Consider the following 140,614-nt stretch of genomic DNA (forward strand, 5'->3'; position numbering starts at 1 on the left):
GGTATATAGGAGATGTCTACATTACTGATTAGTCCTTTTTTTATAATGTCCAATGTCTTACTAAGAACTTACTCAACAATTGAGGATATTGCTTTCCTTTATGTCTTAAAATTATTTTGTTATATTAAATCTTAAATAGCTTTAAGTTTTATGTTAGGAGGATTTAGTTATTGTGACATTGTTGCTGCTGGATTGATGAAAGAACACATTTTGGTTTTATTCAAGACAACCAGATGTTCTAGTATTTTATTACAGTTGTGACAAGAAAGCTCCACAAATACAAAATTTTAACATATACCCATCAATTTTCTGTGATAGAAGATTATGTTGAATTCAGTGAGTATGATGCATTTTAATAGAAATGCATAAATTCTTGGACTCATAACTTTCCATGGTTAAACCAGGATGATCTAGCATATCTAAATAAACTCATCACTACTAAGGAAATTAAAATGGTAATCAAAAGTCTTCCCCAAAACAAAAGCCCCAGACCCAAATAGATTACTATAGGTGATATCCATCCCCTACTGGAAATTTGTGGAAAGTTTTGAAGTACATGAGCACTTTATTGGAATTCAGTAAAATTTTACTGATATCAATATATTAGATGCCAGTATGTTCTAGAGTCAGTAAATTTTAAAGTATTTTTTAGTTCTGTCAAAAAGGATAAAATGTATGAGTCCAGATAGATATCACAATGAGAAGGGCACTTGGCTTGCATGAAGCTATCATGCTTAGATCCCTAGCATCCCATGTGGTGTCCTGACCTTGCCAGGACTAATTCCTAATCCTATAGTCAAAAGTAAGCCCTGAAAATATCCCAGTATGGTCTAACAGCAATTTTCTAAGTATCTTAATTTTTGTAATGTTTTCTTTCACGTTTGATACACAGTTCTTATCTATGAATGGATCGCTAATTTCTGTAGTGGTTTTTTCCTGTGTTATTTTTTTCTTTTCTTTACTTTTTCTTTTTTTTTTTTTTTTTTTTTTTTTTTGGTTTTTGGGCCAAACCTGGTGGTGCTGGTGCTCAGGGGTTACTTCTGGCTATCTGCTCAGGAATAGCTCCTGTCAGGCACGGGGGACCAAATGGGGTGCTGAGATTCGAACCAACCACCTTAGGGTTGATTGGCTGCTTGCAAGGCAAACACCGCTGTGCTCTCTCTCCATCCCCAGCCTGTGTTATTTATTAATTCTCACACCTGCCCTTAGCCATGCACAGTTATGTGGATTCTGGTGGATTTGTATCTGGGTATGTCTAATTGAGAATAAATTCTTTGAATTCAGAGCAGAATAATTCATGAATAAAAGACTCAATAGTAAGGATCAGATGACAAGAATTAGACAGTTTCTCACATATTTTATTACTATTCTTTAGATTAGTGAAGATCCAGAAGAATCTCGAGTCAAAATTCCATTGCTTTTGAAAAACTTGCTTTCTTCCATAACGAGTTTTTTAACTGTTATAACATTGTCCACTGTGAATGTAGATTATTCCTTCCTCTTTAGAAATTACTAAAGTTTAAGGGTTGAGCCTCATGTGGTTATGACATGTAAGTGAGTAAGGGTGAACATATGAGAGCATGAGAATGTAAAAAGTATAAAATACTATGAGTATGATTGTGAGTATATGTGTGTGTGAAATAAAAGTATATTTTTTAATTTGGCTGATTCGTTCATCCATAGCTATCTTATATTCTGTATCTAAGGTTTCTCTCATTTCTTTTATTAATTCTTGCATTTCCTTCCTCATTGCTGCTTTTAGTTCGCCTTCCCACAGATCTGTGCATTTTGGTGGACTTGGAAACTTGTTAGGGTTTGTCTCCGTATCTTCAGAACTTAGGGTTCTTTTTGATTTACCCATATTTCTTTGTGTTTATTGGTGTGCTTTGGAGTGCTGTTCCTTCCAATTTCAGCCTGTTTTGATCCCCTGTTGTGTGGGAATGGGTCCCCTCCCTGAGGGTGGATCTAGAGGTACTGTTAGGAAAGCTTGCTGAGGTTTGGCTCCTCCTGTGCTCTTTCTGTGGCCTGATTCCTTGCTTTGCCCTATTGTTGTCAGCTAGTGCTAAGAGGCAGCAAAAGCCCAGCTGGGGGCGGGGCGTGGCCGGCGTAGGTGGGCAGGGCTTTCCTAGCCTCTGGAGGCCAGAGAAATGCTGCGGGGGCTGGGCGGGCCGTTAGCGTGGGCTGTGTGGGTGGGCGGAGCCTCCCTAGCCTCTGGAGGCCAGAGAAATGCTGCGGGGGTGTGCGGGCCGTTAGCGCAGGCCGAGTGGGTGGGCGGAGCCTCCCTACCTTTTGGAAGCCAGGGAAACACTGCGGGGGCGGGGCGGGATCGAGTGGGCGCGTGGGTGGGCGGAGCCTCCCTAGCCTCTGGAGGCCAGGGAAACGCTGCGGGGGCGGGGCAGGCCGTTTGCGCTTGGGCCGCGTGGGTGGGCGGATCCTCCCTAGCCTTAAGACCTGTAATATAGCACCTCTTTACCTGCTTTCCCCCAAATGTAAGATAGTCTTTTGCACCACTTTGGTCCTTTAAAAACTTCGCTAACTCATTTTATTTCTTTTCTTTTCTTTTTTTTTCCTTTTTTTTAAATTAATTAAGTTATTTTTTAAATGTGTGTCCTACATATACATTTATGAGCACATACATTTTTATTCCTTTTTTTTCTTTTTATCATTTTTTTGGGCATGTGACCTGTTTCTGTTATTCCCTCTGTCCACCCCCAAATACCCCAACAATATAAGGTAGCACCATTTCTCCCTGCAAAGGCACACTAAATAAAGGGGAAATCTTACATAAAAAAAGAGCTCTTATCTACTAGAGATAAGAACTCATAGTTGTTTACAATACAGGGATATCTCCTACCCTGAACATATGTCATGTGGAATCAACTTAGACCTCAGGTGATTAGATACCATTCATCCAGCCTTGAACCCTGGACCCCAGACATAGAAACAGCACAGTTCTTCACAACAGCTACAAGAAACAAATCCCAGCCGGGACAGCCTTAATACTGTGGGGTCAACAACAAGGACCAGCTCTAACATGATATCCTGACAACGAGGAAAATGTGAACAACTTGACCTTAGAACAGATTAGCCTACCTTACCAGCCAATGACAAGACAAAACCAGAAGACTTGTCACCCTTTGGTAGGTCCAAAAGCCAAGATCGTGATTTATAGATGACTGGCTACTAGAACCATGACCAGACTGTATATATCTTGGGACCAAAAAAAAAAAAAATCCTAGTTTAGTGTTTGAACTATGACCTGCACAATAATTATGATCCCCAGTTCCAAAGGTCTGGCAGAGACAATTGTAACGGAAAGGGGCTTTGGGAAGCACAAAGAAAGATGCTATCCTAGGCGCCATCCCAGGTTCAACACAAAGACCAAGATCTCCAACCACAGAAGATGGATTAAAATGACAATGAGGGAACAGAACCTCTAGAACCACAAAGACTGACTTCATCATAAGTCCCACCTCAGGATCCGTGCAGATACTGAGACCTCTAGACACAGAGGTCTGATTATATCACCCAGGACAGGGCAGAAGTCTTCCACACACCACAAAAGCACCACCGGGAGAATAAATGATCCTGAACAGAGTCTATAGTTGATCCCATGACAATATACTCCAAGCACGGAGAAACCCCATATTTCTTAGGCCAAGTGAATTCCTCTTTGAATGACCCCAATATCTACTCTGCCAGGGCAGGAGGGAAAAAAACAAAAATACAAAAAGCACAAAACCTCGGTTATTTTTTTATATATTATTTTTTTTATCTTCATTTATTATTATTATTATTCATTTTATTTACCTACCTATCTTTGGTAGATTTCTCTGTTTGGGTGTGATTATTGAAATTGTTGTCCCCAGTTATACTTATTTTTTTTCTTTTCTTTTCTTTTCTTTCTTTATGTGCTATGCCATGTTTCTTATTTCAAGACCATGGCGGTTTTTGTTTTGATTTGTTTTTGTTTGTTTCTTTTTGTTTTTGTTTTTGTTTTTGTTTGTCTGTTTTTCTTTGTTTTTTTTTTGCTTGTTTTTTTGTGGTGCTAATCGGTATAGCTGAAATCCTCACTGGATATTTGACACTTCTTTTGGTACTGGGGGAGTGTTTCACCTTCTTTATATCCTTCATCTCTCAAAGCATTGATGAGAGCCCCTAGAAGAATTCCGCCCATTTTCACCATATTTGTCTCTTACCCCAGCTTATTAGTTTTCTCTTTTTCAAAGAAAACCATGCATCTTGAACTAGCTAGTCCTGCCTCCAGTTAGAGGGGGAAATAAGGGAGACATCAAGACCAAACAGGTGCAAGACCACTAAGTAGTAGGTCAGATACAGAGGGGACCACATATTCTAGCCGACCTGAGGGTGAGGGAAGAGGAAATGGGAGGGAGGACAAAAATGGAGGTATAGGGAAGACAATCTGGTGATGGGAATCCCCCTTGATTTTATGTAAATATGTACCTAAAATAATATTGTCAACAATATGTAAGCCATGATGATCAAAATAAAAATTATATTAAAAAAGTATATTGTAGAGGGAACAGGTTTCAGTGGGATTATATATATATGAAATTATAGGTATGTGAGACTACGTGAATATGAGAGACTTTGTGGAGGGCAAATGTTTCACTAAACTTGTGTATATGAATGTTTGAATACAATATCATATGTGGATGGCACATGTTGCACTGATACTGATATCAATGAGATGCCACAATATAATAGTATACAATGTGGAGCATTGGCCAATATGGTGACTGTCTCTCTTCTGGCAGTGGCACCATTTGCACAGTGGCAGCATTTACTCTATCACCCAGCACTCTCATTCCTATAATTGAATTCAAAAATACTTGTGGAAATGTAGAAATACTGTGGAATGTGCTAATCATTATGCTATATTTTGTAATACTGGAAAATATAAATCAAATGGTCCAGATTGGAAGAGAAATGTTATCCTTACATGAAATTATGGCTAGGATGTGTTTAAGACAAGGACTACTTAGACTTTCAACTCTTGGTCCCTGTGTGCTGTTGCAGAGGCCGCTTATCACTCATCATCACGTAGAAAAAAAAATAAGAAATCATTAGCATGAATGTTGGTACCATCCAGAGTAATGTTTCAGAGTAATGTTTCAGAGTTTCTATGTTGTAGCTCATATGTGTAGTTAAATCACTGGTTTTTAATTTCATCATGGAAATTTTGGGAATATTAGCAAACAAATACTACACAAAAATGTCAGAATACAAGCCCATTTTAGGTGAAAGAGGAATTTGTTCTATAGTAGTAAGTTCTTGATCAATAGGAAACTTGTAGATAATGTGACCTTTTGAATCCTTCTGTGTTGATTATTTCCTTGTTACCTCAAAACCTGTAGAAATCAGTGATGTTCTCTAGGGTCCTAGGTGACCTTATCTTGCAGGTGCAGGGCTTGGTGCCACCTGTGACAGTGGCCAGATGGCCTGAGTAGTTTTCTGCCTCTTAGGAGCATGTCATCAACAAGGTGATGAGCAGCCCCGGAGTCTTCGGCATCTCCATGAAGTACTACCTGAGCTCTCTCATGCTCTCCTCTCCGCACCTCTCCTCTCCTTGTCTCTCCTTGCTTCCCCTCCCCTCTTCTCCTCTCCCCTCTCCACTTCCCTCTCCTCTCCCCTCACTTACTCTTCCTTCTCCTTCCAGCCCCGTCCCATCCCCTCCCTTTTCCTCTTTTCTCCTTTCTTTTCTCCTTTCTTTCCTTTTATTTCTTTTTTCTTTTATAGTTTGTTTCTTGATGAAACTTACAGATGCTTTGGGATTAATCCCAACTCTGTACTAGTAGTCACTTCTGATAGGCTCAGTACCATATGAGTTGCTAAGTATTGAACCTGCACTGTCCACCTGAAAGGCAAGGTTCCTACCACTGTTCTATTACTCTGGATCCTGAACTCCACTTTTCATGTAAAAGTTCTTGTCATGGTTTTGTTTTAATTAGTTTAAATCTGTGGTGCCAAAATTTTCTAAAATTATGAGAGGGTGAGTGCAGCTAAATTTTTTCTACCCTCATTAAATATGTGGTTTCTGTACTGTGCTTTTTTTCTTTTTTGGTTTGGTTTGGTTTGTCATACCTGAAGATGCTCATGCTCAGGAGTGCTCCTGGCTCTGCACTCAAAAATCACTTCTGGTGGTGCTCAGGTGGCCATATGGGATGCTAGAGATCGAACCCAGGTTGGCCGCATACAAGGCAAATGCTCTACCCACTGTGCTTTCACTCTAGCTCTGGCTTTTGTACTTTTAAAAGGTATTCTGTTGGTTATGATATTTAAGTCTTACTTCTTTATATAATGGCCAAAACTGTGCTTGGGACTAGGAGCCTACATTACTCCCAGAGGTTCTAAGCCAGAATTGCAGGGCCCATGGTCCAGAGCTCAGTTTGTGGTGGTACCAGGGATTGAATTTGGTGTTATAAAGGCTATGCAAATACTCTACTGCTGCAGGCATTTTGTGTCTCAGCATCTTTTAGTGGGGTCATAATCCTTCACGAAAGAAAAGTGGGTACACAAACAGATGAATATAAAATATGAAATAATGAGACCACACAAAATACATTGTATGGGGACCCTCATCTTCAATAGACACAAGACAACTTTACTTTTCAGGCTGCTGACATTTAAGCACAATTCTGGTATGCAAAGTATTTCTGTGAAAACAAAGGGCAGAGGATCTTTAGAAGGAATAACACAGTGGTACTGGCCCCAAGAATTTACATATCAAAAAACTAGCCCATACAGGTAAAAAGAATTCCCAGCTAAAAGAAAGGAAGTTCTAGTTTAGAAAGGAGGTTCTTATGACAAAGAAAAAGAAACTGGTTTTGCTACAATTTTAAAGCCTGCAGGAATAGTAAAATGCAAGAAAGATAGGAGCTGTATATTTACTACCTAAAAGCTGAAAACAGAAAAACAGGATACAGGTAGCTGGCTGGATTTGTCTTTGAGTTGCAAATATACTTAGCCAGCGGGGAACTTTAGCAGCTTTTGGTACTGAAATTTCTTCTTCTTCTTCTTCTTCTTCTTCTTCTTCTTCTTCTTCTTCTTCTTCTTCTTCTTCTTCTTCTTCTTCTTCTTCTTCTTCTTCTTCTTCTTCTTCTTCTTCTTCTTTCTTCTTCTTCTTCTTCTTCTTGCCACACCCAGTGACGCTCAGGGATTACTTCTGGCTATAAGCTCAGAAGTTGCTCCTGGCTTGGGGGACCATATGGGACGCTGGGGGATGGAACCGCGGTCCACCCAAGGCTAGCGCAGGCAAGGCAGGTACCTTACCTCTAGCACCACGGCCCGACCCTGGTACTGAAATTTCTCTAACTGCACATTGACTGAGGCCAAATTTTAGTCTGTAGATTTGTAAGGGAGACAAAGCCAAATGATGACCAAGAATGTAATGCCAAGCATTTCTTCGGAATTCCTCAACAATCTACGCAGGTGAAAAAGGTGTCAACAGTGGGCCTTTTGAGGAACCCTGAGGGAGTTATTTCAGTTCTCCCCACCAGGAAAATTGTCCAAGTAAACAACACCATTAAAAATACTGGGGTCGCCATCTTAATATCAAATGACACAAACGTTAGACTCAGAAAAGTTTGAAGGGACAAAGATGGACACTTTGTACTAATCAAGGGACATTTGTAACAGGAAAAGATCTCACTACTAAGCATATACACACCCAATGAGAAATCAACAAAATATCTGAAACAATTATGTAGAAATTTGAAAGAGGATACAAATAATAACACAATAATTGTGAGTGACCTCAACACGGTCCTGTCAACACTTGATAGGTCAACCAGACTGAAACTCAATAAAAATATACTAGCCCTGATAAGAGAAATGGATGAAAGAAGCATAGTGTGTGTATATATATATATATATATATATATATATATATATATATATATATATATATATATATATATATGACACTCCATCCCTCCAAAACTGAATACACATTCTTCTCCAATGTATATGGTCATTCACCAGGATAGACCACATGCTGGCATATAAAACATACTTCCATAATATCAAGAGGATAGAAATTTTTCACGCTATCTTTGCTGACCACAAGGCTCTGAAATTTGATGTGAACTACAAAAGGACACAGAAGAAAGACTTTAACAACTAGAAATCAAACAGCCTACAGCTGAACAACCAGTGGGTCTGAGATGAAATCAAAGAGGAAATTACAACTTTTCTGGAAATAAATGAAAATGAAGACATAAACTATCAGAACTTACGGAACACAGCAAAAGCCATACTGAGGAAAATTTATAGCATTGCAAGCACGCATCAGGAAGAAAGAAGGGGCATTCTGAATAGTTTAATGATGCAGCTTATAAAATTAGAAAATGATTAACAAAAAGATCCAAAAATAGGAAGACAGATGGAAATAACAAAACTTAGAGCAGAAATCAATGAAGTGGAAATCCAAAAAAAATATGAAAGATCAATGAAAGCAGAAGTTGGTTTTTTTGTCAAAATAAACAAGATTGATAGACCATTGGCAAAACTCACAAAGAAGAGAGAGAGAAATTTGATAACATGTATTAGAAAGGAAAAGGGGGGAGATAACCACAGGTATTGCAGAGATTCCAAGGGTAGTCATAGACTACTTTGAAAAGTCCTATGCCACTAAATATGACAACCTAGACTCTTATAATCTTTCATGGCAGAATAAGGAAGATGTAGCATATCTAAACATCCCATCACTGTTGAGGATATTAAAACGGTAATTAAATATCTGCCCAAAACAAAAGCCCAGGCCCAGATGGATTCACTAGTGAATTCTTTCAAATTTTTCAAGAGGAACTACTGCCAATCATGGCCAGCCTTTTTCATGAAACTGAAAAAACGTAACACTTCCAAATAGTTTTTATGAAGCCAACCTCACCTTGATAGCAAAACCAAACAGAGCTGCTCCCAAAAAAAAAAGAAAATTACAGACTAATTTCCCTGATAAACACAAATTTAAAGATCCTCAATAAAATTCTGGCAAATAGAATCCAATGCCTCATCAAGAAGGTCATTCACTAAAATCAAGTAGGTTTCATAACAGGAATGCAAGGATTGTTTAACATCCATAAATTTATCAACATAGTACACAACTTCAACAACAAGAAAAATAAAAACTACATGATCATATCAATAGACACAAAGAAAGCATTTGATAAGGTCCAATATACATTTTGATAAAAACTCTCAGCAAGATGGTAATGAAAGGATCCTTTCTCAATATAGTAAGGCCATCTACCACAAATCATTGACAAATTTAACCACAATGGAGAAAAACTAAAAACCTTTCCTCTAAATGCTGGTACAATATAAGGCTGTCCTCTCTCACCATTACATTTCAACATAGCACTGGATGTACTCGCTATAGCGATTAGGCAAGAAAAAGTTATCAAGGGAATCCAAATAGGAAAGAAGTCAAGCTCTCACTGTTTGCAGATGACATGATACTCTACTTAGAAAACCCTAAAGACTACCAAAAAGCTTCTAGAAACAATAGATTACTATAGCAATGTGGCAGATTACAAAATTAACATCCAAAAATCAATGGCATTTTTATACCAATAAATATAAGGAAGAAATGGACATTAAGAAAACAACCCCGGGGCCGGGAAGGTGGCGCTGGAGATAAGGTGTCTGCCTTGTAAGCGCTACCAAGGAACGGACTGCGGTTCGATCCCCCGGCATCCCATATGGTCCCCCCAAGCCAGGGGCGATTTCTGAGCACATAGCCAGGAGTAACCCCTGAGCGTCAAACGGGTGTGGCCCAAAAACCAAAAAAAATTAAAAAAAAATAAAAATAAAAAAAAATAAGAAAACAACCCCATTCACATTAGTGTCATACAAACTCAAATATATTGGAGTCAACTTGATCAAAGATGTGAAGGATCTATACAAAGAATACTATAAAACCCTGCTCCAAGAAATAAAAGAAAACACGCGGAAATGGAAACAAATATTCTGCTCATGGATTGGCAGGATTAGCATCATTAAAGTGGCAATACTCCCCAAAGCATTGTACAGATTTAATATGATTTTTCTATAAAAATCCATGACATTCTTCAAAGAAGTGGATCAAACATTTTTGAAATTCATTGGAACAATAAACACCCTCAAATATCTAAAGCAATCATTGGGAAAAAGAATATAAAAGGCATAACTTTCCCCAACTTTAAACTGTATTACAAATCAATAGTTATTAAAACAGCATGGTATTGGAATAAAGACAGACCCTTAGATCAGTGGAATAGGTTTGAGTACTCAGAGAATGTTCCCCAGACATAAAATCACCTGATTTTTGATAAAGGGGCAAGAAATCCTAAGTAGAGCAAAGAAAGCCTCTTCAAGAAGTGGTATTGGCACAACTGGTTAGATACTTGCAAAAAAGCAAACTCAGAACCCCAGCTAACAACATGTATGAAGGTAAAATCCAAATGGATTAAAAATTTTTTATATCAGTCCTGAAACCAGAAGTATTTAGAACAACAGATAGGTAAAACAGTCCATGACATTGAGACTAACAGCATCTTTAAGGAGGAAACAGAATTCTCCAAACAAATGGAAGCAGAGATAAACAGATGGGAATATATTAATTTGAGAAGCTTCTGCACCTCAAAGGAAAGAATGCCCAGAATACAAGAGCTAACAACTAAGTGGCAGAAACTATTCACCCAATACCCATTAGATAAGGAGCTAATATCCAAAATACAGAAGGCACTGACAGATCTTTACAAGAAAAAAAGCATCTAATCACATCACAAACTGGGGAGAGGAAATGGACAGACACTTTGGCAAAAAAGAAAGACAAATGGCCAAAAGATGCATGAAAAAATGCTCCACATCACTAATCATCAGGGAGATGCAAATCAAAACAATTATGAGGTACTATCTCACGCCACAAAAATTGGTCCACATCATGAATAATGAGAACAATAGCAGGGATCTTAAGAAAAAGGAACTCTCATTCACTGCTGGTGGGAATGCCGTCTAGTCTAACCTTTATGGAAAGCAATATGGAGATTCCTCCAAATATTGGAAACTGAGATTCCATGCAATTCATTTATACCACTCCTAGGGATATGCCCTAGGAACACAAAAATACAATACGAAAATCCCTTCCTCACACCTATATTCATTGTAGTGCTATTTACAATAGCCAGACTCTGTAAACAACCAAGCTGCCTTTCAACAGATAAATGGCTAAAGAAACTTTGGTACATATACACTAGAATATTATGCATCTGTCAGGAGAGATGAAGTCATGAAATTTTCCTATACATGGATGTACATGGAATTTATTATGCTGAGTGATATAAGTCAGAGGGAGAGAGATAGACGCAAAATATCTCACTCATCTATGGGTTTTAAGAAAAAATAAAAGACATTTTTGCAATAATTCTCAGAAACCAATGAGATGAGGACTGGAAGGTACAACTCATGACATGAAGCTCACCACAAAGAGTGGTGAGTGCAGTTAGAGAAAGAACTACACTGAGAACTATCATAACAATGTGAATGAATGAGGGATGTAGAAAGTCTTCTTGAGTACAGGCAGGGGGTTTGGGAGGAGAGAGATTTGAGACATTGGTCATGAAAATGTTGCAAAGGGGAAGGGTTTTTCCTTACATGACTGAAACCCAACTACAATAATATTTGTAATTAAGGTGTTTAAATAAAGATATTATAAAAAAGAATAACAAACAAACAGATATCAATCATCATCGTTGTTCCCAGAAGCAGTACATAGTGTGCGGAATATTTCTTTGCTCCGGGACTGCCTGTGACTGCTTCAGGAGACTGACTTTCTTGAAGTTGTTGCCTCAGGTCCAGGATCATGGCTTTCACTGTCACGTGGACGCCACTGAAGCTGCTGTGGAAGGCATTGAATTGTTTTACTACCCCAAGAGGACTCAGTGACATTCTATAAGTGCCACAGATTGCAATGCCATTCTCCACAGAGAGAGGTCTGTGCATCTTTGTGCCTTAGCTCAACTTCACTGCTGGAATTTTGTGAAGAGGAGTTTTTGTTGTGCTTTTTTTGTTTTGTTTTTTTGTTTTTTGTTTTGTTTTTGGGCCGCACCCGGTGATGCTCAGGGGTTACTCCTGGGTATATGCACTCAGAAATTGCTACTGGTTTTGGGGACCATAAGAGATGCCAGATATCAAACCTAGGCTAGTCCTGGGTCAGCGGCATGCAAGGCAAATGTCCTACTGTTCAGGCCCAAGAAAAGGAGACTTTTGCTTTTTGGCAGAGGGAGGAGTCTAACTCAGGTACAGGCACAACACTGAGATAGGAAAACAATACACATTTGCATTTAAAATTAGCTCCCCACCGAATTTATTGACCTGATTCAGTATATCTTTGGAATAATGTCTTTATTCAGTTTCAGGGACAAACAGACTTTGATTTCTTATTTTCATAATCAGCATAACTAAAAATATATTGGTCCCAACTTCATTGTTTGCTTTGTTTCAGAGCTGTATTTTCTACCTTCACAAAGAGTTCACAGAACATAGAGGTCCCCTCAAGTGCCCTCTGGAGTGCAGATAGATCTCAAGACATTTTGGGAAGGAACTTTTACAAAAGCCTGAAGCCCTCATTTCTGAATAGCAGTAGTGATTGCAGATAAAGCGTGAAGAGAAACTCAATTCCTGTCTAAATTTCTAATATTTGTGTTAAATCATTTTTAGTTGAGAGCCCTAGATGTTAAGTTTGAATATTTTGTTTTAATATCAAACGTTATGCAAATAGGAGAAAGTTGGCTGACAGTTCTATGGTTTCTACCACTTGCTTTGCATTATCCATAAAATACTTTTTGACAAGGCAACACTTTTTTTTTTTTGGGCCACACCTGTTTGACGCTTAGGGGTTACTCCTGGCTATGCACTCAGAAATCGCCCTTGGCTTGGGGGGACCATATGGGACACCAGATGATTGAACCTCGGTCCATCCGCTTGCAAGGCAGACACCTAACCTGTAGCGCCACCTTCCCAGCCCCCAAGGCAACACTTTATAAGAGTTACTTCCTGTGCCTATTCTCTCAGGTCTTAACCCAAGTGGCTGGAATAATTAGTGTTGACAAATACACTGATCACCTAAAAGAAACCATTCATCTTTAGAGAAATATTAAAAACAATTTTCTTTATTTTTGCTTTCTTCTGTGGGGATTGTACTTCAAGCTGAGATGCATCTTCTTGGAATAGCAAAGAATGAAAGGCCAATGACTTCATGAATAAAAAGGAAACCCTTGAGGTTTGCAAGGAATTTTGGGGCACAAGGATTCTCAAGTTACACCAAGTTTAATTTAAAAACTTTTGACTAAAAACAGTATTTACATCTGGTGAGGAGGCAGATTGGAATGTGGAATATGTGGGGTCTGCTCAGTGTGAACCCATTTTGCTATCTCCCTCCTCAGAGCTTCTAGGAGTCAAGACATTCTTTTGTGTGCCTTGAATAGGACCCTCTGCAATAGATCTGCCTGAATTGTGTTGGCTTTTCCTAGAATGCATCTTTCTTAGGAGCTAAATATGAAGAGAGTGAAGAATCAGGTGTGAATGTGTGAACAACTTTGGGCCAGGTGAACAGCCATGGTTTAGTTTGCTGATGGAAAGGTATCAGAATGGCAGATAAAAAGGAGACACTGTCAGAGCCACTTAGATCTTGAATGGACAAGATTCCCTTAAGTAGGCGAGAAGCTCGTAGCTGAAGTTTACAAGAAAGAACCAGGTGTTTATCACTACCTGGGAGTGTGTGGTGAGAAAGTACCAGGTGAGAAGGATGAGGGCCGTGTTGAAGAGGTACTGCATTTTCCGGAGCCTAGGAACAGATATGGCCAGCATAAGGAGGAGTCTTGCCCTTTTAGTGACAAGCAGGCAGTACCTACTTTTTCCCACCTTCTATTACCAGAAAATACCGTCTGAATATTCAGCTTCCTTCCTTCCTTCCTTCCTTCCTTCCTTCCTTCCTTCCTTCCTTCCTTCCTTCCTTCCTTCCTTCCTTCCTTCTCTTTCATGTTGCTCTTCCAACAAGTCCCTTCCTCTTTCTTACCTTTACTAAAATCTTTTTTAACACAGCAGGGTGTTTTATTGTCATCATTGTTACATGGCTCCAACTGGCCCCTGGGGGCCACCTTTACTAAAATTTTAAAAGTGCTAAAGATCTTAGCCTGCTGCTGAGAGTTCCTCTACTATTTATGTTATGCAGATTATCTCCATAATACATGTGATAGGGAACATATCTGGTAGTGCAGACTCTCAGTTCTGGTTCCCAGACTCTCAATTCCAAGATTTTTCTTTTTTTTCTTTTTTTGGTTTTTGGGCCACACCCATTTGACGCTCAGGAGTTACTCCTGGCTATGTGCTCAGAAATCGCCCCTGGCTTGGGGGGACCATATGGGACGCTGGGGGATCGAACTGCAGTCCGTCCTATGCTAGCGCTTGCAAGGCAGACACCTAACCTCTAGCGCCACCTTCCCGGCCCCGACTCTCAATTCCAAAATCCATATGAAGCTTATTGCCCTTCCTCTAAGTATCCAACATTTACCATTGTGCTTCCTCAGGACTAATGATGAGGGAAAGGGCTTTCATACATTTGAAGTATTGGAAGAGTGAATAAATCTGTGCACACATGGTGTCATACAGTTAAAGTCTTTCCTGTTCTTTGCATTTTGCTACCACAGAACTGTGATGATAAGCAACTTTATTCATATCTGAGCCCTGGAGTTGCCTGCTTTGAGCTGCATTAACTCTTTTGATATAAAAAATACCTGCCCCTAAGGATATATCCATGACATCATGACACATGGACAGTGCACACATGTGCCCTTAATGCCACTCCTTACTTCCTGTTGAATATAAAACCAGCCACATGGTAAATCCTCCACAAACACTGTCAATAGTACTCACTTTTTCAATTGTTCTTTGACTTTGGGGATTCTAGACATATCCTCTTTCAATAAGTATTGCTTCACTCCATGAATTTAGTTTTCAGCATATTCCAGCCAGTTCAGCTGGCTCACATCAAAGTTAAATACCTAAGGGCCAAAGAGATGGCATAAAGGTAGGGCATTTGCCTTGCATGCAGAAGGACGGTGGTTCAAATCTCAGCATTCCATATGGTCCCCCAAGCCTGCCAGGAGCAATTTCTGAGCATAGAGCCAGGAGTAACCCCCGAGCGCTGCCGGATGTGGCCCCCAAACCAATAAAAACAAAGTTAAATACCTAAAAGACAAGACTAGGCTGTCCATGTCCAGCAGACACTCTTGGATGGCCAACTCATCCATTTGGGTAGCATCTACCCACATGAGGAACAATCCATGTGCAAGACAGGCTGGTCCCCTGCAAAATATGCTTGAATGGTTATTTCAGTAAGTGCCACTTAAGCTTGTATCAGACAAACACTTCACCTTTAGGAAGTCTTGTGTGAAAATGAAGGGAATCAAGTTTAGGCAAAGGATATTTTTTGTAGGGAACAGGTAACTAAAGTGTTTGCATTGAAGACAACAGAGTTTAATCCCCTGATTGAACATCAAATGGTTCTCAGAGCACTGTTGTGTGTGACACTAACCCTCTCTGACCCCTCCAATAAAAAAAACTTAAATGGGACAATACTTGGAGACCAAATCATATAATATATTGTTTCACCCATGTACAATATTGGTGTGTCCTATTAGTGATAATGTAAACTGGTGCAACCATCATGGAAAAGGGTGCCCAAGGACTGTCTCCTGCAACCCTGATTCAAAAGTAAAAATGGAGTCCAACAATTTTGGGCATTTATTTGAGAGCAGGAAAAACACATTAGGAACCATTAATTGGACCTGTGTTCACTGCAACAGCTGCAACAATAGTGAGAGAACAGACCACCTGTCCCTGATGAAGGACACACTAGCAACTATGAAAGTCTATGGAAGTCTAAAGCCAGCAACTGCATGACACTGGAAGGTGATCAGGTGCCTCTAGGGTACTGTTCTAAGGGAAACTGAGTGACATCAGTACAGGGCTTATATTTAGTGATGTCATGTACCATGCAAACTAAACTCCAGTTCTGAGAGCAAAAAACCAACTGCCAATGAGCTCAGGGATATCACAATACAGATGAAACATGTGCACCTACAATTCTGGGTCTTACCATGGAAATAAGCCAGTGGGAAAATTAAGGTTGATGTACATATTAGCAAAAGTGAAGTGAATAGTATAAACTATCCAGTGAAATCTCTGAGAAGGCAGGGAAAGCCTCGTTAGGGGCTGCATTCATCTTCCTCCCCAACCAAAGAGTGAGGGGCAAGGTGTTATGAGCTGTAAAGACTCTTAGTGATGCCAGATGACAGAGGGGGTGCAATGGCATCCAGTTTGCTGCCTGATATATGCTGTGGGGAAGGACAGGCACAGCCTTTGTATGCAGGTAAGCAGTGGGAGGCATTCCCTCCCCATGACCAGGCCACTTTCTAAATGGTATGTAAAGACTTGGGATCTTCTTGAGTATCCCACCCATGGTTTGCACTTACTTGTTGGTCCTCGGGTCCCAACTCTGCCATGAGCATCTCTGTGTTGTTCATGCTTCACTCCCAGCTGCAGTTCAAAAAGTACTCCTGCAAGTCAAGTGTTCTCAGAAGGCGATTCATGAGCTTCAGGTAACTATGAGGCAGCAATGGGAGCCAACTCCTTACCAGTTTGGGCCTCTGTAGGACCACAGAACAAAAGACAAACTACACAATACAAGGACACTGGGCACTATTCACACCCTAGTGCAACTAATGAAATATCACTAGACTTCCACTTTAAGTCAATCATTGCTGTGAACTCAGCCCCAACATAGCCCTGCTCACAGGTCTCCACTCAGCCCTCAACACTGGTCCCAGCATAGGAATCATCATCTCACTCACAGTCCCTGGTTCTGTGGGAGCTGGTATCAGGTCTTCAAGTATTTGGGACAAGAAGCACTGATGTCCAACTTCTGTCCCCTTAGATGCACACTGGGACAATTATCAGATGTCTAGCACGTACAGTGCCACCCATATGTGACCTTGGGTCATAGGACTTAACATTTTTATATTTTATATAAATATAACCAGTATATTTTATATACTGGTTCCAGGCAGGGGACAAGAAATCATGAGTGTTCCTACAGACCTGGGCAGACAGGGCACAGGTGCTAGTTCAGCAAGCTCAGGCATCCACCCTGTTTCTTAACCTCATTTTATTTTTGTAAACTGGGATTATAGAAATTCTCAGGTACAGCAAGAGCCCATAAAATTCAGACACTGCACATCATTGCTCTGCAGAGATCACAGACCCTGGGTGACATCAAGCACTAGGCAGGCTTGAAGCGGGATCCTGTGAAGCTGCCCTGCTTGGTCCAAGTTATCCCAAATGTCTCTGCCCGTAGACAGTGTGCCCATGCAAGATAGTGGCCACTTACTGGGGCTTCCGGCCTGTGAGCACCAGGAACAGGTCATAAATGGCTGCGGGACCCCTGTGGCTGACAGCATTCCAGTACTCCATGGACAAGGTGCTGCTGGCAAAGTTGGCGTTAGGTATCCTGAAAGCTCGCTCCAGGGGGACTTTCTCTAAGGTAGCCATGACCTGCATACCTGAGGATAGAATAGATAGAATTGTGAAGGGCCACCTGAGTGCAGTCAAGAATGAAGTCTGCAGGCACAACCCTACCTTGGAGCCCGAGTACTGCTTGGTTCCCATGTATGGTCAGGCGTGCCCAAGCATACCTAATATTTCCAGTCCCAATATTTTATCTTGGAGAAAGAGTTGGGTCTCACCCAATGGGGGCAGGGGTCACTTCTGATGGTGCTGAGGGACCATTTTTGGTGCTGGTGATGAAATTGGAGCAGGAGTTGATCCCGTCAAAAAAAATGCTTAAATAGTTGTGTCAAATGAGTGAGCAGACAAAAACCATGAGGTAGACTAAGATCTGGTTTCTTGTGGACAGGTAAACAGAACAAGTAGTACAGCCTGGCCTGTGTAAGGCCATGAATCCAAAACATGCATGCTGCCCAGTACCAATAGACTGAGGTCTTTTTGTAGCTCAGGCTTCTATTAAAAGTAATTCCTAGGGCCTGGAGAGATAGCACAGTGGCGTTTGCCTTGCAAGCAGCCGATCCAGGACCAAAGGTGGTTGGTTCAAATCCTGGTGTCCCATATGGTGCCCTGTGCCTGCCAGGAGCTATTTCTGAGCAGACAGCCAGGAATAACCCCTGAGCAATGCCCAAAAACCAAAAAAAAAAAAAAAAAAAAAAAAGTAATTCCTAAAGGCTGAAAGCTTGCTTCTGAGCAGCAACATAAAGAAATGGCTCAGTCAACACAGGAAGTATCAGAACATGGTTCCCAAGAGAGAGAGCAATGTCTGCTCCAAAAGACAGCACAGTGCTCCTGAGCAGTAGTGCTAGCTCCACTGTAATGCCAAAAAAATTCTTTCTCCTTTGGATGAGAAGCATCTAGCATTGCCAAAGCAAAAGCCAGTGTCTGTCTTTCTGTTTGTTTGTCTCTCTTCTCTCTATCTCTCTTTCTTCTCCTTCCCAGACTTTCTCTTCTTTCCTTTCTTTGTCTGTCTCTCTATTTCCTCTCTCCTCTCTTTCACTGAACTAATTTTATTTTAGGTGCAGTGACTCTTTTCCTGCCCAGCATTCTTTGCTCACGCATTCACAGCATGCCCTGTGTAAGCCTCTCAAAGCACTTCTGACCTGGCTAGGCTATTCCAGAATATTCTAGAAAATCAAGTGCCATGGAGCAGTTTTCATATTTTGGAAGCTAAAATACAGATTTGTGTCTACAATGGCCTCTTTCATGAGTGATATTTTAATTCTGTTACAAACATAAAGGAGGTTATATTTTTTGTTAATTTTTTTCAGTCAGGTGAATAACTGACTCCAATAACTCACTTGATGATCTAAAGAATTTAGATACAGAGAATTTCACCTTCCTTAAACCTCAGGTATACAAGATAAATGCTGTAACCATTTACCATCTCTCCAGTACTATCACTGTACTATCTCTCCAACTTCATAAATTCATGTTTAAGGTTTGTTTTTTTGTTTGTTTTAGGATCATACTCAGCAATGATGAGGGCTTATTTTTGGCTCTATGCTCAGGAGACAAAATTGGCAGTGCTCAGGGAACCATATGTGGTGGTGGGGATTAATCCTGTGTCAATCACATGCAAAGTTAAGTGTATTATCATTCTGGCCTGTAATTTTATTTTTTAATAATAAATATTTTGTTTTGGAGCCAAACCCAGTGATGTTCACGGGTTATTCCTGGCTTTGTACTCAGAATCACTCCTGGCAGGCTCGGGACCTTATGGGATCCTGAGGATAGAACCAGGTCGACCGTGTGTAAGGTAAAAACCCTGCCTGCTGTGTTATTATTTTGGCCCCTGTAGTTTTAAATAACTGCAGTAGAAGAGCGATAGCAGGACTGAAAGGCAGATTCTAGAAAAACAAAACTTTTTTAAATGCATAGTTATCTAAACAAGAGCCCAATGATTTAAATATTTTTAATATTATTAAAATCAGTTTCTAAATGGAAAAGTAGACGGCAAGCTAGTTATTACCTTAAGATATGTTATTTTTGTTCAAATAAAAATAATGGACATTGCAATGTCAGCCAGACACTGGTCACAAGCACCATCATGTATGACACTTGGTCACAGACACTGTCATATATAATATATATATGTATATATATGGGCCATATATAAAGGGAAGCACTGTTTTGTATGACACTTGATCACAGACACTGTTATAGACAGACATGGATCATAGTCACTGTCATGTGTGAGAGTCACAATGTCATATAGAGACATGACTTAGAGGCATTATCTGGTGACATGAGGTCACAGACACTGTTCCTTATAGATAGTGGGTCACACAAACTCAGTCACACTGACTCGAATATTCAACCCCCCCTGGAGCACTGCCATATATACACACTTACTGATTTCACCCAAGTATCAGGGGTTGAGGGCACCTGATGTACAGTGGTAGATTTGTATTGATTTTTGGCTAAAAATTGGGGGAAATTCATGTGAGTAAAGAGAAGACTAGGCAGAATGCAACAAAGAGAGTTCATGGTGCCCAGGAGTGGGGCCTTTTGGCACAGGGGAACAAGGAGACTGGACTGTGTATGTGTGGGTGGGGGCAATTGGCAGTGCTGGGTAGTAAAAATGAGCTTCTAGTACCTCCTCTATGATCCTAGTAGTCCTACTGCCTACACCTGCTGCAGGCGTCTTGTGCCTCAGCATCTCTAGTGGGGACGAATTCCTTCACTAAGGAAAGCAGGTACAAGAACAAACGAATATGAAATAGGAAATAATGAGACCACACAAAATACATTGCATGGAGACCTGCATCTGCAATAGACATGAAATAAATTTACTCTCCAGGCTGGGAGTATATAAAGGGTAAAGGGACAGTCATATTATGAAAGGAATGCTCGCATTTGTTTCTTTCAAAGTACAGGAGCTATCAATGTATATTGTTTGATTTAAAAACAAATACACATGGCTTTAGGTGGTTTGTAATCTTAGAATAGAATAGGTTTCAGTTAGGAGCCAGAGAATAAAAGAAAAGCTAATTTCTTACATATCAAAGTAGGTCCTGGCCCTAGGTGTCATTACTGATGTAAATGAGTAGCAGGAATCCTGGTTTTCTTCCTAATAACAAATATCCTTAACCTTAGGGAATAGTTTTCCAGCTAGGGGATAAGACCCACTTCCTATGGTCTGGTTATGGAAAGAGATAAAACTTATATGAAAGGGGTACAGATTTATACCTAGTAAATAGCCTAATTCTACACTGGCCAAACCTTTTTGTTAGCAGGTATTCAAAGTGACAGGGAAAGTCCCTGAGGCGAAGTCATCCTGCTGTGGTGCTCAAGACAAGGAGAGAAGACTTTGTCTTGAAGATGCTATGTTTTGACTCAGCCTTTAGAAGTAAATAGACTGACAGAAAAAGACCAAGCCTGTCTTATTTAGTGCGGAAATTTCTCTGAGAAAAGGAATTTGATAGAGGCCCTATTTCCAGCCTGTAATTTTTACAAAGGAGAGGTAACCAAATAATGACCGAAAATGTAATGCCAAGCATCTCTTTGGAAATTCCTCAACCATCCACACAGAGGAAAAAGGAGTCCACAGCAGGCCTTTTGAGGAACCCCGTGGGGGTTATTTCAGTTCTCTCCACCAGGAAGATCTGAGGATATATCTGGTGGGTTGAGCTCCCCTAAAAGTGTATGTATGCCGTGGCATACACCTGGCTGGATGCTAATCAATTTGTAATGCTAGAGAACTCACTTTCCACTATTACTGACACTCTGCCTATCTCTGTCCTGGAAACTTCATGCTGAGCAGCTTTATCTGCATTTATCAGGGTCAAGGCATTGGCTGAGGTGACTTGTCAATCACAGACCCTGTCTCCAGATCCACTTGCTTAGAGGTGCCCAGAAATGTGGCCCTGTACTCTCTAAGAATCCGTGTCACACCTATGTACTGCTGTGTAGCAGCCAACAGACAAAATGAGGTTGACCATGATGTCCACTGGAATCACATCTGCCAGAGCTCTCGGAGAAGCCTTTACAGAGTGGATCAGCCCTTTTCCAATCTGTGGAGGTGAGAGAACAGGACTGTGCCTAGGCATCATGAGTTGTGACCCTCTATGTATGGAATAAACATGGCCTGGCTAAGATCTCTGCCCCTCAACACCATAGTGGCATGCCTTGGGCCACACTTCCTGGAAAACAGGTCCTAGATCCATCTGGATATATATTCGGAATATATATATTGGGTATATATATATATTTGGGAAGTCTTGGAAAGCAAGGATGCAGCTTTATAAATCACATAAAAAGATTCTCTCTGAGCAGAGTAGCATAAAACTAAGGCAGACAGAAAGAGTGGCAGTAGGATCCTCTTTGTCATTCAGAAGTGCCATTTCTGTACCCAGGTCAGTACCCAGATAAGAGCACAGCCACTCTGTCTCACTCGCTGGTTGTAAATTTCTTCCAGTCAATAAGTCACACCATAACACACAATAAACACCTATAGACACTAAGATTACAGTAGGAAAGCAAAGCAGAACTCAACCATGCTTAGTGAGCAAGGATGGTAGTTCTAAAGACCCAACCAATATCAGCCAGCTATGTAACCTCTCTCATAGGATTTTTGAGAAAGAAAATGTTGAGGGTTTTCCTTTTTTTTCTTTTTTTCTCTCTCTCTGTTTTGTTTTTGGGTCACACCCAGCAGCACTCAAGGGTTCCTCCTGACTCTGAGCTCAGAAATCACTCCTGGCAGGCACGGGAGACAATATGGAATGCCAGTATTCAAACCACCATCTGTCTTCAATTGGCTGTGTGCAAGACAAACACCTTACCACTGAACTATCTCTCCAGCCCCATTGTTAAGGATTTTCAAGGAACTCAAAGAATCCATAAAATCAAGACCTAAGAGGATACAAAAGTAGAAATAAGAAAGGCTGGAGCAGTGGTGTAAGCATTAGGTAGGACATTTGCCTTGAATGCGCTAACCTAGGAAGGACCATGGTTCGATCCCCAGTCTATCGATTCTGGTTTGGTCCCCCAAGCCAGAAGCAATTTCTGAGCACATAGCCAAAAATATCTGCTGAGTGTCACTGGGTTTGGCAAAAAACAAAGTAGAAAATTAGAAAACTTCAAACAGATGAAATAACTAAAAAACACTTAATGGGAAAAAAAGAAAACCTCACTGAAAGTCCTTTTGAGCAACTACAGGTGAAATAATCAGTGAGCTCAAAGATGAGGTGTATAACATCCATAGACAACAACAGTAGATGAAAAGGAGCTTAAAATAAATTAATGACTGTTAAGAGAATTTGAGGCTGAATTCAAGAGGCAGACATAAGAATAGGAGGCATTCCAGAAGGCCAGGAAGAAAATCCCTATGAAGAAACAGCAGTCAAGACATCATTGTTGAGAAGTTGCACACACACACACACACACACACACACACACACATCCTGGAGGCCATCTAAAAGAGATACAAATAGAAATACTCTAAGATATCCTAATCAGAATTATAAAACCTATATAGAGATAGAAATCTAAAAGGAGCAAAATAAAATAAGGAAATCACATACATAGGAGCACCCTTAAGATTTACAGCAGAGGGGCCAGAGTGGTGATGCAATGGTAGGGACTTTCAACAGATGAATGGCTAAAAACAACTGTGGTACATAAACACAATAGAGTATTATTCAGCCATCAGGAGAGACAAAGTCATGAAACTTTCCTATACATGGTTGCATATGGAAACTATTATGCTGAGTGAAATAAGCCAGAGGGAAAGATATAGATACACAATAGTCTCATTTATCTATGAGTTTTAATAAAAATAAAAGACATAAAGTAATAATGCCCAGAGACAATAGAAATGAGGGCCAAAAGGACCAGCTCAAGATATGAAACTCACCACAAAGTGTAGTGAGTGCAGTTAGAGAAATAACTATACTAACAACTATCATGACAGTGTTAATGAGAGAGAGAGAATGAGAGAGAGAGAGAGAGAAGTAGAATGCCTGTCTCAAATACAAGTAGGGGTCGGGGAGGAGGGAGTTAAGAGTCATTGGTGGTGGAAATATTGCACCGGTGAAGGGAATGTGTTATGCTTATGACTGAAACCCAAATGCAATCATGTTTGTAATTATGGTGCTTAAATAAAGATATTATAAGAAATAATTAATTAAAACCATATTAAAAAAGAATACTTTAATTAGCCAGACTCTCATTCCAATTTGATGTATACATACATAACTTTACAGGTAAACAACAATCCAGGAAATTCATAGACTAAAAACCAAATTAAAAAAAAACTAAATGGGCAACTGTAAGATAAAAAAATCCCACAAATTAGCCAAGCTTCTAAAATAATATGACACAAATTCCATAAAAAGAAGTCACAGTGTTAATTAACTAAATGCATCAATTAACAGACAGAGTGGCATGGAATTTAAAAAATTGAATTTGACACTTTCCTGCCTGCAAGAAATACATTTTCATAGTCAAAACAAACAAAGTTTTGAAGTCAAACCTTGGGAGACAATTCTTCCAGCAAACAGCTCCAAAACTGCTAATATCAGACTAATATCAGACAACATAGACTTCAGGCTCAAAATGTTTTAAGAAACAGAAGGGTCATTTCTTAATATTGATTTCTTTATAATCAATATGTACATAACGAAGAAATCATACTTCTAAAAGTATATGCATCTAATTAGGGCCAACAAATACATAAAATAACTTAACAGCCTTAAAGAAAGGCATCATTAGTAACACTATTATAGTTTGAGTTATGCTCTAGCACATTTGCTCTAGCACATCCTGGTAGATCAACCAGGCTAAAACAACAGGTATATACTTACTGGTTTTGGAAAAAGAAATTGAATAGAGGGGGCTCATAGATATTTATAGGGCTTTCATTCTCCAAAGGACATAGAACATTCTCCAAGATAGACTACATATTGGGACACAAAACTTACTTCAAGAAAATCATGAGCATAGAAATTGTATCAGTTATCTTTTCGGACCATGATTCACTTTAAATCGAAAGGAACTACAAAGAGAAATGGATAGATAACTATAAACCTAGAAATTAAATCATATGTCAAAAAGGAAATTAAAAAAATTAAAAACAAAGAATTAGGACAGAAGTGCTAGAATTTCTGGGACACAACAAAATGATTTTAATAGGAGGAAAATATACAGCTTTACAAGCACTCATCAGGAATGATTAATAAGCCCATATAAATAACCACACTGCACAGCTTAAGAAATTGGAAAGTGGGAGCCAGCTGGTACTGCTGTGCCTCTGTAGCACAGCAGACATCATTGGACATTTCTCTTCTTGCTTTGGCCTAATAACTGATCCTGTGTGGCATTCTTCCCTGACGGCTTCTCTTCCTTGGAAGTGAGTTGACACATCCACAAGGGTGTAGCCAGCTGGTTCAGCTGTGTCTCTGCAGCACAGCAAACATCTTTGAACATTCTCTGCTTGCTTTGAACTAAGACTTGATCATGTGGCATTCTTCCCTGAGGGATTCTTCACTGAGGGCTCTTCTTCCTTGGAGGAGAGTTGCATCACTCACAAAGGGTGAAGCTAGCTGTTTCTGCGGTGCCTCTGCAGTACAGCAGACATCTTTGTACATTACTCTGCTTGCTTCAACCTAACAAATGTGCGGCATTCTTCAATGATGGCTTCTCTTCCTTGGAAGTAAGATGACCCACCTACAAAGGGTGGAGTCAACGGAGTACAGCAGCTCCGCTTTGCTTTGTGGCTGCACACAGCATATAGCCAATGAATACCACCACAACACATAGAAAAACCCACAATAAAAGTGTGACAATGAGGAAAGAATGCAGACAACACCAGGCATAGAGAATGCATATGACAACTCTAATGACCCAAAAAAGGCCAACTGCTTAGTCTCTGAGATATTGGGTTTAGAGAAGAAATATGGAGGATGTTCACAGAACTCAAAGAAAGCATAAATCGTGTTGAACAGAACACTAATAAGAATCAAGAGAATATGGAAATAGAAATAAGAAAACTTCAAATTGAAATAACAGGTCAAAGAACAGGCCTGAATAACTCAGTAGAGGAATTGAAAAACTCAATTGAAAGCCTCTCCAACAGGGTAATATTAGCTGAGGATAGAATTAGTGAGCTGGAAGATATGATGCATAACAACTCCTTACAGCAAAAGAGATTGGGAAAAAGCCTTAAAGCAAATGAACAGACAAAGGGAAAATTACTCAAAGAATATGAACAAATGAAAATAGAAGTCTTCAATAAGCTCAACAGAACAACTTAAGAATCATTGTAGTGCCAGAGACCCAGGAAGAAAATCTCCAAGAAGAATCAACAGTCAAGAACATCATCATGGGGAGACAAAATGAACAGACACTTTGACAAAGAAGAAATACAAATGGCTAAAAGGCACATGAAAAAATGCTCCACATCATTAATCATCAGGGAGATGCAAATCAAAACAACTACGAGGTACCATCTCACACCACAGAGACTGGCACACATCACAAAGAATGGCAATATGCAGAGCTGGTGGGAATGTGGAGAGAAAGGAACTCTTATTCACTGCCAGTGGGAATGCCGTCTGGTCCAACCTTTGTGGAAAGCGATTTGGAGATTTCTCCAAAAGCTGAAAGTTGAGCTCCCATACGATCCAGCTATACCACTCCAAGGGATATATCCTAGGAACACAAAAATACAATACAAAAATCCCTTTCTCACACCTATATTCATTGCAGCATTGTTTACAATAGCCAGACTCTGGAAACAGCCTGGATGCCCCTCAATATATGAATGGCTAAAAAACTATGGTACATATACACAATGGAATATTATGCAGCCATCAGAAGAGATGGAGTCATGAAATTTTCCTATACATAGATGTATATGCAATCTATTATGCTGAGTGAAATAAGTCAGAGGGAGAGAGATAAACACAAAATGGTCTCACACATCTATGAATTTTGAGAAAAATGAAAAACATTTGTGTAATGATTCTCAGAGACAAAATAGAGGAGGACTGGAGGGTCCAGCTTCTGACATGAAGCTCAACACAGGGATCATTTAGTGCAGCCACAGAAATAATTACACTGAGAACTTGTTGGTTACAGTGACTTGACAGTGACCATTTTGCTGTAACCTCTCTGCCATTTTCCAGTTTTGCACCTGCAAACTGGCTACGTGCTGTTTTGCTACAAGGCCCCTGAGCCAGCAGGAAAAAATGCAGCCACAAAAGTAATAAATAACTTTTTAGCCCAGGGGAGAGGAACACAGCCTGGTACCACTCCCAGGAATGAAGCTATACTCCCCTGGCCCACATTCTCAAGTTAACAAGGCATTCATTATTGTTTTTGTGCAACATTGTTTTTGCAAAGTTATTTTCTTGAGAACTAACCCCACCAAAAATCTGTTAAGAGTTTAGGAATGTAGTTAGGCAGCCCCTACCCAGGGTCACAAGATGGTTCCATGGAAACTGCTTATCCAGCATGACTTGCAAAATGTACTGCCCCCTATCCCACTGCCCACTTCCCATATTTGGAAAATGATTTACTTTCTTTGTTTCACTTGGCCTGAGCTGTGTTTTTACCTTATTTGGAATAATGAAGTAGCTTGCACGCCAAAAAGATGAATGACATTGCCTTTTGCCTGCCCCCTTCACCTTCACTATATAAGAAGGTGCAGAACCTTATTAAAGTGCCTTTGAACGAAATATTCTGTCTTGGGTCGTTTTTATTAACCTCTCTCAAATTTTTTCAAGGTGTGGATCATGATCTGAGCCTCGCAAAATTAAGGTGCGGCTGTCCGTGAGCCTCTCGACCACTCTCCGCTGGCCGGGCCCCTCCGGGGGGCTTACAGGACCCCGCATTTTGGCGCCCAAATGTGGGGCATGACCACCACCGCACTCGGATGACCAGGCAGCAAGTCCAGAGCCTTTTTGTAAGTCGCAGAATACCCCATCAGGGTGGTGCAGAATAGATTAGCCTTAACAAATTACGATATATCTGTCTTCCCATTCGCTGCCCCTGATTGGCTTTTGGGGCTTCACCCATCAGATTCGCGACCATGGGTGCCACGTTGAGTACTGAGCTTAAATTCATTCAAGATATCCAGTCTGAATTGAAACGCAGACATATAGAGGTTACCAAAAAAGATATTTGTAATTTCTTGATGTTTGTTCATGATGTTTGCCCTTGGTTCGTTATAACCTGCCCAGAAATTGTTACATCTACTTGGGATAAGGTTGGTAACGATTTAAGTGATCATTTTGCTGCTAATAATGAACCTGACAAAGAAAAGGTGATTTTACAATATTGGAGTCTGCTTAGAGACATTATTGTTGCCAGAGGTAATGAGAAAACTGCCAACAAAATTGTCCATGCTGCCGAATCCCATCTTGAACAAGCCTCTCGTGAGTGTTCTCGGGCCTCCTTCTGCTCTGATTCTGTTTCTCAATTTCCTTCTTCTTCCTCTGACCCTTTGTCTTCAACCTCAACCACTTCTGCTGCTGCACCTCCTGTGAAAGATTCTAAACAACCCATCACATCCCTAACTAATGCCTCCAACTCTTTCTTCGCTTCAAAACTAAAACCTGCCCTTAAAGATCTTACTGAACTGCTTCAGGCAGTCAAAACCTATGGCACCCAGGCTGCCTATACTATATCTTGCCTTGAAGCGCTGGGAAACGGCGGCGCTGTCTCCCCCACTGAATGGCGCAATATCATCTGCACGGCACTTAAAGCTGAACTCTTTGTCTCCTGGGAAGCTGACTTTTTCCCCGCTGCAAAGCCCTTGCAGGCAGGCAGGGATTCTGATCTCTATGCTTGTATAGCTGGCCTCACCCCTTTTCATACATTAAAGGCACAGCACACACTTTCCAGGTCCCAGCTTGCCAACATGGCTCTTGCTGCCCTCCATGCCTGGAAGTTGCTCCTCAGAGCCAGCGTTCCAGCAGCTCCCCACACGCGGCAACAAACTGTTGCTGCTTTCTCCCTCCCCCCCTTCTGACTTGAGTTCCCAACTCACCACAATTACATCCATGGTCTCTCACCTCTCTAACAAACTTGATAGTGCTCTTGGATCAAAAACTAGCACTACTACTTTTCCTGTCTTTCTCCCTAATGGAGAAAGTCTTCCCCTGCCTGCTCAGCGGCCTCCGCCACCGCTCCCTTCTCAAACGCCTCCCACTGGTCCCCACACCCCAGGGGAAAAATTCTAAATGCCCAGGAAGCTCAGTCCCTAACCATGGCAGATTCCCTCCTCTCACTGCTCCCCTCTTAAAGCTATAGAAAAGAAACTACTTGGCCAAATTGAAAATCTTAAACAAATTTTAGGCCTTCAAAAACAGGCTGCTTCTCTTAATTCACAAGTTTCTGTCCTTCAGGCTTTCCCCCACCCTCCTAATGTTTGATCCACTTCTTTGAAGAATGTCATGGGTATATTTAGAGGGATTGCATTAAATCTGTACAATGATTTGGGGAGTATTGCCATTTCAATTATGTTAATCCTTCCAATTAAAGATCAGGGTATGTGTTTTCATTTCTTTGTGTCCTCTCTTATTTCTTGAAGCAGGCTTTTGTAGTTTTATTTGTATAGGTCCTTCATGTCATTAGTTAAGTTAATATTTGAGTTTGGCAGTAATGTGAATGATATTGCTTTTTAATGACCATTTATTTTCTATCATTACTAGTTTATAAGAAGGCCATTGACTTTTGTGTGTTCATTTTGTAGCCTGCCACTTTGCTATATGAACCTGTTGTTTCTAAAAGCTTTTTGGCAGAGTCTTTAGGATTTTCTAAGTATAGTAATATGTTATCTGAGTTTGACTTCATCCTTTCCTATCTGGATGATATCTTTTTCTTGCCTAATGGCTAGAGAAAATACTTCCAGTACTATGTTCAATAGGAGTGGTGAGAGAGGGCAGAATTTTTTTGCGCCAGATTTTAAGTGAAAGGCTTTTATCTTATCTCCATTGAGGATGATATTTCCTATTGGCTTGTGGTAGATGTCCTTGACTATATTGAGAAAAATTTCTTTCATTCCCATCTTGATGAGGGTTTGTATCAAGAATGGATATTTATTGAATGCTTTCTCTGCATCTATTAATATGATCATATGATTTTTATTATTTTTGTTGATATGGTGTATTGTGTTGATTTATTTATGGATGTTACAATATCCTTGTATTCATGGGGTGAAACATACTTGGTCATCGTGAATGACCTTCATGACGAGGCATTGGATCTCATTTTTCAGAATTTTGTTGCGGATCTTTGCATCTATGTTCATCAAGGATATTGGTCTGTAATTTTATTTCTTGGCAGAATTTCTGTTTGGTTTTGGTGTCAGTGTGATATTAACTTCAAAAACCTATTTGGAAGTATTCATGTTTTTTCAATTTTATGAAAGAGCCTGAAAAGTATTGGTAGTATTTCCTCTTGAACGGTTTGAAAGAATTCATTAGTGAACCCATCTGGGCCTGGGCTTTTGTTTTTGGGAAGACTTTTGATTAGCGTTTTAGTTTCCTCAATAGAGATGGGGCTGTTTAGCTATGCTACCTCATCATTATTTAGTTGTGGAAGGTTATAAGAGTCCAAGAATTTTCCATTTCTTCAGGTTCTCATGTTTTGTGGCATAGAGTTTCTCAAAGTAGTCTTTGGTTACCCTTTGAATTTCTACAATATCTGTAGTCATCTCCTCATTTTCATTTCTAATCCAGTTTATCAAGTTTCTTTCTCTCCTTTTCTTTGTGAGTTTTGGCAGTGGTTTATCAATATTGTTTATTTTTTCAAAGAACCAACTTTTGTTTTTGTTGATCTTTTGTATTGTTTTATAAATTTCCACTTCATTGATTTCTGCTCTAAGCTTTGTGATTTCCTTCTGCCTACCTATTTTTGGTTCCTTTTGTTGATCATTTCTAATTTTATAAACTGTGTCATGTAGCAATTTTTGTGGGCCCCTTCTTCCTTTCTGATGTGTGCTTGAAAATTCTGTAAATTTTCCTCTCTGTACCATTTTTACTGTGTCCCATAAATTTTGATAATTTGTGTCTTCACTGTCATTTATTTCCAGAAATGTTTTGATTTCCTTTTTGTTTTCATTTCTTACCCATTGGTTGTTCAGTACTAAGCTGTTTAATTTCCATGTGTTAGTTTTTCTTCTATGTCCCTTTGTAGTTCACAATAATTTTAGTGCCTTGTGATAAACAAAGGTAGTCTGCACAATTTCTATTTTATGGAAGTATGTTTTATGGGCCAGCATGTGGTCTATCCTGTGGAATTACCCATGTGCATTGGAATAGAATGTGTATCCAGGTTTCTGGGGATGGAGTTCCCTAATTTATTTGCAAATCCACTTTCTTCCATTTCTCTTTTCAGAGCTAGTATATTTTTGTTAGGTTTCAGTCTTGTTTACTTATCAAGGGGTGACAGGGCATTATTGAGTTCTCCCACAATTATTATATTGCTATTGATATTTTCTTTCAGATTTGTCAACAATTGTATTTAATATTTTTCTGGTCCCTTAATGGGTATGTATATGTGTAGGTGTGTTAATTTTTCCTGTTGTACTTAGCCCTTAATTAGTAAGAAATGTCCATCTTTGTCCCTTATGACTTTTCTGAGTCTAAAGTTTGTGTTTTCTGGTATTAGCATGGCCCCTCCAGCATTTTAAGGGTATTGTTTGCTTGGATACTTTTCCTTCAGCCTTTGATTTTGAGTCTATGTTTGTTCTGACTATTCAGGTGTGTTTCTTGTAGGCAACAGAAGATTGAATTCAGTTTTTTGATCCACTTAGCCACTCTATGTATCTTAACTGGTATATTTAGTTGACTAACATTAAGAGAGAGAATTGTCATAGAATTTAGTGCCATCTTTGTGTAGAAGTTTGGTATGTCTGTTAGTCTAAAAAGAGACCTTTCATGTTTTCCTTTTTTTTCTATTTTTTTTTTGGTAGTTTTTGGGTCACACCCGGCAGTGCTCAGGGGTTACTCCTGGCTCCATGCTCAGAAATTGCTCCCGGCAGGCACGGGGGACCATATGGGACACTGGGATTTGAACCGATGACCTCCTGCATGAAAGGCAAACACCTTACCTCCATGCTATCTCTCCAGCCCCTCTATTTTTTCTTTTAAGGCTGATTTTGAGTATGAAAATTTTCTGAGCTGTTGTTGTTGTTGTTGTTGTTGTTGTTTGGTTTTTGGGCCACAAGTTTCTTGTGACACATCTGCTGTAAATCTTTTTTTTTTTTCAGGAGATATCCGCTTTATTTAGTGAATAAAGCTGAAGAATAATCTGCCCCAGAATCCTGCTGTAAATCTTAGGACTTTCCTTTGAATGTAATTTCCCTTTTGATCTTGCTGCTTTCAGTATTAATTGTAACTAGGATGTGTGTTGGGGTACTTTACATTGGGTCTTTTTTAGCTGGCTTTCTTTGGTAGTGCAGTATTTGGTTGCATGTAGTTTTTACCTCTGGGAATTTTTCTGCCCTGATAGCTTTGACTGCTGATTCTTCCTAGGGATTTTTGTCCTGGGTCTCTGGGACTCCAATGATTCTTATGATTTTTTTCTGTTGAGCTTATCAAAGACTTCTATTTTTATCTGTTTACATTCTTTGAGCAATTTTTCCATTGATCATTTGCTTTAAGACTTTTTTTTCAATCTCTTCTGCTATATAGAGTTGTTATGCATCTTATCTTATAGGTGTCCAACCTATATTTCCAAGAATATCTGTGAACAAAGAAGTTTAAGAATTATTTTGTATATAATAAAATTAAGGTACTAAACATATTGATAGTGAGCACTGCAGCAGGAGTCCCTGGTATCCAATGATATTCTTTATCTGATTCTGTGGATAAAAACATTAGTACATTATTACAGGCCTTTGTATTGAGAGGTTGATTGAATGCCTATTCGCTCTAAATAATTGTTTCTCTTGTTGCAGATTTCTCTGTAGTATAAAAGAGAGTATAGGCTTTGTGCTTCTTTTCTTCAATGGATTTGATCTCATCTCCTTACCATACCCTGGCACTTATGGTGTTCAAAGTATCTACCAGTTAGACCTTTGTGTTTATTCTTAGAGTTATTCTAAATGCCACATGTAAGTGATATCGTTTTGTGTTTATCCTTTTTCTTCTGGCTTACTTCATTTAACATAATATTTTAGTTCAATCCATGTTGCTGTGAATTACATGATTGTTTCATTTATTGCTATGTAGTATTTCATTGTGTATATGTACCATAGCTTACGATCCTTCTCTCTTCCCTTATATTCCTTCCTTCTTTCTTTTCTTATTGCTTTTCTTTCTTTCTTTATTTTTGTTTGTTTTGGGTCACACCCAATGAAGCTTTGGAATTACTCCCAACTTTGAACTCAGGAGTCACTCTTGGTAGGCACAGTATCAAATGGATTGCTGGGAATCGAATCTAGGTTGTCCACCTGCAAGGCAAGATCCCTACCACTGTACTATCACTGTGGACCCTAAACTCCACTTTTCATATAAAAGTTCTTGTCATGAATCGAACCTAGGCCCATCCCTGGTTGGCGTGTGCAAGACAAGTGCCCTACTGTTTGTGCTATTGCTTCAATCCCACAAAGGAATTTTAATTAGAGAGAACTAGAATTACAGCAGTTTTAGGATGTTGATTCTGTGGATATTTCTTCTCGGGAAGTTAAATTGTAGGCATATAAAAAAGAAAATGAGTGGTGTAGAATTTCTTTGGATGAAGATTGTAACAGATAATTTCTTTACAAAGAACTCTGAAAATTATTTGGTACTCATCTACATATAAAAGTAATTTTAACTAAGTTGTCATGCGTTCTAAATACCAAATTTCAGTGGAATTGAACTATTCCAGTAAAAATTGGTTATAGAAGAAATTTATTTGGGGGACTCTCCTTTGATCTAGCTATTTTATTTATTTGTAAGTTATTTGATTTAGACATTACGATCTACAAAGTTCACAAGAGAGTTGTTTTCAGCATTACATGTTCCAGCACCAGTCATACCACCAGTTAACATTTCCTCCACCATTGTTCCAGTTTACCAGATAACCCCACACTTGCCCCCTTGACAGGCAAGAAATACTTTACCTTTATATTGCTTATTAAAACTCAATGACAAATGCAGTTATAAAACAGTAAAAGGAACCATGTAAAAATTATATATCTCCCAGGGCCAGAGAGATAGCATGGAGGCAGGGCCTTGTGTGCAGAAGTACAATGGTTCAAATCCCGGCATTCCATATGGCCCCCCAAGGCTGCCAGGAATGATTTCTGAATGCAGAGCCAGGAATAACCCCTGAGTGCTTCCAGGTGTGACCAAAAACCAAAAAAAATTATATCTCCCAATGGGATCATTAAGTTATTAAGGATTTACTATGCTGTTTGTATGTTGGTGTCAGATGTAGCTGTGGATTGCTGTGCCTGGAAAGATTTGACAACATCATGCCCTTTTTGGTAATTAGTTGTGGAATTTCTATTTTAAATGTTTGGTTGGGGACCATACCTGGGGGTTATTCCTGGTTCTATTCTCAGGAATCATTCCTGGAGAGTCTCAGGGGCTATAAGGAATGCCAGGGATAGAACCCACATTAGCTGTTTGTAAGAAAGATGCCCTCCGTGCTGTATTACCACCTGGTCCCCATTTTTTATTTTAATGAAATTTGAACAGTTGATTCAAAGTATGTCTTATATGCAGAACCAGATTTGAAAGTACATTTGCAAAAACATTTTTAAAGCTATTTCATATTATATTTGGATGTAAATAAAAATTAATTTGATCAATAATTCTTTCAAGTGCAGAAACTCATTTATGCTCTGTGTAATAGTAAGGTGGGCCTGCCAGCCATGGAATGATGAGGTTACATGACCCAGAGCTGTAATACTTCCAGAACTGGGATCCCACTGACAGTTTTGACCTCTGGCAACTTTACAAGAAATTTGATGGTCTCTTAAATCACTTCAGGTGAATGTATATCTCAGTTGTTGTTTCATTGCATTTCAATAGGTGGAATCAATCCATGAGGTTTGCAAGGAATTTTTAGATGTAAAGAATTCTCAAGTTACAGAAAGTTTGATTAAAAAGCTTTTGACTAAAAGTAATATTTTTATCTGATGGTGAGGTAGATTGGAGTGGGTAATGATATAGGGTCTAGAAAGTGTGAACTCACTTCGCGATCTCCCGCCTTTGAGCTTTTCAGGAGGCCTAGGCATTCCTTTGTGTGACGTGAATGGAACCCTCTGCGATAGGTCTGCCTGAATTTTGTTGGCATTTTCTAGACTGTATCTTGCTTAGGGACTAGATATGAGCAGAGTGTAGAATTAGGTGTGAATGTGTGACTATGCTTTGGGCCAGGTGAACTAGGGTGTGTTTGTTATTCAATGAATTTTGAGCACAGTCATGGTTTGGTTTGCTGCTGGAGAGGTATCAGTGTGGCAGATTAACAGGAGACACTGTGCCTCTTAGATCATAAGTGGACAGGACTCCCATGAGTATGTGAGGAGCTTGTAGCAGTTTACAAAGAACAGATGTTTCACACTACCTGAACAGAAAGAACCAGTTGAGGGGAACAAGGGCCATGCTGAAGAGATACGGCATATTTAGAGCCTAGGAGCAGAGATGACCAGCAGAGATGAAAAGGAGTCTTGTCCTTTCTGTGACAAGCAGGTAGTGCCGAGTGGCATTTTAATTTTCCACATTCTACTACCAGAAAATTCCTGCAGAATAACCAGTTTTCTACATTATTCTTCAACAAGTCCTTTCTCATCCTTATCTTTACTAAAATCTTTAAAGCACTAAATATCTTAGGCTGCTACTCAGAATTTCTCTAATATCTATTACATGCAGATTACCCCTATACTATATGTGAAGGGGAACATGCCTGGTGTATGCAGACTCTCAGTTCTGGTTTCCAGAACTCTCAGGAAACTCTCTCCAAACTACAGGAGCCCTTAATGCCCCTCCCTATTTCATGTAGGGTATAAAACCAGCCACAGCATAAATCCTCCACAAACACTGGCCGATAGTACACACTTTTTCAAGTTTTCCTTGGCTTTGGAAATTCTAGATATATCCTCTTTCAGTAAGTATTGCTTCATTTCAGAAACATAGTTTTCTATGTATTCCAGCCAGTACAATTGGTACACATTAAATTTAAATATCTGAAAGGCAAGAATAAAAACTCCAGGATGGCAACCACATCCATTTGGGCAGCATTTACACACATGAATGTAGAATCTATGTACAAGGTGGGTTGGTCTTTTGCAGAGGATTCCTGAGTGGTTATTTCAGTCAGTGCCACTTAAACTTGGATCAGGCAAACACTTCACCTTTAGGAAGTCTTGAGGAAATGAATGGAATCACGTTTAGGCAAAGGAATATATTCTTGGTAGGGAAAAGTAGCTAAAGCGTACATTGCAGACAACAGAGTTTAATTCCCTGATTGAACTTCAAATGGTTTCAGTAGCACTGTTGGATATAAAATAACCTTCTCCAATCCCTCCAATAAAAATTTTTACAGTAATTGGACAATACTTTGAAACCAAAACAGATAACATCTTATTTTACCCTTGTACAATATTGGTGTGTCTTATTAGTGAGAATGTAAACTGATGTAACCCATCCTTGGAAAACAGACCAAAGACTGTTCCCTACATCCCTGACTCAAAAGTAGAAATACCATAGGGTCCAACAATTCTGGCCATTTACTTGAGAGCAGGAAAGCACATTGGGAACCATTACTTGGACCTCTGCTCACTGCAGCATCAGCATCAATGGCAGTCAACGAATAGGCCATCTGTCCCTAGTGAAGGACACAGAGCAACTATGGATTACAAGACCGGCACCTGAATGACACTGGAAGGAAGTCAGGTGCCTGGAGGGGACTGTTACTAAGAGGAGCTGAGTGACATCACTACAGGGGTCATAGTTCCTAATGTCAGATGCCATGTAAACTAAACTCCAGTTATAAGAACAAAATGGCCACCAGCCAAAAAGCGTGGCAGTAGATTAATCAGGGATACCACAACACAGAGGACACATGACCCTACATGTTGGGTCTTCCCATGGCAATAAGCCAATATCACTTTAATATAAGAAAAAACTAGTGTTGATATACAGAGTGAAGTGTCAATAGTAAAAACTATCCAATGAAATCTCTGAGAAGGCAGGAAAGGCCTTATTGCTTTGGGGTTGCATTCACCTTTCTCTCAGACCAAAGAGATAAGATCAAGGTGTTATGAGCTGTAAAGGCACCATCAGTGATGCCAGATGTCAGGAGTGGGGCACCAGCACTCAGTTTGATGGCCTGATAGTTGCTGTGGGGAAAGACAGGCATAGCCCTTGGACTATAGGTCAGCATTGAGTGGCAGCCCCTTCCATGGCCTGGCAACTTCCTTAACAAGGTGTAAAGACTCCGGATCTCCTTGAGTATCTCACTCATGATCTACACTTATTTGTTGGTCCTAGGAGCCCAGTTCTGCCATGTGCATCTCCAGGTTGTTTTTGCTCCACTTCCAGCTGTGAGTTGCAAAGTACTCAAGCAGGGCATGTGTTTTCAGAAGGAAGTTCATGATATTCACAAACCTGTGAGGTGGCAATGGGAGTAAACTCACTATTAAATTGGGCGTAAGTATGGCCACAGAATCAAAGACAACTGAGTACAAAGGCACTGGGCACTATTTACACTCTCGTGCTGCCAATGAAATATTACTAGACTTCAGCTTTGATTCAGTCATTGATGAGTTTTCAGCCCCAAACTGTCCTTTTCAGAGGTCCTACTCAGCCCCCAAAACTGATTCCAGCACAAGACCATCATCCCCATGCTCAGTATCTGCCCATTGTTCCTGTGGGAACTGGTGTGAGGTCTTCAAGTATTGGGACAGAGATAATGAATCTCTGGCCACAGAGATGTACATTGTGACCATTATCAGGTGTCTAGTACATACTGTGCCACCCATGTGTGGCCATAGGTCATAGGACTTAACATTTCTAGATCCTGGTTCCAGGAAGAAGACAAGGAATCATGAGTATCCCATAGTTAGACATAAACAAACAGGGCCCAGGTGCTAGTCCAGCAAGCTCAGGCATCCACCTTGGCCTTCACCCCATTTCCTCTTTTGTAAACTTGGATCATATAGCCCCCAAGGTGCAGCAAGAGCCAGTGAGATGAATGCCTGGTCATCACTGCTCTCCAGAGACCACAGGCCCAGGTGGCCCGAGCACTAGGCCCCTGCTGAAAGCAGGCAGCAATGAGGCTCCCCTCCTTCGCCCAGGTTATGCCCAAATGTCTCTGCCCATGGACAATGTGTCCATGCAGGATGGTGCCACTCACCACGGCTTTCTGCCTGTGAGTCAAAGGAATGGGTCGTAAATGGCTACAGGACCCAGTGGTTAACAGCATTCTAGTACTCCATTGACAAGGTGATAGTGGTGAAACTAGCATTGGGTATCCTGAAAGCTTGAAACTGGTGGACTTTCTCTAAGGTGACTATGATCTGCATAGAGAAATCTATAAAAGGACACTTAAATGTAGTGAATAATGAAGTCTGCAAGCAGATACCTACCTTAGATCCCCAGTACTGTTTGGTCCCTAAGCATGGCCAGGAGTACCCAAACATATCAAATATTACCTGTCCCAAAGTTTTATCTTGGAGGAAAGGTTGGGCCTCACCCAGTGGTATCAGGGTGTGGGTATTCCCTTCCCCAGCATTTTGTTTATTCCACCTGAATGACCAGAACTTCCCACACCTGAAAAGGCTGATTAGTGGAGTCTGCCGGGGGTGGGGGTGGGATAGAGGGGATAAAAGAGAGATGTAGTCAGCATAGGGGTCAGGCAGCAAGGAAGCCTGGTGAGCACTTGAAAGGGAGACAGAGGCAGAGAAAACTAGAGAAGAAGCAGAGAAGAATTTTCTTGGAAAAAGCTTAGTACAGAAGCCATGTGTGAAAATGTACATGGTTGTTAGGACCATGAAAGAAAGATCTCTGATTCCTGGATCTTCATCTAACTGCTTTGTGAATTTTTCTGCTTTCACCCTGCCAACTTCAGACTCACCAGGCCATAGGTACTGCAGAAGGCAAGCCAAGCCAAGAAAGGCCTCATGATCTCCCTACCAACACACTTGAACTGTCTCATATTAAAATAATATATGAGTCACTTCTGCTGGTGCTGAATGACTATCTTTGGTGCTGGTGATGAAACTGGAGCCTTAACTATTTGGTCTTCTCAAAATAATATTAAAATGGTTGTGACAGATGAGTGAACAGGCATAAACCATGAGATAGATTAAAAATACGGTCCTTGTGGACAGGGAAACAGTGCAAGTGTTCAGCCTGGCCTGTGTGAGGCACTGAAATCAAACCATGCATGCTTTCTCCAGAACCAATGGCCTGAGGTCTCTTTGTTGGTCAGGGTTTCTATTAAAATGGAATTCCTGGGGCCATTGCTGAATCTTTTTTCCCTGGGGACAATCAGACCTGATTTTGGGTGGGAATGTCCTAATCACTCCCATCAAGCTCGAATGGAGCCTCCTTCCCTGCCTTCCCTTAGCCTCCCTCTGGGTTCTAGTGCCATCACTGGTCATCTGCCCTTAAGGGCCAGCTATGTTTGTTTTGGGGACAGAATAGGGAATCTCACGCCTGATCCCTTCCACCAAATGCAAACAGGGATGTCTTCTAGGGTCTTTTCCCAGCCTCCCTCTGGGTCTCATCACCATTGCTGAATCTTTGTTCCCTGGGGACAGTCTGACCTGTGTCTGGGTAAGAACAGGGAGGCGCCCATCCAAATCCCCTCCATCGAGATCAAACGGAACCCCTTCCCAACCTTCCATCAGCCTCTTTCTGGCTTTCAATGCCATTACTGAAATTCCCCATCCTACCCATCAGTCCTCCTTTCCCAAAATTTTCTGTCCTTTTCCATCAATTTATATTATAGATTTCCTATTAGATTAGTAGATTATGTCCTGATACTCCAGCACTTCAAATCAGTAAATGCAAAAATTAATGGTGAAGTTTAAAAGAATATACTGTGGGGATACGGGAAGAAATCCTGGCAAATCCCCAAGTCCACCCAAATGTCTGAACCTTATAGATGAGGACATTAAAATCAACATTTACTGGTTTAGTGATGAAAATCAAAGACTCACTAGCCTGATAAATTAAAAAATAAAACTATAAATGAACAATTCAACCAACTCAAAGAAGACTCAGAATATTAGAGAATTCATACAAACAGAATTAAAGAAAATAAATACCATGTTAGTAAGCCTCAATAGTTGAATTACACAGGTGGAGAATTGCATAGATGAACTTGAAGAGAAATTACAAGCCAGCAGTGATATAGAAGTCAAAAAGAGACAAAACCATGGAAGAAAATGTAAGGTGCTTAATGAACAAAAACAAGAGAAAAAGTCTCCAAATTATAGGAATTCCAGAAGGAAAAGAAAATGGAAAAGAGGAAGAACAAGTACTGAGGGAGATAATAGCAAATAACTTCCCCACTTTTGGGAAAGAGGTTAATCTACCAAAACTAAGAGGCAAAAAGAGTGCTAAACAGTGGCTCCCTGTGTGTGACACCAGGCGGGGAAAATCCGCGAAAGTACACCGGCCAAGTGGGGCTCAGCTGTGAAAGACTGTGAGTGTGACCTGTCTATGTCTGTCTACTGTCCTCTTGCGTGAAACTCTTGCGAGTGGGGCAAAAAGAGCCTCCAGAAACCTCGCTCGCCCAGACGCCATTTTCAGGGAGGGACTTCAGAGCATAAAAACCGGCTAACCTTTGCAAAAGCTGGCTCCCTGTGTGTGACACCAGGCGGGGAAAATCCGCGAAAGTACACCGGCCCAGTGGGGCTCAGCTGTGAAAGACTGTGAGTGTGACCTGTCTATGTCTGTCTACTGTCCTCTTGCGTGAAACTCTTGCGAGTGGGGCAAAAAGAGGCTCAGAGGAGCACGGCCGCTCTGCTTCGCTACGCGGCCGTGCACTCTTTCTAAGGAAAGAACTCCATTGCAACAAGAAGGAAAAATCACACTAAGAACGGCGCTATATCACAGAAGCAAACATTTCTCTCTGGACTGTCTTCTCTGTTGCATGCTCGGGCCTAAGATTTGACCCAGTGTGAGGCCTCATCCACGGAGGACTCCCCTCCCTTAGAGGCAAGTCAGCCCATCCAGAAAGGGAGGAGCCAGAGGAGTGTGCTGCCTACATCATATAGACAATGAATACCACCACAACACGTAGAAAAACCCACAATACAAGTGTGACAATGGGGAAACAACGCAGGCCAGCATCAGACATAGAGAATGAAGATGACAATTCTGAGGACCAGATAATGACTGAACAACTAATCAACCTCTCAGATAAGGACTTTAGACTAGCAATATGGAAGGTGCTCAACAGACTCCAAGAAACCATGGATTGAGTTGAACAGAACACTAATAAGAACCAAGAAAATATGAAGGCAGAAATGACAAAGCTCCAAACTGAAATAACATGTCAACTAACAGGACTGAAAAAGTCAGTAAACGAAGTGAATGACAAAATGGATAAGCTCTGGGACAGGGTATCAGAAGCTGAGAATAGACTTGGTGCTGTGGAAGATGAGATACATAACAATTCCATACAGCAGGAGAGATTGGACAAAAAACTTAAAGCAAATGAGCAGACAATGGAAAAATTAGTCAAAGAATGGGAACAGACGAAAATAGAAGTCTATGATAAGATCAACAGAAACAACTTAAGAATCATTGGAGTCCCAGAGACCCAGGAAGAAAATTTCCAGGAAGAATCAATGGTCAAGAACATCATTAAAGAGAAACTTCCAGAGCTAAAGAATATATGTGATCAAATCCTGCATGCCCGAAGAGTACCAACCAAAAGAGACCCCAGAAAAACCACCCCAAGACACATCCTAGTCACAATGACAAATCCCACAGATAGAGACAGAATTCTGAAAACAGCAAGATCAAAAGGGGAAATCATGTTCAAGCAAGCTTCCCTGAGATTTACAGCAGACCTGTCACCAGAAACGCTCAATGCCAGAAAGCAGTGGTGGGATATTGTGACAAGACTGAATGAAATGAATGCTTCACCCAGAATACTATACCCAGCAAAACTCACTTTCCGGTTTGATGGAAGAATAAATGGTTTCACAGACAAAAAACAGCTCAGAAACTTCACAGACACAAAACCAGTCTTAAGAGAAAAACTGAAAGACCTAATCTAAGACAAGACTACCCAAAAGACACACCAAATTTTGAAATAAAGATGGCATTAAATCCCAGGACAATTCTTTCTCTCAATGTCAATGGACTAAATGCACCAGTTAAGAGACACAGAGTGGCTAAATGGATCAAAAAACTCAATCCAACCTTCTGCTGCCTACAAGAAACGCACCTGAATAGTCAGAACAAACATAGACTCAAAATAAAAGGCTGGAGAAAAGTTATCCAAGCAAACAACACCCATAAAAAAGCTGGAGTGGCCATACTAATATCAGATAATGCAAACTTTATACTCAGGAAGGTTGTAAGGGACAAAGACGGACATTTTATATTAATCAAGGGGTACGTAGAGCAGTAAGAATTCACTCTCCTAAACATATATGCACCGAATGAGGGGCCAGCAAAATATTTAATACAACTGTTGACAAATCTGAAAAATAATATCAACAACAACACAATAATTGTGGGGGACCTTAACACGGCTTTGTCAACACTGGACAGGTCAACCAGACTGAAACCCAACAAGAATATACTAGACCTGAGGAGAGAAATGGAAGAAAGAGGCCTAGTGGATATATATAGGACACTCCATCCCCAGAAACCTGGATACACATTCTTCTCCAATGTACATGGGACATTCTCCAGGATAGACTACATGCTAGCACATAAAACATACCTCCATAAGATCAAGAGGATAGAAATTTTGCAGACTACCTTCGCTGACCACAAGGCTCTGAAATTATTTGTGAACTCCAAAGGGACTCAGAAGAAACACTTTAACACCTAGAAGTTAAACAGCCTCATGCTCAATAACCAGTGGGTCCGAGATGAAATCAAGGAGGAAATCAAAAGGTTCCTGGAAACAAATGACAATAAAGACACAAACTATCAGAACTTATGGGACACAGCAAAAGCAGTACTGAGAGGAAAATTTATAGCTTTGCAAGCACACATCAGGAAGGAAGAAGGAGCTTACCTGAGTAGCTTAATGACACAGCTAATAGAACTAGAAAATGCTCAACAAAAGGACCCAAGAATAGGAAGACAGAAGGAAATAACAAAGCTGAGAGCAGAAATCAACGAAGTGGAAACTCAAAAAACAATCCGAAAGATCAACGAAAGCAGAAGTTGGTTCTTTGAAAAAATAAACAAGATTGATAGACCACTGGCAAACCTAACAAAGAAAGAGAGAGAGAGAAACTTGATAACTCGTATCAGGAATGAAAAAGGAGAGATCACTACTGATATGACAGAGATTCAAAGGGTAATCAGAAACTACTTTGAAAAACTCTACGCCACTAAAAATGAGAACCTGGAAGAAATGGATAAATTCTTGGACTCTTATAATCTTCCACGGTTGAAGGAAGAGGATGTAGCATATCTAAACACCCCCATCACCATTGATGAAATTAAAACAGTAATCAAATGTCTGCCGAAAAACAAAAGCCCAGGTCCAGATGGATTCACTAATGAATTCTATCAAAATTTCCAATAGGAACTACTGCCAATCTTGGCAAGACTCTTTCATGAAATTGAACAAACAGAAACACTCCCAAATAGCTTTTATGAAGCCAACATCACCTTGATACCTAAACCAGACAGAGACACTACCAAAAAAGAAAATTACAGACCAATATCACTGATGAATGCAGATGCAAAGATCCTCAACAAAATCCTGGCAAATAGGATTCAATGCCTCGTTAAGAAGATCATCCGGCAGAAGCTGGATTCCCTGCTTGGGACATCAGGTGGGGAAAAGACACGAATCTAAGCCTGCGCAGAGGGGCCCAACTGTGAGTGTGAACTGTAAATATCTGTCTACTGTCCTCTTGTGTGAAACTCTTGGGAGTGGGGGCAAAAGAGCTCCAGAAATCTGCTCTCCCTATCCTGGAGGCCATTTCCAGGGCGGGACTTCAGAACATGAAAACCGGCCGGCAGACTGCTGCAGAAGCTGGATTCCCTGCTTGGGACATCAGGCGGGGAAAAGACACGAATCTAAGCCTGCGCAGAGGGGCCCAACTGTGAGTGTGAACTGTAAATATCTGTCTACTGTCCTCTTGTGTGAAACTCTTGGGAGTGGGGCAAAAGAGCTCCAGAAATCTGCTCTCCCTATCCTGGAGGCCATTTCCAGGGCGGGACTTCAGAACATAAAAACCGGCCGGCAGACTGCTGCAGAAGCTGGATTCCCTGCTTGGGACATCAGGCGGGGAAAAGACACGAATCTAAGCCTGCGCAGAGGGGCCCAACTGTGAGTGTGAACTGTAAATATCTGTCTACTGTCCTCTTGTGTGAAACTCTTGGGAGTGGGGCAAAAGAGCTCCAGAAACCTGCTCTCCCTATCCTGGAGGCCATTTCCAGGGCGGGACTTCAGAACATAAAAACCGGCCGGCAGACTGCTGCAGAAGCTGGATTCCCTGCTTGGGACATCAGGCGGGGAAAAGACACGAATCTAAGCCTGCGCAGAGGGGCCCAACTGTGAGTGTGAACTGTAAATATCTGTCTACTGTCCTCTTGTGTGAAACTCTTGGGAGTGGGGCAAAAGAGCTCCAGAAATCTGCTCTCCCTATCCTGGAGGCCATTTCCAGGGCGGGACTTCAGAACATGAAAACCGGCCGGCAGACTGCTGCAGAAGCTGGATTCCCTGCTTGGGACATCAGGCGGGGAAAAGACACGAATCTAAGCCTGCGCAGAGGGGCCCAACTGTGAGTGTGAACTGTAAATATCTGTCTACTGTCCTCTTGTGTGAAACTCTTGGGAGTGGGGCAAAAGAGCTCCAGAAATCTGCTCTCCCTATCCTGGAGGCCATTTCCAGGGCGGGACTTCAGAACATAAAAAACCGGCCGGCAGACTGCTGCAGAAGCTGGATTCCCTGCTTGGGACATCAGGCGGGGAAAAGACACGAATCTAAGCCTGCGCAGAGGGGCCCAACTGTGAGTGTGAACTGTAAATATCTGTCTACTGTCCTCTTGTGTGAAACTCTTGGGAGTGGGGCAAAAGAGCTCCAGAAACCTGCTCTCCCTATCCTGGAGGCCATTTCCAGGGCGGGACTTCAGAACATAAAAACCGGCCGGCAGACTGCTGCAGAAGCTGGATTCCCTGCTTGGGACATCAGGCGGGGAAAAGACACGAATCTAAGCCTGCGCAGAGGGGCCCAACTGTGAGTGTGAACTGTAAATATCTGTCTACTGTCCTCTTGTGTGAAACTCTTGGGAGTGGGGCAAAAGAGCTCCAGAAACCTGCTCTCCCTATCCTGGAGGCCATTTCCAGGGCGGGACTTCAGAACATAAAAACCGGCCGGCAGACTGCTGCATTAGCTGGATTCCCTGCTTGGGACATCAGGCGGGGAAAAGACACGAATCTAAGCCTGCGCAGAGGGGCCCAACTGTGAGTGTGAACTGTAAATATCTGTCTACTGTCCTCTTGTGTGAAACTCTTGGGAGTGGGGCAAAAGAGCTCCAGAAACCTGCTCTCCCTATCCTGGAGGCCATTTCCAGGGCGGGACTTCAGAACATAAAAACCGGCCGGCAGACTGCTGCAGAAGCTGGATTCCCTGCTTGGGACATCAGGCGGGGAAAAGACACGAATCTAAGCCTGCGCAGAGGGGCCCAACTGTGAGTGTGAACTGTAAATATCTGTCTACTGTCCTCTTGTGTGAAACTCTTGGGAGTGGGGCAAAAGAGGCTCCATCAGAGCACGGCCACTCCGCTTCGCTACGCGGCCGTGCGCTCCTTCTAAGAAAAGAACACCATTGCAACAATAAGAAAAAATCACAATAAGAACTGTGCTATATCAGAGAAGCAAGCATTTCTCTCTGGACTGTCTTCTCTGTTGCATGCTCGGGCCTAAGATTTGACCCAGTGTGAGGCTTCATCCACGGAGGACTCCCCTCCCTTAGAGGCAAGTCAGCCCATCCAGAAAGGGAGAAGCCAGAGGAGTGTGCTGCCTACATCATATAGACAATGAATACCACCACATCACATAGAAAAAAACACAATACAAGTGTGACAATGGGGAAACAAGGCAGGCCAGCATCAGACATAGAGAATGAAGATGACAATTCTGAGGACCAGATAATGACTGAACAACTAATCAACCTCTCAGATAAGGACTTTAGACTAGCAATATGGAAGGTGCTCAACAGACTCCAAGAAACCATGGATCAAGTTGAACAGAACACTAATAAGAACCAAGAAAATATGAAGGCAGAAATGACAAAACTCCAAACTGAAATAACATGTCAACTAACAGGACTGAAAAAGTCAGTAAACGAAGTGAATGACAAAATGGATAAGCTCTGGGCCAGGGTATCAGAAGCTGAGAATAGACTTGGTGCTGTGGAAGATGAGATACATAACAATTCCATACAGCAGGAGAGATTGGACAAAAAACTTAAAGCAAATGAGCAGACAACGGAAAAATTAGTCAAAGAATGGGAACAGATGAAAATAGAAGTCTATGATAAGATCAACAGAAACAACTTAAGAATCATTGGCGTCCCAGAGACCCAGGAAGAAAATTCCCAGGAAGAATCAATGGTCAAGAACATCATTAAAGAGAAACTTCCAGAGCTAAAGAATATAGGTGATCAAATCCTGCATGCTCGAAGAGTACCAACCAAAAGAGACCCCAGAAAAACCACCCCAAGACACATCCTAGTCACAATGACAAATCCCACAGATAGAGACAGAATTCTAAAAACAGCAAGATCAAAAGGGGAAATTACATTCAAGCAAGCATCCTTGAGATTTACAGCAGACCTGTCACCAGAAACACTCAATGCCAGAAAGCAGTGGTGGGATATTGTGACAAGACTGAATGAAATGAATGCTTCACCCAGAATACTATACCCAGCAAAACTCACTTTCCGGTTTGACGGAAGAATACATGGTTTCACTGACAAAAAGCAGCTCAGAAACTTTACAGACACAAAAACAGTCTTAAGAGAAAAACTGAAAGACCTAATTTAAGACAAGACTAACCAAAAGACACCAAATTTCGATATAAAGATGGCATTAAATCCCAGGACAATTCTTTCTCTCAACGTCAATGGTCTAAATGCACCAGTCAAGAGACATAGAGTGGCTAAATGGATCAAAAAACTCAATCCAACCTTCTGCTGCCTACAAGAAACACACCTGAATAGTCAGAACAAACATAGACTCAAAATAAAAGGCTGGAGAAAAATCATCGAAGCAAACAACACCCATAAAAAAGCTGGAGTGGCCATACTAATATCAGATAATGCAAACTTTATACTCAGGAAGGTTGTAAGGGACGAAGATGGACATTTTATATTAATCAAGGGGTATATAGAGCAGGAAGAATTCACTCTCCTAAACATATATGCACCAAATGAGGGGCCAGCAAAATATTTAATACAACTGTTGACAAATCTGAAAAATAATATCAATAACAACACAATAATTGTGGGGGACCTTAACACGGCTTTGTCAACACTGGATAGGTCAACCAGACTGAAACCCAACAAGAATATACTAGACCTGAGGAGAGAAATGGAAGAAAGAGGCCTAGTGGATATATATAGGACACTCCACCCCCAGAAACCTGGATACACATTCTTCTCCAACGTACATGGGACATTCTCCAGGATAGACTACATACTGGCACATAAAACATATCTCCATAATATCAAGAGGATAGAAATTTTGCAGACTACCTTTGCTGACCACAAGGCTCTGAAATTATTTGTGAATTCCAAAGGGACTCAGAAGAAAAACATTAACACCTGGAAGTTAAACAGCCTCATACTCAATAACCAGTGGGTCCGAGATGAAATCAAGGAGGAAATCAAAAGGTTCCTGGAAACAAATGACAATAAAGACACAAACTATCAGAACTTATGGGACACAGCAAAAGCAGTACTGAGAGGAAAATTTATAGCTTTGCAAGCACACATCAGGAAGGAAGAAGGAGCTTACCTGAGAAGCTTAATGACACAGCTAATAGAACTAGAAAGTGCTCAACAAAAGGACCCAAAAATAGGAAGACAGAAGGAAATAACAAAGCTGAGAGCAGAAATCAATGAAGTGGAAACCCAAAAAACAATCCGAAAGATCAACGAAATCAGAAGTTGGTTCTTTGAAAAAATAAACAAGATTGATAGACCACTGGCAAACCTAACAAAGAAAGAGAGAGAGAGAAACTTGATAACTCGTATTAGGAATGAAAAAGGAGAGATCACTACTGATATGACAGAGATTCAAAGGGTAATCAGAAACTACTTTGAGAAACTCTACGCCACTAAAAATGAGAACCTGGAAGCAATAGATAAATTCTTGGACTCTTATAATCTTCCACGGTTGAAGGAAGAGGATGTAGCATATCTAAACTCCCCCATCACCATTGATGAAATCAAAATGGTAATCAAAGGTCTGCCGAAAAACAAAAGCCCAGGCCCAGATGGATTCACTAATGAATTCTTTCAAACTTTCCAAGAGGAACTACTACCAATCCTGGCAAGACTCTTTCATGAAATTGAACAAACGGAAACACTTCCAAATAGCTTTTATGAAGCCAACATCACCTTGATACCTAAACCAGACAGAGATGCTACAAAAAAAGAAAATTACAGAACAATATCGCTGATGAATGCCGATGCAAAGATCTTCAACAAAATCCTGGCAAATAGGATTCAATGCCTCATTAAGAAGATCATCCACTACGATCAAGTAGGTTTCATCCCAGGAATGCAAGGCTGGTTTAACATCCGTAAATCCAACAACATCATACACAACATCAATAACAAGAAAAATAAAAACCACATGATCATATCAATAGATGCAGAGAAAGCATTTGATAAGGTCCAACACCCATTCTTGATCAAAACTCTCAGCAAGATGGGAATGGAAGGAACTTTTCTCAATCTAGTTGAAGCCATCTACCACAAGCCAATGGCAAATATTATCCTCAACGGAGAAAAACTAAAAGCCTTCCCTCTAAATTCTGGTACAAGACAAGGCTGTCCTCTCTCACCACTCCTATTCAACATAGCACTGGAAGTACTTGCTATAGCGATTAGGCAAGAAAAAGATATCAAGGGAATTCAGATAGGAAAGGAAGAAGTCAAGCTCTCACTGTTTGCAGATGACATGATACTCTACTTAGAAAACCCTAAAGACTCCACCAAAAAGCTTCTAGAAACAATAGACTCATATAGCAAGGTGGCAGGCTACAAAATTAACACACAAAAATCAATGGCCTTTCTATACACCAATAGCAATAAGGAAGAAATGGACATTAAGAAAACAATCCCATTCACAATAGTGCCACACAAACTCAAATATCTTGGAATCAACTTGACTAAAAATGTGAAGGACCTATACAAAGAAAACTATAAAACTCTGCTCCAAGAAATAAGAGAGGACACGCGGAAATGGAAACGCATACCCTGCTCGTGGATTGGCAGGATTAACATCATCAAAATGGCAATACTCCCCAAGGCATTATACAGATTTAATGCTATCCCTCTAAAGATACCCATGACATTCTTCAAAGAAGTGGATCAGGCACTTTTGAAATTCATTTGGAACAATAAACACCCTCGAATAGCTAAAGCAATCATTGGGAAAAAGAATATGGGAGGAATTACTTTCCCCAACTTTAAACTGTACTACAAAGCAATAGTTATCAAAACAGCATGGTATTGGAATAAGGACAGGCCCTCAGACCAGTGGAATAGACTTGAATACTCAGAAAATGTTCCCCAGACATACAACCACCTAATTTTCGATAAAGGAGCAGGAAACCCTAAATGGAGCAGGGAAAGCCTCTTCAACAAGTGGTGTTGGCACAATTGGATAGCCACTTGCAAAAAATTAAACTTAGACCCCCAGCTATCATCATGCACGAAGGTAAAATCCAAATGGATTAAAGACCTCGATATCAGCCCCAAAACCATAAGATATATAGAACAGCACATAGGCAAGACACTCCAGGACATTACAGGCATCTTCAAGGAGGAAACTGAACTCTCCAAGCAAGTGAAAGCAGAGATTAACAGATGGGAATATATTAAGCTGAGAAGTTTCTGCACCTCAAAGGAAATAGTGCCCAGGATACAAGAGCCACCCACTGAGTGGGAGAAACTATTCACCCAATACCCATCAAATAAGGGGCTAATCTCCAAAATATACAAGGCACTGACAGAACTTTACAAGAAAAAAACATCTAATCCCATCAAAAAATGGGGAGAAGAAATGAACAGACACTTTGACAAAGAAGAAATACAAATGGCCAAAAGACACATGAAAAAATGCTCCACATCACTAATCATCAGGGAGATGCAAATCAAAACAACGATGAGATACCACCTCACACCACAGAGAATGGCACACATCACAAAGAATGAGAATAAACAGTGTTGGCGGGGATGTGGAGAGAAAGGAACTCTTATCCACTGCTGGTGGGAATGCCGTCTAGTTCAACCTTTATGGAAAGCGATATGGAGATTCCTTCAAAAACTGGAAATCGAGCTCCCATATGATCCAGCTATACCACTCCTAGGAATATACCCTAGGAACACAAAAATACTGTACAAAAACCCCTTCCTTACACCTATATTCATTGCAGCACTATTTACCATAGCAAGACTCTGGAAACAACCAAGATGCCCTTCAACAGATGAATGGCTAAAGAAACTGTGGTACATATACACAATGGAATATTATGCAGCTGTCAGGAGAGATGAAGTCATGAAATTTTCCTATACATGGATGTATATGGAATCTATTATGCTGAGTGAAATAAGTCAGAGAGAGAGAGAAAAACGCAGAATGGTCTCACTCATCTATGGGTTTTAAGAGAAATGAAAGACATTCTTGCAATAATAATTTCCAGACACAAAAGTGAAAAGAGCTGGATGTTCCAGCTCACCATAGGAAGCTCACCACAAAGAGTGATGAGTTTAGTTAGAGAAATAACTACATTTTGAATTTTCCTTATAATGAAAATGTATGAGGGAAATGGAGAGCCTGTTTAGAGTACAGGCGGGGGTTGGGTGGGTAGGAGGGAGACTTGGACATTGGTGATGGGAATGTTGCACTGGTGATGGGTGGTGTTCTTTACATGACTGAAACCCAAAAACAATCATGTATGTAATCAAGGTGTTTAAATAAAAAAAATAAATATTCAAAAAAAATAAAATAAAATAATAAAATAAAGATATTTAAAAAAGGAAAAAAAAAAAAAAGATCATCCACTACGATCAAGTAGGTTTCATCCCAGGAATGCAAGGCTGGTTTAACATCCGTAAATCTATCAACATAATACACAACATCAATAACAAGAAAAATAAAAACCACATGATCATATCAATAGATGCAGAGAAAGCATTTGATAAGGTCCAACACCCATTCTTGATCAAAACTCTCAGCAAGATGGGAATGGAGGGAACCTTTCTCAATATAGTGAAGGCCATCTACCACAAGCCAGTGGCAAATATTATCCTCAATGGAGAAAAACTGAAAGCCTTCCCTCTAAATTCTGGCACAAGACAAGGCTGTCCTCTCTCACCACTCCTATTCAACATAGCACTGGAAGTACTTGCTATAGCGATTAGGCAAGAAAAGGATATCAAGGGAATCCAGATAGGAAAGGAAGAAGTCAAGCTCTCACTGTTTGCAGATGACATGATACTCTACTTAGAAAACCCTAAAGACTCTATCAAAAAGCTTCTAGAAACAATAGACTCATATAGCAAGGTAGCAGGCTACAAAATTAACACACAAAAATCAATGGCCTTTCTATATACCAATAGTAATAAGGATGAAATAGACATTAAGAAAACAACCCCATTCACAATAGTACCACACAAACTCAAATATCTTGGAATCAACTTGACTAAATATGTGAAGGACCTATACAAAGAAAACTATAAAACTCTGCTCCAAGAAATAAGAGAGGACACACGGAAATGGAAACACATACCCTGCTCATGGATTGGCAGGATTAACATCATCAAAATGTCAATACTCCCCAAGGCATTATACAGATTTAATGCCATCCCTCTAAAGATACCCATGACATTCTTCAAAGAAGTGGATCAGACACTTTTGAAATTCATTTGGAACAATAAACACCCTCGAATAGCTAAAGCAATCATTGGGAAAAATAACATGGGAGGAATTACTTTCCCCAACTTTAAACTGTACTACAAAGCAATAGTTATCAAAACAGCATGGTATTGGAATAAGGATAGGTCCTCAGATCAGTGGAATAGGCTTGAATACTCAGAAAATGTTCCCCAGAGATACAACCATCTAATTTTTTATAAAGGAGCAGGAAATCCTAAATGGAGCAGGGAAAGCCTCTTCAACAAGTGGTGTTGGCACAATTGGATAGCCACTTGCAAAAAATTAAACTTAGACCCCCAGCTAACATCATGTACAAAGGTAAAATCCAAATGGATTAAAGACCTCGATATCAGCCCCAAAACCATAAGATATATAGAACAGCACATAGGCAAAACACTACAGGACATTACAGGCATCTTCAAGGAGGAAACTGCACTCTCCAAGCAAGTGAAAGCAGAGATTAACAGATGGGAATATATTAAGCTGAGAAGCTTCTGCACCTCAAAGGAAATAGTGCCCAGGATACAAGAGCCACCCACTGAGTGGGAGAAACTATTCACCCAATACCCATCAGATAAGGGGCTAATCTCCAAAATATACAAGGCACTGACAGAACTTTACAAGAAAAAAACATCTAACCCCATCAAAAAATGGGGAGAAGAAATGAACAGACACTTTGACAAAGAAGAAATACAAATGGCCAAAAGACACATGAAAAAATGTTGCACATCACTAATCATCAGGGAGATGCAAATCAAAACAACGATGAGATACCACCTCACACCCCAGAGAATGGCACACATCACAAAGAATGAGAATAAACAGTGTTGGCGGGGATGTGGAGAGAAAGGAACTCTTATCCACTGCTGGTGGGAATGCCGTCTAGTTCAACCTTTATGGAAAGCGATATGGAGATTCCTCCAAAAACTGGAAATCGAGCTCCCATACGATCCAGCTATACCACTCCTAGGAATATACCCTAGGAACACAAAAATACAATACAAAAACCCCTTCCTTACACCTATATTCATTGCAGCTCTATTTACCATAGCAAGACTCTGGAAACAACCAAGATGCCCTTCAACAGACGAATGGCTAAAGAAACTGTGGTACATATACACAATGGAATATTATGCAGCTGTCAGGAGAGATGAAGTCATGAAATTTTCCTATACATGGATGTACATGGAATCTATTATGCTGAGTGAAATAAGTCAGAGAGAGAGAGAAAAACGCAGAATGGTCTCACTCATCTATGGGTTTTAAGAAAAATGAAAGACACCCTTGTAATAATAATTTCCAGACACAAAAGAGAAAAGAGCTGGAAGTTCCAGCTCACCTCAGGAAGCTCACCACAAAGAGTGATGAGTTTAGTTAGAGAAATAACTACATTTTGAACTGTCCTAATATTGAGAATGTATGAGGGAAATGTAGAGCCTGTTTAGGGTACAGGCGGGGGTTGGGTGGGGAGGAGGGAGATTTGGGACTTGGGTGATGGGAATGTTGCACTGGTGATGGGTGGTGTTCCTTTTATGACTGAAACCCAAACACAATCATGTATGTAATCAAGGTGTTTAAATAAAAAAAAAATTAAAAAAAAAAAAACAGGATGTATGCTGCTGTGGATTTTACCGATGCAGTAGGAATTTTCTTGATTTTCTTGTCATCAAAATTGATCCAGTGTTGTCTTGAGTCAATATTACAGTATGATGTACAGTGTCCAAAATGAAGTTTACCAAAATGGTTAGACACTGATGATAAGATGTATTTTTCAGTTTTATAAGCTTTTTCCTTAGTGAATTCTGCTAAGTTGAGGTCTTCTAAAGGAAAATCCACATAAGTGAGTAGTTTTTTAATTTGTTTGCCATCAAAAGCAAAACGTTTCAAATGAATAATTAATACTGGAGGTAATTTCCACAAATATGTCCTCTTCAAAAAGTCCCTTTTAGTGTTGCAGCTGTTACAATGAATTCTATTGTTACCTTTCAAATCTTCTTCTCTAAAGAATTCAACGAGGCATTCTTGTAACGTACATTTATCTGTAGGCTTGATTGCCAGGGACAACTGAACAAATGTCTCATATACTTCAGACTTTTGGTGACATGTGAGACACTGTAGTGTAGATTTGAACTGTCCTTGAAAGAGGTTATATATAAGAGATTTGTGAGCCTTTTGGTGTTTAGGCCTAGATTGTTCATGTTTTTCATTGTCTATCAGGTGTATAGTTTTATCTGCTATTGAATTTTCAGTAAGCAAATCCTGATGTAGTTCCTCTATAAGGAACATCAATAATTTGTGAGGATCCTGTTGGTTGTGTCCGGCAAATTGGTCATTAAGTAAACCAATTGTTGCTTTGAAGTGTTCAGGATTGACATTCCTATGACATCCATCTCCCATGATTTTTATGAGATGACCAAATTGTTCTGCTAATTTACCTTTATGTCCACTTGGATTTTCTTTGTTAATGTCTTTTTTATAATGATCTTGATAAAAATACTGAGTTAAGTCTGAAATATTATACAGGCATTGTAATATTGAGTTCATATAGCATGAGTTCCCTAAATTTCGTAATCCTGTAAATGCAGGTCTCTGTTTCTCTATTTGCATTCTGGAATGTAAGGGCTTCTTACTTTTGTCTGCCTTATTCAAGGTATTAGGTGTAAACGTTAATCCCTTGTTTACTTTCTCAGAGGCCACAGCAGTGTTACAATTGTCAGTGTTTTGGGCATTTTGTATTTGACGTGGGGGCAGGCTTGTAGTCCCAGCAACCTGATTCTGGTGGTTTGTACTAATTCGATTTCTGATGAGGCGTAAAGGGACCCAAAATTTCTTAGAGGGGTTGTCATTTGTACCAACATATGCATATCCCCTTCCTCTCAGAAGAAGATATCCAGCGATCCATTTTTCATCCTCTTTGATCCAAACCGGTATATGTGATGTTTCTTGTCTCTGAATATCTTCTTTAAAATGTCTTTCCCCAGCAGTGTAACTTTCCCCTTGGGGTAAATTTAGGTAATTTAGTGTAAGAAGAGTCAAAGATAACAGCTCAGTAGGTGCTAAACCTCTTTTTCTATTCTTTTGTAATTGAGTTTTTAGCGTCCTGTGCGCTCTTTCCACAATGGCCTGTCCTTGGCAATTATAGGGGATTCCTTTCAGATGTTTTATCTGCCATTCTTTACAAAAGAATTCAAAAGTTTTGCTGATATAGGCGGGTCCATTATCAGTTTTAATGGGATACGGAACACCCATAACTGAAAAGCATTGTAAAAGAAAACTGCAAACTGCATTAGACTTTTGGGAAGTCATAGGGATTGCCCAAATAAATCGAGAATAAGTGTCCACCACCACATGAAGATAAGGTTTCTTTGGAAATAAATCTGTTTGAGTTACATCCATTTGCCACAGTTCATTCGACTGTAAGCCTCTTGGGTTTGCTCCTGCTATGTGAGTCTTTTTTGCTAATGGGGCACATATGTCGCACCTTTCTATAATTTCTCTAGCTTGCCTCCAGGGAATCTGGTAATTTACATGTAAGCAGCGAGCATTTGTGTGTAAAGCTGTATGTTCTTCTGTAGGTGACTTGAATATAGGCATTGCCAACAAATCTGCAGTTTTATTTCCTTGAGCCATTGGCCCTGGAAGACCTGAGTGGGCTCTAATATGCGTGATGAAGATGGGTTCAGTTCGTTTTTGAATAAGCTGTTGTAATGTTTGTAGTAAATTCTGTATAATTGGGCTATGAGCATTGAGAGAGGCCGTGGCTATCACAGGACATAAATTTACCACATACAAAGAATCAGAGACAACATTCATGGCGTCAGATACATTTTCTAATAGGTAAATTAACGTTGCTAATTCAACTTTCTGTGCTGACTTATACTTGGTATCTATAGTTATATCCATGTTTTCTCCAGTTATCCCACCCCTACCCCCGCTGGACCCATCTATGTAAAAAACCTTCGCATTGGGGATAGGAGAGTCTCGAACGATAGAAGAAATAACAAACTGAGTCTTTTTCAAAAAGTCCCATGTCTTTCCTAGTGGATAATGAGAGGAAATTTCTCCTGTGAAATCTGAAAGGGCCCTTTGTAAAGATTCATTAAGAGGCAATATTGACTCAATTTCCTTTTTTGGTATTGGCAATACTAATATATCAGGGTCAAATCCTAGTAAAGATATAGATCTGAGTCTTGCTTTGATAATGAGTTTTGAAATTAAATCCAAATAAGATATCACAGACCGAGGCTGTTTGTTATGTAAATATACCCATTCCAGCGGACCTGCCTGTTGCACCAATGCCCCCGTAGGGGTTTCTTTTGTAGGGAAAATTAATAAAGAAACCTTCTCTCCCAGGATGAATCTTGAGAGAAATGATTGTTGCAACCTGTTCAAGAAGAAGTCCAATTCATTTTTGGCCTCTATAGTTAAATTTCTCGGGCTGTCTAGGGCAGAATCACCCTCCAAAGTTTTAAACAAATTAGACAGTTCTGCATTTGGGATTCCTAGCGCAGGCCGGAGCCAATTCACGTCACCTAAAAGTCTCTGAAAATCATTAAGTGTTTTGAGGTTTTCTTTTTTGATGGAGATTTTTTTGTGGACGTATAGACGTTCGGTCCAAAATAAAACCCAAGTATTGATATGGTGGCATAGTCTGTATCTTTTCTAAAGCTATTTTCAGTCCTGCTGTTTGCAAACAGTCAATAACAAAAGAATATACGTCCTGTAGATCTGTTTCATTGTTCATTGTGATAAGAATATCATCAGTATAATGAAAGATCATGGCTTGAGGAAATCTTTCTCGAGCAGGGCTCAAAATCTTATCTACAAAAAATTGACACATTGTTGGGGAATTCAGCATGCCCTGGGGGAGGACAGTCCATTGGAACCTCCGGCAGGGATGGGTATTGTTTATAGAAGGAACTGAGAATGCAAACCGGTGTTTATCATCCGGGTGAATAGGAATATGGTAAAAACAGTCTTTCAAGTCAATTATGACTAGTGGCCATTCCTTTGGGATAACTACAGGTGATGGTAAACCTGTTTGCAATTTTTCCATGGGTACCATAGATATGTTTACTGCTCTCAGATCCATCAACAGTCTCCATTTCCCGGACTTCTTTTGTATGGTAAATATAGGCGAATTCCATTGAGAAAATGAAGGCTCAATATGCCCTAATTTTAGCTGTTCTTCCACTAATTCTGTTAGCACCATTAATCTATCAATTTTAAGGGGCCACTGACCTATCCAAATTGGTTCATCAGATTTCCATTTTATTTTTATCGGTGCTGGGTTCTTTCTGTCAGTGGCCCCTACCAAAAATTCTGAGTTTTCATTTCAGGAGAAGTTCCAGACTCTTCTGGAGCTAATGGGATGTGGAATTCAGCTTTCCACTGCTTATGTAGGTCGCGACCCCACAGAGAAGGTGAGAATGGGCCCACATGAGGTTTAATTATGGCCTTTTGATTTTCTGGGCCGTGAACTACCATAGTCCTTTTACTTAACAGACAGGAACTTAAGCCTCCCACTCCTTCTAGCGAGTATGGAATTTCTTGTAGAGGCCACTTTTCTGGCCATTCCTTATCAGAAATTACTGTGATTTGCGCCCCGGTGTCTATCATTCCATTAAAGGGTCGCCCCTGAAAGTGAAGTTTAATCATCGGATTTTCCTCTTTAAATTTAGTAACCAAAGCGATAATTGGGTTATGGGCGGCCCCTGGATCTGTACTTCCAAAACCTCCAATTCGTGTCTTATCTGAAGTTTCAAATTTGACATATGGAATATAACTATCTGGGCAATTGCTTCTCCCTTTTTGAATGTCCAAGTATCTGGTACCGTAATCACTACAATAATTTCTCCCTTTGAATTTGAGTCAATGACACCTGTGGTTACTGATATACCCTTTACATTGAGGGAACTTCTGCCGAGAATCAATCCCATTGTATCTGGTGGTGGCGGGCCCACAATGCCAGTCTTTAACATGAAAGGGCATGCTCCTGGGTAAATTGTAATGTCCTCTGGGCAAGTTATGTCGAGCCCAGCGCTCCCCGCAGTCGCATGAATTAATTCGCTAATTGTGAGCAATCTTGGGCTGGGCTCGGAAGAAGTATAGTTTGTGGACTTTGCCCCTGATTTGCCCGGGTCTGGGGACTGGCCCGGTAGGCGTTTCCCTGCATTGGAAATGTGTGTCCCTGAGGAGCTTGATTTAACAAAAGACGACAATTTCTTCTGAAATGGCCCTGTTTTCTACAATGGTAACAGAAGAATTGCCTCCTGGGTATAGTGTTAAAACCATTCCCTGTGTTATTATTAGGGAGATTTCCAGATCTGCAATCTTTTGCCCAGTGGCGACCTCTCTTGCATTTTGGGCAGAGACCAGGCTTTGGGGCGGCGCTTTTTCCCCGGGGGTAGAAAGGCTTTGTTCCCTTACTAACTGCAAAAGTTTGCACTGGATCCAGGTTTGCTGAAGAATCATAAACATTTTTGCAGGCATATAAAAATTCATTTAAGTCAGCCTTGTTCTGCAAAGGGGCCAATATCAATTTGCAGGCTGAATTCGCATTATGATAAGCCAAACTTTTTTCTAAATATTTTCTAACCTGCTTATCTTTGACTTGTATTTTCAAAGCATCTTTGAGTTTAGCTACAAAGTCGATATATGGCTCATGGGGACCTTGGGTAATTCTTAAAAAGGTTCCTGCACCTGTGCTGTTCATATCAAGTTTTTCCCATGCGGATACTGCAATATCTTTAATTATGTTTAAGATTTCCTTAGGTAAAGCAGCTTGTGCCTGAATATCTGCATATTGATTTTTTGCCATTAATAATTCATACGATAGAGTGACCCCTGCCACTTGTTTTTTTGTTCCATCCGGGCTATATAATTTGGATTTCACACCCTCCGCATAGAACATCTCCCATTCCGTTCGCTGTTTAGATGGCAAGCATATTTCAGCTAGTTTTTGAAATTCATGCAGTGTTCAAAGTGATTTTCGACACCAAAGTCTTAGCGTCTCCAGACAGTATGGAGAGGTTGGCCCAAATTCCTTACATGTTTTCTTAAACCGTTCCATGTCTTCTATTTCAAGGGGTTCGTAAATGGTTCTATATACTGTTTGTAATGGAACTGAGGCCAGATTAGCAGAAGTACTTTGCACCGGGCTCTGAGCCCTGTCATGTGGAGCACTAGCCTGTGATTCATCATCTGAGCCAGCACTATTTTGTGATTCCATTCTGTGTACAGAATCCGGACTCACTTGTGGACTTAGCACCGGGGGTTGGTCATCAGTGTTAATATTTTGATTTGGGTCCTGAGTTTCTAAATTATGTTTCCGAGTAGATTTTTTGTTGGGAAAAATGCCTATATTTTTGATGGTGGTGCTAGATTCATCAGCCTGCACTTTGGCCTGGAGTTTCATTGGATAGATCTCCTTATTTTCCAGGCTGGTCTTAGCCTCACTTTTCCCACACTTTTTCCTTCCGAAATACCAGCCAATACCTATGCACGCCATAACAATATTAGCAACCACAGAGATTCCACAAACTATGGCTAATGGAGCCAACACAGGCGAGGCAAATATTTGAGTATTAATTGTCATTTGAACTATAGACCACAACCATCCAAAAGCAATGAATTTACCTATCATCCAGCCTATTTGTTTTAAATAGTATGGAAATATCCACTTGACAAACGCCAAACCAAAGAATTTGTAACAAGGTGGCACAATCAACACGGCTGACCATAGAAGCCATCCAAGGATCTCCAGAGGCAATTTCCAATAAAGCGTTTCACTTACAGTTATTGAGGGTCCAGGTCCCTGTTCGGGCGCCATTTGCAAGGTTTCTTCGCCGTTATCTTGGCTGGGTATTTGTGAATCCAAGAACAGTCCCCAGAATGAGAAATTACTTCCCATCCCCTTGTCCCCTTTCGGGGGAAGACCTTGGTAATATTTATCCGCAGCAAGTAATAATCCACACAGACAAGAACAATAGGGTTTAAAAGATCGGGCAAGGAGAGCCAGAGAATCCTCCTGCAGCCAGTAGCTTTTCACAGAAGGCCCCTCACTCCTGACCCTCAAGCTATTTATTGCCAACTCCACAGCGCCCCACCTGGAAGGGTTAGGTGGGTCAAAAGTCACAGAACAATCCTAAGGAAACACTTTTATATACAATTCCAAAAATCATCTTATGGAAACTTTTTCATATGCTACACTCACACATGGTTTTCTTATGGGTTTGGGGATATGGGATGCAAGATGGAAATGGAGTTGGAGGGAGGACAAATTTGGTGATGGGAATTCCCCTGATTCAATGTTAATATGTACCTAAAATATTACTGTGAAAGATATGTAAGCCAATATGGTCAAAATAAAAATTTTTTATATATATATATATATATATATATATATATATAGATAGATAGATAGATAGATAGATAGATAGATACAGGGTAGACATAGTCCAGACTGCCTGCTGGTCACACTGTGTAAGGAAGGACAGAACTAAGCCTGAGAATGGAAGTTGGGATGTGAGACACTACAACGCTTCCTAGGACAGCTGCCTAGAAACTGTCCCTTCCTTGAAGAGCTAGAACAGGGCTCATTTCTATCATCTGGTAAAGGACACACAATCAACAAACAAAATGAACCTGCAAGAAGGACCCAGAGGGACCAGTCATTGACTCTATCTTTTGATATGATTGATGCGTCTAAGGAGCATTACCTCTCTGCCTCAGTGAATTAAAACAACCAAGTTTCATTCAGTATCAGAATACTACCCTGAGCCAAGCAGGATCAGTCATCATTTCTACACACCTATGTCTTGACTTGTTGATTTTCTCACATGGATTGTTCCGTGGTGTGAGGCACAGAAACCTGGACCTCATATATGCAGATAATGCTCAGCTGTCAGCCTGTCAGAAAAGATAGCACAGCTTACTGGGTAACTTAGATGGGAATCTTAGCATTGGTCTGAAGACTTATTTCTCTAATGTAGGAATACAGTAAGAATTATTCAGCCCGTTCAGTGAGCTTTGCAGAATCATGGTCCTGCATGCTGGAAATAGCATGAAGGAGGTTCTGTAGACAGGCAGAATCAAGAGTTTAAGTGTCTGCCAAAAAGACACATAAAAAAATGCTCCACATCACTAATCATCAGGGAGATGCAAATCAAAACAACGATGAGATACCACCTCACACCACAGAGAATGGCACACATCACAAAGAATGAGAATAAACAGTGTTGGCGGGGATGTGGAGAGAAAGGAACTCTTATCCACTGCTGGTGGGAATGCCGTCTAGTTCAACCTTTATGGAAAGCGATATGGAGATTCCTCCAAAAACTGAAAATCGAGCTCCCATACGATCCAGCTATACCACTCCTAGGAATATACCCTAGGAACACAAAAATACAATACAAAAACCCCTTCCTTACACCTATATTCAATGCAGCACTATTTACCATAGCAAGACTCTGGAAACAACCCAAATGCCCTTTAACAGACAAATGGCTAAAGAAACTGTGGTACATATACACAATGGAATATTATGCAGCTGTCAGGAGAGATGAAGTCATGAAATTTTTGTATACATGGATGTACACGGAATCTATTATGCTGAGTGAAATAAGTCAGAGAGAGAGAGAGAGAGAGAGAAACGCAGAATGGTCTCACTCATCTATGGATTTTAAGAAAAATGAAAGACATTCTTGCAATAATAATTTTCAGACACAAAAGAGATAAGAGCTGGAAGTTCCAGCTCACCTCAGGAAGCTCACCACAAAGAGTGAAGAGTTTAGTTAAAGAAATAACTACATTTTGAACTGTCCTAATAATGAGAATGTATGAGGGAAATAGAAAGCCTGTCTAGAGTACAGGCCAGGGTCGGGTGGGGAGGAGAGAGATTTGGGACATTGGTGATGGGAATGTTGCACTGGTGATGGGTGGTGTTCTTTACATGACTGAAACCCAAACACAATCATGTATGTAATCAAGGTGTTTAAATAACATATATATATTATATATACATATATAAGAGTTTATGTGTCTGAGCTCTGCCAGCACTTTCAGTTCTATGTCCATAGCAGGTTTGCTTATGGGGAAGTGTGACCTGGGGGGAAAGCACAGAGCTGCATGTGTCCCAAAGTGTGAATCTAGAGTGAATAATTCACTAGTATCCCTTCTAATGGCTTCATGAAAGAGAGGACAGAAAGCAGAAAAACATGTCACCATACTCCTGGGCCTAGGATTTTTACAAACAAGGATCTGAGACAGAAGGATGAGGCGCATGGAAGAGATATTCGTATAACAACTCCCACTCCTAAATCTCTGTAGAAAAATGGCAGACTTAGGAGCTTGAAGGATTCAGGGTCTCAATATAAGAAGAGTCCAGTGCACTGAAGACAGCATTTAGGGTGGTGAACATCCTCAGAACCCCAGTGAGGACAAGCAATTGACGATGGCTTTTTTATGCCACCCATTCCTTTCTGTGATGAGGTAACAAGCACAGACAATGACTGGAAGCATAGACACACAAACAAGAAGTGCAGACTCACAGACAGGAAGATAAGATAAGAAAAACAGAAAGGAAGCACAGATACAGACGAAAAACACAGACACACAGCTAGAAAATACAGACTCATAGATAGGAAGTAGCAGAGAGATAGAAATTGCAGAGTCACAGCAGGAAGCACAAAGTCACAGACAGGAAGCTCAGATTCACAAACAGCATGCACAGATATACCAACAAGAAGAGGCAGACAGAAAGACAGGAATCGTGGACTCACAGACAGGAAGATATTATGCAAAGAGAGGAAGATGCCTTCCCTAACACTTCTTGCTCCTGCTTTAGACAGTTCCATGATCAGGCTCAAGGGTACCAGGGAACTATAAAGCACTGAGATTAAACTTGGGGCCATCTTTGAACCATCTTCCCAGGTCTTCCATGTGAAATGAAGAAACTCAGGTTTCTTGTTCTAACAAGGGACTTTCTTTTTATACCACAATTATTATCCACTTTTTAGATGTTTTTATTACATATCATTCAGCATTCAGTGCTCCTTCCTGCAAATATAACTGGCGACTGCATGTGGTTGTCACTATATCAGATGTTGCACATACCCCCCCAATTGTTACACACAGAGTCCAGCTGTTACACACTGTGACTGGCTGTCACATACACACTTATTGTTACTCAGTCTTGATGGCCATATGCAATCTCTTACACACATCTGGTGGTCATGTCCAGTGCCTGCCTGGCTATTAAAAACCTACCTGTCTGCCATACAAATGTGATTGCTACACACAAACAACACATCTGTTACACACATGCCTGGTTGTGCCACCAGTGGCCAGCTCCTACAAGGTATCTGATGGATGCACTTTTTGGTTTAATAAGTTCTCAAAATAGAACCTCCAGTTTTCTGACAATGCTGCTCAGCCACATGATGTGCTCAAGTTGTTTACATTTACCATGAACAGACATGGACTCTGAATCTGAGTATCTGCTCTTAGAGTCCCAGACCTACTGTGCCCACACCAGGGTTGTTTGCATCATAAAGTATGGTCCTCAAATAGCAAATACCACTACAGAAAAGTTTTTGTCATGAAGCCTATATCATACATATGGTAGTATTTTGAGCTTCCATACCACAGGTTGATGGAAGTGTGCCACATCCCCACTCAGGAGAAGCACACACCAAAGTGTAGTGCTCTCCTGAAAAGGAATTATTTGCCAAAAAGGCCCGCTTAGAGCAGTCAAAATCACTTGACCCTTTGCGTGGAGGGTTTGGCAATAATTCTAAATATGTGGCTGTAACTATCTCTCTCTTTATTTTTAACCTTTATTAGAAATCAGGCCTTAGTAAATTCTTTCTAGGACAGTACTAATCCCGCCAAAAATCTCCCACTTAATAGCTCCCTGTAATTTTTGCTACTTTGGTGCCTAAATTCAGGTTTTTCCATAACTTAGCTCAAAACAAAGTAATTTTCACTTTTCCCCCGAAACTCTGAAACATTCCTCACTCTTCCAACTTCCATGTTAATTACAAGCCGCCTTTTCACCTTCAGTATTCAGCTCTTTAATATGCTAATCTAAGCCAGAGTCCTCCTTTCTCTCCCAGTTTCTTTGATGTCTAGAATTTGCACCCGCTTTTCCCTGCCTCTACCTTTTAAAAGCTGCCAGCTTAAAAAATAAAATTGTCTCTCGTTCCTTGTAAACGTGAGTCCCCATACTATCTGTGTGGTTTCATTCATTTTTACAATATATTTCCGTCATTCGCCATTCCGCGTGCCCACCTTCTCCCTTGGAATTTTTCCCGAACTCCACGAAGGATTTGTTTGCAGGTGCTGAAAACTGCAAACAAAATTTGGCTCGCAGCAGAAGTGCAAGTCCAGGGTTTTCTTGAGGTGGTTTCTGGACTATCCTAATGCACAACCTTCAGAACTGATCCCCAGCTGCTCTCTCTTTAAGGTGTAATGTAGTCCCTGCTACTATTGGTTGAAATTCATCTGATGAAGTCCTACCCCAGGATGATGAGGGGAGTCTCTGAGGGGGTACTTCCCATCTATGTAAGTCATCCAAGTTTGTGACCAGGGAGTCAACCCCTGCCCATATCCATATTAGGATGCACTGAGAAGAGGGAGCCAAGTAAGAGAGAGTTCCTGTGTTCTCATCGGCAAGTCTGGAGGCCCAACATTTTAACAGGTGTGGAATGGGAACAATGGAATACATTCTACCATCCCAATTAAGATAGCCACCTTTGAAACCAGACTCTTTATACACCTGCCTCATTAAGAAAATCAAAACCAGAATGGGATCCTCAGAAATATTTGGTCCAAATGCTACAGATACTAGGATGAACTCCCTATCCCTCCTGGATCTCTATTTATGTCGGAGGGGTAACCCTCTCAAGTCCAGATATTTGGATTCTCTCCACATGTAGGAATCAGTGAGTGATGGGAGCACAAATGACAGCAGACAGGTAGGGACGTCACTTAACCTGTCTGCATATGGAGTGGACTCTGTAGTCCCCATAAATTTTCTAATGTACAGTCTGTTCCCAGAGTGGTAGTACTAGTTAAGCAAACTCAGAAAGGAAGGACTAAGGAAAGGGCCCTGCTGTAAAAGATTAGTGCCCTTGTAATCAAATCTCAGATGGGGCCCTTCCTTTTTTTGAAGGTAGCAGGAAACACAAAACAGGTGAAAAAGATTCAGAAGGGGAAACCAAAGTCCTCAGTCAGATGCCCCTTAATTTTGCCCTTTCCATTCTCTGAGCCCTGTGCTGTGAGTTTCTGCTTCATCTAAGCTGAGCTGTCCATGTAATTCTGCAATATTGCTGGAGCCCAGAGAGTTCCTCTTTGGAACTGCAAATCAGAGGAACTAACTGATGCATAACCCTGCCTAGGAACTTCATGGTATCATGTGGATGAGTCTCATACTCAAAAATGAGCCGAGAGGCAGTGTATGAAGGTCTGCAGGTCAGAGTCAGCTACTGAACAAACACAAGCATAGCTGCAACAAACAGCAGGAAAGCCTGGCACTGACTGAACCCCAGGACCACCTCACTGGCACCTGATCTGGGTTTTGTTTACTTTTCTACCATGGAGCACTATTTATTTGTCACCCAATCCACCTAAGAGTAGGGTTTCTCAAAACCAGGTAGAGCAAGATATGACCTGATGGCCTAGTATACTAAGCCAGGGTTGGAATAGAGTGGACACCTCTAAAAAGGACAGGAAAGAGGAACTTGCTGCTTCTATTCATCTGGACAGCTGCACTGCCTGGTCCAAGCCTACTGGCCAGGAAAGGCATAGGAAATGAAGCCATAGTGCCTCTGTCCAAAAAGGCACGTCTGCAATCTCCATATCTTCATAATGTGCCCAGTTCAATGTTTGACCCCAGTTTGAGGAAAAGTGCAAATTGACTTGTTGAATTCCAAAGTTCTTGAATTAGATAAATTTCCCTCTGGGGTCCATTTCCAGATCCTGTTTTAGATGGCAGAGACCCGGCAAAGAGAGGCACTTTCTGGACCTTTCATGATGCCCAAGGCCACAGTATTAGTGCTAGTGCAGGCCCATTCCCCAGGAGGGACCCAGGAGTCCCTGCAGGCATGTGAAAGCCCCTGTAATGGCCTCTGAGGGTTCCCTCCTCCCCTAGACACCTACCCATCACCTACAAGAAAGGAAGTAGCATAGATCACCCGATGTTCCACCCCTAGGGCTTCACCCTGTGCCTGCGCTGCCTACCTGCTCCCTGAGCATGCACAGCTAGTAAGGGTCTAGGCGCTGGCAGCTGCAGCGGCTCAGGGCTCCCTAAATAGCCACTGCCCTGAGCCCCTTCCCCCCTTCCAGGGCTTGGCCTGGAATACCTGCAGAGCTTAAGGGGAGTTCAGGATGGGCAGGACAGAAAATGGGCGGGAGGGGAGAAGTAGAAAGGGCCCCGGAGGGACAAGGGTGAGGGGCTAAGAGGGCGGAAATGGGAGAGGCCAGAGCAGGTCCTAGGCAGCCACTTCGAAGGAGAATGGTGGGCGGAATTATGGCTCTTGCTTCTTTGCACCCCTGCTAGGATTGCTCAAGGGGTGATTCCAAGCCGAGCCATTCCTGTGCAAGAAGCACGATGTTCTCTGGTGCAATCAGCACCCTTGGGGTCCTCTGGGAAAGAGCTGACTTGGCGGGGTGATATCACCCAGGGTGATAGCTGGGTGTGTGAGAGGGCAGGACCTGGACTGGCTTGACAGCCAGCAGGGTTCAGAGTGGTTGCGCCCTGGCTAGCCAGCTCCGGCTAGCTCTGTGTGTGCAGCCGGGATGGTGTGGGGGCCAGGACGATTCAGGGGAGAATGGGCAGTTTATGCCTGGAAAGGGCCCCGAAATTTAACCTCCTGAAGTATGGGAATGAAGGTGGTCCACGCCCCACCCTGGTTCAAAAATGAACCCTTCACTTTCACTCCTGCCTTTGGTCTCACAAAACCCTTCAGGATTCTAAAATGATCCCTAATGGTAAGTGTTTATACAATGACTTTCTTGGCTCAGCAAAGCTATTCTTGCCCCCTGTGATTATCCTGTTATTCTCCAGTCAAAAGCTCTGGCCCAGAAGGTCCACTTTGCAGAGGAGGTAAAGCTCTGTTGTGGGGTAGGGGTGAGGCAGGCCTGGCTCTGCCTTCCCTGCAAATTCACAAGTGAGAGTCCAGACTGCCCTCAACTGGGGAAGGGTGGTGGGAATAAAAGTGGTCCATGCCCCGCCAGGTTCAAAAGTGAACCCTTCACTTTCACTCCTGCCTTTGGTCTCACAAAACCCTTCAGGCGTAAGGTCTGATGGCAGTTAGGTTGGCACAGTAGTTAGGCCATGGAGTCCAGGTGTGGGAAGAGATACCCGCAGGACTCAGAGCTTACTTCTGACTCTGTGCTCAGGAACCCCTCCTTGGAGGAACTCAGGGGACCATATGTGATGCTAAAGGTTGAATCCTTATGGATCTTGTGAAAGACAAATGCTGTAAACTCTATGGCACGGAATAGACAGCATCTTGGGGAAGAAAGTTGTTTGGGCCACACCTGGGAACACTCTGGGGTTACTCCTGGCTCTTAGCTCAGAAATCACTTCTGTCAGGCTCTGGGGACTTAGCAGAATCCTGGGACTGAACCAGGGATGATAATATGCAAGGCCAATGACCTACTTGCTATGCTGTAGCTCTGGCCTTGGACAGCATCTTTTTAAGTCTCTTCCCTTTAAAGAGATGCGCAGAAAATATGCTAATAATTTAATCAACTTGAAGAGAAATGGACCTCTCAAAGGCCCCATATAGTTACAGCTACAGATGTGTCACTGCACGTAACATGGATGTCTCCATATTAAGGGAAGCAACACCAGACGTGTCTATTGGCTTCCTGGTGCAGTGCCTAATCCCCCCTAATCTGGTCTCAGGTTCATGGTAATAGCTTCTGCCTTTCATGAATTCTACTTTCTGGCAGGCTGCAAACCTTTATAGCAAAACCAGTTTTTCTTATCTTGCTATTAAAAGCTTCTTGCAAAACCAGAACACCTCCTTCCTAAACTAGAACTTCCTCCCTTTCAGCTAAGGATTTCTTTTCAGCTGTATCAGCTAGTTTTTTTTGATATATATATTCTAGGGCTTGGTTTCATTATCTTGCTTCTCCTAAGATCTCTGCCCGTTGTTTCCGCGGAAATACCTTTGCATACCAGAGCTGTGCTTAAAAGATCAGCTGAAAAAGTAAAGTTTGTCTCTCGCCTGTATCACCTATGATGCAGACATGGGTCCCCATAAAATGCATTTTGTGTGGTCTCAATTATTTCATATTTCATATTTGTCCACTCGTGTACCTGTTTTCCTCTCGTGAAAGGACTCCGTCCCACTAAGATTGCTGAGACGCAAGATGCCTGCAGCACAAATGTTTTGATGGGGGAGAATTGGAACAGAGATGCTGCTGTACTGCATCCTTGAGGAAGGGTATTGCAATTCCCACCTAGGAAGCAGCTCCACTTACTAGGAGGAAGGGGTGGCTTCTGAAATTTTTCTTCTTATGGTCATACTGAGAATGAGATTATTTGACCAGCTCTGCTCTGCTCTCAAAAGCTTTCTCTTCCACAGCATCACATGAATTTACTATTGTATTCAACCTATAAAACCAATTTCTACAGCCTTTGGGATGTCATATAATAAAAGCTTAAAAGTTGGGCCATATCTAAAAAGACATGGATCATTAAATAACAATTGGAAATACCTAGAGATCCTAAAGAAACTCTACTACTTCTTAGCAGACTAGATGCTATTTAAGTGCTGTTTTTGAGGACTGGAGACAGAGTACAGGGATGAAGACATGCCTGCTCCAGAGCTTGATTTGTTTCTTACACCACATTCTCCCTCTTCAATAATAGTTTAGAGGTTTCCTCAAGCACCTTGGGTATGTGAACAGAAACACTTTCCCTGAACACTGTTGGGATGCCCTGGTTGTCCCAAGCACTTCAAAGTCTGAGTAACACTGTACTGAGCTATATTCTACTGCCAAGTGCTGGTAGGAGTGGCCCAAAAGCACCCTGAGCACCCCCTTGGAAGCCCCATCCCAGAAACCATTTGTCGTTTGATGTTGAGGTACAGTGGATTCATAACAATAAAGTGTTTCAGAGTAGAAAGCAAGTATGTCAGGCACTCCAGCTTACTTCATTGAGGGCAGTCTTTATAACTTGTTGGTCTCCATTTTCCTACATGTTTGTTTTATTTATTTTTCCTAGTGGATACAAAGATTGGTTAAATTGCCTTAAGATAATATATTTGGAATGGATGCAACAGATTTCACATCATTATGAATAGTCAATAGAATCTGGGGTTTTGAGATGATGACCACTGAGTGAGGACTTCCAGATGAACTCCAAGACAGGACCTGGCAGATGGCATGCCAAACTCTGAGGATTGAACTCTGATGATTGGTACTGCTTGCTCAGTGGTTACTGGGGCCTTTGCAGCACTGCTTGTGATCTGGCATAGCCTTTGACTCTGCAGAGCATCCTCCTCAGCTAACTACCTGCTCTCCCAGGCAGTTTTTTTTGCTTCTTCAGAGTGCGCAGAAAACTCCCACTCCCTAACCCTTTTTAATTCTGACCCAATTTAAACATAGAGCCTGGGGAACCTCCCTCTTGCTTCATGTAAAGTCACCTGATTTGGGGAATTTTCTTTTACCCATAGACAAAACTGTGGGGTAAAACCCACCACAGGCACTATTCCACCCTTCAGGCAGGTAGCAGGTCGGACTTTAGAGGAGTGTGGGGTGCTGGCACAGTTTAGAATCCCCTCAGCCCATTTGCTTCCAGGTTCAGCAGAGGGTGCATACTAGAACAAGACAACAAATGACCTGCTTTACTCTCTTTCCATAGGAAAACTGCTTTTATTACTTGGCTATTTTGTGAAGCATCTAGCAGTAGATATTTAGAGAATTCTTTTCATTTCCTATTGAGCTATGTGGTTCTGTAAAATTGTGCAACTTCTTTATACAGTTTTGTAAGTGTGCAACAGGAAAAGACTAGGCTCATGTTGTGGCAAGTGTGACTATATTGGCAGAACATGTAGGTCCAAACCTTTAAAACTGATACATTTAAGTCATGCACCTAGTTTTTATAGACAGTGCCATGTAGTATGAAGTCATTTCTTTATATTGAAAAAGCAGTGAGTATCCACTTAATGAGAAGAATAACTTGTTATATATATGATTCTAAATTTTCTAGGGAATTAGCATGTTTTATATACATAAACCATTAAGTTTTACAATTGTAAAAAGGTGAGATTTTTGTTAAACCTCAGAATATCTACTGACTATAAAAATGTGATTTCTTTGCATAAGCCAGTAACTTATTCCATCCATAAATAGTCACCTCAGTTATTTTATTATTGGAGTAGAAGTTCCTAATCTTTATGTAAATACTAAGAAAGTATGGGACTTTTTCTTAATCTGAAGACATTCTTAAAAGACCTTTATTTACATTATTACATTTATTTTCTATATTTGATGACATGGTATGTATAAGATGTTTACATCACTGATTTGTCTTTTATAATGTCCTATTGTCTTATTAAGATCTTTCTCAAGAATCGAGGAGATTGCTTTCCTTGATATCTATTTTTTATTTTTATTATGATCATAATGGGTTACGTATCTTTCACAGTAGTATTTTAGGTACATATTAACATTGCATAAAGGGAATACCCATCACCAAATTTGTCCTCCCCCATCCCAGTTCCCTTTCTGCAACCCATATACCCCACCATCAACCCCCTGGTCTGCTAGAGTAGGTGGTCCCCTCTTTGTCTAGCTTACTATTAGTGGTCATATATCTGTTTGATCCTGGTACCCTCCTTTGTTTCCCCCTCTATTTAAGAGGCAGAGCTAGATAAATTGAGTTATGTGGTTTTGTTTGAAGGGAAGAAAAGCAATATAATGGGGTACAAAATAAGAAAAACAAAACAAAACAAAAAAAGAAGTCAAATACGCTGAAAATGGGTGAAGACCTTCTAGAGGCTTTCAACCTCAGTTTGAGAGGACATGGAAAAGGTAATTGAAACACCACAACAATACAGAAAGAAATATCAAATTAAATATCCAGTGAGCAGTACAGCAATAAAGACAAGCACCACACAATAGTCTCGGTTCTGAAATCAAATCATGCCGGAGTGCAAAAAGAAAAAGATAAGATAAAATAAAATGAAGTAAAATAAAATTGGAGATATTAACTTCAATATCTACACCAAAATAAAGACGTCAAAAATCGATCAATCAATCAATAAATGTGTGGAAAGATGATTATTTTGTGTTTTTTTTCTTTGATATCTTTTCTTCCTTGATATCTTTAAATTATTTTGTTATATATAAATCATAAATTACTTTAAAATTTGTTAGGTGTAATTAATTGTTAGAAGGATTTAGTCATATGATTTTGTTGCTGTTGGATTAGTGAAAAAACACATTTTGGTTTTATTGTAGACAAGCATATGTTCCACTATTTTATTATAGTTGTGATAAGAAAGCTCCACACATACAAAATTTCAGCAGACACCCATCAGTTTTTCATGGCAGAAAGAATAAGCTGAATTCAATAGGTTGGATACCTTTGCAAACAGTTGTAGTACTGCTTCATATAAGATTGGTGTTGCAGGTGATGTCCATCTCCTACTGGATATTTGTGGAAAGTTTTGAAGTGCATAGTGCTTTATTTGAATTCAGTAAAATTGCATTTTTACTGGAATCAATATGTTACATACCAGTATGTTCTAGAGTCACAAAATCTTAAAGTATTTTTTTCAGTCCTTTCAAAAAGGATAAAAGTATGAGTCTGGAGAGATATCACAGCGAGAAGAGCACTTGCCTTGCATGAAGCCATTATGGTTAGATTTCTAGCATTCCATATGGTTCCGAGATCTTGCCAGGAGTAATTCCTGATGCTAGAACCAATAGTAAGCCCTGAAAATAGCCCTGTATTGCCTAATAGCAATTATGTAAGTATCTTAATTTTTGTAATGTTTTCTTTTATGCTTGATACACAGTTCTTATCTATCAACAGATCTCTAATTTGTGTTGTAGTAGGGTTTTTTTCTGTGATTTTTTTTGTTTGTTTGTTTTTGGGTCACACATGGCAGTGCTCAGGGGTTACTCCTGACTCTATGCTCAGAAATCGCTCTTGGTAAGCTTGGGGGACCATATGGGATGCCGGGATTGGAACCACCATCCTTCTGCATGCAAGGCAAATGCCTTACCTCCATGCTATCTCTTTGGCCCCATTCTGTGTTATTTTTTAATTAACACTGTGCCCTTAGCCATGCACAGTTATGTGGGTTATGGTGGATTTGCCTCTGGGTATGTCTAATTGAGAGGGTAAATGCTCTGAATCCAGAGCAGAATAATTTATGAATTAAAGATAATGGTAAAGATCAGAGGGCTGAATTGGATAGTTTCTCACATATTTTTCTTCTTAATGTTCTTAAACCTTGTGATTGTAGAATATTCCTTATTCTTTAGAAATACTTATTTAAGGGGTGAGCCTCATGTGATTTATGACATGTAAGTGAGTGAGAGCATTTGAGAGTATCAGTGTAAAAAGTATATATGACTATGAGTATGAGTACATATGTGTGTACTCAAGTAAGTATGTAAGTATGTAGAGGGTAAAGTTATCATTGGGATTGTATATGTGAGAGTATAGGTATGTGAGACTACGTGAGTATGAGAGCCTTTATGGGGGGCATATGTTTCACTGAATTGTGTATGTGAATGTGAATAAAGAACATATGTGAAGGGCTGATGTTGCACTTATACTGGAATTACTAAGATGTCACATCTTAATAGTCTGCAGTGTGAAGCTTTGGACAATATGGTGATAGCCTTTTTGCTGTGGCTGTGGCACCATCTCAGTGACAGCATTTACTTTTTTCACTAGTACTCTTATTCCTAGAAATTGAGTCCAAAAATACTCGTGGAAATGTAAAAATGCTGTGGAATGTGCTACTCATTCTGCTGTGATTTGTAATACTGGAGATTATAAATCAAGTGGTCCATATTGGAGGAGAAAGTGTCTGCTTACTCACATGAAATTATGTTTAGGATGTGTCTAAGACAAGAACTACTTAGATTTTCAACTTGTTGCTCCTGTGCACTGATTGGGAATCCACCTACAACCCATACATAGGAAAAAAAATAGAATAAACCATTATTGTGAATGTTGGTACTGTCCAGAGTAACATTTGAGGGTTTCTTTCTATGTTGTAGCTCATAGGTTAAAGGGAAACCAAAGCAAGTGAAATCTCATTGTTTTCAATTTCATCGTGGAAATTCTGGGAATATTAGCAAACACTTACTATGCAAAAAAGTCAGAATCCTAGCCTATGTTTTAGGTGAAAGAGGAATTTGCTTGATAATGGTCTTGATCAGTAGGAAACTTGAAGAGAATATGACCTTTTTGAAAAAATGACAATGAATGCTTCTGTGAACTTTATTTCCTTGTTACCTTAATACCCACAAAATACAGTGATGTTCCTTAGGGAACTCAGGTGACCCTGTCTTGCAGGACAGGGCTTGGTGCCATCTGTGACCATGACCAGATGGCCTGAGGAGTTTCCTGTTTATTAGGAGCTTGTCATCAACCACAAGGCTGGCAGCCACGAAGTCTGTGGCATCTATTCATGAAGTACGACCTGAGCTTACTCATGGTCACTGTGATAGAAGGGAACATGCCCTTCTAGCAGTGCTTTGTGAGGCTGTGCAGGTTTGTCAGAGGGATCTTCTCCACCATAGGTCAGGACTCATTTCTTCAGGGTGTTGCTTATCTGGACATGGGGTGCTCTTGGCATGGTAAGGAATCCCTAGGTTCTGTGTTCAGGATGTTTCTACTGTGCATTGTTATGATTCTCTAACCAAAGATAAGGAGTTTCTGATTTGTGGGGCTGACTTTGGGGTTTGTTTGATCTGTGAATCATGTCATGTCCAGGTGATGCTATGGATGAGATGGAGCCTTGGAGAGGCCACCTGCCCTCATGGCAGCTGTAGTGTGTGACTTTAAACCGTATTGGAAAATTTGTGGACAGCCTAGAATGTATTCTTTTTGTTTTACTTAAGGTATCTTTAATTGTGTGATAGGTAAAACAGAAGCTTGTATACTTTGAAATATCTTTTATTTTCCTATTACTCATTCTAAACTTTCAAATATCTTAACAAAATATAGTTTGTGAGCATACTTTTCAGTCAAAAAGTTATACTTTATATATGTTCATTCTTTTATACCTGAGATTACAGATTTTTCTCAAAGACTATTTATAGTATTATAGTTATGCATGTTTGAGAGTAGATGAAGCAGAGGAAGTAAAAGACCAGATCTTTCCTTTCCTCTCAGTAAGAACAACTTGGAGCTTTCAGTGTCTGTTACTCTTTTTGTTTTTTTCAGGAGAGGCACTTCTAGCTCTGCTATTGGACTCAGGGAACCCTATTGCTTATTGGACATCAAACCCAGGTTAGCCACTTGCAAATCAAATGCCCTCATTGCTATCTTACTTCTCTGACCTGGGTCTGTATATTCTAAATTATACTTTTCCTCCTCTCCTTTCTTTTTCTCTCTTCTCCTCCCCTTTAACTCTCCTCTCCGATCCCCTCTCCTTTCCTCTCCTCCTCTCTGCTATTTCCTTCTTTCTTTCCTTTTCTTTCTTTTTTAAAATTTTTATTGAGATCAATGTGAATTATGTCTTTCACAATTATATTTAAGGTATGTAATGACAGTTATTTAGGGCCATTCCCACCACCAGTGTTGACTTCCTTATCACAATTTTTCTCAGCATGCATCACATATCTCCACCCATAGCCTCCTGGACTGCTAGTGTAACAGATGCCTTTTGAGTATAGCTTGTTGTGGTTCAGGTCTCTTGATTCTATTGCCATTATTTTGGATTGTGTATTTAGTTCTGATCATTTTTTATTTCCACTCAGTACTCATGATATTGCTTTGCCCCTGGTACCATACACTTTTATTTTCTCTGTTTAAAGGAAGACATTGAAATAGAAGGCAGAAGAAAATAATTCACGTACTATGGTTCTGATAAAAAATAAAAGGAAACAGGATTGGAGCCCCTATCTAGAAGCTACAAATATACATTTTAAAAAAGGGGAGGCTGTTTTGATAAGTGTTTTTTTGTTTTGCATAGGCGCATCAAGTACTGGGGGAAAATTAGAAAGAAAATTCACTGGTTTAAGAGATACAGGATGTCTCCACATTTGACTCATATTATCACATAACTGACTACATGCTTCAGACATGTTGATTGTCAAACTCCAAGGTTTAATTATTGTACCAGAAAATGTTCTGCTCAGTAGTGGTTGTCAAATTGAGTCCTCTGTAATTAGAGATTTTGTTTTTTTCACAGATTCAAGGTGAACTCTAGGTTAGAATTTATGGTTCCAGATGTTCTGTCTCAGTCACGGTTGTTGTAATCAGTCTTCTGTATTTCGTGATCTTGATTTTTGCACAGATAAAAGGACAGAGTGACTTCTGATTTCATCTCACCATTAGGTAATGAATTGGGGCAGCCTGCCCTTAGATCAAGTTCATGCGTTTCCTCATCTACAGATTTTCATATGAACCTACGCTGAGCAAGTTGGTGCCAAAGCAGTATTAGGGACTCCCCCAGTGGGTGTTTAATTCCTGGTTCTGCTTCAGGAACTGTGCCAGTTCTAAGGTTGGGATCTGGGATTTGATGTAAGTGTTGACATATGATCACATGAAGTCTAAGTCAAGTTCCTATGACATATGTTCAGGGTGAAAGGTGCCCCAGTATTTTAAAAGTTATGGTTTCTTATCCCTAGTAGATAAGAACTTGTTTCTATACATAAGATTTTCCCATTTTAGTGTGCCTACACATAAAGGAATGATGCCATATTATATTGTTGGTGCATTTGAAGGTAAAAGATGACAAGCTATACAATTCCTGTGCCCTGGTTTTGACCTGACATTTAATCTCAAGCAAGACTATTATTCTATAATTTCATACTAAGCAGAACCAAAACAGACAAAAAGGAAAATTAAAATAAAAATGGATGGAGGAGACCTTTATATTTGGAAATAAATATACAATAAATAAATATATTATTTGTAAATAATATACACTAAGAGGTATACTATTAAGAAATTAAGATACAAATAAAATATAGATATTCCCATTAAGTCTTTTAAGATATTCTGGGGGCATGAGATCCAGGGCACATTTTTTTCCACAATGAAGACAAATTGAGTTTTAGGTCATAGTAGACTCTGACTCTGAGAAACGGCTTGCAACAGTAAGGGATCAGGTAGTATACTAGAGTTAGGGATCCCTTTGGAGTTGAGTACAGTAGCATGCAATAATACACATTGGGGGAGGGGAGAAAAGGGCAGCATGGAATGCATCAGCAGGAGTGATGTTTGCAGCTTCTTGCCAGGGTGACAGATGTGGGGCTGAGATGGTGTCGTTTCACTTTGGGAGCTGGGTGGCAGCTTACTGGGGCAAGGGGAAAGTCTCAGTTCCTAAAGAGTTAAGAACTAAGGGTTAAGAAGGTTAAATAGGGAGTATAAGAGTATAGAAGTAAGGGGATAGAAGGAGTTCTGAATGGAGGCAGGGGAAGAGGGATAATATATAACGGGCTATAAGCAATATAGGCATGGATTTTCTACATTATAGATTAGGCAAACATAGAGGATTACACTCATAGCATATTAGAGATCTATTCATAGGATGTAGTTGGAGGCCTGAGCCTTATAGGATGGGCCAGAGTGCTTAAATATAATTGAATTAATAAAAATATAAATAAAAATATATTAAAAGAAAGAAGAAAGAAAAATAGATACATAAATAAATTAGGCCAGCACACTGGAGGAAAAAGGTTTTCCAATTCTACGCACTTCATCAATGGCAGGGGTGAACTTTGTTAAATGAAGCCTTCAGCATTAGATTTTGCATGGAGAATTTGGAATAAATATAATTTTCACATCTAGAATTCTAAGCAATATGATAGTGAGCACTATGAGAAGTGTATCCTCTGTAGTATTATCCACCGTGCCTTGTGCATCAAGGTTCCTTTACTGAAAGTAAACTGACAGCATAAGAATTATGATATAATGGTAACATAGATTGAATTGAAAAAGGATAAAAAAGTAGAAGAGAAATAAAATTACAAGAAAAAGAAATAAAATAAGATGAAATAAGAAAAGAGAAGGGATAATGGTAATTTACAAAATCATACTCAATAAGTGGGAAGCAAATGTCTCTGTGATATGAAAAGCAGACAGATACATCACCCTAAAAGAGAATAATGGGGCAATATACTTAATGATCAAGGATGCAAAGATCTTCAAAATATACTAGCAAGTAGAATACAGCACTTAATCAAAGAGATTATAAACATGACCATGTAAGATTCATCCCTAGAAGCATAATTAGTTTAACATATGCAAACCAATCAACAATGTTAGAGTGGCAATTATCGTTTGCATGGGCCCACCAAAGTATGGGGGACATGGAAAGGAAAAACTTTGGCCTAAATATGAGACCCTACCCCTGAAGTTTCCTGACATAAGACCAATTCTAGGCTCCAGGCAAACTAGTTTGTCCAATCCAGGTCATTGTCTGTAGTGCCCATACAGTTTTATTTTTCACACAGTCTCTGTTGTTGGTATGATGTTTCTGTATTGAAGATCCTGGAATCTGTATATACATTGAAGTCAGGATGGTGCGGAGCAGCGTCTAATTTCAATTCACAATTAAAGGGTAATGAAGAAAACCCTGTCCAGTACGCAGGTCGTTGTTTTTGTTTAAATCTTCTCAGTGTTAAGGGAAAACTCTTTTGAGTAAATCGATGTCAGAGCAACAGTAGGGTCTTCCCTGGTAGAGGATTGCTTCTTTTCAAACTTTTAAAGAGGACCTACTGTTTATCTTTTTCAGGATATTACAGGAAATTGAAGAAATAAAAACATTATCAATTACTTTGAAGCAAATATCTCTGTGATATGAAAAGCAGACAGATACATCACACTAAAAGAGAATAATGGAACAATATACTTGATGATCAAGAATGCAAAGATCTTCAAAATATACTAGCAAGTAGAATACAGCACTTAATCAAAGAGATTATAAACATGACCATGTAAGATTCATTCCAAGAAGCATAATTATTTTAACATATGCAAACCAATCAACAGAATAAATCATATCAGTAAAAAGAGAATTCATATGATCATGTCAACATACAATTATATCAAAACATGATCATAGTGAATGCTTTTGCTAAAGTGTTTGACAAGGTACAGTACCCATTCATGATAAAAATTTACAACAACATGGGAAATGAAGAAACTGTTTTCTTTAAAAGACATTTACCACAAGCCCATAGCAAACATTATACTCAATAAGGAAAAGCTCAATGCTTTTTCTCTAAGATCTGGCACAATGCAAGTTTGCCCACTCTTGCCGCTTCTATTCTATTTAATATAGTATTGGAAGTACTTGCCATAGTAATCCATCAAGGAAACATTATCAAGGGCATCCCAGATAGTAAAGGTAGAAGTCAAGCTCTATTTGTGGATTACATAATATTATATTTAGAAAATATCAAAAACTACAAAAATGTTTATAGACATAATAGATTTATGTAATAAAGTGGAAAGCTACAAAATATGAAAAAAATCCATAGCTTTCTTATTTAGAAAAAAACAAGAGAGAATAAAGAGGTATTAAAAACTATTCCATTCATAATTATGCCTCAGGAAATCCAGTATCTAGGAATTCACTTGATCAAAGAGGTAAAAGATATATACAAAAAAAAATTACAAAATACTATTTAAAGAAATAAAAGGAAACAAAAGGACATGGAATCATATTCCTGCTCATGGATTGGGAAGATTAACATAATTAAAATATCAATATTCCACAAAACATTGTACAGAATTACATAGTTTTTATAAATCTATGACCTTTTTTTAAAGAAATATATCAAACACTCCTAAAATTCATATGGAACAATGAAACATCACAAATACCTAAAGTAATTAACAATTGATGTTTGGAAAACTTGTCAGCTACATGCATAAAAATAAACTCTATTTTATTTTTATTGTTCTGATTTTTGGGTCACACTCAGCAGTGCTCAGGGGGTACTCCTAGCTCTGTGTTCAGAAATGGTCCCTGGAAGGCTCATGGGACCAAAGGGGATGCCAGGAATAGAAATAGTGGTACATCTACACAATGAAATACTACACATATACTATGAAAAAATGAAGTCATAAAAAATTTGCTTATATATTGATGTTTATGGAAAGCATCATGCTGAGTGAATGAATCAGAGGGAGAGGAACAGGCATAGAATAATCATACTCATTTTAGGACAAGAAAAATTATATAGTAATTATAAACAAAGATAATATGACAAGGGGCACTAGGACTAGTCCATGGTAGGAAGCCTACACAAAGGAAGAGGTGGGTGGGGTGTAGTTAGGACAGAAAGGAACTATTATGATAATGATAACTGGAAATTATCACTCTGAACAAGAAGTGGGTACTGAAAGTAGGTGACGTGTAACAACAGAGTAAGTAAGAAAAAAGAACAGTAGATGAAGGAGAAGAAGAAGAAGAAGAAGAAAAAGAAGAAGAAGAAGAAGAAGAAGAAGAAGAAGAAGAAGAAGAAGAAGAAGAAGAAGAGGAAGAAGAAGAAGAGGAAGAAGAATACATGGATGTACATGGAATCTATTATGCTGAGTGAAGTAAGTCAGAGGGAGAGAGGAAGATGCAGAATGGTTTCACTCATCTATGGGCTTTAAGAAAAATGAAAAACATTTTTAACAGTATCTCAGAGACAAGAGAGATGAGGGCTGGTAGGTGCAGCTCATGACATGAAGCTCATCACATAGAGTGATGAGTGCAGTTGGAGAGATGACTACACTGAAAAATATTATACAATGTGAATGAATGAGGGAAGTAGAAAGCCTGTCTCAAGTACAGATGTGGGGGAGTGGGGAGGAGGGAGATCCGGGAAATTGGTGGTGGGAATGTTGCACTGGTGAAGGGGGAGTTCTTTACATGACTGTAATCATACAAATATAATCATGTTTGTAATCATGGTATTTAAATAAAGATAATTATAAAAAAGAAGAGGAAGAAGAAGAAGGAAGAAGGAGGAGGAGGAGGAGGAGAAGAAGAAGAAGAAGAAGAAGAAGAAGAAGAAGAAGAAGAAGAAGAAGAAGAAGAAGAAGAAGAAGAAGAAGAAGAAGAAGAAGAAGAAGAAAAGATGAAGAGGAGGTCTGCCATACAAGCAGGCAGAAGGGAATTGGGGACATTGGTGGCAGGAAATGTGCAGTGATTATAGGATGGTGTTGAAAGTTTTATGACTGAAACTTATCATGAACAACTTTGTAAATGGTGATTCTATTAAAACAAATAAGAAAAAAAGGTTCACTTTGAAAAGATGTGAAAACAGCAACACTCATATGGACAGAGCTCTGAAGGAGTGTATGAAGGACATTTCAGACAAAACCATAATGCTATGGCTGCAGATTCATCTAACTGCTTTCAGATTTGAAAGGCTGGATTGGGTTTTCTTCTTAATTGTCAAGAACTAGACTTTGGGGAATATGAAGCTGATCTAATTTCTGCCATAAGAAAAATAATCATGGCTCTGATTTTATTGAGATACTACTTTTCTGTGCTGATTTAGGACATCAGGAAGAAACATTCCAAGATGAGGTGTACAGAAGGGCAGAGTTTTGGAGAGTACAGGTTCCACATTCCCAATTGAAAATCTCCAAATCAGGAGTTGAGTCATGACCTGTCTTCCTTGCAGTAAACCTACCACCAACAAAAAGACCTGCATCAAGCCTATGGTCCAACAGAGCAGCTGATGTGGCTGCTGTCACTGCACTTAGCCAGGAATAGATAAGCAGCTACAGTTACATGGCCCAGTAACCGTCATGCAGGCTAGACCTGGCCCCACATCCCCATGTATACATACCACAAAAATGAGCCCTTTGGGTCCATTCAGTTTATCCATCCAACCCTGCAAGGAGAAGGCATCAGTTGACCTAATGGCATCTCAAACAGCACTGTCCAGTCTTCCCCACCCCAACAATAGTAATAAGGGAATGCTGAACCCATAACCTCAAGACCCTCAAGACAATGGAATGCCAGGTGCCATTTTCACTCTGTTTGGCATGAAACACTTCATTCCTGCACCCTAAGAGTACCATGGGTCACACTGCACAACTGTCTGGGTCTTGTGACTCAACAATGTTCTGATCATTCACTGTTTCTCACTGCCTGTAACTAACTTAGCTCCCATAAGGAATATCTCAGATGGGATGCACACAATATGACACATTTCCTGCCACTGATAAGCACTGATGTGGCAACCATGAGCAGTCCTAGGCACATGTACCATATGTTGTACTGCATGGTGATTCTATGTGGTACAGAGAAATATGGGCACGTCAGAGGGAATATAGTAGGGACACATCAGAGGACATCTTTTGCTAAGTAGACCCACTAAGAGAATTGTGGGTTTATTTGCAGGAGCCCAGATGTGCTGCCAGGGAAATAGTATAGTGGATGCTTGTGGTCACTCAGGATAGGGCCTCTCTCAATGAGCCTTGGCCAGCCACTAGGGCTCCTAATACTCAATTTTATGACCCCACACCTCACAGAGAGCTTCATGAAAATTGAATGCACTCAACACACTTCTTTGAAAAGATAAAAAAGAGCTAAAGCTCAGGTAACACAAACCACACACCCTGCATTTTATCTCCAGCACTGCCTTGACCCATAATGCCACAAAAAGGAACATGGAGGTGAAAAGAGGTAAATAATAAACAACTATTATTAGGGGCAAAGTGCTTGTCTTGCGTGTGGATTGTAATATGGATATTTATCTCTGGCACCCTATTTGGTCCCCAAATTTTGCCAGAAAAGGTCTTGATTACAGAGCCTGAAAAAAAAAACAAAACCCTGAGCACTGCCAAGTGTTATCCCCAAACATAAACAAAGCAAAATAAAAATCACCATTATTCCCAAACTAAGGGTTTTGATGAGTTTTGTGTTCATTCTGGCTGAAAGTATAATGCTGCCCTCCCAGAGAAATGCCTCCCTTGTCCATTTACATGTAGTGCTAATGATCAGCTCTGGGTGGAACCTGGAACAGTCTTAGCATAGGCACAGGGGTGGAGATTGTGGAATGCTGTAGGCACACTTACTGGGATAGGTTCCTGCCATGTGGCTCCCTCAATGGAAGGCCTGACAATGACCATGTTGAGATTCCTACCCTCTACCTGCACTATCTCTGCTAGAGCTTTGGTTTTAGGTATAGGTGTTGGGAAGATCACCCAGCAAGTTAGGGTGATTTAATCAATAATGGCATCATCTAATCATCTGCAAGAACGGAATTCAATGTTACCATACTAGACTGGAGACAGACACATGTATCTGACACATGTTATCCTAGGATTCAGTAATCAGGATGTCTTGGTGCCCACGGTGGAACATAGACTTACCTATATGACTATGCAGACAAAAGGCTGCCCCCCCCACCATGCCCCCATGCACAACATAGCTTCCCAGAAAATCCTACTTAGTCCACACCAACAGGCTCAGCAGCACACAGCAGCTGCAGATGATTCCTTCCTCTCCAGGGGTTCCCAGGACCCCACAGCACATCCTGAATACAGGTAAGTGGATGTGAGCATTGAGTTGAAGGGGCAGCCCAGCTATTTAATGCCCAGTTGAAAACATTTTTGCTATAATTTACTTTTAAATTCTTAAAATTCCCTTTGGTGCCTATGCTCACACAAGTGACTTTTGCAGATATGCAATTGCTCCAATCAACGCATGGCACACATCTAGAAGATTTGTTTAGTGGCTATATAAATTGGTAATAATTTTCCAAGCTTCCCCAGGAAGTGCAGGATACAATGAACAGTATGACAAGTGGAGTGATGATGATACTGAAGTAACTTGAACCCATGATCTACTAGAAGGATCTAATAGTTGTCCCTAAAGAGGCGTCTACAGAGGTATCTCACAGTGATCTAACAGAGAGCTCTACCAAGAATCTAACAAAGGGATAAAAAAGTGACCAAAAACTGAGCTACAATTGCTCTAATTGAAAGATTGACCAGTGTAATTGTCAAGCACCTCTGCTCCCCAAAATACATGTATGTGAGTCATGCAAGGTTGTATTATCAGCCCCATCTCTTCAGATATTTATAAGAGCTATGCTAAAAATGCTGAACTTTGTTAATAAACTAACAACAGTCCTGCACATCACAATTTATGAGTCTTAGCCAGCAGTTATATTTGGTTCATTGCCAGCTACAGGAAGATGTTGGTGTATTTTCATGATGTGCTATGCACTCAATCTTTGTATGCACACAGAGCTCTGCAAACTCTTCCGAACACAGTCTCCCAGGACAAAGTTGAGTAACCAAGTTACTGACAGAAACTTGGCTCTGCACTGTTACAGAGAAACTCCCTGGTATGGAGAGCAGGAACTGAGTGTGATCCAGAACATTTGGGATTTCCCTGGCATTTATATCCAACTGTGATTTTCACTTGGAACAGAATAGAGGTCTATAAGCCAGGAAGCATGAAAAATCCTTTGATCTCACATCTTCAGGATGGAAAAGAGATGGCAGGATGATTTAGAAGCCCTGTTTGGGGGCCTGATTTTGTGTTCGGGGGCTAAGATGGTGGGGATGGAAATAAGACCTCCTCCATGCAAAGTCTCATGCACCCTGAATCTCTCTCTGATTTTATGCTGAGCTCTTTTGAGATTCTATGCTGATCCTGTGTTCTCTGGACCTATGTTGAGTCTCAGACCCTATGCTGAGATCTGAGACACCTCATCCCCACATCGTTCACATATTAAGGATATTGGGGTCTATAACAATGATGAGTAGCCCCATTCTGTCCTGTGTCCTCACCCAAAGTCTTTTCTAAGCAGAGCCACAGCAGGAGTCATATGTTCCAGGAGACACTGGCTTGCACATAGATTGTGTGTGCCTCTGTAGGGACATAGGACCTCCTTTCTTCAGCTTGAAGAGAACGTCTGGGCTCCAGAAAGCTCTTCTATATCCACGATGCAAACCCTCAGTTATCAGAGACATCTTATCACTAGCAACTCCCCCTGCTTCCTTCTCTGTCTTGGAAATTTGATAACAGATGACAGAGCTGTTAGAGGATCTTCTAACAAGTAGTCCACCGTAAAGTGATTCCTAAGCTTACAGGAGAAATATGCAAGAGCACAGGACTGGTTATATGTACCTAGGACTGCTCATGATCACTGAATCATTTTTTTAAAAGACAGCTTAAAAACAAGCAACAAGAAGGGGCCAGAATAATAATACAGTGGACAAGGCACTTGTCTTTCACACAGCTCATCCAGGTTTGATTCTTTGCATTTCATATGGTCTCTCAAGTACCACCAGGAATGATTTCAGAGTGTGAAGCTAGAAGTAATATCCTGAAAATAACCACGTGTGGTTCAAAAACAAAACAAATAAATCAAAAAACCAACACTGAGAAAATCTGGTGTTGAGTGAGGTAAAACTAAAAAGCAGACATAGGGCACACCTCAGGAGGAGGGGTAGAGGTGGGGCACTATGGGCAAAGGCACAAGAACAGCAGGAAACAGCCTGCTGTGGAGACAAATGCCACCATTTATCTGTCTATCTATTTGCCCTATCAAAGTGTTCTTCCTGTTCTCATTACTATAACTCCTTCAAACCTCTGTCTGTCCCTTCAGTGGCCTTGTCATGATAACTCCATGGACTGTTCCAGCTAGAAACTGGGAACTGTCATCTATCCTATTTCATCAGAGGGGGAGGGACTCCATGGTCACAAGACAATGAAAACTCAGCAGGGCAGTGCTGAGCTCGTGAAGATGCAAGAAACATGCCATGTGAACACTCCTGCAGTCTGTTTAAACAACCATTCCTGAGGGTCAGACAACTCTTATACCATTCTCCCATCACACACAGCAGGCATGTGGGGATGAAATGGAAAGAGGTTTAGTGAATCCCCTTTTTTAAGTCTTGTTCCCAGGTCTTGCATCCTCACTCAGCCTACAGGGTCAGCCAGACCCCCAAGGTCACTTAGTCCATGGAGACAATGATTGTATTTGAGGTTGGAGATGGAATAGGCTGTGAAGATGTGGACAAAGGCTTCCAGACTGGGAACCTGGCTGGCCATGTGCAGGAGCTGCTGTGTGGCGGACATTAAGCTGCATAGCATTTCTGCAGCAGAGACTAGTCAGGGGTTATTCAGACAACCAGTGCTGCCTCATAGTCCCAGACTTTGCCGTGGAGCCTGGCTATAGCTGGCTGCGAGATACAGAAAGTACTTACTTGGCAAAGGGATCCCTACACCAAGCCTTGTGTTAATTGCCTGCAGCTTACTGGGCTCCTGACCATTCCAGAGTCAGAAAAATAGCTTTGCTTACTCATTCATTAAAAACCAACTGAATGGACACCTAGATGCTAAAGGCAATACCAACCAGACTTGTCCTTATTTTTAACTAAAAAAAAATATTTGGATTTTAGGGTCACAGCTAACAGTGCTCAGAACTTACTCATAGATATGAGCTCAGGAATCACTCCTGGTGGGGCATGAGCGGACTATACATGGTGCTTGGACAAAACTAATGTTAGTTAAATACAAGGCAAGAATTACTCTGTCTTTTGTACTATCACTCTAACCCAAACTCCTAATATTTTTTTTAAACATGATGAAATTCATTTAAGTTTAATGGAGAAGCATAGGCAGATCAGAATAGTCAGTAAATTTCAATTAAAATGACATGTAAACTTGTATATACTGGCTATTTTAATACTGGCAATGTTAAATTTTACGTGTGTTGCTATGCATTAGTCTTAAATTTTGAATGAAAGTCAAGTAAGATAGTGTATTGTAGGTGTTAGAACTGAGATCCTTGGGTAGAGGTAGGTTAGCTGATGCCCTGTGCCTGGATTATCATTACAAGTCAAACAAAAGCTCAGTGTCCTGGCTGGCCCCTCATAGCTGCCTTTCTGGAGCTCCCTACAGCAAAGGCCACCAGATCCAAGAAGGCACAATTGCACTGAGGTGTGAGTTGGGCACTGTCATTGAAGTGTTGTACAGTGACAATCTAGAATCTCCCCCAGTACAGAAGTGACCTGGGATGGAATTAAATTCCATGTGCACATTACAAATTAGAGCACTGGGGCTAAAAGTTAGTACAGTGGGTAAGGTGCTTGCTGTGTGCATGGATGACTTCATATGGTCCCTTGAGCCTGTTTCCCATCAACTTACTCCTTTATTTGTGTATCCTCAAAGAGCTCCCAGAATGAGAAATTAATTCCCTTTTCCATATCCCCTTGTGGGGGGGAGATCTTGGTAATATTTATCCGCAGCAAATGATTCACACAAACAGGAGGCTAAAGGGATAAAAAGGTTGGGTGCAGAGGGTCCTTTGTCAGCCTACTACCAGCTCCAAAAAAACACCTGGAGCCAGGCGGTAAACTCTGCCAAAAGATCCTGAACACCTCGCTCCTCAACTATTTATTCGGCTCTCAACAGCGCCCCCACCTGGAAGGTCAAGATGGGACAACAGGCAAAGAATAATCTTATGGAAATGTTTTTGTATACAACAATTCCTCCCTTTTTAGTAAAGAAACAATAATACTGTACAAAAGTAAGTAATATTTTCTATAATTTTAAAAGGAACAACTAAGCAATAAGAAAAGAGCAGTAAATATAAATATAAACATATATAAATATTATATACGTACACACACACACACTCAACTTTGTCAGCCTCCCAGCTCTGCCTGGAGTAGTTTTGGTCCACCTTGAGCTGCATGTGTATGATTGGGTGTACCCTCAGGCTTGAAGGAGGAACAGATGGTTGTAAAGACCTACTTCTAGGATAGGGAGACCAGAGGACAAGAAAATGTGCTGTGCTTGGGAGGTCAGTCTGAGGCCCAAGTAGGGCAGCTACTCAGTATCTAGGTGGTTGGAGACAGATATGAGTTCAGAAGTTGGGGTGGCATCTCTGCAAACCCTACTGCTGTCCACAACAGGTTTGAAGTTTCTGGCCTCAACTAGTTGGTGCCATTCTATAGGGTCGATATACTGGCCTGTCCCATCTGCTGCAAATGGCTCAGAGTCTGTTCCAGTGTATCTGACCATTAACCCAATAGTGCTCTCAAAGTCTGACTACTAGCAAGTCATACTTGGGCCAGATTCTTTGGCCTTTGGGGGTTTTTTGTTCACAAATATGCTCAGCTAATCATGTTGGCACTAGCCTATGACTCTATATAAGGTTTACAGATATCTAAGGCAAGTGACTGCTGGCCAGAACTTGCAGGGATATACATGGTAATGAAGGTCTAGCTCAGGCCTCAGAAACACTGGCACATTAGTGCATCTAGTCAAGAGTAAGTGGCGCAAGAACCCCAAATCAAAGAGAGTTCAAGCCATAGCAGTGAGTTCACAAAGTTGGAGAATCACTGAGTGTGAGAATCACTGAGTTGTGAGAAATACTAAGTGTGTAGAAATCAGAGAATGTGAGAATCACTGAGTGTGAAAATTACTGAGCAAGAAACACTAAATGTTGGAATTACTTGATGTAAGAATCACTGACTGTGAGAAACACCAAGTGTGAGAATAACTGTATGTTAAAATCTTCGAATGTGAGAACTACTGAAATACCAAGTGTCAGGATCACTGAAACACTGAATGTGATGTTAGAAGGGAAAGTAAATTTAAAATTAACTGCTGCTGTTTTGCTCTGTAACATAGCTTTGCTTTAGACATAAAGACTAAAATGACAGGCCTCAGATATGGCAGAAGGGATTAGGCCAGAACATCCATTCCCAGGAAATTCAAAGGAATGTACCAGGACAATTAGATATATTAGCAAAACGTGAGGGCCTGCGTGCAATCAAATTTACTGAACACCAAGGTTTCAGGCTCTCAGTGGGAGCCTAAGGTTCTCCTCTACCTCTTCAGCAAACCAGTTTAAACCTGGATGATGCAACATGTACTAAGAACCTATAGTTTTGCCCCTATGCTGAAGGGTCAGCAGCCCTATATAAAGGACTTGCAAATCCCACCTGGGAGAGTCGTGGCCCCAGCATGAAGGTAACTGAATAAGGTCCTCTGCATTTGCATTGCTGAATTGTCAACCCTGGTCTTTTTGGATCAGATCTTGAGTCCATAGATAACCATGAGAATATTTAAGTGTGAGAAACACAAAGTGTGGGAATCATTAAGTGTGAAAATCATTGTGAGAATTAATGAGAGTAAGTCACTCTGAGAAACATTAAGTGTGAGAAATTCTCTGACAATGTGCTTGAACCTTGTGCAGAGCAGCCCTGACCATATTCTGGCCTTGCTGTAGTAGGTTGGTGGGCTTTAGTCTCCTCTAGGACTTGGTGGAGGCACATAGTGATACTGAGGACCATGCAATGACAGGGATAAAACCAATGTTGTGAACATGCACTAATCACTACACTAGCTCTCTGGCCCCTTCTGACAATAAATTATTTCTTTTTTCAGCCCATAAATGAGAACAAGATGAGGGGACAGCATTCCTCTTTACTCAGGCCACAGATATGAGGGGTTATGTTCAATATAGGAGCAGAATCACAGACCTAAAATTCTGTCTCCCTCTGTATGATGCATGGGATACTGGTGACTGGAAAGGCTCCAGGATGAAGAGCAGTTGTCCCCACTGATACCGACTTTGGTGATTTCTCTCAGAACTGAAACTAGATGCCATGATTTTACAAGCCAAGATCCACACAGAGGTAGACAGAAGTTCCTTTGGAAGGACACTCCCCCCTGCCCATCAGCTCCTCGTCGTGTCTCTGTAGCCTGAGTATGGCTAGAAAAGTCACCTTTCATGGTTATGCTTCAAGTTGCCCTTTCTCTGCTTTCCCTGAAGACATTAGATAAGATCACCCACCCCCAACACCCAGGGATCTACAACCCATTGGGAGCAAGACATATCCCTTCAAGAAGAGCCAGAATTAACACTGGGAAGCAGGAGTCATGCAAAAGACTCAGCTGTGCTCCTAGCATTGCCCCTTCATCATCCCAAAGACCCTTCACCAGTTTCTTCAAACTGCCTGAAACCTCACCATCACCATCCATACCATCATCTTCCAAAATGGTAGGAATCATAGAGAAACCATGTGGGCAGAAAGACAAAACATAGCCGAGATGCTCTTTATAAAATGCAGATTCAGTTCCACTCTGACAAAACTCAGTGGGACAAGATCGTCAGCCTTCTGAACTCTGCTGGTGCCACACTGTCCCCTCAGCCTGAGGAAGAATGAGGGATCTGCTTTCTGTGGCTACAGCCAGCATTGTCCCACTCCCCATAGTCAAACGAGCTGTTATCAGTAAAGCTGGCTTCCACCCCTTTAACATCTGACATGGGTCTGCTCAATCTCCTGGTAACAAATGTCACCTATGGATTCCCATGTACCATTCCAATGTTACACACTCCCCAGTGTGACCAGTCCCTCTTACCTCCCCCCAGTCCTTTACTGGAATGCTTCACACCTTTGTGCCTGAGCAGAATCTAACCAGCCCCTCCTCCATTGTCAAGGATTTCCTCTCTCCTGGACAGGTTACTACAGATTCTTCCCACTCAAGGTCCCCTTCTTATAACCAGAACTTAAATTCCTCACCTCTTCTGTCCATTTTGTTTTGGGGAGCTTGATCAACCTGTTTCCTTCTCCCAATGATTTTGCAACCTGTTTTTCCTTCTTTTTACAACAGCCTAGAATAATGACTATATGTGGGTTCTTAGGTAAGTGCAAGTTAATACAGATTCTGCCTAGCTGTAGAAGCAATAAAACAAGATTCAAATACAGCTCTGTTCCCCAGAGCAGTGAGCGGTCAAATAGACTGAAAGAGATTCTTACAAGGAGATGGTACAAAAAGGCTAGAAAGTGGAGACCCCCATCAACTTAAGGAAAATCTCCCTTGCCCCACTCCAAAGTCACAACCCCATAAGAATACCTGGGTTGAAATCCAGCAGGACAGAAAACAAAAGGTCACAATCCTACAAAACACATAAAACCCATCTGAGGGTCCAGGGTTCAGGTCCCTTTGTGTTGTAAGTCAGCCCCTGAAGAGGTTGACTGACAGAGGATGGAGCATGAGGTCTTTCCCCTCCAGCTCAGAGCACGTGTCTGCTACCCTGTCCAGCCGACGGTTCTGAGGTGAAACGGTGGGTAAACAGCTCGCAGACAGTCAGGCTTGTGGAAATATTAGCTTTATTCTGTGGACAAGACTGAAGTCCAAAGACTCAGCCTCAGTTTCAGCCAAAAAGCCCCTCGCCTTCCACAGACCCTTGTTTTTATCCCCCAGAATCAGGTACCACCCAGTGGTGGGATCAGATACCACCCAATGGTGGAAGCAGAATCAGGTACCACCCTAGGGTGGGGGAGAATGCCAGGTCACACCCTAGGGTAGGGCAAATCACCGATCAGGGTAGGGTCAGTAACATAATAATCCCATAAAATGTTTACATACACAACAATACTTAAACTTACTCCAAGGGGAAAGTTACACTGCAGCAAAAAGACATTTTAAAGAAGATATTCAGAGACAACTCATAAACCTATTTGGATCAAGGAGGATGAAAAATGGATAGCTGGATATCTTCTCCTAAGAAAAAGGGGTTATGCCTATGTTTCTACAAATGACAACCCTCCCAAGAAATTTTGGGTTCCATTACGCCTTGTTAGAAATCGGGATAGCACAAATGATCAGGTTCACACTATAAACTCCCCTTCAGAGCAAAAACAGAATACTCCAGACACTAACAGCAGTAATATTGCTGAGGTCTCTGGGGCAGGGAACAAGGATTTAGCCATCACACACCATACATTGAGTGAGACTGATGGTAATGATAAACCCTTACACTCCGAGATGCAAAAGGAAAGACAAAAAACACAACAGCAACAAAAACAACAACAAAACAATAATAACAAGAAAGAAAAATATAGGGGGGAGGAGGGCTGATGTGGCAAGATTTTGTGGGTTCTTTGTTTTGTTTTCTTTTGCATAGGCACAGTAAGTACTGGGTGTTGTGTATGTAAACATTTCCATGGGATTATTATGTTACTGATCCTACCCTGATTGGTGATTCTGCCCTACCCTAGAGTGTGACCTGGAATTTTGCTCCCGCCATAGGGTAGTACCTAATTATGATGTATAAAAGCAAGGGTCTGTGGAAGGCTGGGGTTTTTCTCTGGAGCTGATTTTTGGGATTTTGTCTTCAGCCTTATCGACAGAATAAAGCTGGTATCTTCTGAAGCCTGACTGCCTGTTAGCTTTATACCTGCCACATTCACCTCAGAACCGCTGGCTGAACAGGGTTGCAGACAGTGGTCCGAGCTGGAGGAGAAAGACCTCATCCTCCATCCCTCCATCAGTCAACCCCATCAAGGGTTGTTTTGCAACATAATGATGTCTGAACAGACTGAACCTGCACCCTCAATAACTGTAAGTGAAATGTTTTTTTTTTTTTTTGGGTCACACATGGCAGTGCTCAGGAGTTACTCCTCCTGGCTCTATGCTCAGAAATAGCTCCTGGCAGGCATGGGGACCATATGGGACACTGGGATTCGAACCAACCACCTTTGGTCCTGGATCGGCTGCTTGCAAGGCAAACGCCACTGTGCTATCTCTCCGGGCCCAAGTGAAATGTTTTATTGGAAATTTCCTCTGCTGACCATTAGATGGTTTCTTTGTTATTCATGTGGATTCTGCCAACTTTTTTGCATATGCTTTGGTTTTCTATATTAGTCAAGCGAATTATTCTGTCTTGTTTTGAACTAATTGGTTTGGATCTAAGGAAAATCATTGACTTTGGCTGGTTGTGGTCTATGTTTTAAATGAAATTATGCTCTTATACTTGCTTCTCCTGCATTGTCTCTACTAGTCATAGTTTGTAGAATTTCTGTGCTGTCTAAATTGTTATTGTGAGCATAGTTATTGGCTGGTGTTTAGGAAATAGAAAGTGTAGAAATAGTGAGGCTAAATCCAGTATGGATAATAAGAAAATCTATCTGACAAAAATTCAGTCTAAGGTGCAGGTTGACGAATCCAGCCCCACCATAAAAAATATAGGTATTTTTCCTGGAAGAAAAACAACTCCGAATAATAATTTGAATCCAAATATTAACACGAATGACCAACCTCCAGTGCTAACTCCACAAGTTAACCCTGATTCTAGTGAATTGCATGACAGTAGTGACTCAGACAATGATCAACCTTTGGTGCTAACTCCACGAGTAAGACCTGATTCTATTCACAAAATTGAATCGCACAACAGTGCAGATTCAGACAATGAATCACACACATGGCCACAGAGTAATTTTGCTAATCTGGCCTCATCCCCTTTACATGGAGTAAATGTTTCTAACTATGTACCCTTTCAGATGGAAGAATTAGATTGGCTTAGAAAAGCGTGTAAAGATTATGGTCCAACATCACCATACAGTGTGGAGTTACTAAGACTTTGGAGTCATAACTCTATCTTGGACTTTGTATGATTTTAAAGCAATTGCTGATTTATGTCTGTCATCTAAACAGCGAACTGAATGGTAAATGTTCTATTTAGAAGGTGTAAAAGCCAAATTATATAGCCCAGATGGTATGAAAAAACAAGTGGCAGGGGTTACTCTATTGAGCCAGCCTGCGGCCTCAGTTTATTTGCGGGTCGTGGAAAGGGCCTTCACCTGTGAAGAGAATGAGAGAGAAAGGGGGACCACCAACGCAAAAATTCTGATCAAGGTGGCATTTATTTTCAGAACTAACAAAGCTTATATAGTAAGAAATCACAAAGGGAGGGTCATGTGTGCAACACTTTACATTCTTTCCAAACATTCCACGTTAGCCCATACCTAGCACAACCTTAACAGCTCCTGTGTTGAAGTTGTCCAGAACATCCCATTAGGGAGTACCTAGATGCCATCAGCGAATTTTTCAGGCTAGCAATTAGTGGTCTGCATTGTTTCATGGCCATCTGACATGTATTCAAGTTACAGTTCAACTGGAGGACAGGCTTGCAGCATAATGACTGCTGTAGTCTAAAATGGCTGTGCTTATGTCAAGCTTCTGTAAGGAAGCACTGACTCCCAACATTGTATCATATGAATTATTGATGGCAGAAAATCAATTTGCAAATATTCAGACACAAATTACTTTACCTAAAGAAATCTTAAATTTAATTAGGGATATTGCATTGGCTTCATGGGAAAAATTGATTCTAACAGCATTAGTAGAGGAAACTTTTTTAAAATGGAGTCAGCATGGTGGTACTAAAGGTAAGGTGTCTGCCTTGCCAGCGCTAGCCTAGGACAGACCGCAGTTCAATATCCCGGTGTCCCATATGGTTCCCCAAGCCAGGAGCGAGCTATGCACTCAGAAGTAACCCCTGAGCATCACCGGGTGTGGCCCAAAAACAAAAACAAAAAAAAAACAAAAAAAAATTACCCAAGGCCCTTATGAGACATTTGTAGAGTTTGTGGGTAAGCTTAAAGATGTGCTGAACTTAAAAATCAAAGATGAGGAGGTGAGAAACTTCCTAGTAAAATCTTTGGCTTATTATAATGCAAATCCGGTCTGTAGATTAGTATTGAATACATTAAATGAAAAAGCAGATGTGAATGATTTCCTTTATGCCTGTCGGAATGTCTATGGGGAACCCCAACACCCACCCCACTTAGACTCAGTAGAAACCTTTGCAGTTAACAAGGGAACGATGCCATACTCCCCTCAGGGACAAAGCACTTTCCGTAAACCAGAGTTTTGCCTAACATGTGGAAAAGGCCGTCATTGGGTGAAAGAATGTAGATCCAGAAACCTCAATAATCTGAGGAGAGGTTTCAACACAAACCCTAGAAGGTAAATCAACTGTTATCATTGTGGGAAGCCCGGGCATGTCCAAAGACATTGCAGGCTCCTTTTAAATTCAATTCCTCAGGTACACGCAGACACAATGCAGGGAAACGCCCACAGGGCCTCCCCCCAGACTCTATCAAATCAGGGGCAAACTCCTCAAACCATAATCCTTCCAAGCCCAGCCCAAGAAAATTCATCACGATAAGGGAATAACTCATGCTAAATCAGGGAGCGCCGGATTAGACATATTATGCCCAGAGGACATTACAATTTATCCGGAAGCATGCTGTTACATGTTAGAAACTGGCATTGTGTGCCCACCACCCCCAGATACTATGGGTTTGATTCTTGGCAGAATTTCCCTCAACATAAAGGGTATATCAATAACCACTGGTGTCATTGACTCGGACTCTGGGCATTATAACAATAATGTCTTTTTTTTCTTAAAACGCATAGATCAGTGAGATTATTTTGTCTCTCTTTCTGGCTTATTTCACTCAGCACAACAATTTTCATGTACATCCATGTATAGGAAAAACTTGTGACTTCATCTATACTGATAAAGATTCTACCACATTTTCTTTAGCCGTTCTTCTGTTGAAGGGCATCTTGGTTGTTTCCAGACTCTGGCTATTGTAAGTAGTGCTGCAATGAATATAGGTGTGAGGAAGTAATTTTTGTAGTGCATTTTTGTGTCCCTAGATTATTTTCCTAGGTGTAGTATAGCTGAATTATATAGGAGCTCAATTTCCAGTTCTTTGAGGATCTCCATATTATTCTCCATAAAGGCTGAACTAGGTAGCATTCCCACCAGCAATGAATGAGAGTTCCTTTCTCCCCACATCCCTGCCAGTACTGATTGTTCTTGTTCTTTGTGATGTGTGTGAGATGGTACCTCATTGCTGTTTTGATTAGCATCTCCCTGATGATTAGTGATGTGGAGCATTTTTTCATGTGCCTTTTGGCCATTTGTATTTCTTCTTTGAAAAAGTGTTGGTTCATTTCTTCTCCCCATTTTTTTGATGAGGTTAGATGTTTTGTTTTTCTTGTTAATTTCTGTCTATACCTTGTATATTTTTATATAGCTCCTTGTCTGATGGGCATTGGGTGAATAGAGAAATTATTCTGCGAGTGGGTTTTGTATCCTAGGGACTATTTCCTTTGAGGTACAGAAGATTCTCAGCTTAATATAGTCCCATCTGTTTATCTGTCCTTCCACTTGATTGCAGAGTGCTGTTTCCTCCTTAAAGGTACCTTTAGTCTCAATGTCGTGAAGTATTTTATGTACATGCTATTCTATATACCTTATGGTATTGGGTCTGATGTCAAGGTCTTTAATCCATTTGAAATTGACTTTTGTACACACACCATTTTATTGTATTTTTATGTCTTATCTTTAAAGAAGAAAAGCTTACTTGGGTCTGAGTGATAGCACAGCAGTAGGGCATTAGCCTTGCATACTGCTGTCCAGGACAGACCTGGGATTGAACCCAGCATCCCAAATGGTTTCTAGAGCCAGGAGTAATTTCTGAGTGCATAGCCAAGGGTAATCTCTGAGCATCACTGGGTGTGGTCCAGAAACCAAAAGAAAAAACAAAGTGTATTAAACCTCCTACTATTGTATTAATAACTTTATTGGAGATACAATGCTTTTCACAAGTATTCTTGCTTCTGAACATTTTCTTCTTTCTTTTTTTTGCTCTTCTGTGGGTTTTTTTTTTAGTTTTTCTATTTTCTTTCAAACCTTTCAAGAGGAACTACTACCAATCCTAGCCAGGCTTTTCCATAAAATTGAAAAAAACAGGAACACTCCCAAACACGTTTTATGAAGCCAACATCACCTTGATACCAAAACCAGACAGAGATGCTGCCAGAAAAGAAAATTGCAGACCAATATCCCTGATGAATACAAATGCAAAGATCTTCAATAAAATTCTGGCAAATAGGATCTTATGCATCATCAAGAAGATCATACACTACCATCAAGTAGGCTTCATCCCAGAAATGCAAGGATGGTTTAACATCCATAAATCTTTCAACATAATACAAAACATCAATAACAAGAAAAATAAAAATTGGGGCTGGCAAGGTGGCGCTAGAAGTAAGGTGTCTGCCTTGCAAGTGCTAGCCAAGGAAGAACCATGGTTCGATTCTCCTGGCATCCCATATTGTCCCCCCAAGCCAGGGGAAATTTCTGAGTGCTTAGCCAGGAGTAACCCCTTAGCATCAAATGGGTGTGGCCCGAAAAACCAAACACCAATAAAAAAAAAAAAAGAAAAGAAAAGGCTGACTGAAACCCAAACACAATCATATATGTAATCAAGGTGCTTAAATTAAAAAAAAGAAAAGAAAAATAAAAATCACATGATCATATCAATAGATGTAGAGAAAGCATTTAATAAGGTCCAACATCCATTCTTGAGCAAAACTCTCAGCAAAATGGGAATGAAAGGAACCTTTCTCAATATAGTTAAGGCCATATACCACAAGCCAGTGACAAATATTATCCTCAATGGACAAGGCTGTCCCCTCTCACCACTCCTCTTCAACACAGTACAGGAGGTACTTGCTATAGCGATTAGGCAAGAAAAAGATATCAAGGGAATCCAGATAGGAAAGGAAGAAGTCAAGCTATCACTGTTTGCAGATGACATGATACTCTACTTAGAAAACCCTAAAGACTCGACCAAAAAGCTTCTAGAAACAATAGATTCATATAGCAAGGTGTCAGGCTACAAAATTAACACACAAAAATCAATGGCCTTTTATACACCAATAATGATAGGGAAGAGATGGATGTTAAGAAGGCATTCCTATTTTCTTTTTATTTTTCAATAACTTTGTTTTCCCTTATCTTGAAACAAATGTATTATGATCGGTTATGTCAACTTTGTGATGCATGTTTTTTTAAATAAAAAAGTATGTATACTTTCAATCAAGTATTTTTCAATTAGCAATAATTGAGTCTTTCATAAAAGTCATTGGCTATAATACATTCACTGCTCAAAGCTAGACAAATATTTTAATGTTTAACTACTTAAAATGCATTAAAAGTTTTTTTTGGGGGGGTTTGGATCACAGCCAGCAGCGTTCAGGGGTTCCTCCTGGCTCTACACTCAGAAGTCACTCCTGGCATGCACAGGGGACCATTTTAGATGCTGGGCTTTGAACCACAGTCCTACTACATGCAAGGCAAATGCCTTACCACCATGCTATCTCTCCAGTTCTATACGTTTATTTTTTATGAAGTAAAATACATTTTATTAATAAAAAATATTTTGAAATTGCCAAAAAAATAAAGGAATTCCTGGAACTTGAAAGCTTGCTTTTGAGCAACAACATAGGGAAATATTTCAGTCAACACAGGAAGTATCAGAACATGGCTCCCTGTATAAAGCAGTGTCTGGACAACAAGTGCATCTGAGCAGCAGCACCAGCTCCATTGCCCTGATACAGAATTTCTTTCTCCTTCGGATGAGGAGTATATAGCTCTGCCAAAGCAAGTGTCTTTCTCTGTCTCTCTCTCTTTTTCTCCCCACTACTCTCCTCTTTCTCCTCTCTCCTATCTTTGCCTGAATCTCTCTCCTCTCTCTTATTTATATAATCTTATTTTATGTGCAGTGACTCTATTCCTACCCAGAATCTTTGCCCACATGTCCACATCACCCCCTGTGTGAACTGTGTGTCTGCAAGCACAGAAAGCAAGAACTTCCAACCTGGCCAGTCTATTTCAGACCTCAAAACCAATTGCCAGGGAGTAGTTTTTACATTTTAGGAGTTTAAATGTGTGCCTGCAATGACCTCTTTTATAAATGACATTTTAATTCTGTCACAAACATGAAGGAGGTTTATTTTTATTTCCTTTCTTTTTTTGGAGTCAAGTGAACAAATTACTTCAATAACTAGGTTGATCTAAAGAACCTGGATGCAGTGATTTTCGCCTTCTTTAATCCTCAGTATGACAAATATAAGGCAAGTATCATGGCTGCTGTATTATCTCTCCAGCTGCATAATTTCACTCTTTTTTTTTTTTTTTTGGTTTTTGGGCCACACCCGTTTGACGCTCAGGGGTTACTCCTGGCTATGCGCTCAGAAATCGCCCCTGGCTTGGGGAGACCATATGGGACGCCGGGGGATCGAACCGCGGTCCGTCCTACGCTAGCGCTTGTAAGGCAGACACCTTACCTCTAGCGCCACCTTCCTGGCCCCGCATAATTTCACTCTTAATTTTTTGTTTTATGGTCACACTCAGCAATGTTGAGGGCTTAATCCTGACTCTATGCTCAAGAGTTAATCCTGGAAGTGCTCAGAGGACACTCTATGGTGGTGGGGATTGATCCTGTGTCTACCACATGCAAAGTTAAGTTACTAACATTCTGGCCTGTAATTTCATTTTATTTTTCATTTTATTTTTGTTTCTGGGCCACAGCCGGCAATGTTTAGAGGCTATTTCTGTATCTGGGCTCAAAAATCACTACTGGTAGGTTTAAGGGACTATATAGGATGCTGGGGATAGAATCGGGTTTGGCCAAGTGCAACATAAATGACCTACCTGCTGTGCTATTGCTCCAACTGATGTAATTTTATTTTTAAATAACTGCAGTGGAAGAGAAATTTCAGGACTGAAAGGCAGATTCTAGAAAACAAAACTTTTTAATGCATAGTTATCTAAAGAAGAGCCCAATGATTTAAAAAAATTTTACAGTATTATTTTAAAATCAGTTTGTAGATTGAAAAAGGGGTGGCAAGCTATTACCTGGCTATTAGCTGAGGGTATATTATTTCTGTTCAAGTACAAATAACGGACACTGCAGTTCATGAATATGTCAGCCAGACACTGGTCATAGTCACCATCATGTATGACACTTAGTCACAGACACTGTCATATATACATGGGTTGTATATAAAGGGATGAACTGCTATGTATGACACTTGATTACAAAGACTTCATAGATACACATGGCCATAGACATTATTACTTATAAAAATCACAATGTCATATAGAGAGATGAGATAGAGGCATTATCTGGTGAGATGTGGTCATAGACACTGCTTTTTATAGATAGTGGGTTACAGAAACTCAGTCACACTGCCTTAAGCATTCAGTCCACCCTCGAGCATTGATATCTGTACAAACATACTCATATCACTCAATTATAGAAGGGTTGAAGGCACCTGATATACAGTGGTAAATCTGTGTTAATTTCAGTCTGGAAAATCCAGAAAAATTTATGTGAGTGAAAGGGAGGAAGACTATGAAGAACACAACAGAGTGGGTTCATGGAAACCCCAGGAGTGGGGGCCTCCTGGCACAGGGGCACATGGCAATGCTGGATGTTGAAAATGTGCTTCCAGTACCTCCACTATTCTCCTACTGGTCATAATTACTATACCTGGATTAATATCAATGGATTGTAAATGCTAGATAACTCACAATCTGCCCTTACTAATAGAGGCCATAAGGGGACTCTTAGCCTATCTTTGCCCTGGAAACTTCAATGCTGAGCAGATTTTTCTATATAGCTCAGAGTCAGGGCATTGGCTAGGGTGACTAGTCTACCACAGGTCCTGTCTCCAGCCCTACTTACTAAGGAATAGAGTCCTGTACTCTCTAAGCACCCACGTCACATATACACACAAGCTGTGTAGCAGCCAGCAGACAAAATGAGGTTGACTACGGTATCCACTGGGATCACATCTGTCACGACCACTGGAGAAGCCTTTCCTGGAGTAAAGGAGCCCTTTCCCAATCTGTGGAGGAGAAAGAACAGGACTAGGCCAAGACACCATGAACTATGACCACTCTATGTATGGAGTGAACATGGGCCTATGAAGGTTTCTGCCCCTCAACCCCATAGTGCAACACTTTCAGAAAAACAGATCCTGAGTCCTTCCTAAGACTCAGGAAATATGTTGTAAAAGTCTTAAAAATAATAATGCACCTTTATACACCATGTAGTAAGATTCACTCTGAGCACAATACCATATAACTAAGGCAGACAGAAAGAATGACAGTTGGGTTCTCTTTGTTAGTCAGTAGTGCCATTTCTGCATCTATGACAGTACCACGATAAAAGCACAGCCACTGTTTTACTCCATGGCTGCACATTTCTTCCAATCAGTCACCACAACACAATATAAACACCTATAGACTGCTAAGATTACAATAAGAAAGCAAAGGATAACTCCACCATCCTTAGTGACCAAAGATCCTAGTTCTAAAGAGCCAATCAATATCACCCAGTTTCATAGACTCTCTTAGAAGGACTTTAGAGAGAGGAAATGTTGAGGATTTTTAAGAAATTTAAAGAAACCATGGAACCAAGACTCAAGAGGATATAAAAGTAGAAATGATAAATGAGATGAAATAAATAAAAGCACTTCATAGGAAAAATGAAATTTTCATTGGAAGGCTTTATGAGAAAAATAGCAACTGCAGTGGACAAAATTGGTAGCTCAAAGATGAGCTGTATAACACCTGCAGACAATAGAATAGATGAAAAAAAGTCTTAAAATAAATGAATGACTGACAAGAATTTGTGGCTGAATTCAAGAGGAACAACAAAATAATCAGAGGGCCAAGAAAAGCATGCCAGAGGGCCACAAGAACATTCCCTATAAAGAATCAACAGTCAAGACATCATTGTTGATATTTTTCACGGAGAGCACATGAATGTATACATAATACATATCTACAGATGTATACATATATATACTAGAATATGCCTATATGCCAATATACTAGTATATGTATATATAGGAATTTTATTCTCCAAAGAACAAATACACAGAATTCTCCAATGCACATTGAACACCCTCCAAGATAGACCACATATTGGAACAAAAAACATACTTCTATAAAATCATGAGCTTATAAATTCTATCAATTATCTGTTCAGACCATAAAATAAAATCTGTTCAGACTCACTAAAATAGAAAGGAACTACAAACAAAAATGGACAGATAACTATAATACCCAGAAATTAAATAGTAGGTCAGAAAGGAAATAAAAAAAATTCTAGAAACATACAAGAATGAGAATAGAAGTGACCAGAATTTCTAGGACACAACAAAATCTATGTAAAGAAAATCTGTAGCTTTGAAAGCTTTCATCAAGGAGAAAAGAGCCCATATAAATAAACTGACTGCAAAGCTTAAGAAATTGAAAAAATGAGGAGGGGGCTGTTGGTGAGAAGGCCGAGCTTCTTGGTCTTCCCTGTGCTTGGCCGGGGGGCCTTTGGCTTAGAGCCATGCTGTTCCCCATGCTGCCGGGGCTTCTGGTCCCAGAGGGAGGAGGCTGGTTCCCTGGTTGTCCTGGAGGTCGGAGGTTTGCTGGCCTGCTCCCCACCCCCACACCATTTGTGTGGGGTAGGGCTTCTGGAAGGCCTGGTGTCCCCTTTGGACTGCTCCCTGGCACCCACCTTGCTGGCTCCCTGGCCAGGATCTGGGGAGGCCCTGGATTTCCGGGATTTGGGGGCTGTTGGTGGGGAGGAAAAGCCCTGTGGTCTCCCCTGGGCTTGGCCGAGGGGTGTTTGGCTTGGAGCTGTTCTGTTCCCCATGCTGATGAGGTTTCCAGTCCCAAAGGGAGGGGTCTGATTCCCTGGTTGTGCTAGGGACTGAAGTTTGCCAGCATGCTCCTCACCCCCACCCCCACACCATTTGTGTAGGATAGGGCTTCGGGAGAGCCTGGAGTTTCCTTTGGGCTGCTCCCCGGCACCCATTTTGCTGGCTCCCTGGGGCAGGGCCGAGGGAAGACCTGGGATTCCAGGAGGAGGGGGAGCTGTAGGTGGGGAAAGGAAAGCCCCATAGTCTCCCTTGGGCTTGGCCAGAGGGCATTTAGCCTAGGGCCATGCTGTTCCCCATGCTGCAGGGGCTTCTGATCCCGGGGGGGGGCTGGTTCCCTGGCTGTGCTAGAGGCCGGGGGTTTGCCGGCCTGCTCTCCATCTCCACCCCATTTGTGCAGGGTGGGACTTTGGGGAAGCCTTTGGAGGTGGAGGAGGAGGAGGTGGTGGAGCAGGTGGTGGAGAAGAAGGAAGAGGAGGAAAATAAGGATGTGGAAGTGGATGAGGTGGAGGAAGAGGAGGTGAAGGAGGATAAGGAGGAGGAGATAGAGGAGGTAGATGAGGAAGTGGACGAGGAGAAGGTAGAGTACGAGGAGGGGGGAGGTGGAAGAGGAGGAGGAGAATGAGTAGGTAAAGGAGGAGGAGTGGAGGAGGTGAGGAGGAGGAGGAGGTAGATTAGAAGGAAGTGAAGGAGGAGGTAGAGAGGAGGAAGTGGAGGAGAATGAAGATGTGAAGAATGAGGAGGTGGAGGAGATGTGGGGGAGGAGAAGGAGTTGGAGGAGGAGGAGAAGAAAAGAAGATGAGGGAAGAAGAGGAGGAAAAGAAGGAGAGGAGGAAGAGGACTACCATTGAGGTAGGCAGAATGAGGGTAGGAGGAAATTGGGGACATTAGTGGCAGAAAATGTGCAGTGGTTAAGGGATGGTATTGAATAATTCATGACTAAAACTTATCAAGAACAACTTTGTAAATGGTGATTTGATTAAAACAATGAAAGAAAAAAGGTTCATTTTGAGGTGATGTGAAAACAGCAACTCTCATATGGAGAGAGCTCTGAAGTAGAGTATAAATATTTGGGACAGAACCATGATGCTGTGGCTGCAGACTCACCTAACTGCTTTCAGGTTTGAGACCCTGGAATGGGTTTTTTCCTTAACTATCAATAACTAGACTTTGGGGGAATATGAAGTTGATCTAATTTCTTTCATAAGAAAAATCTTCATGGCTCTGATATTAATTGTGATGCCACTTGCCTGTGCTGGCTCAGGACATCAGGAAGAGCCATCCAAGTTGAGGTAGGCAGAGAGCATAAGGGCAGAGTTTTGGAGTGCACAAGTTCCACATTCTCAATGGCAACTTTCCAAATCATAAATTGAATCATGACATGACTTTCTGGCAGTAAAACCTACCACCAACAAAAGTGCCTGCATCAGGCCTATGGTCTACCAGAGCAGCTGATGTGGCTACTGTCACTACATTCAGCCAAGCCCCTTCACAGGAGTAGATAAGAAACTGCAGTTATATGGCCAGTAACCTTTATCCAGACTAGCCTGGACCCACACCTACATAAATACCTACCACAATAATGAGCCCTTTGGGTCCATTCAGGTTATCCACCCAACCCTGCAAGAAGAAAGCATCAATTACTTGGTGGCATGTGGAACAACACAGTCCAGTTTTACCCCACCCCAAAAATAGTAATAATGAGATGCTAAACCCAGAACCTCAAAACAATGGGATGCCAGGTTCCATTTGCACCTTGTTTGGCATAAAACTGTTCTTCCTTGCACCCTAGGAGGGTCACACAACACACAAAACATACAGCTGTTCCTTGCTGTCTCCCAGAACACAGTTGAGCATCCAATCTGGGTTCCTGACAGAAACTTGGCTCTGCACTGTTACTGAGAAACTCCCTGGTATGGGGAGCAGAACCTGAGTGTGGTCAAGAACATTTGGGATTTCCCTGGCATTTATACCCACCTGTGCTTTTTACGTGGAACAGAATAGAGGCCTATAAACCAGGAAGAATGAAAAATCCTTTGATCCCACATTTTCAGGGTGAAGAAGAGATGGCAAGATGATGTGGGATCCCTGTTTGGGGGCCTGATTTTGTATTCAGGGCTAAGGTGATGGGGATGGAAATAAGACATCTCTCTGGTTTTATGCTGAGTCTCTTTAAGCTCCTATACTGATCCCCTGGTCTCTGGTCCTATGCTGAGTCTCAGACCCTATGCTGAGGTCTGAGATCTGAGACACTTTGGCCCCACATAATCCACATCTTAAGGATATTGGGGATCATAAGAATAATGAGTGGTCCCACCTCTGTCCTGTGTCCGCATCCAAAGCCTTTTCTAAGCAGAGCCACAGCAGAAGTCATATGCTCCAGGAGACACTGGCTTGCACATGGATCATGTGTGCCCCTGCAGGGACACCTCTAGAGAAGGGGTAAAAGTGGGGCACTATATGGGCAGAGATACAAGGAGAGCAGAAAAGATCCTGCAGAGGAGGCAAATGCCACCATCCATCTGTTCATCCATTTGTCTGCCCTAGCAAAGCATTCCTCCTGTTCTCATTACTCTTCAACCCTCTATCTGTCCCTAGCCCATGATCTTGTCATGGATAACTCCATGGATTGTCCCAGCTAGAAACTGGAAACTGTCATCTATCCTATCTCACAAGGGAGGGGAATCCACAGTCACAAAGCAATAAAAACTGAGCAGGGCAGTGCTGAGTTCCTAAAGATGCAAGATACATGCCATGTAAGCATTCCTGAAGACCATTTAAACGACTGTTCCTGAATGTCAGACAACCCTCATCCCCTCTCCCCCCATATGCAGCAGGCATACGGGGATGAAATGGAAAGAGGTTTAGTGAGCTCCTTTTCTATATCTTGTTCCCAGGTCTTGTGTCCTCACTCACCCTACAAGGCTGGCCAGTCCCCCAAATTTACTTACGTCTTGGAGGCAATGATTTTCTGGGGATCCACAGGACATGGGCACACCACCTCAACTATGTGCTTAAGGTTGCAGTTGGAATAGACAGTGGTGATATGAACGAAGGCCTCCAGACTGGGCATCTGGCTGGCCATGTGCAGGAGTTGCTGTGTGGCTATGACATTAAACTGCACAGCATTTCTGTAGCAGAGACAAGGCAGGGGTTACTCAATCCACCAGGCTGCCTCAAAGCCCCAGACTCTGTCTTGTGGCCTAGCTACAGCTAGCTGGCTGAAGAGATGCAGGAAGCATGTACTTGGCACAGTGATCCCTGCACTAGGCCTTGTGCTAATTGCCCGCAGCTTACTGGGTTCCTGACCATCCCAGAGTTAGAAACTATAGCTTTGCTTACTCATTCATTAAAAACCAACTGAATAGACACCTAGATGCTAAAGATAATGCCAACCAGACTTGTCCTTTTTTTTAACTAAAAAGAAATATTTGTATTTTAGAGTCACCCCTGGCAGTGCTCAGGGCTTACTCATGGATCTGAGTTCAGGAATCACTCCTGGTGGTGATGAGGGGACTAAATATGGTGCCTGGACAAAACTAATGTTAGTTAAATGCAAGGCAAGAAGTACTCTGTCTATTGTACTATCTCTCTGACCCAAACTCCTAATAATTTTTAAAAACATGATGAAATGTACTTAAGTTTAATGGAGAAGCATTGGCAGATCAGAATAGCCAGTAAAATTCAATTAAAAGTGACATGTAAACTTGTATATACTGGATATTTTAATACTTGATGTTAATCTTTCTGTGTGTAGCTCTGCATTAGTCTAAATTTTGAATGAAAGTCAAGTAAGATAGTATACTTATAGGTGTTAGAACTGAGATCCTTGGGTAGAAGTGGGGTTAGCTGATGCCCTGTGCCTGGATGGCAACTAAACATTACAAGTCAAACAAAAGCTCAGTGTCCTGGGCTAGACACTCATAACTAACTTTTTGGAGCTTCTTAAAGAAAAGGCCACCAGATTCAGAAAGCAGAAATACACTGAGGTGTGAGTTGAGCATAGTCATCAAAGTGATGACGTGACAATCGGGAAACTTTCCCAGAAGAGAAGTGACCTGGAATGGAATAAAATTCCATGTGCACATTACAAATTAGAGCACTGGGGCTGTAGAGATGGTACAGTGGGTAGGGTGCTTGCTGTGCACATGGATGATATCATATGGTCCCTTGAACCCTGCTAGAGTGAGCCCTGAGCACAGAGCCAGGAATTAGCTGAGACATAAATATCTGTTCCTACTTATAATAAAGTTGTTCCCACAAAGTGGCTCTTGATGATTTTTGAATCTGGAAGCTCTCTGCTTGCCTGGAATTTGACTTCACCAGCCTCCATTACAGGTGTGTGTGTGTGTGTGTGTGTGTGTGTGTGTGTGTGTGTGTGTGAGAGAGTGAGTTTAGGTAGTGATCACCTCCAGTTTGGAAGAAACTTGAGAAGGGGTGGAATAAACTTGGGGTTCAGGTCAAGTCTGGAGAGTTCCCTGAAAGCAGTTCACTGGAGTCCAAAAGAGTGTGTCCTTGGCATAGAGACATCAGGTCCCTACAGCTGTCCCATCCAGCCTGCAGTTGTGCCCACTTGCCTTAAGGAATCCTTAAGCCTGTCCAGTAACACCCACCTTAGAGCTGAGCATCTGGTCCGCCCTTTGCTGCAGCGTCTGCCAGCCTTGGGCCTCACCAGGATGTAGATGACTCTAAGGCCAGGGCACATGCACAGAAGTTCTCCAGAAGCAACTTACCCAGGAAGCCAGTGACCCCAGTGATGAGGATGGACTTGCCCTTATAGAAGTTTTCTATAAGGGCTGGAACAATGGCGCAGTGATAGGGCATTTGCCTTGCATATGCTTGACCCAGGACAGATTGCTGTTCTATCTTCTGCATCCCGTATGGTCCCCCAAGCCAGGAGCAATTTCTGAGAGCATAGTCAGGAGCAACCCCTGATTTGTTGTGACCCAAAATAAAAACAAAAGAAGGTAGGAATGATGGACATGACTGCACACACAGGTCTCAGAGCACTGAAAGGAAGAATCTCTGGGTAGAGAAGTTATGGACATGGCCAGCCCACCACAGAATCCCATCATGGGTGTCCCAATCATGGGGTGATTTGGGGAAAACAGTGCAACTAAGTGAGAAAGCTTAATCTGGCTCAATGGTGCAGCCCCCCAGAGACCTCATCCAGGCTGGGGACCACAACAGTTATTCACGGTTCACGAAGGGGATTCCGGACTGAAAGAAAAGAGGGATTGGGAAGACAAGGAGACTCAAGGCGAAAAGTTCCGATCAAGAGTCCGTTTATTTGGGGAGGGGGATAGCCTTTTATAGTCAGGCCAAACAAAGAGAAAGGGGCAAGGCATTCTTGGAATAATTGTAACTTTCCACAGGCACATCATGTTTTTTCAAAATTAACAAGGCTGTACATCATGAAGCTGGCATTCATCTATCATGAGGCCCAAGTTGTTAGAGCAACAAAGTATAAGATCTAATCTCTGCCCAGGCCCACCAGCCTCTATCTTTATGGGAACATCTTGGTGCCTGTGGTTGACTCCCCTAGCTTTGAGGTATGCAGCGACTCCCCTTTTCTTTAGGTCCAAGGGCAAAGGCCACATCTTGCTAGCTGCTCAGGCTGGCAGCTTGTGCTAATTGTTATGTAGGCACTTTTGCTCAGACTTTCAGAGACTCCATTTTGATTTTAGAATAAAGGGCTTTTAGTTATGCCAAACAGTCTCCAACAAATTCCCCCTTTTTTATTTATTTCAAAGATGGGTGGAAACCCTGTCTTAGGCTACCTGATGTGCTCTCAGTGTCAGCACCCCAAAGTAAGGCTATGGCTCGGGGAGCACGCAAGAAATTCTTGCATGAGTGCATATAGGCTAGGTCGCCCTACCCCTTTAAGAGCCAATGCAGATTTTAAGAATGGGGTGTGCTTCTGACAACTGACACCAGTCTAATCCCGTCCTATTTCCACAGCTGTGAAAGGAGGGAGTTTTTGCACTTGGCAAGCTGTTCTAACTCCTCAAAGTCCAGTGTTTCAGGGGCGCCTGTTTCGCCCTCTGGGACTTCAGTTATTGGAGGTTTGTGAGGCTGGATATGTTGATAATGTACGCCCACAAATTTTTGGAAGCCTTATCAATCTGGGTTTTTATAAAGCCAGTTATATGGTGAAATGCCCATGGACCAAAAGAAACAAACAGCATGATCCCAATGAATGGGCCAAGCAGTGTGGGCAGCAGAGTAGATATCCAGGGGGAAGCTGAAAACCAATTTTTATACCAATTTTCCTCCCTGTCTAAGGTTTTCTTGGTTTCAGCTAGACTTTTATCAACCTTTTTGATGCTATCCCTAGCAAGGCCTAATTTATCCTTAAAGAAGCAACATTCTTCCTTTAAGGCAGCATATATACCCCCATCTTTTAACAAAGCAAGATCAAGGCCACGACAGTTTTGTAGTACCATTTCAGCTAAGGAACCAACAGTTTCTTGTAAATAGTCTAGACCTCGCTTAAGCTCCTCTATATCTTTAACAACAGTGGTGGTTAGGAAGCCTATAGATTCCTCAGTGCGAATGAGGGAATAAATGCCTGTACCTGCACCAGCGGCGCCAAGGCCGACAAGGACGGCCAGGGTGATGGCTGTAACAGGCTCATGTTTGGTGCGAGAAAGACCGGGGGAGGTACCAGAGTAGGGCAGTAAATCTAGTTCGGGTCGAACAGTAAGTTTGGGCATAAGAATTATCAAAACACAATAATCATGATGAGTAAGAAAGACATCAACAATAATGTGTGGTGTCAAACCAGAAGAGCAAACAAAGAATGTTAAATTTGGTGCAATAAGAAATTGAGCATGTCTATCGACATGCAGTGTTTGATTACAGGTCTCTATTAATTGAACGGGAGGGATCATGTTGGGGCCAAGAAGGCAGAGTCCGTAGCCACGACCTGCCCAACAGTGAGTCCATGACGCTGAGGCTGAGCTCCCCAGCGAAGGAGTCCAGAGTCATTGGTGTAGATAGGAGATTCAAAGGTTGTGATGCCTTCATAAAACGGCAGAACCGGTGAATAGATCCAACAGTGTTCATAGCTGGTGCTGGAGAGCGCCTGGGCACAGGCATTGACCATTTGCAGGATGAGGTCGAGGTGGAAACTGGACCAACGGGTTTGATGGTTAATCTAGGCATTAACAAGCTAAAACACAATAATCATGATAAGCAAGAGACATTTCAGTAACAATATGGGGAGAAAGTCCAGTGGAGCAAACAAAATAAGTGGAGTTGGGGGCTTCAATGAAGATGGAAGAGTTGTTAACCACAATGGTTTGATTGCAAATGTTTGATAGTTGGACAGGGGGGCGCATATATAGTTTGAGTAAGCAAAGTCCCATGCCCGTGACCTGCTTGCAATGGAGGTTGTTGGTGGCAGTGGGAGAGTCAGTTAGAAACAGGTCCGGCAGGAATGGTGGGCTGAAGGACTGGAACAGTGGGTGGGTAGCACAGAGGTGGCTGGAGGGGTGACAGGCTCTTTTGAGGTGGATGAAGACAGGACTGCGGAAGGCTGCGGAGGTCTTCTGTCAGACTTCAGCATTTAAAAATTTTATAATTAACAATCACCAATTTTTCAAAAACTTTTAAACTGAACCTAAATGATTTTTCTTAAACTTCTTAGTTATTATCTTAAAGCTAGATGCTTCTCTCTCTAGCCACATATCCATATTCTTTTGGCCTTAGTTTACACATAGCAGGAAAGCTGGGTGACTGCAAAGTCCAGAAATTCTCCAGGGAAAGTTATCCCCGATGGCCATTGAGAAATCTGGGGTTTGCCATCCCCCCACCCCTGCTATGTTCTTAGAAGGACAAAGCTAGCTTAATACATAATTTTTAACACATGATTTTTAGTTGCAAGATGCCAGTCTGTCAACTGACCAGACTGAACCAGGTTGAAAAAAATTAATTGAAATTTGAAAAATGGATAAGGCTTTGAAAATTGTATTTATCATGAAATGTAGAATACAAATAAACAGACAAAACAAAACAACCTAAACACAACATTGTATACTAGTGGCCACTTTCATTCATCACAACACACACATAAACAGACAAAAGGATCGATCCAAAACTTATTTTAGAAAAATTGACAAGCGCTTTTAAATATTTAGTCAGCATGTTTGTAAGAAAAAAAAATTTTTTTTGTAGAAAAACCTGTAGTTTTTTGAAGTACTTAATGTAGATGGAGTGGAACTTTCTGAAAATAAAAGCTTTAAGGTTTAAATTTAGCATAAAACATTTTTAAAACAATTCTAATTTGAAGTTTAAAACATTAAGTAAAATGCAGTAAGCAGTTAAAATTTTTAAGTAAAATGGTTAATGAGCACTATAGAAGGAGTCTCCACTTTGAAGTATGATATCTGCTGTAAATGAATGGGTTTCCTTTAAATTAGTTTCACAGTAGAACATAAGACATCTGCAATAAAGTGTTAACATTTTTATGATGAAACACAATAGCATGAACTATGATTATTAAAGGTATGAAAAACTGACTTTAAAAAACAAACAACTGTTTTTACTTTGAAGACTTTAAGTGAATAATCTGTAAAAAATATTGTATACCAAATTAACAAAATGTTTAGAACATTATAAAATATATAAAGACATCTGACGCATTTCCACACCTAAAGCTTAAGACCAAAATTATTTTTGATACTTTTGTTAAACTGCCTATATATTTACTTTTATAATATTACTCATAAAATTAAATACATATATTTTATCAATACTAGATTTCTTCACTTTGACACAAATATACAGATCTGTATAATGTGCTGACTTTCTGTATACACTTAAAAGGATAGATCTTTCAATGCAGAAGTAAAGAACCACCATTGCTGTAGCACAAAATTAAAACCAAGGGTACTATAAAGCACACCTGGGTGTTTACTGTGCAGTAAAATTAACTATATTATTTAAAAAGGCTAACCACATCATTTTTCACATAATTTTTCAAATACATTAAAAATCAAAATAAATTTTCTAATAAAATATAAAAGACTCAAATTCTAACACTTTTGTGTCCATTTGAATTTTAAAACACCAAGAAGTTTTTCTTTTACCAATATTTTGTTATTACAAGTCAAGTGACAGAACTATGACCTTGCTCTAAAATTTTCTGAGAGGCATGAACAAAGGGAGTTTATTGCTATTATCTCCCTGTTGCTTTTTCTCCCTAGAGAATTTTTAACCCTTACAGACCTAAATTTAGAAGGTTTTCTAATTTCCAAAGTTTTAATAATTACTTTAAAACACCCAATGCACAAAACTTAATTACACAAATGCTTTTAGAAAAGGCAACTTATGCTGCATAATTTAATTCACAAACTTCACAATTATTTGAGGCCTCTTATGAGACGCAACAAAATTCTGACAATAATTCTTACTATATATTTCACATGAACAGTTTCTGAATCCTTTTAATTCTACCCCCGTTACTCTCTGCCACATTTAGCAGGGCAATCAAACTTGTAATTACTAAGACACACACAGGCTAGCACTATTTTTCTGAACTTAAGCCAAATTTTACCAACTTTAAGAGAGAAGTGATATTTTTTCTTCAAAATTTTTGTTTGCATTTTGACTGCACAGAATGCATAGATTAAAGGGCTTATTATAACATTTTTGAACACTTTTAAAACCTCATAATTTTACCAACTGTAGTCTTTATCTTAGAAAAACATTTTAGGGCTGCATTTCTACCCTAAGGGATGGGGGGTGGCTAGCTTATTAGGATCTTAAAGAAAAATAGACTTTGAGTGATTGGGGGTATATGGCCTCTTCCTTGAGCGGGGCCAGGACTTTATCTTTCTGTTTGTGCTGATCTGAGGTTTTGATATTCAAAATGAGAACTTTTAAGACCAGGAGGTGGGGGGTACCTTGTTGTTACTGGCTTGCTACTTTTTGTTTCTTTTCACAAGCATCTTTTGAAAAACTGTATAAACTTATTAGCTGGATAATGAATATCATTTTTTTCCTTAAAGGAGGCACATGCCGAAGGCCAATTATTTGTATTTTGCATCAGCCAATTAATATGCTGTTTTATTTTAAGGTTGAATAGGATAATTAGGTTTATTTTCAAAATATTTTTTACAAAATTTATAACCTGAGCTACACATATTTGACAAAGTGTAGGGCTGACAAGGTGAAGCAGAGCCTTCCACTGATAACTCGGGGAGGGGCCAGCACAGTTAATAGCAGGAAGGCTAGAGCAAATCCTTTACAGTCAGCAGGGTGTAATGGTATAGAGAAAAAAGCAATCTTTTAAGATCAATTACTAATTTATTGGAATTAGAGGGAATGCCAACCGAGGAGGGGAGTCGGGTTGCAAAAGCACCCATGGGGATCATGGTTTTATTAATTGATTTGAGAATATGCAAGAGATGCCACTTTTCAGATTTCTTTTGAATAACAAAGATTGGGGTATTTCAAGGTGAATTGGAAAGCTTAAAGTGGGAGTGGCGGGGTCTGAGTTGGCTGTTCCCCGAGGCCGCAGGAAGGAGGCTCAATGAGGGGCTCAGGGCTGGCCCAAGCAAAATGTACTGAGTAAAGTGTGCATTAGGCCCAGAAGTTTTAACAGCAAAGTGCAGATATCGCAAGGTTTTTATGGCTTAGCAGCTGATACTTTGTAATTATCCTGCTCACTGGGCCCTTAATTATTTGTAGGCACCGCAGCAGTTTCTGTTTTATGGCACTCAGCCTCACCCTCATCAGCCCCTGTTCCTCTGAATTATGAAAGGGGGGCCTGGCCTTGGGATCGGGTGGGCAGAGGAGACAACTTTAGATTTAGGAGGGCGGGGGAAAGCTTGAAGGGCAGAAACCTGTGAATTAAGAGAAGTAGCCTGTTCTTGAAGGCTTAAAATTTTTTTTAAGATCTTCAATTTGGCCAAATAGTTTCTTTTCTATAGCTTTAAGAAGGGGAGCAGTGGCCACAGCGGGATAAAAGCCTTTGGAAGGTTCCAAATCTATGAGGCTTTCAGATTTAGGAGGGGCACTACTGGCCCGGGACTGGCTGCAGGAGGCTATTTCTACGATGGCTTCAGCTTTCTCAATAATTTCTTTATTGATGGGGCTCTCCCCAAGGGGCTCTAATTCGGCTCCTGTGACAATTTTACCCAGAATAGTCCAATAAAAATGCATAACCTTTTTATCCTTTTCTTTACATGTTTGGTATAATATTGTATAATTCATCACCAATTTGTTTCCAGGTACTTGTAACTATACGGGGTCTAGTGACCACAAACCAAGGACAAATTTCATGAACACATACAAAGAACTTAATTAAGTCCTTTTTCTTAACTTTAATTTTTCTTTCACCCAAAGTTTCTTAAGATCTTTAATGAAAGCCTCCTCTTTTGATAAAGTAGTCCCCATTTTCTCCGGGGACAAATGAACGGGGTGATAGTGATCACTGTTAACTAACCTCCTTGCACCCTGCCCTTTATAGGACTTAATGACTTACAGCGAGGCTCGGACTCGCGCCTTTGCCGTTCGACCAGGTGATCCGTACTTTATGCCCCGCATTTGGGCGCCACTCTGCGGCCCCCCAGAGACCTTGTCCAGGCTGGGGACCACAACAGTTATTCACGGTTCACGAAGGGGATTCCGGACTGAAAGAAAAGAGGGATTGGGAAGCAAGGAGACTCAAGGCGAAAAGTTCCAATCAAGAGTCCGTTTATTTGGGGAGGGGGATAGCCTTTTATAGTCAGGCCAAACAAAGAGAAAGGGGCAAGGCATTCTTGGAATAATTGTAACTTTCCACAGGCACATCATGTTTTTTTCAAAATTAACAAGGCTGTACATCATGAAGCTGGCATTCATCAATCATGAGACCCAAGTTGTTAGAGCAACAAAGTATAAGATCTAATCTCTGCCCAGGCCCACCAGCCTCTATCTTTATGGGAATATCTTGGTGCCTGTGGTTGATTCCCCTAGCTTTGAGGTATGCAGCTGTAACTTCCTCTGCTCCTGCCCTTTGCTGGGAGAGATTTCCGGCCAGCAGCTTTCTCTCAACCGGGACAGAAGGCAGAAAGCAGCTACAAATAATTCACGAGTGTTAAGCTCTTTTGTGAACACCTAAAAAATTAAGCTGTAGAAATTAGTAGAATGCTCAAGGTGTGTTCCATTCAAGAGGTTTATTGAGGGAGAGAGCAGGGCTTTTATGCCCTGCTTCAGTGGGAGGAGCAGCAACATAGGATTGAAACTTAAACCAATCAGATTTGTACAGGTACAACGATTTTAACCAATGGGAGCATAAACACATTTTGATGGCGGGAAGGATAAAGAGGAACCTGGCAGGATGGGGGGAGGGGGAGCAAATCCTTAAACAAATAGTTAATAGAGCTTTCTTTTGTGCAAGCAATAAGGATCATAATTTAAACTTTACAAAAACCTATCTATAATTACGTTTTTGAGAGCAGTTACAAAAACAGGTTCCATGGAAAGGTTAAGGAATCTGGTTAAGCCAGATTCTGTGTGCCGGGCTAAATTTATTTGCAGAGTTTCTTTTTGGCTCGGGGCTAAGCAAACTTTATGGCTTGAATCAGACGGTGGAAAATTCATACAGAGTTCCTTTGATATGTGGGATGCTCCGTCTCCCACATCTCCCCCTGTTTAGTATACAATATGGAAGGGACAGGCGTGCCTCGGTGGACTGGCCACACTGGGTGAAGAGGTGTGGGGCTTCCAGTCACCGCATCTGCTACCCTTGAGTCAGTCATTTCCAAAGCTTGGCAAGGCGCGTACGCACAGATTGAGGTCTATGCGCCAGCTCCTCGATAACTTCAAACTTAAGTGGCGGAGAGTTGGCAGGAGAGGAGATGTCGGGCGTCGGCTGGTCTTCTGAGGTGCATAGTTGTTGGTACAAAACTTTTGAGTCCTTTCTGGTTGCTTCATCCACTTGATTTTTTACGAAGGTGGTGAGTTTGCGAAAAGCCCAAGGACCAAAGGAAACTAGCAACATGAAGCCAATGAAGGGTCCCAAAAAGGCTGGGAGCACTGTTGTTATCCATGGAGAGGTAGAAAACCAATTTTTGTACCAGCTCTCACTCTGCTCTATATCTTTTTGTTATATACTAAATCATCCTCTATACGTTGAATGCTATTTCTAACTAAACCTGTTTAATTCTTAAAAACACAACATTCTTCTTTAAGGGCTACACAGACTCCCCCTTTCTTCAAAAAACGAAACCAAATTAAACCACGGTGGTTATGCTGCACTATCTTTGCTAGGGATTTAACAGTGTGCTCTAAGTATTGTAAACTTAGTTTAAGTTTGTAAACATTTTTAACAACAGTTATACTTAAGGCATTAACAGATTTTAGAGTATGAATTAATGAATAAATTATTGTGCCAGCACCAATAATACCCAGGCCCATTAATAAGGCAAGGGTAAGAGCAGTAACTGGTTCCCTCATGTGGCAGGAGAGAGACACAGAGTTATCTTTAAGGGGTAATAAATTAGTTTCAGGTTTAACAGTCAATTTAGGCATTAAAACAACTAAAACACAGTAGTTCTTGGACTGAAAAAACAAATGTGAAACAATGTGGGGGGATAAACCAGTAGAACAGGCAAGAAACGTTAAATTGGGGGCAATCATGAACTGAAAGGAGAAATCAACGACAAGAATTTGATTACAATTTTCAATAGGGGGAATTATATTGGGTACCAAAGGGCAAAGTTCAAGTCCCATCACCTGTCCCAATGTGATGCCGAAGTGAGGCTTGGGGCTGGATCGCAGAGCGAAGGGGTCAGAGACAGGCAGGGGGTCGCTAAAGCAGAAGGGCGGTTGAGATGAATAGCAGATAGGCAGGGTCAGTGATGGTGGAGGCGTTGACCATCTGCAGGATGAGGTTCGAGGTGGAAACTGGACCAACAGGTTTGATGGTTAATCTAGGCATTAACAAAGCTAATAGTCATGATAAGCAAGAAACATTTCAGTAACAATATGGGGAGAATGTCCAGTGGAGTTGGGGGCTTCAATGAAGATGGAAGTGTTATGCCTTGATGAGTTTCAGCTTCCCAGTAAGGTCAGCAGGGTCGTTGGTAGCAGTGGGCATGCTGAAGGTTTATAGAAGGGCTGCCAGGCAGAGTATCATCCAGCATTCCCCTTAGGCAGAGTCAGTCAGATACAGGTCCGGCAGGAATGGTGGGCTAGCAGGAGGGGTGACAGGCTCTTAAGAAAACTGTTTGGCAGGAGGCAAAATGGTTATTTTTGAATGCCACGGGAATGCCTTCTGACTCCTGTAAGACTTCAGCATTTAAAAAATTTTATAATTAACAATCGTCAATTGTTCAAAAACTTTTAAACTGAACTTAAATGATTTTTCTTAAACTTTTTTGTTATTATTTTAAAGCTAGATGCTATTCTTTAGTTACAAATTCATATTCTATAGGCCTTAACTTACACATAGCAGGAAAGCTGGGGATTGCAAAGTCCAGAAATTCTCCAGGGAAAACTTATCCCTGATGGCCATTTGAGAAATTTGGGGTTTACCATCCCCTACTCTTTCTGCCATGCTGATAGGACACAGCTAGCTTAGCACAGGATTTTTAGCAGGATTTTACAGTTTGTTAGATGACCAGACTAAGCCAGGTTAAAAAAATTAATTGAAATTTCAAAAATGGATAAGGCTTTAAAAATTGTATTTATCATGAAATGCAAAAATAACAGATAAACAGACAGAACAAACAACACGAAACACAACATTGTGGCCACTTTCACTCATAACACACACACATGAACAGACAAGAGGATTCATTTAAAACTTGCATTAGAAAAATTAACAAGCGCTTTTAAATATTTAGCCGGCATGTTTGTAAAAATTGTTAACGTAGCTGGAGCGGAACTGCTGAAAATAAATTTTAAGGTTTAGCTTTAACACAAAACATTTTTAAAACAATTTTAATTTGAAGTTTAAAGCATGAAGTAAAATGTAAGCAGTTAAAAAATTTTGTTAAGTGAAATGGTTAGGGGAGCACTGTAGAAGGAGTTTCCACTCTGAAGTATGATATCATTTGCTGTAAAGGAACAGGGTTTTTTTTAAATTAGTTTAACAGGAAAACAGTGAGGCAGCTGCAATAAAGTGTTAAAATTTTTAACAACTGTTTTAACTTTGAAGACTTTAAGTGAATAATTTGTAAAAATTATATACCAAATTAAGAAGGTTAAGTACATCATTTTCACCTTATTTTTTAAATACCTTAAGAATTAAAATAAATTTTCTAATAGAAATATAAAAAGACTCAGATTTTAATACCTGTGTGTACGATTAAATTTTTAAAACACCAAAAAGTTTTTCTTTGAACCAACCACCTTTGGTCCTGGATCGGCTGCTTGCAAGGCAAATGCTGCTGTGCTATCTCTCCGGGCCCACTGTGCTATCTCTCCGGGCCCTTCCCTTATGTATAAATTTTTAAAACACCAAAAGGTTTCTCTTTCTTTTTTTTTAACCCTCGCAGACATGAATTTAGAAGGTTTTTTAATCTCAATGTTATACTAATTACTTCACAACACCCAATGCACAAAACTTAATTACACAAATGCTTTTAGAAAAGGCACACTTATGCCACCTAATTTAATTCACAAACTTTACATTTGAGGCATTTTATGAGACGCAACAAAATTGTACCTCCGCTACTTTCTGCTACAAACACTACGTTTGCATAGATTAAAGGGCTTAGTATAACATTTTTGAACACGTTTAAAACTTTTTAATTTTACCAACTGTGGCCTTTATGTTAGAAAAAACATTTTAACTCAGGCAATCCAACTCAGGAGAAAGGAACATTTGTTACAACAGAGAGACAACCATAAAAACCTAAGGGAAGATAGGGCTGCATTTTTATTCTAAGGGATGGGGGGTTTCCGCCCTGCTTGCTGAAATTGTTGAAGCAGCCGCCTGGCCAGGAGGGCAGGGGGGGTAGCAAAAGTTTGTTGCCACGTGTGGAACCTGGGCTCAAGCTGGGACCTGGAAAATGTGCACTGCACCTTTAAGGCGAAGCCAGCCATAGGAGCTGAGAGATTAGAATGTGTGCCTGCTTGCCTGAAGGAATTTACAGAGGAGAAAAAAAGTTAGCTTTGCAAGAGACAAAGAGTTCAGCTTTAAGCGCTGTGTAGACAATATTGCGTGATTCAGTGGGGGAGACAGCGTCGCCCCCCAATAGATTTCAAGCAGGAGAGCGTGTAAGGGGCTTGGGGTCATAGAAAGTTACGGCTTAAAACAGCTCTCTGAGGCTTTTTTCCAATTAAAGGCTTTGTGCTATTTGAGTCAGCAGAACGGTGGCTTGTGCACTTTTAGGCGTGGCTCTTAAGCCTGGAGGCAGCAGCCAAACAAGCAGGGGAAAGCTTTTGTCCTAAGGGAGGGAAAGGTTGTCGTGCAGGTAAGCTGTGTGAGGTGCGGTTAAAACAAAACAAGGGCAAACATCATGAGCGAGGGCAAAAAAAAATTTATAGAGATTTTGTTTGGAGACTTCTACGCGTCTGGCTTTTAACTCAGACTGAATATCAGCAATGAATTTGGCTTCTGTGCTTGAGGGGGTTGCCCATAGTAAAAAAGCACAGGAGTCCCAAAGCCAATTGCGGGACTATGAGGTCGGCACAAATTGAAAGTGTTCACACAAGGAAGGCTGACTACTATGCATCGTCACCCCTGATGGGGGCTTGTTACCCCTGATGGGGGCTTACCCAACGTTTTATGCGTAAGCTCCTGGACTCGCCTGCTCCAGCCGACCGGATGATCACGTAGGATTCGAAACACTCACGTGGGGCGCCATTTTGTAACTTCCTCTGCTCCTGCCCTTTGCTGGGAGAGAATTCCGGCCGGCAGCTTTCTCTCAACCGGGACAGAAGGCAAAAAGCAGCTACAAATAATTCGCGAGTGTTAAGCTCTTTTGTGAACACCTAAAAAATTAAGCTGTAGAAATTAGTAGAATGGCTCCTGGTGTATCCAGTCAAGAGGTTTATTGAGGGAGAGAGCAGGGCTTTTATGCCCTACTTCAGTGGGAGGAGCAGCAACATAGGATTGAAACTTAAACCAATCAGATTTGTACAGGTACAACGATTTTAACCAATGGGAGCATAAACACATTTTGATGGCGGGAAGGATAAAGAGGAACCTGGCAGGATGGGGGGAGGGGAAGCAAATCCTTAAACAAATAGTTAATAGATCTTTCTTTTGTGCAAGCAATAAGGATTACAGTTTAAACCTTACAAAAACCTATCTATAATTACGTTTTTGAGAGCAGTTACAAAAACAGGTTCCATGGAAAGGTTAAGGAATCTGGTTTAAGCCAGATTCTGTGTGCCGGGCTAAATTTATTTGCAGAGTTTCTTTTGGCTCGGGGCTAAGCAAACTTATGGCTTGAATCAGGCAGTGGTGAAAAATTCATTCAGAGTTCCTTTGAATATGTGGGTGTACGGTCGCCCACATGCAGCGACTCCCCTTTTCTTTAGTTCCAAGGGCAAAGGCCACATCTTGCTAGCTGTTCAGGCTGGCAGCTTGTGCTAATTTATGTAGGCACTTTTGCTCAGACTTTCAGAGACTCCATTTTGATTTTAGAATAAAGGGCTTTTAGTTATGCCAAACAGTCTCCAACACAATGGGATACAGCAAAATTAACAGAAGCTCCTCACAATTTTAAGGAAAAACAGTCACATCCACAAGATCAACAATTTCCCTTTATGGTCCGAGTATCCCAGGGACTCCTGATGCTTTCAGTCCTGAATGTATCCTGCGCTAATCTTCCTTGCTTCCCAACCTGCCCTGCTCTGGTGCTCAGAACTGAAGGCCCTGACTCAGAGCAGGAAGAGTCTGTAGCCATGTGGATACTCATACTGATAACCCATCATTCTCCTGCATAAGTGTTGCCCTGCACTGTTAGGAATATGCAGTAGTGGAAATTCAACACAGGCCTCATATTTTGTCAACTCTGCTGCTTCAGCTATCTCCTGAGATCTCAGGGTGTTTTTTGTTGGGGGGGGGCACACCCAGCAGTACTCAGAGACTACTCTTGTTTCCACACTCAGTAATACTTGGGGAACTATATGAGATGCTGAGGATCAAACTCAGGTTGGCTGCTGTGCTATCACTCTGGCCCCTCTGATTCCAGTTGTTAAGATTTTAAACTGGACTACACTCTAACTGCACCTTCACTTCTCAGAAATGCACATGTATACATGCACACACGCTTATGTACACACATACACTTGTGCACACCTGTGCAAGTCATGATCCCAAGATGGGTCTCTCACCCCCATTTCAGAACACTTGAATGGACTGTGTCATGTAAGAAAGGAGCTCACCTCAGAGTTTCTTTAACCTCTGAACGTCGGACCATTGTTCCCACAGACCTACCCTCCTCCCAGGTCCATTGTTTACCCCCTCTTTGCCCAGTCTTTTCCCAAAGCTGAGAAGAAAAAAGCTCACTGATCTTTAAATGCTGCTCCAGGCAGATTTATTCATTAAAACTATTAAGCCAGCTTAAAAGAAATCTGACACAAAGGTCATACTGATTTATCTGACATAGATTTTTATCCCTCCAGAAATTAGATCAGATTATTATCTTCTCCAGGAGTAGATTAGATTCTTATCTCCCCGTAGATTAAATTAGATTTTATCTTTCAAGAGATTAGATTTTTTTTTTTTTTTTTTTTTTTTTTTTTGTTTTTTTTTTTTGGCCACACCCGGCAGTGCTCAGGGGTTACTACTGGCTATCTGCTCAGAAATGCTCCTGGCAGGCACGGGGGACCATATGGGACACTGGGATTCGAACCAACCACCTTTGGTCTGGATTGGCTGCTTGCAAGGCAAACGCCACTGTGCTATCTCTGGCCCGAGATTAGATTCTTAACTCTCCAGATATGTATTGAGAAATGTGGTGCATTTGGGGTTAAGAATGGCAGGCTATATATTCTCTGTGCCATGGTTTTGACCTGAGCTTTCATCCCAAGCAAGACTTTTTCTTCTAGATTTTCATACCAAGCAGAACCAAAACAAGTAAAATTAAAATTATATATAAAATTCAAATTAAAGAATAATCTAAAAGGAGATGGAGGAGGCTACCTTTACCTTTGGAAATAAACACACTAAAGGTCTAACTATTGAGGTATTAAACATACAAAGAAAATGTATATGTACCCATTAAGTCTTTTGATATATTTTGGGAGGTTTGAGATCCAGGATACATTTTCATCCCATGCTTACTGAGTTTGAAAAATGGTTTTTACAACAAGGGATCAGGTAGTGTCCTTGAGCTGAGGGCCCTTCAGGAGCTGAATCTGGTAGCATACAACAGTCCACATTTAGGAAGTTGTGTGAGAATAAGGGCCACATAGAATGAATCAGGAGGAGTGGGGGTTGCAGCTACTTGCTGATGCGTAAGATTTGGGACTGAGAAGTTTTCCTTTCACTTTGGAAGCTGCGTGGTGGCTTATTGGGGCTAAAGGTCAGTCTCAGTACCTAATGATTTAAGAACTGAGGGTAGAGAGATTAAATAGAAAATAATAGGATCAGATTGGGGGATGAAAGAAGGAGTTCTGAAGGAAAGGGATGATGTATAAGAGATACTATTACAATATAGGTATGGATGTTTATAATATAGATTGGGCAGGTCTAATAGTGGGAAGTTGACTGAACTCTTGTTCACTTTAAACAGCTGTATTCATTGTTGATGGTTTTATGGTATAAAAGATAGTAAAGGCTTTATGTTCCCCCTCTTCCACTTTATTTGCTCACTTCTCCTGGCACCTATGGTGTTCAGAGTTTCTACCATTTAGACCTTTGTGTTTCTTCATGGAGTAGTATATGTATATATTCTAAGTAGCTCAAATAAGTGATATTCTATATATATCCTTCTGGTTTACTTCATTTAACATATTTAGTTCCATCCACGCTGCTGCAAATTGTATGATTTTATCATTCCTTACTGCTATGTAGTATTACATTGTGTATAAGTACAGCATCATCATTTTCCACTCCTCTGTTGTTGGACATCTAGGTTGATTCCAAATCTTGGCCATTGTGCTGAGTGTTTCAATAAATAGTGGTGTGCATAAATATTTTGGATAAATGTCTTTCTATCTTGGGGATAGACACCTGTTGTCTTAATATAAATTAAAGAGTCCTGGGGTTGGTGTGGGGATGGTGAGGCCTTTCTGGGCTCGACCCAGCTCCTGCAGCCCCTATGGTCTGGGGGGTTTGAAGGTTACAGGGTGAGGGCAGAGAGATTCACAAAGCAGTCAAAGCAGTCAGGAGTCAGCCAGCTTTATTTCTTAGTCCCTACCACCATGCACATCTCCTCACATGGCCTCTTATACTAAGCCTTTTCCTAGAAGCTACTTCTCTACTCCTACTGGGTTCTCTTAGTCTCTGTCTCCCTTTCAGCTGCTTTTACCAGGCTTCCTAACTGGCTTCCAGGGTGACTAACTCCCTTTGGTGATGTTACTAATGCTGCTTCCCCGATGATACTGAATTGTTGATGCTAAATCTGATGCTATCTCTGATGATGATGGCTCTCTCTCTCATGATGCCTCTTCCCTTTCTCTAACTCTCCTTCTTATCCCCTCTCTTATAACAATACACAGGAGTGTGATTGCTGGATCATATGACAGCTCAATTCTGAGGTCACTGAGAACCCTTTATACTGTTTTCCATAAGGTTTGTACCAGGCAGCATTCCCACCAGAAGTGAATGAGAGTTTCTTTCTTCATCCCTGCCAACAGAGATTGATCCCATTATTTTTGATATGTGACATCATCACTGGTATAAGATGGTACCTCATTGCTCTCTTGATTTGGATTTCCCTAATGAGTGCGTGATAGTGAACATGTTTTCATGTATCTATTAGCCATCTGTTGGTCTTCCTCATAGAAGTATCTATTCATTTCTTTCCCCCATTTTTCTATGGCTTTATTAGGTTTTGTGGAGCTAACCTTTCTCAGTGCTTTGTTATATCCTAGATATCAACTCTTTATCTGATGTGTTTAGTGTAAAACTTTTTCCCATTCTGTTAACTCTCTTTTAGTTCTAAGCAATGGTTTTTTGTTTTTTGTTTTTTGGGTTTTTTTTGCCACACAGAAACTTTTTGCTTTATGTAATCCAATTTATTTAGGTTTCATAACAAAGCTCCTCTTGCCATTGACATGTTTTTTTGTTTTTCGGGCCACACCCTTTTGATGCTCAGGGGTTACTCCTGGCTACGCACTCAAAAATTGCCCCTGGCTTGGGGGGACCATATGGGACGCCGGGGGATCGAAACGTGGTCCTTTCCTTGGCTAGTGCAACAAGGCAGACACCTTACCTCTAGCGCCACCTCGCCAGCCCTGCCATTGACATTTTATCATCAAAGATTTTTTGAGATATAAGACTTGAACTGTTCTGCCTATTATTTCCTCAAGGAACTTCATAGTTTTGAGTCGAATTTCAAGGTCTTTAATTAATTTTGAGTTGACTTTTGTGTAATATGTGAGATATAGATCAATCTTAGTTTCTTAGAAGTGGTTATCCAGTTTTTCCTACACCAGTTTGTTGAAGAGACTGTCTTTGTTCAATTTCAGATTCTTAGTTCCTTAGTACCATGCTATTTTAATCACTATGGCTTTATAGTTAAGCTTCAGGTTAGGTAAAGAAATGCTGTCTCAGTTTCTTGTTTTTCAGTATGATTTGGCTATACAATATATCTCTTGTGGTTCCAAAATAATTTATATCTTAATGGTTCTAAGTCCTATAAAAAATGATGTCTAAACTTAGATAGGGATTGCATTTGAATCTATATAGTAAATTAGGTAAGGTAGTCATTTTGAGGATGTTGATTCTTCCTGCCCATGAGAATTGGATATTCTTAACAATTCTTTAGGTCCTCTTCATTTCTTTCTGAAGCGTGTTTTTAATTGTTCACATGGTATAGGTCTTTAATTTCTTTGTCAGGATGATTTCTAGGCACTTGATATTTTTAAGACACTAGTTTAAATGGGACGGACTCCTTAGTCTTTCTCCTGTTGCTTCATTATTTGTATAGAGGAATGCTACTGTCTTTTGTGTATTGACTTTGTAGCTGACCACTTTGCTGTATTGGTTTATTGTTTCTAGATTTACTGTGAACTCTTTATGATTTTCAATGTGTATTATCATACTACCTGCAAAATGAGATAATTTGACATCCTCTTTACCAATTTGAATTTCTTTCTCTTGTCTGATTGCTATTGCTCAGATTTCTAAAACTATGTTGAATAAGAATGGAGATAGTGGAAAGCCTTGCCTAGTGCCTGACCTTACTCACTGGATATGCTTTCAGTTTTTGCCATTAAGGATAATGTTGGCTGTGGGCTTTTTATAGATAGCTGTAACTATCTTTAGGAAGGTTCCTTCCAACCCAATTTTGTTGAATGTTTTCCTCATGAATGGCTGTTGGATTTTGTCAAATGCCTTCTCTGTGTCAATTGATATGATCATGTGGTTTTTGTCTTATTTTATGTGTTAATATGGTGTATGATGTCGATTGATTGGTGTATGTTGGAACCCAATAACTTGCATCTCTTGCGATGGTCATGGTGTATAATCTTTTTGATGTTTTGTTAGATTCAGTTTGTTAAGATTTTGTTTGAAGATTTTTGCAATCCATGTTCATTAGTGAGTTTAGTCTATAGATCTTGTTTCTTGGTGGTTGTCTTTGTTGTTTTGGTACAATTAGGTGTTTGGACATTGTAATTCATCTCTGAGTAGTTCAATTAGAATCAGCTTTGGGAATGCCTCATAAAAGAGTTAGGGAGAATTCCTATCTTTTTGATGTTTTGGAAGAGCTTAAGTATCAGTGGTAGTAATTCTTCTCTGAATGTTTGATGAAATTTACTTGCAAAACCATCTAGTCATGAAGTTTTGCTCTTGGGGAATTTTTTTTTTTTTTTTTTTGGTTTTTCGGGCCACACCGTTTGATGCTCAGGGGTTACTCCTGGCTATGTGCTCAGAAATTGTCCCTGGCTTGGGGGACCAAATGGGACCGGTGGATTGAACCACAGTCCTTCCCTGGCTAGCGCTTGCAAGGCAGACACCTTACCTCTAGCGCCACCTCACCAGCCACTAGGGGAATTTCTTAATTACTGTTTTAATGTCTTTAGATGTGATTGACCTGGTTAAGCTTTTTACATCCTCCTTATTAAGTCTCAGAAGATGATATTTTTTCCAGAAGTCTGTCAATTTTTTTCTGGGTTCTCTAACTTAATTAAGTACACTTGTTCATAATAAGCCCTTATGATATATTGTATATCTTGAGGTTCCATTGTAATCTTTCTCCTTTTGTTTGTGATCTGATTTATTTGGGTATTTTCCCTTTTTATCTTTGTGAGTCTTGCCAGTGAATTGTCTATCTTGTTTGTTTTGTTCAAAAAACCAGATTTGGGTCTTATTAATTCTTTGAATTACTTTTTTGTTTCTATGTTGTTTACTTCTGCTCTGATTTTTATTATTTCTCATCTTCTACCTGTGTTTTGGTTTCTGTGCTGTTGTTTTTCTGGCTCCTTAAGGTGTTCCTTTAAGCTGTTGATTTTGTCATTTTTCTCTTTCTTTACGTAGGCCTGTATTGCTGATTGCTATAATTACTGATTTTTTACATGTCCCACATGTCACCCCACCCCCATCTTCTACATAACTTTACCTCAGGATAAGACCTGCCCATTTCTGGGAGAGGTCTTAAGGAGGTCTCAAAAGTTTTGGCCGGAAGGCCAGGAGAGAAGATTAGAAGATTTTGGAGGATAGAGGGAGCAGGAGGAGAGATGACTGAAAGAGGCTAAGATGCAGGGCAAGCTGAGGAGAGCATGCTTAAATAGGTTTAAGATTATAGGCCACAGATGTGGTGGCTAAACCATGAATAAAGCGGATATTTCCTGAAGACTGACTGCCTGTGAGTTTTTTACCCGCTGCTATCTTGAAGCTGCGGACCTGCCGGATGAAGGGGGTTGCAGGCTCATGGCCCGGGCTGGAGGAGAAAGGCTTCTCATCCCTTCATCACCATCCATCACCATCCAACACAATCTAAGCCTATCCAAAGGGCTTTTATTCTACATATTGGCGCCTAAAATGGGATTTGGACCCTGGACCCAAGAGGACAGTGATCATGGTGAGATTCCTGTTTTTGTGTTTGATTTTGGCTCTTTTCAGCTGGAGTGAGCTCAAAACATTGGACCACGTGGAGCCATTTTTAAAGATGGCCCAGACCCCTTCTGGGGGTAGAAGGGTCAGTGAAACATGGGAGATGAAAGCTTAGATCACCCCCCATCCGAGACCCAGGACTGAGACTTTGTTGCAAAATATTCTCTTTCCAAAGACCTCAGCCTCCTCAGTGATTGATGCAGAACTCTAATTGGAAAAAGACCAGGAAGAAAAAGTTTATCTAAATGGACTGATTTACTGAATATTACCTTCAGCCTGAAAATAGATTTCGACGTTGGAAATTTCGGACTCTCAGTTTGGATCACTTTGAACTCTGGACACCCAGATGCACCTGATTGAGAAACTGCAGTGGCAGCAGTGAAACCTGCTTCCAAAAAACTGTCCAGAGACTGACCACCCCTCCTGATGCTGCCACTTGGGTCCTACTCCTGCCATTAGGCGGGGCAAAAAAAGTGGCAGAAAATTCGCAAGTGGCCAGAGGTGGCAAGCACGTGGGCTCCAGCCCAGACCCATGGAAGTAAGCCACATGGTGAGAGTGGCCTGGAAGAAGCCCCCTGTCTGGACAATTTGTTTTAGGTGATGTGATAAAATGGGAAGTCAACAAAATTTTCACGTTTGGACAATTTGGTGATGGTCTAAAAATTAAATAGAAGGAGGGGGGGGGGGAAACAGCATAGCCCAACTGAAAAATCTGATTTAGAGCCGCCTGCATCTAACCTTGATCTAAGTCATTTTCTTGCTAATTTAAATGTGCTTTGTAGTTTTCCATAATTATGTTCCCAATTGTATAATGTTTTACTGTATATTTTGATGTAGTAGTCTATTTTCAAAATGTATGTTCTGTATAAATTATCTTTTAATTATACCTAGGGAAAGGTTAAATAAGAACATGAAAGTTCCAGGAAAAGATGCTTGTTTAATAGTATTAAGAAAAATAGGGCCCGGAGAGATAGCACAGTGGTGTTTGCCTTGCAAGCAGCGGATCCAGGACCAAAGGTGGTTGGTTCAAGTCCCAGTGTCCCATATGGCTCCCCATGCCTGCCAGGAGTTATTTCTGAGCACACAGCCAGGAGTAATCCCTGAGCACCACCGGGTGTGGCCCAAAAATTGAAAGAAAAAAAAAAAAAAGAAAGAAAGAAAAATAGGAACAAGTAAGTTCCAGGATAGTGCTTGGTTAAAAAAGCATTAAGAAAATTTTAAGTTACAGGTATATTTTGCAGAAAAGGTATGTTTATATAAGAATGGTTGTCCCTGGTTTTTTTGTGGGGGCTTTCATTGGCTTAAATAATTAATGTCCATCCTTCTATTTTAAGCTTGTGTCTATCCTGTTCTTTTAGGTGTGTTTCTTGCAGGCAGAAGATATCTGTTTTTTGTTTACTTTCCAAATCTCTTCTGTGTCTTTTAATGAGGGAGTTTAGTCTGTAGACATTTAAGGAAATTATTTACAGAGAAGGTTGTATAGGGTTGTTTTAGTACAATTGTGTGTTTAGACTGTGTAATTCATCTCTGAGTAGTTCATTTAGAATCATATTGGTAAGCATGAATAGTGTTAGTTCTTTTTTGTCTGAGAATGTTTTTAGTCCTTTCTCCATGTGAATGAAAGTTTTGCTGGATAGTGGACCCTAGGTTGGAAGATTTGTTCAGTAGTTTAAATATGTCATTCCACTGTCTTCTTGCTTGAATTGTTTCAAATGGGATATCTGGTTTGATTTTTATGTTCTTTCTTTTATAATTGAGAGTTTCTTTTCTTTTTTATTGCCTTAAAGAATTAATCTTTCTCTTTATTTTTTTCTTTGTGTGTGTGTGCCATTTTTATTACTATATATCTTGGTGTTTGCCTATTAGGGTTTATTTTATTTGGAAGTCTTTCACTTCTTGGATTCTAGTCCTGTTATTTCTGGCTTAAGGCTATAAAATAGCACACGAGGCTTCCTAGCCAGGCCTCTCCCAGAACCTCCATCTTGCCAGGTCAAGGCACTCTCAAGGAATATCTGGAGGAACAGGCCTTATTTTCCAGACCACCAAAATGTTGATAACATAGTCCAAAAGACCACTGGAAAGTGGGCTAGGGTGTATGGTGTTAAATGGGGCTCTAGGGGATTGCGCATTTTTCTATCAGCATCATTGGTTAGTTTAAGCTGTAATGCTTATGTGAACCTATGAAATGTTTAAAGTTTATGACTTCATTTCTGTAAGAATCTGGGGATGACTCGGCTCAGGGTTCCACTCTTGAACCAAAGCCTGCTGTGCCACGTGGGTGTCAGTGGAAATCCAGAGCTCTGGAGGAAATAAACTCTATGTTGCTGTTTTCATCTCTGAAGATTCATGAACTTTATTGAGGCAGTGGTCTTTTCCAGGACACTGGGCATCCCTGGACCCTGGGCTTCCTCTGGGCCTTAGGCATCCCCTGACCTAGGGCCTTTCTTTCACAGGCCCTAGGCTTTCCTGGTCCCTTTAACAAGGATACTATATTTGGAATGAATTCAACAAATTTCATATCATTAGAAATCATTAATAAAGTTTGGTTTTTGAGATGATGCCTGCTGAGTGAGGATTTACAAGCTTGCAGGCTGATTGGACTCCGAGACAGAGCTTGGCAGATGACATGCCAGACTCTCAGAGCTGAATTTGGATGGTTGATGCTGCTTGCTTAGTGAGCACTGGGGCCTTTGCTCCACTGCTTGTGCTCTGGCATAGCCTTAGTCTCTTCAGAGCATCCTCCTAGTTAACTTCCTGTTCTCCCAGGCAGTTTTTTTGCTTCTTCAGAGTAGGCAGGAAACTCTCACTCCTAAACCCTTTCCAACTATCTGACCCCAGTTTAAGGCTGTAGCCTGAGGAAACCTCCCTCTTGATTCATGTAAAGTCAGCTAATTTGGGGCCTTTGCTTTTACCTATAAACGAAACTTTGGGCTAAAGCCCCAAACAGTAACTGTGCCACTCCTTGGGCAGGTGGCAATGGTTGCAATGGCCTTTAGAGGAGCTTGAGGTGCTGGCTCAATTCAGACTCTCATCAGCCCAATTTCTTCCAGTGACAACAGAGGGAGCATGCCAGAACAAGACAACGAAGTGTTCTACTTTACTCTCTTTCCACAGGAAAACTGTTTTTTTAATTTCGTGATCATATTCTAAAGCAGCTTGAGGTGAAGTTTTAGGAAACTCTTTTGATTTTTTATTGAGCTAAGTAGATCTGTAAAAATCATGTAATGTCATGAACAATTTTGTAAATGTGTTACAGGAAAAGAATAAGCTCGTCTTGTGGTAAATGTGACTACATTGGGCAGAATGTGTAGGCCCGAACCTTTAAAACTTATACACTTTAGTCATGCACCTAGTTTTTATAGACAGGTAGTGTCATGTATTATAAAGTAACCTCTTTATATTGCAAATGCGGTGATCAGCTACTTAATGGGAAGGATAACTTGATATGTTTAGGATTCTAAATTTTCTAGGGAATTAGCATGTTTTGTATTACATGAACTGTTAAGTTTTACAACAGTAATATAGTGAGAACTTTGTTAAACCTCGGAATATGTAAATTCTGACTATAAAAATGTGATTTCTTTGCTTGAGCCAGTAACTCATTCCATCCATAAGTAGTCACTTTAGTTACTTTCTTATTGAAGTAGAAGTTCCTCATATTTATGTAAAGACCGACTAATAAAGTTTGGGGTTTTTTTATCTTAAGATATTCTTAAAAGACTTGTATTTACATTACTAAGTTTATTTTTTATATTTGATAACATAATATATCTGAAATGTCTACATCACTGATTTGTCTTTTCTTATAATGTCCTAATGTCTTACTAAAAACTTTCTCAAGAACTAACAATATTGCTTTCCTTGATATCTTAAAATTATTTTCTTATATATTAAATAATAAATAGGTTTAAAATTTATGTTAGATGAATTTAATTGTTAGGAGGATATTGTGACTATGTTGCTTCTGGATTGATGAAAGAACACATTTTGGTTTAATTCTAGACAACCAGATGCTTTGGTATTTTATTATAGTTGTGCCAACAAAGCTCCACACATACAAAGTATCAGGAGACACCCATCAAATTTCTGTGGCAGAAAGAGTAAGTTGAATTCAGTGAGTAAGATACATTTGCAAACAACTGTAGTCATGCTAAATATAATACTGGTTTTGTAGGTGATGCCCATCCCCTAATAGAAATCTGTGGAAGTGTATAAGTGCTTTATAGGAATTTAGTAAGATTGCAATTTGACTGATATCTCTATGTTATATACCAGCATGTTCTAGGTCAGAAAATTTTAAAGTATTTTTCCAGTCCTTTTAATAAAAAGTATAAAAAGTATGGAACCAGAGAGAGAGAGCACAGAGGGGAGGGCACTTGCCTTGCACAAAGTCATCGTGGTTAGATCCTTAGCATTTCATATGGTGTCCTGACCTTGTAGAAGTAATTCCTGCTGCTAGAGCCAACAGTAAACTCTGAATGTAGCCCAGTATGGCCTAAATAGAAATTTTTAAGTATCTTAATTTTTGCAATTTTTTTCTTGGGTGTTTGATAAGTTCTATGGTGGTAGCTTTTTTTTTTCTGTGCTATTTCTTTTTTTGTTTGTTTGTTTTTTGGGCGGGCACACCCGGTGACACTTAGGGGTTACTCTTGGCTATGCGCTCAGAAGTTGCTCCTGGCTTGGGGGACCATATGGGACGCTGGGGGGGGGGGTTCGAACCATGGTCCGTCCTAGGCTGTCAGGGAAGACACCTTACCTCTAGCTCCACTGTCCCGGCACCTCCTGTGCTATTTTTTAACATACCTGCTCCAGAGTCATGCAGTTTTGTGGGTTCTGGAGGATTTGCCTCTAGCTATGTCTAATTGAGAGGACAAATGCTCTGAATTGCAGTGAAGAATAATTTATGAATAAAAGACATAACAATAAGGTTCAGAAACAGAAATTGCGTAGTTTCTCACATAGGTTTGTTATTATAGTTAATATTAGTGAAGATCTAGAAAAATCTCTAGTCCAAATTCCACTGCTTTTGAAAAACTTGCTTTCTTTCATAAGGAATTTTTAAATGTTTTGATAACATTATCTACTGTGAATATAGAATATTCCTTACTCTTTAGAAAATGAGCCTCACATGATTATGATATGTGAGTGAGAGTGAACATGTGAGAGCATGAGTGTGTTAAAATGCATGTGTGATTGTGAATGTATTGTAAGTGTATTTTTGAGTTTGTGTGAATATGAAAATATGTAGAGGTTATATATTTTATTGGGATTATATATGACAGTATATGTATGTGAGAATAAGTATGTGAGTAAGAGAGCGTCTTTAGGGGCCATAAGTTTTGCGGGAATTGTGTATGTGAGAGTGTGTACATAAGAACACATGTGGAGGACACATGTTGCACTGACAGTGGCATAACAGGGTTGTCACACCTTCATAGTCTGCAGTATGGGATTTGGACAACATGATAATTGTCTCTCTTAAAGTTTTTCATTGTTGTGGCTGTGGCATCATTTGCAAAGTAACAGAATTTATTTTTTTCACCATGCACTCACTTTCTTAGAAATTGAATACAAAACTACTTGTTAAAATGTAGAAATGCTGTGGAATGTGCTACTCATTGTGCTGATTTGTAAAAGTAGAGACTGTAAATCAAGTGGTCCAGATTGGAAGAGAAATATTTCTTCTTAGTCACATGAAATTATGGCAGAACTTCAAAGACTTTCAATTCTCATTCCCTGTGCCCTGTTTGAGAGACTGCCTCCCACCCATCACATAGGTGAAAAAAAAAGTGTAAATCGTTTGCGTGAATGTTGGTACTGTCTAGAGTAATGTTTGATGGTTCCTTTCTACATGGTAGCTCATAGATTAAAGGGAAAAGTCAGCAAGTGAAATAACCTGTTTTCAATTTCATCATGAAAATTCTGGAAATATTAGCAAAGACATACACCACAAAACTTTCATAATACAAGCCCAATTTTTAGGTGAAAGAGAAATTTGCTCTATAATAGTTAGCTCTTGATCAGTTGCCATAAAGGAAACTTGTAGATAATGTGACCTTTTTGAAAATATGGCAAAGAATATTTCTCTGTTGATTATTTCCTTGTTACCACAAAGCCTGAAGAATAGAGTGATGTTTCCTAGGGAGCTCGGGTGACCCTGTCTTGCAGGAGGAGGTTTTTGATTCATCATGTGACCATGGCCAGATGGCCTGAGAAGTTTCCTCCCTCTTGGGAGCATGTTATCAACCATGAGACGCATAACCACAGAGTCTCTGTCATCTTCATGAAGTACAACCTGAGTTCATTCATGGTCACTGTGACAGAGGAACACATGCCCTTCTGTCAGTTCTTTGTGAGACTGTACAGGACCATTGGATGATCTTCTTCATCACAGGTAAGAACTGTTCCCTTCAGGGTTGCTCATAAGGACATGGAGTGTTCTTGGCATGATAAGGAATCTCTAGGTACTGGGTATAGAACATTTTTACTGTGTCATGTCATTATTCTCTAACCAAGGACAAGGAAATTCTGATTTGTGGGGCTGATTTTAGGATTCATTCAATCTGTAAATCATGTCCTGGTGATGCTGTGGAAGAGATGGAGCATTGGAGAGGCCATCTACCTTCATGGCAGATGTAGTGAGCAAATTTAAAATGTGTGGAGAACTTGGTGAACATGCTTAGAATGTAAATATTTTTTTTACTTCAGGTATTTTTATTGTGTGATAGGAAAAATAGGAGCTTGAATACTTTGAACTATCTTTTATTTCCCTAACCCTCATCCCCAGAATTTGAAATATTTTAATGTAATATAATCTGTGAGCACATTTTTCACATAAAAAGTCATACTTTATAAATGCTCTCCTTTTTAGACCTGAGAATACAGAATTCTCTTATTTATTTTATTTAAACACCTTGATTACATACATGATTGTGTTTGGGTTTCAGTCATGTAAAGAACACCACCCATCACCAGTGCAACATTCCCATCACCAATATCTCAAATCTCCCTCCTCCCCACCTGACCCCAGCCTGTACTCTAAACAGTCTTTCCATTTCCCTCATACATTCTCATTATTAGGACAGTTCAAAATGTAGTTATTTCTCTAACTAAACTCATCACTTTTTGTGGTGAGCTGGAACTTCCAGCTCTTTTCTCTTTTGTGTCTGAAAATTATTATTGCAAGAATGTCTTTCATTTTTCTTAAAACCCATAGATGAGTGAGACCATTCTGCGTTTTTCTCCCTCTCTCTGACTGATTTCACTCAGCATAATAGATTTCGTGTACATCCATGTATAGAAAAATTTCATGACTTCATCTCTCCTGACAGTTGCATAATATTTCATTGTGTATATGTACCACAGTTTCTTTAGCCATCCGTCTGTTGAAGGGCATCTGGGTTGTTTCCAGAGTCTTGCTATGGTAAATAGTGCTGCAATGAATATAGGTGTAAGGAAGGGGTTTTTGTATTGTATTTTTGTGTTACTAGGGTATATTCCTAGGAGTGGTATAGCTGGATCGTATGGGAGCTCAATTTCCAATTTTTGGAGGAATCTCCATATCACTTTCCATAAAGGTTGAACTAGACGGCATTCCCACCAGCAGTGGATAAGAGTTCCTTTCTCTCCACATCCCCGCCAACACTGTTTATTCTCATTCTTTGTGATGTGTGCCATTCTCTGTGGTGTGAGGTGGTATCTCATCGTTGTTTTGATTTGCATCTTCCTGAGGATTAGTGATGTGGAGCATTTTTTAATGTGTCTTTTGGCCATTTGTATTTCTTCTTTGTCAAAGTGTCTGTACATTTCTTCTCCCCATTTTTTGATGGGATTAGATGATTTTTTCTTGTAAATTTCTGTCAGTGCCTTGTATATTTTGGAGATTATCCCCTTATCTGATGGGTATTGGGTGAATAGTTTCTCCCACTCAGTGGGTGGCTCTTGTATCCTGGGCACTATTTCTTTTGAGGTGCAGAAGCTTCTCAGCTTAATATATTCCCATCTGTTAATCTCTGCTTTCACTTGCTTGAAAAATGCAGTTTCCTACTTGAAGCTGCCTGTAGTCTCAATGTCCTGGAGTGTTTTGCCTATGTGTTGTTCTATATATCTTATGGTTTTGGGGCTGATATTGAGGTCTTTAATCCATTTAAATTTGACCTTCGTACATGATGTTAGCTGGGGGTCTAAGTTCAATGTTTTGCAAGTGGCTATCCAGTTGTGCCAACACCACTTGTTGAAGAGGCTTTCCCTGCTCCATTTAGGATTTCCTGCTCCTTTATCAAAAATTAGGTGATCATATGTCTGGGGAACATTTTCTGAGTATTCAAGCCTATTCCACTGATCTAAGTGCCTGTCCTTATTCCAATACCATGCTGTTTTGATAACTATTGCTTTATAGTAAAGTTTAAAGTTGGGGAAAATAATTCCTCCCATATTCTTTTTCCCAATGATTGCTTTAGCTATTCGAGGGTGTTTATTGTTCCAAACAAATTTCAAAAGTGCCTCATCCACTTCTTTGAAGAATGTCATGGGTATCTTTAGAGGGATACCATTAAATCTGTATAATGCCTTGGGGAGTATTGCCATTTTGATGATGTTAATCCTGCCAATCCATGAGCAGGGTATGTGTTTCCATTTCTGCGTGTCCTCTCTTATTTCTTGGAGCATAGTTTTATAGTTTGCTTTGTATAGGTCCTTCACATTTTTAGTCAAGTTGATTCCAAGATATTTGAGTTTGTGTGGCACTATTGTGAATGGGGTTGTTTACTTAATGTCCATTTCTTCCTTATTACTATTGGTGTATAGAAAGGCCATTGATTTTTGTGTGTTAATTTTGTAGCCTGCCACCTTGCAGGCTATGAGTCTATTGATTCTAGAAGCTTTTTGGTAGAGTCTTTAGGGTTTTCTAAGTAGAGTATCATGTCATCTGCGAACAGTGAGAGCTTGACTTCTTCCTTTCCTATCTGGATTCCCTTGATATCTTTTTCTTGCCTAATCGCTATAGCGAGTACTTCCAGTGCTATGTTCAATAGGAGTGGTGAGAGAGGACAGCCTTGTCTTGTGCCAGAATTTAGAGGGAAGGCTTTTAGTTTTTCTCCATTGAGGATAACATTTGCCACTGGATTGTGATAGATGGCCTTAACTATATTGAGAAAGGTTCCTTCCAATCCTATCTTGCTGAGTTTTGATCAAGAATGGGTGTTGGAACTTATCAAATGCTTTTTCTGCATCTATTGATATGATCATGTGGTTTTTATTTTTCTTGTTGATGTTGTGCATTATGTTGATAGATTTACGGATGTTAAAGCAACCTTGCATTCCTGGGATGAAACCTACTTGATCATAGTGGATGATCTTCTTAATGAGGCATTGAATCCTATTTGCCAGGATTTTGTTGAAGATCTTTGCATCTGCATTCATCAGCAATATTGTTCTGTAATTTTCTTTTTTCATAGCATCTCTGTCTGGTTTAGATATCAGGGTGATGTTGGCTACATAAAAGCTATTTGGAAGTGTTTCCGTTGTTCAATTTCATGAAAGAGTCTTGTCAAGATTGGTAGTAGTTCTTCTTGGAAAGTTTGAAAGAATTCATTAGTGAATCCATCTGGGCCTGGGCTTTTGTTTTTAGGCAGATATTTGATTACTGTTTTAATTTCATCAATGGTGATGGGGGTGTTTAGATATGCTACATCCTTTTTCTTCAACCGTGGAAGATTATATTAGAGTCCAAGAATTTATTGATTACTTCCAGGTTCTCATTTTTAGTGGCGTAGAGTTTCTCAGAATAGTTTCTGATTACCCTTTGAATCTCTCTCATATCAGTAGTGATCTCTCCTTTTTCATTCCTAATACGAGTTATCAAGTTTCTCTCTCTCTCTCTCTTTCTTTGTTAGGTTTGCCAGTGGTCTATCAATCTTGTTTATTTTTCAAAGAACCAACTTCTGCTTTTGTTGATCTTTCGGATTGTTTTTTGGGTTTTCACTTCGTTGATTTCTGCTTTCAGCTTTGTTAGTTCCTTCTGGCTCTCTATTTTTGGGTCCTTTTGTTGAGCACTTTCTAGTTCTATGAGCTGTGTCATTAAGCTACTCAGGTAAGCTCCTTTTCCTTCCTGATGTGTACTTGCAAATCTATAAATTTTTCTCTCAGTGCTGCTTTTGCTGTGTCCCATAAGTTCTGATAGTTTGTGCCTTTATTGTCATTTGTTTCTAGGAACCTTTTGATTTCCTCCTTGATTTTATCTCAGACCCACTGGTTATTCAGTATGAGGCTGTTTAACTTCCAGGTTTTAAAGTGTTTCTTCTGAGTCCCTTTGGAATTCACAAATAATTTCAGAGCCTGTGTGGTCAGCGAAGGTATTCTGCAAAATTTCTATCCTCTTGATCTTATGGAGGTATGTTTTATGTGCCAGCATGTACTCTATCCTGGAGAATGTCTCATATACATTGGAGAAGAATGTGTACCCAGGTTTCTGGGGATGGAGTGTCCTATATATATCCCCTAGGCCTTTTCTTCCATTTCTCTCCTCCGGTCTAGTATATTCTTGTTGGGTTTCAGTCTGGTTGACCAATCCAGTGTTGACAAAGCCGTGTTGAGGTCCCCCACAATTATTGTGTTGTTATTGATATTATTTTTCAGATTTGTCAAGAGTTGTATTAAATATTTTGCTGGCCCCTCATTATGTGCATATATGTTTAGGAGAGTTATTTCTTCCTGCTCTACTTATCCTTTTATTAATATAAAATGTCCATCTTTGTCCCTTACAACCTTCCTGAGTATAAATTTTGCATTATCTGATATTAGTATGGCCACTACAGCTTTTTTTATGGGAGCTGTTTGCTTGGATAATTTTTCTCCAGCCTTTTATTTTGAGTCTATGTTTGTTCTGACTATTCAGATGCATTTCTTGTAGGCAGCAGAAGGTTGGATTGAGTTTTTTGATCCATTTAGCCACTCTGTGTCTCTTAACTGGTGCATTTAGTCCATTGACATTGAGAGAAAGAATTGTCCTGGTATTTAATGTCATCTTTATATCGAAATTTGTTGTGTCTTTTGGTTAGTCTTGTCTTAAATTAGGTCTTTCAGTTTTTCTCTTAAGACTGGTTTTGTGTCTGTGAAGTTTCTGAGCTGTTTTTTGTCTGTGAAACCATGTATTCTTCCGTCAAACCAGAAAGTGAGTTTTGCTGGGTATAATATTCTGGGTGAAGCATTCATTTCATTCAGTCTTGTCACAATATCCCACCACTGCTTTCTGGCATTGAGTGTTTCTGGTGACAGGTCTGCTGTATATCTCAAGGATGCTTTCTTGAACCTAATTTCCCCTTTTGATCTTGCTGTTTTCAGAATTCTGTCTCTATCTGTGGGATTTGTCATTGTGACTAGGATGTGCCTTGGGGTGTTTTTTCTGGGGTCTCTTTTGGTTGTACTCTTCGAGCATGCAGGATTTGATCACATATATTCTTTAGCTCTGGAAGTTTCTCTTTAATGATATTCTTGACCGTTGATTCTTCCTGGAAATTTTCTTCCTGGGTCTCTGGGACTCCAATGATTCTTAAGTTGTTTCTGTTGATCTTATCATAGACTTCTATTTTCATCTGTTCCCATTCTTTGACTAATTTTTCCATTGTCTGTTCATTTGCTTTAAGGTTTTTTTCCCAATCTCTCCTGCTGTATGGAATTGTTATGTATCTCATCTTCCACAGCACCAAGTCTATTCTCAGCTTCTGATACCCTGTCCCAGAGCTTATCCATTTTGTCATTCACTTCGTTGACTGAGTTTTTCAGGACTGTTATTTGACATGTTATTTCAGTTTGGAGTTTTGTGATTTCTGTCTTCATATTTTCTTGGTTCTTATTAGTGTTATGTTCAACTCGATTCATGGTTTCTTTGAGTTCTTTGAGCATCTTTTATATTGCTCGTCTAAAGTCCTTATCTGAGAGTTTTATTAGTTGGTTGGTCATTATCTGGTCATCAGAATTGTCATCTTCATTCCCTATGTCTGATGCTGGCCTGCGTTGTTTCCCCATTGTCACACTTGTATTGTGGGTTTTTCTATGTGTTGTGGTGGTATTCATTGGCTATATGATGCAGGCAGCACACTCCTCTGGCTTCACCCTTTCTGGATGGGCCGACTTGCTCCAAGTGTGGGGAGTCCTCCATGGATGAAGCCTCACACAGGATCAAATCTTAGGCCCTAGCACGCAGCAGAGAAGGCAGTCTGGAGAGAAATGCTTGCTTCAGTGATCCAGCACAGATCTTAGTGTGATTTTTTTATCTTCTTGTTGCAATGGTGTTCTTTTCTTAGAAAGAGCACAGGGCCGCATAGTGAAGTGGAGCTAAGTGCTCTGCTGGAGCCTTTTTTTGGCCCACTCCCAAGAGTTTCACGCAACAGTATAGTAGACAGACACACAGGCAGCACTCAAAGTTTTTCACAGTTGGGCCCCACTGGGCAGACGTAGTTTCGTGGATTTTCCCAGCCTGATGTCACAAACAGGGGACCCGGCTTCTGCAAAGCATAGCCGTTTTCACGTTATGGCTTCCCGCCCTGGAATTGGCCTCTGGGAGAGCGAGTTTTCTGGAGCCTCTTTTCGGCCCACTCCCAAGAGGTTCACCCAAAAGGATAGTAGACAGACACACACAGTCAGCACTCACAGTTTTTCACAGCCGGGCCCCACTTGGCAGGCGTAGTTTCGTGGATTTTCCCAGCCTGATGTCACAAAAAGGGGACCTGGCTTAGTTTTTCACAGTCGGGCGCAGAATTCTCTTAAAAACAATTTATAGTATTGTAATTATGTGTGTTTGAGAGTAGATGAAGTGGGGGAAATAGGGATCAGATCTTTCCTTCCCTCACATTAAGGACAGCTTGAAACTTTCTCTATTACTCTTTTTTTCTTCAGGGGAGGCACATGTAGCTCTGCTATTGGTCTCAAGGGATTCTTACTTTTCTTTATTTAAACATATTGATTACATATATAATTGTGATTAAATTTCGGTAATGTAAAGAACACCCCCTTCACCAGTGCAATATTCCCACCACCAGTGTCCCAAATCTACCTCCCTCCCACCCCACCCTCACCTGTACTCTAGACAGGCTTTTCAGTTCCCTCATTCATTAATATGATTATGGTAGTTCTCTGTGTAGTTATTTCCATAACTGCACTCACCACTTTTTGTGGTGAGCTTCATGAAGTGAGCTGGAAGTTCCAGCCCTCCTCTCATTGTCTCAGGATTGTTGCAAAAATGACTTTTATTTTTCTTAAAAGCCATAGATGAGTGAGACTATTCTGCGTCTCTCTCTCCCTCTGACTTATTTCACTCAGCATGATAGATTCCATGTACATCCATGCATAGTTAAATTTCATGACTTCATCTCTCCTGACGGCTGCATAATATTCCATTGTGTATATGTACCACAGTTTCTTTAGCCATTCGTCTGTTGAAGGGCATTTTGGTTGTTTCCAGAGCCTGACTATTGTGAATAGTGCTGCAATAAATATAGGTGTGAGGAAGGGGCTTTTGTATTGTATTCTTGTGTTCTTAGGGTATATCTCTAGGAGTGGAATAGCTGGGTCAAATGGGAGCTCAATTTCCAGATTTTGGAGAAATCTCCATGTCGCTTTCCATAGAGGTTGGACTAGACGGCATTCCCACCAGCAGTAAATAAGAGTTCCTTTCTCTCCACATCCCCGCCAGAACTGATTGTTCTCATTATTTGTGATGTGCACCAATCTCTGTGGTGTGACGTGGTATCTCATCGTTGTTCTGATTTGCATCTCCCTGATAATTAGTGGTGAGGAGCCTTTTTTTTATGTGCCTTTTGGCCATTTGTATTTCTTTTTATCAAAGTGTCTGTTCATTTCTTCTCCCCATATTTTGATGGGATTAGATGTTTTTTTCTTGTAAAGTTTTGTCAGTGCCCTGTATATTTTGGATATTATCCCCTTATCTGATGGGTGTTGGGTGAATAGTTTCTCCCACATGGTGGGTGACTCTTATATCCTGGGCACTATTTCTTTTGAGGTGCAGAAGCTTCTCAGTTTAATGTATTCCCATATGTTGATCTCTGCTTCCACTTGTTTGGAAAGTACAATTTCCTTCTTGAAGATGCCTTTAGACTCAATGTCATGGAGTGTCTTACCGACGTGTTGTTCTATATACCTTATGGTATTAGGTCTCATATCAAGGTCTTTAATCCATTTGTATTTTACCTTCATGCATGATGTCAAATGGGGGTCTATGTTCAATTTTTTGCAAGTAGATAACCAGTTCTGCCAGCACCATTTGTTGTAGAGGTTTTCCCTGCTCCACTTAGGATTTCTTGCTCCTTTGTCAAAAATTAGGTAATTGTATGTCTGGGGACGATGTCTGAGAACTTAAGCCTATTCCACTGATCTGAGGGTCTGTCTTTTTTCCAATACCATGCTGTTTTGATAACTATTGCTTTGTAGTACAGATTAAAGTTGGGGAAAGTAATGCCTCCCATTTTCCTTTTCTCTAGGAGTGCTTTAGCTATTCGAGGGTGTTTATTTTTCCAGATGAACTTCATAAGTGTTTGATCTACTTCTTTGAAGAATGTCATGGGTATTTTTAAGGGGATTGCATTAAATCTGTATAATGCTTTGGGGAGTATTGCCATGTTAATGATGTTAATCCTGCCAATCCATGAGCAGGGTATGTGTTTCCATTTCCGTGTTTCCTCTCTTATTTCTTGGAACAGGGCTTTATAGTTTTTATCTTGTATAGGTTCTTCATGTCTTGTGTCAAGTTGACTCCAAGATATTTGAGTTTGTGTGGCACTATTGTGAATGGGATTTCCTTCTTGACTTCCTTCTTTTCCTTATCATTATTGGTGTATAAAAGGCCATTGATTTCTGTGTGTTAATTTTTGTAGCCTGCCAACTTGCTATATGAGTCTATTGTTTCTAGAAGCTTTTTGGTAGAGTCTGTAGGGTTTTCTAAGTACAGTATTATGTCGTCTGCAAACAATGAGAGCTTGACTTCTTCCTTTCCTATCTGGATTCCCTTGATATCTTTTTTTTGAC

General features: G+C 40.5%; 1 non-coding gene and 1 pseudogene across 1 annotated transcript; both read right to left on the reverse strand.

Moving 5' to 3' along the window:
• Positions 1-13,683: 13,683 nt before the first annotated feature.
• LOC126022010 (fatty acyl-CoA reductase 2-like) lies at positions 13,684-108,119 on the reverse strand (annotated as a pseudogene).
• A 2,081-nt stretch (positions 108,120-110,200) lies between these two features.
• Positions 110,201-110,330, reverse strand: LOC126023101 (small nucleolar RNA SNORA22). Its single transcript, XR_007500313.1, has one exon. It is a non-coding gene; the product is annotated as a small nucleolar RNA SNORA22 (small nucleolar RNA).
• Between the last annotated feature and the right edge of the window lie 30,284 nt (positions 110,331-140,614).

The sequence above is a fragment of the Suncus etruscus genome, chromosome 11 (assembly GCF_024139225.1).
Source record: "Suncus etruscus isolate mSunEtr1 chromosome 11, mSunEtr1.pri.cur, whole genome shotgun sequence".
Lineage (NCBI taxonomy): Eukaryota > Metazoa > Chordata > Mammalia > Eulipotyphla > Soricidae > Suncus > Suncus etruscus.